The 144,179-nt window shown below is 38.6% G+C and overlaps 2 protein-coding genes across 2 annotated transcripts; both read left to right on the top strand.

The window, feature by feature from the left end:
- Positions 1-6,008: 6,008 nt before the first annotated feature.
- On the top strand, positions 6,009-23,892 carry ADAMDEC1 (ADAM like decysin 1). The gene is made up of 14 exons (XM_019829988.3): positions 6,009-6,130; positions 7,859-7,974; positions 9,415-9,491; positions 10,674-10,752; positions 12,212-12,288; positions 13,347-13,533; positions 13,750-13,812; positions 14,711-14,782; positions 15,077-15,246; positions 15,606-15,687; positions 16,405-16,535; positions 17,981-18,158; positions 21,832-21,917; positions 23,199-23,892. Exons 1-14 carry the CDS (start codon positions 6,082-6,084, stop codon positions 23,203-23,205), a joined length of 1,374 nt encoding a protein of 457 aa, XP_019685547.2. The 5' UTR covers positions 6,009-6,081; the 3' UTR covers positions 23,206-23,892.
- Positions 23,893-68,799: 44,907 nt separating this feature from the next.
- On the top strand, positions 68,800-136,018 carry ADAM7 (ADAM metallopeptidase domain 7). Its single transcript, XM_045056716.1, has 23 exons — positions 68,800-69,102; positions 69,817-69,920; positions 74,409-74,485; positions 89,557-89,635; positions 91,176-91,252; positions 92,213-92,405; positions 94,271-94,324; positions 99,747-99,818; positions 107,669-107,838; positions 110,140-110,224; positions 111,835-111,965; positions 113,925-114,099; positions 116,023-116,112; positions 117,076-117,271; positions 117,688-117,790; positions 118,789-118,984; positions 125,566-125,646; positions 126,878-126,956; positions 127,460-127,565; positions 127,933-128,032; positions 130,816-130,881; positions 131,542-131,598; positions 135,950-136,018. Exons 1-23 carry the CDS (start codon positions 69,051-69,053, stop codon positions 136,016-136,018), a joined length of 2,412 nt encoding a protein of 803 aa, XP_044912651.1. The 5' UTR covers positions 68,800-69,050.
- Positions 136,019-144,179: the final 8,161 nt, after the last annotated feature.

Genomic DNA, 144,179 nt, shown 5'->3' with positions numbered 1-144,179 from the left:
CTAGCTCCCTCACTTGCTACACCCCATCAGTGAGCAAGTCTGACAATTTTATGAGCTAGATGTTTCTCAGATGTGTTCCTTTCTCTTTAAGGTCTTCATCATTTGTCTCCCCGTAACTTGACCCCACATGTATCACAAGTTTTATGTCACATGCCTGTTATTTCTAATGTTATATCCAAGCCATGGAGAACATATTATAGTCTACAAATATAATATGATTTTCTACATACCCATGGCTTTGCTCACATAATTTTCTCTCACCAGAATATCTATTCTCCTATTTGTTTTTCAGTTAACACTATTTGGTTCTTTCCACCCACCAAATGAAGTGCTTCTAAAATCTACCTGTACTCAATGCACAAACCTCAGCCATCATGTTTACCATCTGTATAAATTGTATCTGTTTTAAGTTTATCTTAATTAGTAGACTTGGTTGCGGGGATATCTCAATAGTACAGACAGTATCAGGATCGTCTTAGAATGCCCAGAAATGTAGTATTAACTTAGTATGAACTCAAACTTAACATGGTCTCAATAAATATTTAACTTGTCTTGTAATACTTAATAAACAAAATACTCTCAATGAATAATTAATTAATAAAATAAATTCCACTTAATAGATTGAAAGTAGAATTTTCAACTCTAACAATAGTTGTCAACAGATAATAAAACAGCTCCCAAATACTGAAAGACATTAATTGCCATTCTAAAACTGTATTCCAGCTAAACTATCATTAAAGAAGAGGATGAAACAAATGTCCTCTCAGCAAAAATTTAAAAAGAAACAATTAAAGTGTTTCTCTAAGAAAATTTTAATGCAGTGTTTATCAAAGAATACAACTGACCCAGAACAACACAGGTTTAAATTGCATGGGTCCAATCCAAACGCTTTGGGTTGCAGCAAAAGCAGTCCTGAGAGGGAAAGACATTGCAATCGAGGCCTATCTCAAGAAACAAGAAAAATCCCAAATACAAAATCTAACAGCACACCTAAAGGAAATAGAAGCAGAACAGCAAAGACACCCCAAATCCAGCAGAAGAAGAGAAATAATAAAGATCAGAGCAGAAATAAATAATATAGAATCTAAAAAATCTGTAGAGCAGATCAATGAAACCAAGAGTTGGTTTTTTGAAAAAATAAACAAAATTGATAAACCTCTAGCCAAGCTTCTCAGAAAGAAAAGGGAGATGACCCAAATAGATAAAATCATGAATGAAAATGGAATTATTACAACCAATCCCTCAGAAATACAAGCAGTTGTCAGGGAATACTATGAAAAATTATATGCCAACAAACTGGACAACCTGGAAGAAATGGACAAGTTCCTAAACACCCACACACTTCCAAAACTCAAACAGGAAAAAATAGAAAGCTTGAACAGACCCATAACCAGTGAAGAAATTGAATCAGTTATCAAAAGTCTCCCAACAAATAAGAGTCCAGGACCAGATGGCTTTCCAGGGGAATTCTACCAGACGTTTAAAGCAGAGATAATACCTATACTTCTCAAGCTATTCCCAAAAATAGAAAGAGAAGGAAAACTTCCAGACTCATTCTATGAAGCCAGCATAACTTTGATCCCTAAACCAGACAGAGACCCAGTAAAAAAAGAGAACTACAGGCCAATATCCCTGATGAATATGGATGCAAAAATTCTCCATAAGATACTAGCAAATCGAATTCAACAGCATGTAAAAAGAATTATTCAGCATGATCAAGTGGGATTCATTCCTGGGTTGCAGGGCTGGTTCAACATTTGCAAATCAATCAATGTGATACATTACATTAATAAAAGAAAAGATAAGAACCATATGATCCTGTCAATCAATGCAGAAAAAGCATTTCACAAAATTCAGCATCCTTTCTTAGTAAAAACCCTCGAGAAAGTCGGGATAGAAGGAACATATTTAAACATCATAAAAGCCATTTCTGAAAAGCCCACAGCTAATATCATCCTCAATGGGGAAAAACAGAGCTTTCTCCCTGAAGTGTGGAACAAGACAGGGATGCCCACTCTCACCGCTGTTGTTTAACATAGTGTTGGAAGTTCTAGCATCAGCAATCAGACAACAAAAGGAAATCAAAGGCATCAAAATAGGCAAAGATGAAGTCAAACTTTCACTTTTTGCAGATGACATGATATTATACATGGAAAACCTGATAGATTCCACCAAAAGTCTGCTAGAACTGATACATGAATTCAGCAAAGTCTAAGGATACAAAATCAATGTACAGAAATCAGTTGCATTCTTATACACTAATAATGAAGCAACAGAAAGACAAATAAAGAAACTGATCCCATTCACAATTGCACCAAGAAGCATAAAATACCTAGGAATAAACCTGACCAAAGATGTAAAAGATCTGTATGCTGAAAACTATAGAAAGCTTATGAAGGAAATTGAAGAAGATATAAAGAAATGGAAAAACATTCCGCGCTCATGGATTGGAAGAATAAATATTGTTAAAATGTCAATACGACCCAAAGCTATCTGCACATTCAATGCAATCCCAATCAAAATTGCACCAGCATTCTTCTCGAAGCTAGAACAAACAGTCTTAAAATTTGTATGGAATTACAAAAGACCCTGAATAGCCAAAGTAATTTTGAAGAAGAAGACCAAAGTGGGAGGCATCACAATCCCAGACTTTAGCCTCTACTACAAAGCTGTAATCATCAAGACAGCATGGTATTGGCACAAAAACAGACACATAGACCAATGGAATAGAATAGAAACCCCAGAACTAGACCGACAGAAGTATGGCCAACTCATCTTTGACAAAGCAGGAAAGAATATCCAATGGAAAAAAGACAGTCTCTTTAACAGATGGTGCTGGGAGAATTGGACGGCAACATGCAGGATTAAACTAGACCACTTTCTTACACCATTCACAAAAATAAACTCAAAATGGATAAACGACCTGAATGTGAGACAGGAAACAATCAAAACCCTAGAGGAGAAAGCAGGGAAACACCTCTCTGACCTCAGCCGCAGCAATTTCTTACTTGACACATTCCCAAAGGCAAGGGAATTTAAAGCAAAAATGAACTATTGGGACCTCATGAAGATAAAAAGCTTCTGCACTGCAAAGGAAACAATCAACAAAACTAAAAGGCAACCAATGGAATGGGAAATGATATTTGCAAATGACATATCGGACCAAAGGCTAGTATCCAAAATCTATAAAGAGCTCACCAAACTCCACATCTGAAAAACAAATAATCCAGTGAAGAAATGGGCAGAAAACACAAATAGACACTTCTCTAGAGAAGACATCCAGATGGCCAACAGGCACATGAAAAGATGCTCAATGTTGCTCCTCATCAGGGAAATACAAATCAAAACCACACTCAGATATCGTCTCATGCCAGTCAGAGTGGCTAAAATGAGCAAAACAGGAGACTATAGATGCTGGAGAGGATGTGGAGAAACGGGAACCCTCTTGCACCGTTGGTGGGAATGCAAACTGGTGCAGCCACTCTGGAAAACAGTGTGGAGGTTCCTCAAAAAATTAAAAATAGACCTACCCTATGACCCAGCAGTAGCACTGCTAGGAATTGACCCAAGGGATACAGGAGTACTGATGCATAGGGGCACTTGTACCCCAATGTTTATAGGAGCACTCTCAACAATAGCCAAATTGTGGAAAGAGCCTAAATGTCCATCAACTGATGAATGGATAAAGAGATTGTGGTTTATATGCACAATGGAATTATACGGGGCAATGAGAAAGAATGAAATATGGCTTTTTGTAGCAATATGGATGGAATTGGAGAGTGTTATGCTAAGTGAAATAAGTCCTACAGAGAAGGACAGATTCCATATGTTTTCACTCCTATGTGGATCCTGAGAAACTTAACAGAAGACAATGGGGGAAGGGAAGAAAAAAAAATGGTTAGAGAGGGAGGGAGCCAAAACATAAGAGACTCCTAAAAACTGAGAACAAACTGAGGGTTGATGGGGGGTGAGAGGGAGGGGGGTGAGTGATGGGTATTGAGGAGGGCACTTGATGGGTTTTGAGTAGGGCATCTGTTGGGATGAGCACTGGATGTTGTATGGAAACCAATTTGACAATAAATTTCATAATAAATAAATTTCATGGGTCCACTTTACTAGGATTTTTTCCAAGAAATACAGTACAGTACTGTAAATCTATTTTCCCTTTCTTATGATTTTCTTAATAACATTTTCTTTTCTCTAGCTCACTTCATTGTAAGAATACAGTATACAACACGTATAATATACAAAATATGTGTTCATCCACTGTTATCGATAGACTTCTGGTCAACAATAGGCTATCCATAGTTAAGTTTTTGGGTGGTCAAAATTTACACACAGATTTTCAACTGCATTTAGGGGGTCAGTACCCGTATGCCCTGCATTGTTCAAAGGTCAACTACATGTTTTACTAGGGAATTTCTCTGAAAAAAACAAACTGATATTCAAAAGATTTGTGAACAAAGAAATTGACATATATGTGATTTCAAATGGCATCATCTGTATAAAACATACAACTAATGATAATGACTAACTTGGGCGTGAGAATCATGTTGGAACTAAAATACTTGAGAACAACGTGTACGGAGGCAAGGGGTGGGTTGTGGTTAAGTGTTAAACACAAAAAGGCCTTGTGTTCTTTGATAGTGGAGATGTTAATTAAGGTTGTTAAATTTTAATGGCAACCACGCTAGGATGCATATAGAATGTGGATCTTCTGGACCAGCAAAATGTGCAAAAAATTACAGAGAATCTTTAAATGGCTCAAAAGGATGTAAGAGGACATAAAAGAGTATAGACATAGAGAAGTTTCTACAAAACTTGCATTCAGGAGCTAGCAAGTTCCCAAACCTATTGGTGCAAAGTAGTCTCAGCAGTTAAAAAGCATAGCTTTTTAGATTGGGAAAACTATAAATGGAAATGGAACTTGGCAACAATTCTCTGAGAAGTACCAGGTCAATGGATGCAAAGAATCTCTCGTCGATTTCCCTATTTTAACTACATAATACCATTTCTACTGATGCATCTGAAAGAAACCATTAGAAATGGTACTCAAAGAAATACACTCAGAGACGTACATGAATGCAAAACTGCTTCATGCTATGCAAAAATATAACAGGTTCCCCGAACCCTTTCTTACTACAATAAGAACTAACAGTTATAAATTTTAATTTTCTTTTATTTCTTTTCTTTTACCAGTACATAGAAAAGAGGCAAAAATGCCACGAGGTTAGCAGAAGTCCTTTCTTGAGAATGAGCCATTGGGTGATCCATTTTTTTCTGCAATATTCTCTTGATATTTGTGACCATGAAAAAGCATTATTTTTGTAATCAGAAGTAGACGGTAATTTTTCTGCAGTAGAACTCATAGTATGCTGCGAGTGTACTTCATGTGCAGTATAATTTGGTTGAGTCCAACGCTGCCAAGGGAATTTACATTTGCACGTTTCTTTAAAGTCTTACATGTATACGTGTGCATGCACGTGTGTGTGTGCGTTGCCTCCTACAAATTTTATAAGAAGCTTGGGGTAGGTTTTGTTATTAGCCATTTTCACAGACAAGGAGACTAAAAGATCAGAGATCGTAAGACTTTGCCTAATGCTTGCTGTAGAGCTTCTGTGTTCTCTGTGCTGATTTCTCAAAAATGTACGGACCACTAATATATTTTCTAAATGTGTAGATCAATTTCTATAAGGATACTGAGCGGTAATTGGGATGGTTCCGTGTGGCGAATATGCAAATATGTGCACAGGCATCCCAGTCTCAGTGGGTTCTTTCCCACCACTATAGGAGCATGAGAGCCAAGCAGTTGTCCAGATGGAAATTCCTTCACAAGCTGTAACCACAGATATAAACACCTCTCTTAAATGAGGAACATTCTCATGATGTGGTCACTGCGATTTTTTCACCATTTCCCAACACCATTAGGAAACATTCCTCAATCTCACAGAGAGTACTTGAGGTTTTGTGCTTTTTTTTTTTTCAATTTGTAAAGATAAGTAGGGGAAGATAAAGCTGGACAGCTGGGGAGACCACAGTTTCAGGCTGTGTGCGACTTCTCACCTACCTGCAGTAGGCAACATGCCTTTGGTCCTACTTTCTATCCTCTGGCTCATCACTCCAACTCAAGGTAAGCACCAAAATACTGACATTTTATACAAAAGTCAGATTGCTTAATGCATTTGAAAGTACTCTTGAGAAAATAACATGCTCATATGACCCAAAGATCACTGCATTTTGCTATATTTACTTAATCTACATATACTCCACGCTCATACTCAAGGTGTTATGATTGGTATAATAATCTCATTAGGATGCACCTCAAACTTTACCTCTTATTCAATATGCTACTGGATCTATAATTTTATTTTCTAAGGCACACAGCCTAAATGACACCAGAGAATTAACTTCCAGACCAGAAATGAAGAATTTCCTCCCTATCTCCAATGTTATCTCGAATAACATTGATATTTTCTACCCCGTGAGGAGACAATCATTTATCCAGACACAATTTGACCAAAAACTGTGCTAGAATGGATAACTCTTAAGTAAAATTAGCATCAAATTAGACATAATTGCAGCATTAAGCAAAATTAAAAATTAATTGGCCAACTGAAAATTTACTAATGGAGTTAAGACTAAAAGCTATTAAAATTTATTCTCTTCTAAATCCCACAACTCTTTACATTAATTGGATTCACATTCTCCATCGTTAAAAAAAAATTCCTAGTAATAAATTTATAAATGTCCTGTTTTCCTATGTGATGAATCCTTTCTAAGATAGCATCATAGCAGAACTTTGGGGACTGGCTAGGAGAAATTTTTTACTTGAGAAGTTTCCTTCCGGTTCTTCACATCAGCCAGGTGTAAAACTGCTTGGAGTTCCCAAGGCCACGCTGTCTGTCAGTGGGAAATTGTCTTTAAGCACAGACGTTCATCTTTGAAAATGGGAGCATTTAAAAACAAGACTGACCTTACATCGAACAATTAAAAGAAAAAGTACATAAGGTGTATATGTCATCTTCCTAGACGGGCGCTACATAATTTGGTATATTTTATGTCATTCAATGTTTACACCGACCTCCGTTTTTTAAATAAGTAACCTGATTGGAAAGAAAAATAGCTTTTATAAGGTCATTTGGCTAGGACTTAAGACCACATCTGTTGGTTCCAATATCAGCTCTAGGAAATGGTCTACGTAATATTATACCAAGTGTATCAAGAAGGACACAAAGTTCACTTAGTCTACTTGCTATCTGATGCTTTAAAGTTGCTTCGGCAGGGATCACAAAAACTTTGTCTCCCTATGAAATCTGGAGTCTTGAGGGCAAATGCTGATGAGACAAAGAACGTAACGGTTCATTGTTACGCTGTGAAAGAAAGTAGCGGTCAGTAGGGTCTTCCCTAAGAATGAAGCATTGTCTGTTTATAAAAATTTGATTTTGGGAAGGGGTAGTCTGAGGTTTCACCACAAAGAGAAAAAGACATAGAAAGAGAAAAGGAATCTCTGAGAACGCTGAGAGAAAAATCCTCAATTTTGAACCAGACTAGAGAAGAGAAGAGGAGGGAACTGGACTACAGGGAAGGATTCCTGGCTTCCATAATCTCCCACATATTGAGAGATCATCCAACGCATTGCCATACCTTTCCAGAATAGGTAGATAGAGCAAAAGAAAAATTCTTTGTTATCCAAGGTGATAAGGAGAAGGAGGAAGGCATAACTTGTTTCTCCTAAGGTTTACCTTCTGGACGGGAATTCGATCTTCCATACCATTTCAACAAAACCAACCAACCCAAACCAAAACAATACCAAAGACTTTAAATGTGTTATATCAATATTACCTGTCTCTCTTTCTAGCAATGGCCATAAAGCAAACACCTGAATTAGAGCTCTATGAAGTAGTTCGCCCTAAAAAACTACACATTTTACACAAAAGGGAGATACAAAACAACCAGACAGAGAATGGCAAAGAGGTAAGCAGTGTGAATGACTATGGGATTTTACAAAGAACCAATTAAGAGCCTCTTCACCCATGGAAGCGATGTCTAATAGTTGACTTTTGAAGCCCATATCCACAGGTCCCCTTTGTCCAGGAAAGAATGCAGGATTTCTCAGAATGCTTTTACAATTAAGCTATAAGAAGGGAGTTCACTGTTTCACTTGCTCAGAAAGAACAAAGCTGCTTGGACATCTCTCCAAATTTGGAGGATAGGGGGAGAGCATAGGAAGGCAGTCATTTCTAGGTGTTTCTTACCAAGTTCACCAAACCTATGTATTCCCCCTACCCTCACCTCCTGTCCCACTGAATTGCCTTTTCCATGGTGATCTTGTCTGAAATGGAGAACTCAACATTATCCCATTAAGTAGCACGATTTACAAAAATTATTAAAGATGGGCGCCTGGGTGCCTCAGTCGGTTAAGCATCAGACTCTTGGTTTTGGCTCAGGTTATGATCTCACAGTTCATGAGTTCCAGCCCTGTATGGGCCCCCATGAGGGCAGTGCAGAGCCTGATTGGGATTCTCTCTCTCCCTCTCTCTCTCTCTGACCCTCCCCCACTCATTCTCTCTCTTACTCTCTTTCTCTCTTAAAAATAAATTAACTAAAAAAATTTTTTTAATTGATTAAAGACATTGACTCTTTGACTATTACGTTGTTGCAAATATTTGTAACTTTTACTTTTAAAATATTTTTTACTTTATTTAATTATTAGTAGGTTTTTACTTGGTTTCCTTTAGTATATTTGGTTTGGTTTTAAAATAATAAAAATAGGGGCTCCTGGGTGGCTCAGTTGGTTATGCGACCGACTTCGGCTCATGGTTCATGAGTTCCAGCCCCGCGTCAGGCTCTGTGCTGACAGTTCAGAGCCTGGAGCCTGCTTCCGATTCTGTGCCTCCCTCTCTCTCTGCACCTCCCCTGCTCGTGCTCTGTCTCTCTCTGTCTCTCAGAAAAAGAAATAAATGTAAAAAAATTTTAAAATAATAAAAATATTGCCTTATTATTATACCATTAGTGATCAATTAGGATACATAGGACAGTATGGTGTATGGTAAGGCAAATAATAAATCCTTATCTTACATCTTAGAACTAGTTTAACCTGTGAATATTATTGAATATTATTGAATAATAATAATATTGAATATTATTGCCTATGTTGAATAAGTCTATTACTTATCACTATTACTGCGTTACTGGACTTTTTGTTAATCCATCTTAATGTACAATTTATGTTTTTTTATATATTTTGTATAGATAAAAATTATTTTATCCTATATGCATTTGTAATTATTCTTCTATGGATACCACATGTATCATTTATTATAATATAATATAAATTGATATCATTTTTATATCAGACACATAATTGATATCAGAAATATAAATTGATATCATTTTGTTATTAAATATTTTTAGGACAGATATGAACCTGAACTTCAGTATCAGATTACATTAAATGGAGAAGAAGTTGTTCTTCACCTACAAAAAAGCAAGTAAGTTGTACTTCCTGAGTCTAACCAATAGATTATATTAAGAGAATGTGGAAAAATACACCTTCTTGAGACTCTATTTCGTGTGATTTGAGATAGAAGGCATGAAGTATATTGGGTTTTAGATGTTATCAGACTGTGCTAATGTTATCTAAGAAGGTTGATGCTTTCTTTTTTTTTTAATTTTTTTTCAACGTTTATTTATTTTTGGGACAGAGAGAGACAGAGCATGAACGGGGGAGGGGCAGAGAGAGAGGGAGACACAGAATCGGAAACAGGCTCCAGGCTCCGAGCCATCAGCCCAGAGCCCCACGCGGGGCTCGAACTCACGGACCGCGAGATCGTGACCTGGCTGAAGTCGGACGCTTAACCGACTGCGCCACCCAGGCGCCCCGAAGGTTGATGCTTTCTGAGGAAATTAACTGCAAAGTATAAACAAAGGGAAGGACACAGATAATGCCTTTCTTCCTTCATACTTCCCCTGATTTACTGAAAATCTTTTCTACCCAGATACACTCAAATCTTTGACGTGACCTCCCATTACTTTTACAAGAACATATGTGGGGCGTCTAGGTGGCTCAGTCAGTTGAGTGTCCAATTCTTGATTTCAGCTCAGGTCATGATCCCAGCATCATGGGATCAAGCCTCGCATGGGGCTATGAGCTGAGCGTGAAGCCTGCTTGAGATTTTCTGTCTCTCTTCCTCTGCCCCTCTCCGCCTCTGGCGCTCCTTCTCTCTCTAAAAAAAAGAACATATGTAGGAGTCATTCAGGACACACAGCCCTGAGATAGATCCCTGGGGATGGGGCTCTACCAAGTTCTACGTCTGTCAGTAAACTTCTCCCTGAATACAATGGTCTTTTATGCATATTTGTGACCCAACACCCTTCAGACACCCTGTGGCGACTGTGTCTTTGCTGTAAAGAATCTAAAAATAACGCATTTGAGGATAGAGAATTTGCAGCTGAAAAGTATCTGGGGGTATTTCTTCCCTTGCATCTAGTGGGTATAACTAAGGCTTTGATTGACTTCAGCAGCAGAGTTCCAATGTTAGAAAAGAATCAGTGGGTCACAATGTTCTTTCTCATCATAGACATAATCATTCTTTTTGCGCTGCAATGCCTTTCAAGAACATCAGCCCTTATTACCACCTTACGTGTATCATGCAACTTTTTGAACTTTGCAGACATCTCTTGGGGCCAGACTACACCGAAACGTATTACTCACCCGGAGGGGAGAAAATCACTACAAGCCCTCAGAACATGGTAGGTTCTGAATGCTTTCTGGGACTTTTTCTGGGATCTACTACTTATGTTGTACGACGCATAGATAAAAAAGAAATCGAAGGACTAGGAACAAAGGTGCTCATCTATGACCAATGAGAGAACAAATGAAAAATTCATAGTCAGCTTTTTAGAAAGGTAAGGATACAGTAGAAGGCTTTCAAGTATTATATTTCTAGAAGCAACTACCAGTCCACTTTCCCTTAGACCATCTTATCAAAAAGTTAGAAATATCTTCCCTAGTAGCTTCTTGAAAAGTCATGTAGCCATTTATTATTTTTGAACAATCTATGCATATATCCTGAGGTCAGTAATGGGACATCAATTATTTAATTCATATAACACCTGGTTACACCACCATGCTATAGATAATGTCAAGGCCTAGAGGTCAAACATACAAAATCAATGCCAAGGAAAGGGCAGGAAGAGAACACAGAAAGACTCAATCATGGAGTATTAAGAAGTTAAATGAGTTTCTCAGAGCCGCTCTCCTTGGGCACCCGAAACATGTCTCTATAAAAAGACAAAACTTCTGTAATAAAATGGCTCTTTGTTCCCTTCTCACATCAAAACTCTCATTTCAAGGATATCTTGATTTTTGCTAATATTTAAATTAATTCAGGCTCAAATGTGAATGGCTGATGGCATATTAATTTGGTACTTTTTCCAAATCCTCTACAAGAAAATGTTTATGATGACAAGGTTTCTTCCAAATGCAAGAAAAACATAGATGGAATTTCAGACCCTGAGACCAGTTTATTTTGACCAAGAGTTTCTTCAATGGCTTTGTTGGATCGTTCTACATAAGGGACCCCCTACTTTGCTCATATGGAGCATGAACCATGTCTGAATCTCTAGTTGTAGACAGATTCTCTGTGGTTTTAATGCTGGTAAAGGGATTCCACTAGCACACAAATTAAAACGATGAGTTGGACCAGCTAATATGAGGGGCTCAGGAGTGGTAGTGTGGCTTCTTGAGGAGCCTGGGATCTAGAAAAATGCTTTCCTCATTTTATACACATGTGACACACAGTGTCTTAGGGACTCAGCACAGGGAAGCCAAATCCTCAAAAGTTGGTCCTCCAACTTGAGAGCTCTCTGGGAGCATCGTCGATCCCAGGGAGACTCGCCAGTGTCCAAGATGCAGTGTCCAAGTTCACCATGAGCCCACTTAGGTTCATACTCCCTGGACTTTTCTTTTGTGCCATGAGTCCCAGAAAGAGAACATCGCCGTCAAAGATGGAGTTTCCAGGGTGAGTAGTGGAGCAGTTCCTAAAATCTCTGAAGTTCTCACTGTTTTTGTGTCTGGGAACTGGTCTGGCCACTGCCACTAGGTGAAGAATTTTCCTACATGTGCAAAATAACAGCTTTCACCCCAACGGTGACACATTTATTCTTACAGTTTAAAAAAAATGTGCATGTTTCTCGTTTCCAATTTTAGGAGCATTGCTACTATAAAGGACACATCCTCAATGAAAAGGATTCTGTTGCCAGCATTAGTCTTTGCGATGGGTTGAGGTGAGAGCCATTTGCAAACATATTAAACAGCAAGCACCATTCTAATGGCACAGAACTGAGTCTTCCTGGAAATCATGTCTTCCTATCTTGGTAAAATCTCCTGCAGGGGTAAAACGCTATTAAAATGAAGAGTCAGGTATCACTCTTGGAATCATTTTATAATCGGTTAAAAATTATGCTGAACGTAATTTTGAGAGTGTATGTGTGCGCACGTGCACTTGTGTGTGTGATATTTCTGTTTGCAAAGATAATTCTTGCCAGTTTGGAAAAATTTGAGAAGTAAGAAAAAACACCAACAAAAAAAATAACCACTGCAAAATTGTGCTTATAAGTGACACCGTCATTAACTATTTGTCATGCTTGCAGCCTTTGCGCATATAGACATATATTTTCATCATGTGATGTCACAAGCCTCTTCCCATATCACCAAATATCACATATCACCCACATCACATATCACCCATATCACATATCACCCATATCACAAGCCTCTTCCCATATCACATCTGCATTCATAGATGCAATGTTTGATGACTATCTATGTTGTATTTGTCACATTCCATCATATGAATTCACTTTATGTTTCTGAATTGATTTTCTTATCAAAAAAGAAAACTTCTCTAAGTTACTACTCGTTCCAACCTGTTCCTCTGGCTGATTTGCTCATCATTTTTTCTCTTCTCTGGTGTTCTTAGTATCTCAATACTCTTTTATTCCATCTTCCATTATATTCCTAGGAGCTTACAAGAAATATTTGTTAGGTGGATAAATGAACTATGGACAAACATTCCCTGAGCTTATGCTCTGAATGTCAAATCCTTTGGGACAGCTTCATCTGAGCAATTCTTGTTTAGAATTTTCTAGTAAATAATATAACCCTCGTTTGACGATTGACAAGTATGGATTATAATTTAAATTAGCAAAAGTTAGCTGGAAGGCCTATGAATGAAAACTGTGTGCGTGAGCTTAGGATTTAGGGAGAGGTATACTCCATTCTGGTCAGTTTTGTGACTTTGTGTGGCAGAGAATCTTGAAATACGATTCTCTGTGTTTCACAGAGGATACTTCGCATATCATGACCAAAGATACATGATAAAGCCTCTGAAAAGTACAGACCAAGAAGAACATGCTGTCATCACATATAACCAGGAAGAGCTTGACCTGGCTAATCACACCTGTGGTGTAAGAAGTGTTGGCAGGAAACAAGGCCATGTTCGAACCTCTAGGTCACTCAATAGCCCGGAGGTAAGTGTAGCTTTCCTACGTCATCATTTCTTCCACTGTCTCAGCAATGATGTATGATATACCATTGTGTTCAACAGTTACTGCTATAGGTAAAGGCTATAATTCATTTACTTATTCTTTGATGGAATTTCCCCCTGGCAAAAAAAAATATTGTAAGTTTTTCCAGTCTTTAGGATAAAGATAGTTATTAATGATGTTATTTTACTCTTTGTAAAGCAAGAAGACTTTCTTCAGGCTGAGAAATACATTGATCTCTTTTTGGTGCTGGATAATGCCTTCGTGAGTATAAAATATGGGTGCTTCTGGGACAGTTAGGTCAACTGTTAAGATTTCTCGGGGCGCCTGGGTGGCTCGGTCGGTTAAGCGTCCGACTTCGGCTCAGGTCATGATCTCGCGGTCCGTGAGTTCAAGCCCCGCGTCGGGCTCTGTGCTGACAGCTCAGAGCCTGGAGCCTGTTTCAGATTTTGTGTCTCCCTCTCTCTCTGCTCCTCCCCTGTTCATGCTCTGTCTCTCTCTGTCTCAAAAATAAATAAACGTTAAAAAAAAAAATTAAGATTTCTTATCCAGTGAACACAAGCCATAAGCTATTCTAGCTGAAAACTCAGGCCCTACCCACCTGAATGTCATGTCTTTTCCACCTGCCTTGTGGGTAATGGTTGTCACTTACCCACCCCCTTTAATATCCACCTGCTGCCAGTATATTCAGATATTGGAAGCATACTCAATACCAGATAGCTCCAAGAAATCAACCATAATCAATGAAAAATTTAAAGAATGGGTTATTAAAATATTTTTTAAATTCTCACTCCGTTATGTAAACATAAGGCAGATACAAAACTATATATATTTTACAAACTAGATTTATATTTATACAAGTACTAGAATCTGTGATTCTGGCTTAGCCAATACTGCTTTATAATCAAATTTTAATGTTGTTGAATTGGTTAGAAACATTGAAATTGTTCATTTGATTTCTTCATCCTTACAAATGAAAACCACTGAACACTAAAGAATTCTTACCTTTAGAAAGAATTTGTTGAAACACAGAGTGTTATATAAGTCAGACATGAATGAATACACGTTTACTTATGTTGAAATTTGTAATTTTTCTTAAAATGTTAAATTCTGTGCCACATCCACTTTATTTTTTAATCGTGTCGCATTTTGTATTTTACAGTACAACATATATAAGGGGAATCTAACTTTGATAAGAAGCTTTTTGTTTGATGTGATGAACCTACTCAATGTGGTAAGATATTTGCCCTGTAAACATGTATTTCCACATAGAAGCCTGGGGACTCGCCACAGAAGGAGTTTTCGCCAAAGAAGGAGTTGGGAGGGTCACAGTGACTTGACATCAGCAGTTTTGGGAAACTCAGCGGGCAAGGATCAACAAGGTATTATCACATACACTGTAGCAAAGGCAACCTCTAGGATTTCTATTTGCAAAATAGGATACACTTATCCATCAGTGGTGATCAGCACAAGATCTAATAAAGAAACCGTAAACATTTTCATGAAAAAAAAAATGCTCTTCCCACAGATCTATAAAACAATAGATGTTCAAGTGGCATTGGTGGGTATGGAAATCTGGTCTGACGCTGATAAGATAAAGGTGGTACCCAACACAGGTGCCACCTTTAACAACTTTCTGAATTGGCATCGTTCCAACCTGGAGAAAATGAAGATACACGATCATGCACAGCTACTCAGGTGAGCACGTGCTGGCCAGGGCAAGGCATAGGTAGGCAGGGTGGATAGTTATCCCCAACGGCTCTTGGTAGAGGTTTCTGTTCAATGCTATCTCCCCAAGCCGTTGTCAGGGAACCTGAAGTTCTGCCGTTAGGAGTTCACCTGTAAGAATGTGGAGACCCATGTCAGGTCACCAAAATGGACTCCTGGATGTGGGATAACCATCTGTGATCGTTACAATGCTGTGGAATAGCAGAAGACTTTCTGGGGCCTACTGAATATGAAAAGGGTAGAGAAACAGGAAATCTAGAGCATAATTGACGAAAGCTAATGGTTCCAAAGACTTACGTTGTGACAATATGCCTGTAACTTTCACACAGTGGAATTGACTTCACCAATCGACGTGTAGGAATGGCAGCCACGAATTCCTTGTGTTCCCCATCTTCAGTTGCTGTTATTGAGGTTGGTAAACTCATAGTAAGGCTCCCTGTGGTTCTGTATCCTCTATAATAGACCAGAATAATGCCTTCTACAGAGTTAGCACAACGAACATTTGCTGAGTCAGTAAATAAAAGTAGAAATTAACCTACTGGTTGATCATTACACTGAAGCTACCTTAGATTATACAATAGGATATTTCCTTAGACTGGCCCTCCCAGAAGTATTCATTCTTTAGTTGGTATTAGGGAGTAAAAACAGGAAATTGGAACAGAAAGGGAACCAAGATGCCCTCTGTGGCCTGAGCCAACTTCAAATTAATCATCTTCAGTATCAATGGCCAGAGAGGTCAGTCAAGGTGCATTTTGGTGTCATTTGGCCAAGCATTACCAATGCCAACCATTCTGGCAATTGTTCTTGGAGGGCTTTGAAAACATAGTATTGTACTTCCTATGAAGAACGTAATTACTTCAATTTAATCATGGTTTACCAAGAACTCCTCATTAGCTCAGCAAGTATTTATTGAGCACTGACTAGATGGTTGGATTCACAGGAGCCAACCAGTTCAAATGTCAGTTCAACATTTTACAATAGCCAATGGCAGGGAAAAGAGCTTAATGACTCATTATTTTTCATCTGTCAAACTATTTTTTTTAGCTGGGAAATAACTAAATATCGTAAGTAATAGATGTTTCTGGGTTTTTTTTTTTTTTTTTTTTTTTTTTTTTTGCTTCTTTCTAGGCTAAGAGAAAGAATAGTGTGTCTCTTGTAGGAGTGATGTCACATGAATTAGGTCATGTCCTTGGTATGCCTGATGTTCCATATTACACCAAGTGTCCCTCAGGGAGTTGTGTGATGAATCAATATCTGAGGTGAGACTTTGTCACGCTTGAGAAAAAAATATATATATTTCTTAAATTTTAAAGAATTCAGATACAGTCGATATAGTGAATGGATTCTTGTGTTTTGAGGGCTTTTGTTTGTTTTGTTGTTTTTTTGTTTTTTGGGTTTTTTTTTGTTTTTTTACTAAGGGCTGTGAATCCCGTTAATTCACACTCCAACCTATTGATGCACAGGTTTTACTAGCTTATCGGGGCTCATTACTTCAGATTTCCAAATACGCCAAGTTAGAGATTATGAGTATGGTAACCATGTTATTTTAACTTAAAAGACTTTTTAATGGCCAAGATATAGAAGCAACCTACATGTCAATCAATAAGTGAATGCATGGGGTGCCTGGGTGGCTCAGTCGGTTAAGCGTCCGGCTTCGGCTCAGGTCATGATCTCGCGGTTCGTGAGTTCGAGCCCCGCGTCAGGCTCTGTGCTGACAGCTCGGAGCCTGGGGCCTGTTTCGGGTTCTGTGTCTCCCTCTTTCTCTCTGACCCTCCCCCGTTCATTCTCTGTCTCCCTCTGTCTAAAAAATAAATAAACGTTAAAAAAAATTAAAAAAAAATAAGTGAATGGATATATATATACATACATATATATATATATACATATATATATACAATATAATGAAATATTACTCAGACATTAAGAAGAATGAAATCCTGCCATTCATGTCTATATGGATGGATTTAGAGGGTATTGTGCTAAGTGAAATAAATCAAACAGAAAAAGACAAATATCATATTATTTTACTTATAAATGGAATTTAAAAATCAAAACTAAGGAACAAACTAATAAATGAATAAGCCAACAAACAGACAAAACCAGAAATATATTCATAAATGCAGAGAACAAACTGGTGGCTGCCAGAGAGGGGAGGGGAGGGGGATGGGAAACATAGATGAAGGGGATTAAGATGTACCTACTTATTATTATTAAATAGCAATATATTTTCTTAAAATATTTAAGTAAGATGATGACATCTAAGTAAGTCAGTAAGATGTTGACAACATTCTTATATATCCCCATCACTAATCACTCCAACCATTTTTATGTTGTTATTAATTACCTTCTAATGCCAGGAAATTTGCAAGGACTTGGGATAGAAAAATGAAAAAAAAAATACTTTGCTCTTAAAAGTGGTCATGAATAGGAAGAGAAATATGTTCATAGAATTGGCTCATTCATCACTCCTGCCATTTAGGACAGTACGGAATCCACACAGGAATTTAAATTCTTCCAGTTCTACAAGCTCAGTCTAGGAAAACAATTTTCCAACTAGCATAGTATTTACGCCCTTTTGCCCTTCACATATAACATAGTACTGTCCTAGACAAATACTGAATTTGGAATTTCCATTGAACCCGGGGATATAGTTAGACAAATCAGTTTCTCACTGTATATATCATGACTTTTCTTCTGGTTACAGCTCAAAATTCCCAAAAGATTTCAGTACATCCTGCCGTGCACATTTTGAGAAATACATTTTATCTCAAAAACCAAAGTGCCTGCTACAAGCACCAATTCCTAAGAATATAATAACAAAGCCCGTGTGTGGGAACCAACTTCTGGAAGTAGGAGAAGATTGTGATTGTGGCCCTCCTAAGGTAGGAAAATATCCACGGTTTGAAATTTATTATAGAGTTATTGCAACGTGAGAATTATGCGGTTTTCTTTTCCTTCTTTAAAAATGTTCTTTTGGGGGCGCCTGGGTGGCGCAGTCGGTTAAGCGTCCGACTTCGGCTCAGGTCATGATCTCGCAGTTCGTGAGTCTGAGCCCCGCGTCTGGCTCTGTGCCGACAGCTCAGAGCCTGGAACCTGTTTCCGATTCTGTGTCTCCCTCTCTCTCTGCCCCTCCCCCGGTCATGCTCTGTCTCTCTCTGTCCCAAAAATAAATAAACGTTGGAAAAAAAAATAAAAATAAATAAAAATAAAAATAAAAATGTTCTTTTGGAAAGTCTTTCTAAAGATAAGCTTGGCATCACAGTAAAAAAGTGGGCTTGTGGGTTTTTTTTAATTTTTATTTTATTTTATTTTATTTTATTTTATTTTTTTATTTTTTATTTTTTTATTTTTATTTTTTATTTTTATTTAAAAAAATTTTTTTAACGTTTATTGATTTTTGAGACAGAGAGAGACAGAGCATGAACAGGGGTGGGTCAGAGAGAGAGAGGGAGACACAGAATATGAAACAGGCTCCAGGTTCTGAGCTGTCAGCACAGAGCCCGATGCGGGGCTCGAACCCACAGACTGTGAGATCATGACCTGAGCCGAAGTCGGATGCTCAACCGACTGAGCCACCCAGGCGCCCCTGTGCTTGTGTTTTTAATACCGATTTTAGACATATTTTGAAAGGCATTTCAAAAGCCAGGATACACTTATGACATGATTATATAAAGCTCGATGTAAAGAAGTAAATCATTAACTATAACATGTCATTTATAATCTTTCCTAGATATATTAGTCAGAAATCCTTAAATCACCTCAAGTACAGTTGATCATTTGTTAAGCAAAACCAATTACAGATCTAGACGTAACTTCTTTCCATAGAGAAAGCTGGCCTTCCCTCAACAAGCCAGTGTATAAACCAAGCAGTAAATGAAACAGAGAAGGAAAAAAAAGAGGGAGAGAAAATCGCATAAGCCTGTAGAAAATTAGCTGTTAATATAAAATGTCTGAGATAATTACTATAATTCTGCTAATCTTTACAAAAATCTGACCCCTGTCGGGCATCAGTGTCTCTGAAAGAATATTTGCCAGCTATCCCACATTAAATCCCACGTTCCATTCATAAACACGTTCATAATCGCCCTATGCCTCTGCTATTAATGTAGACATTTTAAGCTGTTGAATTACATTAGAACATTTCATGGTGTAACGATCATTTGTAAAGGATATTATAAATATTCTTTTAATTATAATGAGAAATGAAATTTTACAAATAATTTGGTGCTTTATAATGCGTTAGCTTTAAGTTTATCTCATTCCCACCTTGCTTACACTCCAGTAAACCTGCTTGGGTAGAAGACAATTGAAATCAGGGGCACCTGGGTGGCTCAGCTGGTTGGGTGACTGACTTCAGCTCAGGTCATGATCTCACAGTTTGTGAGTTCGAGGCCCACATCAGGCTCTGTGCTGACAGCTCAGAGCCTGGAGCCTGCTTCGGATTCTGTGTCTCCTCCTCGCTCTACCCCTCCCCTGCTCACGCTCTGTGTCTCTCTGTCTCTCAATAATAAATAAACGTTAAAAAAAATTAAAAATAAATAAATTAAAAAAGAAGACAATTGAAATCATTTACGGTCTTAGGTGCTTGTAATGTCAACAGGTGCATGGCATATAATCAGTGCACACAGAGAGATGAGAGAGAGAAAACACTGTCTATATTATGTGAAAGATCTAATATTCTTTAAGTGTATCAGCCAACTCCTATATCGTTTCCATTTTGTGTTGATTTTCTTCCTTAGGAGTGGAATAAAACTAGGAAGTTCAAGCCTATGAACAAATGAATTTTTCAACAGCTGTTTTCCTATCCAAAAAGTAGTATATAACCTTTATATAGTATTTTTTAGTGAATAGTCCTATTTTCTATGATCTAATATGCTATTTCACTGTTTTGATCTACATATTTAAGCCTTTTTCTAGATCTTAAAAATAACCATAATATCCATCAGTCTAAATATTATCACAGCATCATGCTATTTTAATGACTGTGACTATGCAATGCATTTTAATACCTTCAGTGGCGAGTGTGTTTACTTTTTCTTTTTAGTTTATTTATTTATTTTGAGACAGAGAGAGACTCAGAGAGCACAACTGGGGGAGAGAGAGAGAGAGAGAGAGAGAGAGAGAGAGAGAGAGAGAGAGAATCCCAAGCAGTTTCCATGCTGTCAGCACAGAGACCGATGTAGGCTCCAACTCACCAACTGTGAGATTATGACCTGAGCTGAAACCAAGAGTTGGACACTTAACTGACAGAGCCACCCAGGCACCCCAAATGTGTTGATTTTGGGGGGTGGGATTTGTGTAGTCATTCCTCAGTGTTCATTCTTCCATATAATTCTTGGTATTTTGTCAGTTTTCCCACAAATAGAATTGGGATTCTGATTGAAACGCATGAAATTCGTATTTCACTCCGAAGGTCACTGCCACTTCCACAGTATTATTGTTTTAGACTAGTTGCGTTTTGAGTTTCTCAGGACAGTTAAATATAAAGTTCTTCTTGTAGCTCTTACTTTATTCTGAAAGCTTATTCTGAATATTTTCTATTTTTCTTTTTTCTATTAGTATGTGTAATGTTTACTTTTTTATATTGGGTGATTTATTACTTTTTTAATGTTATTTTATTATCTTAAAGAGCTATCTTAGTGACTCATCCAATGTTTTTAGAGTTGATTCTCTGTTTTTTACCAGGTCAAATATTTTATTACATACAAGGGATGAAAATGTGATTTATACTTTCCAATTATTGTTAGATTTTCATATCTTTTCTTTCTCTCATAGCATGTCAGAATTTCCATAAAAATATAGACTATCAATAATCCATGTCTTACTGTTTATTTTATTGGATATATTTTTGCTATTTATCAGATAGATTTTCTTTCTTTCTAAATTATCTTTATTTTCTAATCTTTGCCACCTATCACAATAATATTAGTTTTTTTCTACCCTCAGTCTCTTAATATGATGGATTATATTACTTTATTCTGTATAGTTGAGGCACCCTTGTACTTTTGGTGAAAAAAAACACACCCTGCATCGTTGTAATGGAGAGTTATTATATTAATAAACTGGTGTTTTACTAATATTTTATTCAAGCTTTTGTACTTCTATTCGTAAATGAGAATTGGGTGTGCATACGCGTGTGTGTACGTGTGTGTGTGTGTGTAAGTATTCATTACCAACTCTCATTACCAGAATTATGGAGGCTTGGTAAAATAACTTGAGAATTAACATTTTCCCCCTACCTTCAAATAGTTTGAGTAGTAGAGAAGTATTCTCCCTTGAAGTTTTAAATTAACTTACACGTAATACCAGCAGACCAAATTTATTTGCGGTAATTCTTGGATAATTCTCTTTTTGTCCTTTTAAGAAGTGGTTTTCATTGGACTTCACATGTTTTTCTACTATGACATTTCCTTGGTCATCTCCTCTGTAATTTGTAGAGCAGAGTAATTTAGTTTAAAAAGTGAAATTTCTTTGCCATCTTGTACTAAAAATTGTATGAACCTAGTGTGTAGGAAGAAATGCTGAACCAACTTTCCCTGTCTGTGTGCTTTAAAGAAATGTTCCAATCCTTGCTGTGAGGCCACGACCTGTAAATTAAAATCTGGAGCTGACTGTAGAGGAGCCACTCTGAACCATATCATGTAAGACCCTTTTTTTCATTCTTTGTTCCCAAATATCTTTGTTCTCATTTTTATTTCAGAGTTGAGAAAGATGGGCCACTAAGTTCTATAATACAAGAAAACACAACTCACTTTATATTTTCGTTTAATTCATTTGTTAAAATTTATTTTATTTATTTATTTTTTTACTGCACATTTTTCAAATGACTCCATTTCAGAAAGAAAAAAAAAAACCCCACCATATTGAACAAAAACAACTCAAGGTTTCGTGTCTACTAATATACTAATGAGAAAAGTGGCTATGTGGTCATCTGGGAGTTTAAGACTGCTTCAGTCTATGCTAAAAACTATGAATTTCTCTTAGGTAGTGATGAGTTTAATACAAACTAAGATGAGAGTAAGAAAAGTTCATTTTTAAGAAGTCTCTTTTATTCTTGGTAAAGAGCTGATAGTTGTAATTTACAAGGTAGTCAGAAAATTAATAATATTTAAGAACATACTACACCATTTGGTGATATTTCTATTAAGGTGTCTCAATAAGCTATAATCCATGTATTATTTTTGTGTTTTATAGAACCCTACATGAGTTGGGCTAGGGAACCCAACTGGTCCGACTGAATATGGTATTTGTTTCAGTGAAAAATAGTCCCTGAACAATGAAAAAAATCATAAATGGGGAAAAACCCAGGATAAAATACATGGAAAATATTAATCCTTCCCACCCCCTTCCCTGAGTCTTTTCTGGAGTTAAACCTGTGGAGAGATTATAAAGGGAATAATCAACTCAGACACCATCAACTATCACTTCCTTAAGAAAAAAACCAGCCAGGTTCTAAGATCAGGAACAATACTCATTTCTTCAGCCAGCCTCATTTAACAAGGCCTGCTCAACCTGACATGTGATCCCCTCGGCAGGGAGTTCTGGAAATCATGTCCATCTTCTTATACTGTCACAGAGACCAAAACCTTAGCATCTCAGAAGATATCCATTCAACTCCTCAGGGACTTGGGATGCTAGGTGGGCATGTTCCATTACTGGGAAGATTGACAATCTATTATCATGGAAAGGAAATTGGGTTTGGAGTCAGGAAACCATTTTTCTTAGTTCGGCCCCAAACTAGCTGTGGGACTTCAAGCCTAGTTACTTAATTTGTTTTCTCACCTGTGAAATGGACCTAATGCTGTTCTCACTCAGGAGGGTCGTTAGTATTACTTACATTTTATAAATGTTAATTATCGATGTTACGTAATATTTTATAATTTATAATAACCATGATTTCCAATTTTTTTTCTTTTAATCAGACAGTGAATCAAAAAATCTCCTTCATTGAGATGCTACTTGCCGGGACAAGAATCAAGAGATCTAAACTCACCAGAAATCTTGTGTATTTTCACTGTTGCATTTAGATATATATTCCATTTGGAATTGTACTTCTTCTATTTTTATCAGCCTAGCCAACAGGTAGAGGAATTCAGAGAAATTGCCTGTTTTCTAAAGTCTGATCTTCAATGTATTTTTAAGGATGGTGAAGCTAACTCTGCTCTTTGGGGAACAAAAGAAATTAGCCTTTGACCAAAACGCCTCAAGGTGCCACCGAATTAAACAGGCTCAATTAAGAACTGTGAAGCTACAAGTGACTGACATTTTTACCCCAACCTCATTTTGCTTGTGTAGCCCATGGCAGAGCAAGTCCACTCGATGAGAGAAGCTTTGGCAGAAGAAGGGAGAACAGAATTCACCTGTCATTTTATTACCCTTCAGTATTCTACTTATCTTGTTCTTAGAAGTGTGGTATTTGTCCATATCATGTCAAGACTAATTACATAGAAACATATTGCATTTCATCATGTATGATCCTTTCTCACCATCACATGTAATGCTAATTTTGAGAAGGCTTCACGCTCACATTTTGATTTACTATCAAAGAATGTTTTATTCATCCATTGATGGAATATACACCTTACTGTCAATGAATAAAACCGCAAATGTTTGAGACTTTTCTGTGCGGTCATTTTTTTTAAGTTTATTTATTAATTTTGAGAGAGAGAGAGAGAGAGAGAGAGAGAGAGAAAGCACACAAGCAAGGGAGGGGCAGAGAAAGAGGGAAAGAGAGAATCCCAAGCAGGTTCTGCACTGTCAGCACAGAGCTGGACGCGGGGCTCGAACTCATGAACCAGGACATCATGACCTGAACCGAAACCAGGAGTAGATGCTTAACCGACTGAGCCACTGTGTGGTGCCGCTTTGTGGTGATTTTCAAGCATGAGTATTTTCAACCTTCCGTGTAGGTTTGCGTTAGGTGTTAAAGCCTCACATATTTAGACTATTTTTTCCTACAGTCCTCTAACAGTGTTGCCATAGATAACCAGGCATCACAGTGTGGAGATGAGATGGGGAGATGTGGAGATGAGATGAAGGTCACAACATCTTTTAATGTTCACAGTGAAATGACTTGAGGTCAGCCATGTGAGATTGGACTTCTTCCTGAGGTTTCTGTATTCAAATGCTTAACAGTTACTCCAAGCATTACTCAAAATTCCATTGATGCTTATACTAGGAGAACAAGAATTTAAACACACTTCTAAAGATTGAGCTTTGAAAAGAACAGCCTTCTGGAAAGCCCTGCTTACTGGTGTTGACTGTCTTGCCATTATTGGTGAGTTTGGCATTAGCTGGGCTACAGATAAAGCTGCATGTGCGATGTCACTGAAAGCCATGAAACAGTCCCAAGGCATGAATCGTCCATATTTTCATTGTCCGCTGGTCTGATACAAATTTCCAGCCAATTCCTCCAAGGCCAAAAGGGTTTTTTTTTTGGTTTTTTTTTTTGGCATACTTCCCTCCCCTACCTCCTACTCAGGTAAAGGTTTCTTATAGTAAAACTGTCTGAGCTGCAAAAATTATAGACCGCGCCATGCTGGAAACAGTGAGTAGGTGAGTGCCAATTGTTAGATTTTCGGGACTATTATGAGCTGGTTATGAAACCCAGCCGTTACTCAAAAGCAACCTGTATAACCGTAACTGTATACACCTGCTCCATGTTCAGTGATGTCATATTGGTAGCTTGAGATGGACCGTGGTGGGAAAATTTTATTACAGAAAGAAGCAAATGCTATGAATCAATTGATTTGCTTATTGTTTATACTTAAGAAAGTGACGCAAAAGTGTTTGTAATGCAGAGTGAATTTTTAAAAATGAGTCTTTGCAGCAATTATGATGTGAATCATACAAAAACCTGAGATAATGCTCTTTCAGTATTTGAAAACGATTGTCGAATTTGTTGCTCGCATCTTTGACATAGGAGTGAAACTCCAATATATATCTTTGTCGTTTTGATTTCACTCATTTGCAGCAAAAGCATTCTGTAAGAATCTAGTGATGGTAAGGAATTTACAACAAAGAATTATCATATGTTTTATTATCTTAAAATTATATGCCACATATCCTTCATATGAATAACATTTATAGTAAACATATATATTTATGTGCATACATGCATTTGTTATTCCAGAGAGTCAATTATTAAAAAGTTACCAGCATACGACTGATGAGAGGACTTAAAACAAAGTTTTTAAGTCATATACATGCAGCCATTTCTCCAAAGCACAACGGTGTATTCAGAATGGCCAGGTCATGGAATAGGTTGGATTCTATTAGCCTAGAAATATGATCACCAACCCTACTCCACTCTTTTCTACCCTACTGAGTAAATACAGGTACATAATCATGTCCTTGTCTCTTTTTTTTTTTTTTTTTTGTCCAAAAGATCCCTTGTGTTTTTCTGAAATTTGTTTTAATCAAGGCTACTCCAGCCTATACAACATGGAATTATATCTATAAATCTCACAGACAAGGAGTCAGGATTCTGATTCTTTTCCACCTTCAAAGATTGTTTTACCGCAGTTACTTGAGACAGTATAAGATATATGGGCTGGGGAGTGAGGTACAGAGAGCACTTTCAAATTCTAATTAGCGGCATCCAAGTGTCAAAAACTGGATGGCTCAGTCAGTTGAGCTTCTGACTTCAGCCCAGGTCATGATCTCCTGGTTTGTGAGTTCAAAGCCCCGCATCGGGCTCCGTGCTGACAGCTCGGAGACTGGAGCCTGCTTCCGATTCTGTGTCTCCCTCTCTCTCTCTGCCCCTCCCCCACTCATGCTCTGTCTCTCTCTCTGTCAAAAATAAATAAACATTAAAAAAAAGAAAAAAAAACTGGTGTAGATCGTGGGGGAGGGGAAACACCTAACTACAAGTGGCTTCAGTGTCTGAGTCCCAAGCCCCAGCCTAGTGCCAAAGACCTATTACATTATTTTCAACTTCTTAATGACTCTTCATTTGTCATGAAAAGATACGCGTCTTCAGAAAAATGGCCTGGAGGTTTGGGCAACTTTCAAAGCTGTGCATAACTGGCAGATCATCAAATAACCAGTTTAAATGAAACTTTTTCCATTGAATTTATCAGGTATCATAGAACTATTCAGGAAAAAAAAAGCATCGCTATAATAAAGACTTAAATAACTCTTTTTTTGAAAACCTCCAGATGGTTGACATATTGGTAGACCAAACATCTGAATAGTTTCCTTTTGGTGTTTGGCAACATGCAAACAGTCTAACAGTTAAATGTGATGTGTTTTTATCCTCTGGAAATTACTTTCAAAAGCAGAATTCTGTTTCCAACCAGAGCAAAATCAAAAGACTACCATATATCTGCTCCGCGTTCTAAGTTTTTCAAAGTATGTTTACATCTTTTACCAAGTTTGAGTCTTAATGAAAACGTTAAGAGACAGGCATAACGAGTGGTAGTGTTTTCATTTCATAATGGAAGAATCTGTGGCCAAATAAGCTGTTAAGTGATTTATCCAGGGTTCTATAGAAAACATACGGAAGGCGCACAATTCACTCCAGTGCCCTGAGTCCTGAAGCAAGTCATTTACAAATAATTTAGGCTTCTACCATTTTGTTCTCCATTCTGATGAGATCATCTCTTGAAATGGTCGAACCTCACGTCTTACAGCACTTTATTTATTGATACTTACAATATGTCATAAATCCTAAGAGAACCCGGGATGGTGTTGGAAAGTGCACATGAGCACAAAGGACAAATGTCTATGAATAGTGCTCAGTAATTTGCTTTCTAAAGACACTGATTGCTTCCTTCCCTCCCCACCCTTGACTAAATTGCCTGGCACTAGGATTGTATTTTTATTTTTTTCAAAATTTTTAATGTTTATTTGTTTTTAAGTGGGGGGGGGAGGGCAGAGAGAGAAAGAGACACAGAATCTGAAGTAGGCTCCAGGCTCTGAGCTGCACAGAGCCCGACATGGGGCTTGAAGTCATGGACTGAGAGATCATGACCTGATGTTTAACCAACTGAGCCACCCAGGGGCCCCTGGGAGTTTATTTTTAAAGTGAAAAATATGGATTCTTGAAATTTACATATAAAATTGACAATATAGTAAGAGAAGAAAACTGAATTCATACAAGGATAAACAAATGTATACCTCTTTAGTCATTGGAAAACACATGTATTCAAATAGTTTCAACCCTAGTAATAAATAGATTTGTTATATAATGGAAGCTAGTATATATCTAGTACATTATACTGAGTATATTACTAAGTAATTAATGAATGTAGAAAACAGGTAAAACATAGTTATTTTTCTCCCTGGAAATTTTTTTTTCCATTTTTTAAAATGCTTATTTATTTTTGAGAAAGAGACAGAGTGCGAGCGGGGAAGGGCAGAGTGAGAGGAAGCCATGGAATCCAAAGCAGGCTCCAGGCTCCAGGATCTAGGTAGGCTTCAAGCTGTCAGCACAGAGCCCCACATGAGGCTCAAACTCATGAACCACCAAATCATGACCTGAACCGAAGTTGGATGCTTAACCGACCGAGCCACCCAGGTGTCCCTTTTTTCTCCCTGGAAAATTTTAACTTTGTGAGAACAATGGGCAATCCACATAGCCTAGAAGAGTTGAGCTTCTGGAGGAGATATGGCTTGACCTAGCTGTTGAGGAATAACACGATTTGAAAAGTCAAAGTGACTTTTGGGGGTGTGGACACAGTTTCCAAAAAGGAGTGCAAACTTAGAGACAGAAATGAGAATACTAAGCATGGGACAAGGAGGAACAATGTGTTCCCTCCTGGCCCATTTTCATCGTGGTCTTGAGTAAGATGCCACAAGGCAGAATGTAGAGTTAGGTGAGCCACGGATTGTATTTAGGATCCGTTAGGCAGGGAACAACATTTATTCTAAGTGCCAACAAACACTACATTAGGTTCTGGCCACCCATTGCCTTACTTCATTTTCATCATACGCATTCCAATGTCGTCATTTTTACATTTTGCTGGTGATCACATTAACATTCAGAAAGATTTAACCAACGTCACACAGCAAATAAATGGGTAACTGGGGTACACCCCAGATATGACATTCTAGTTCCATGGTAGCTTGCTGAATTTTCAGAACTTGAAAGTTATTCCTTGTAATTTATTGAAATTTATTTATCGTGTATTTTAGAATTTAATAATAAAGTGAAAGAATAGTTAAAAACGTGGCATGAATAAAATGATTCACGTATTTAAATAGTTGTTGCACCAAATCACCTTTTCAGTGTTTTGTAGAAATTTAAAAAGACAAGAGAGCAGCATATAAAATATTTCTGTGCAGAGGATGATGACTAATTATACTTTTTCATCCATGAAGGGGCAAAGAAAGAAATAAGGAGTTAGATATACCAAGTAGCTTTAAAGGCTTTAAAATATTTTTTCCCCTAGAAATCAGGAGAGAAAAGTAGGTTATTATAATGTTTCTTCTAATCATCTTATTCCCTATAGTAGGAAAGGGATTTAAAATGAACAGTAGAAGCAATGGCACTTGGTCCCTGAGGGTCCCCTCAGTGTTGAAAGGCATCCAGGTACTTGGGCCTGGATTTCATCCAATTCCTAGGATTCTCTGGAAACGTTCATGTCATAACAGCTGACCAGGAGAAAAGTAGATCTAAATGGCTCTTCATTCATATCATAGTTTTTTGTATGTGGTTACTTTCTTGGTCTAGAAACAAACCAGCAAAATGACCTTACTAACTAGACTGGATGAAAAGAGACTGACCTAAGCAAGCCATAGACATCACTAGAGCCAAGGGACTTATCAGTTGTGTGCATGCATGCATATGGGCGTGTGCATGTTCTCAGAGCATTCCATTCAAACATGGAAAGATCAGGACACAGCCAGACAACGGAGAACTCAGGGACAAGCTGTCCCAGGACATTAGAGTGAGTGAAGACCACAGAAATGATCAAAGCAGAGTACAGTCACCCATGAGAAGAACACAAGGGCCACGTGGGGCCAGGGAAGGGAAGTGGCATTGCTGTAAAGATTTTACTGATCAAAATGATTTCCTGTGGATGGTGACAGATGAAGAGAGTCCAACGTACAAAGCCAGGGAGAGGTTAAAGAGAGCTTCCTGACTCAAAATGGCACTGCATGGCAGATAAGGAAACAAAGTCAGAGACAAGGCAAAGACCTTTTGGCAAAGGAAGTTGTATGATAGATAGATAGATAGATAGATAGATAGATAGATAGATAGAGATAGATAGATAGTTTTTTTAAAAGAAAGTGACAAATAAGACTGTGACCATTTAAAGGAGGAGACTGAAATATTTTAATTAAAAATTTTTTTTAATCTGTATTTATTTTTGAGAGAGACACACACAGAGTGCCAGCAGGGGAGGAACAGAGAGAGGAGACACAGAATCCGAAGCAGGCTTACGGCTCCGAGCAGTCATCACAGAACCTGAAGTGGGGCTCGAACTCACCAACCGCGAGCCGAAGTCGGACGCTTAACCGACTGAGCCACCCAGGCACCGCAATTTTGAATTACTTTTTAAATATTTTAAGTTTATTTTATTTTTTTTGAGAGAGACAGAACAAGTGGGGGAGGGGCAGAGAAAGAGGGAGAGAGAGAATCCCAAGCAGACTCCACGCCATCAGTGCAGAGCCCTACGTGGGGTCCGAATCCACAAACCTTGAGATCATGACCTGAGCCCAAATGGGGACTTGGATGCTTAACCCACTGAGCCACCTAGGTGTTCCTGAAATATTTTGAATTCTTAAGGAGTCCATGTTTGAAAAGAAGAAATATGGTTTAGAAGATGATCTTGTAAGGTCGGTTTTAAGACGGTCAAAACCAAATGAGAGATAATTTGAGTAAGCACGGTAGAGAGGACTTTGCCTGCTGCTGACATACTGGAATAGATCATGGAAAATGGCTCTTCATTCATATCATAGTTTTTTATATGTGATTACTTTCTTGATCTAGAAACAAACCGAAAAAAGGGCCTTAATCACCAGACTACATGAAAGAAGACTGACCTAACCAAGCCATAGACATCACTAGAGCCAAGGGACCTATCAGTTGTGTGTGTGCGGGTGAAATGACCACTGTGTTTTAAGGGACACATTCCTAGGTGAGCATTCTGGAATTTTATACTAGGAGACAGCCCTGGATTGGACTTTCTTATGAAAGCTTTCTTTAGAATGAAGGTTTGAGGAAAGCGTAGCATGGTGTCTATAGGCCTAGCACCTTAACACTTAGCACTTACCTTAATACCGAGCATGTAGCTTGGTACCAACCAGGCACAAAGAGGAAGGAAGGAAGAAAGGAAGGAAGGGAGGGAGGAAGGGAGGGAGGGGAGGAGAAAGAAGGAGAGAAAGAAAGAAAGAAAGAAAGAAAAAGAGAAAAGGAAGGGGAGGGGAGTGGAGGGGAAAGGAGGGGAGGGGAGGAAAGGAGAAGAGAGGAGAGGAGAGAAAAAGGAAAGGAAAGGAAAGGAAAGGAAAGGAAAGGAAAGGAAAGGAAAGGAAAGGAAAGGAAAGGAAGAAAGGAAGGGAGAAGGAAGGAAAGAGGGGGAAGGAAGAAGAAAAAAATCATGAAAGAATGGGAAAAGAGAGTTGTACACAATGTCTGAGGAAAATACATTTCCAATGTATAGGAAGAAAGAAAGAAAGAAAGAAAGAAAGAAAGAAAGAAAGAAGAAAGAAAGAAAGAAAGAAGAAAGAAAGAAAGAAAGAAAGAAAGAAACATGATTTTGACCTTTCCTGAGAGCGGGGTAGAATTCTCAAAGAAATAAAGTAAAGACCAGAGAACAAATTATGAAATGCAACTCCCTATGGCCCAAGTCTTGTGTTCTAGAGTGAAGGGGGATCAGTTATCTGTTGTTGGTAGAGGCCACCTTCAAGAGTAAGAACAAAGCAGAATAAAACCATGTTCACATGAGCAAATTTAACATTGATAATTTTGACAATTTGTAGAGAAATGAAATGGTCCGTGAAAATGGACTTCTGAGGTGTGCATCCCAATCTGTACAAGGGCTGCAGTGGAAAGCAAGCACTTAGCCAGGGACTTAGCCAAGACAAGTGCCAGACTCTATGACCTCACATGATACATTTGGTCATACTAGTGTAGAAGGTTTAATCGTTCCTTAGAAGTGAGAGAGCGCTAGAAGTAAAGGAGACAGAGACAGACAGATAGTGAGCAGTAGGGGGACAGAACCCCGAGAAACCTTGAGGGAACCTAGATTGGCTTGTCACCACCAACTGTGGACACAAGTATATGGCAGGAGGTAAGGCCTTCTCTTCTCTGGAGGTTTTTCTGCAGAATATCATATTTGGGGTCCATTAAAGCCTCAGCATTGAAATCTTCTCCCTCACACATCACAGTAAGTATATATACATACATATAGATACGGAGATCTCACTTTTCCTGTCATGTTCTACCTAATGGAGGGAGGAGAGTGGCTTTCCCTCAGCCCTTCTTCATTATTTCTAGATCTGTCCCCTCTTCTGTGTTGTTTACAGCATCACTTAGTATACCTCTCGGTGGTCTCCAACACCCTTCCGTCTGGGTCATAGAGTCAGAGATTGCCTCATGTTCCCCTTCCTTAGCATTTTCCACGCCAATGCTTCGCAAAAGCAACACAAATAATTGCTCAGACATTTTTAACTGAATATACTTCAGACTTCCTTAAAGACCAGTGGCATGCAACTTCACTTCTTGGAGCAAACCCTCGGAGCAAGCCTTCAGCATGTCTTGAATGCCTTGAATACCATCAATTAGAAATGACTTCTTGGGGCACCTAGGTGGCTCAGTCGATTAAGCCTACGACTTCCGCTCAGGTCACGATCTCATGGTTCATGAGTTTGAGCCTCACATCGGGCTCACTACTGTCCATGGGGAGCCTGCTTTGAATCCTCTGTCCCCCTCTCTCCACCCTTCCCCCACTTTTGCACTCTCAAAAATAAATAAAACATTTAGAAATGACTTCTTTCTAAGGATTTGGAACTGGAACTTGCCTTCTATGACTGTTTCTGCCTTATTTTCTCACGCACGCTCATGCCTGCCTATTTTATGATGGGATTTGCCTCCATGTACTGATCTTCTTGTAATTATTTACACCTTTTCCCTCTCTTGACTTTCTGACCCAGCTGGAATCCCATAATTCGCCATTTCAGTGCTGTCTCCCTTATTTTAGCCTATCCTTTCCAGTTAGGCTTATGTCATGTTACCCACACCTGACTTTGGTATTCTTACCATCCAGTTCTCAGATTGGCCGCAAGGTGCTGGTCAACCAGGCTACCACAAAATCACACCAAATTGAGCAGGGCTCTTGTTACTGTTCAACATTCCTTTTATCGATCTCACACTGAACTCCTGAAACTTTCCCTCATGTTGGCTGTGTTAACTCATCCTCCCTCCTTTTCGGTTTAAGGACCGCTCTTCCCATGATGCTGAACTGAGCATTGGAAGTAAATTCCAGTCCCCAAATCTTCCTCCACCCATGTTTCGGGCCAGCTCTGGGTCCACATTCTTTCTGCCAGGACCAAATCTCCCTGGCGTCTGTGACGCTCACTCTTCTATTTGCTGCCTCGGGGAGGATGACTTCTCTTCATTTAAGACTCTCCTGTCTGTGTTCTCCTGTTTTTCTGTCCACTTCCTTCTTGATTGTTTCCATGTTGACTTGGATGTTGATTCCATCTGCTCGAGTGGCTTTAGCGATCAGCATCCTTCTTCACTATTCCTGACACCCTCTTCAGTTACTCCTCCCCCCCCCACCTCATTCTGTTCCCGTCCCTCCACCCATTCCCAACACCTTCACCATAAGACTGCCCCACCTGCTCTTGTGTGTCCAGTGGCCCCTTGCTTCTCCCTCCCTCCACTCTTCTCCCACTACAAAAAGGCTTAACAGAGAACCAATGGGGGAACACTCTGAGCAGGCAACTAACTGCTTTTCATCAAGAAGAGGAAGAATTAGGTAGAGAGTAGAGCCTTCCTTTCAGGTCTGACTGATATCAAAGAACGAAATTAGACTGCTATTAACTCTAAGTTACCCGAGACGGTGGTCCTGAAAATTACCTGGAGTGGAGTGAAATGTGGCAGGAAGGACCCGGAGTCTTCCTTGGCCATCTACCTGGGAGGGGGCAACTTGGAGGGCTCCCTGAAGGTGAAGGAAGCAGAGAGCCAGTAGTGGCCAAAAGAACCTTTTGTAATGCAAACGTCTGTGAGTGTGTTTGAACTATAGTAAATGTTTATTTGCACCGATTATATTCATAAGTTCTTAATGTTTTTAAAATAAAATATTTATGGGGCGCCTGGGTGGCGCAGTCGGTTAAGCATCCGACTTCAGCCAGGTCACGATCTCCCGGTCCGTGAGTTCGAGCCCCGCGTCGGGCTCTGGGCTGATGGCTCGGAGCCTGGAGCCTGTTTCCGATTCTGTGTCGCCCTCTCTCTCTGCCCCTCCCCCGTTCATGCTCTGTCTCTCTCTGTCCCAAAAATAAATAAACGTTGAAAAATAAAATAAAATAAAATAAAATAAAATATTTATATTAATATTGGCACATTTGTATATAAGCCATTACTATTGTCATTTTGTCTCCCTCTTGCAACAACCATTTACGCACAGCATGTCAGGGTCTCCCTGAGCCCAGACAAATTTGCTCTCCACTCTGAATGCCCCTTCTCCATTTCATTTAACTTCTGCAAAGGATAGTCTACGATCACTGCCTCATTTTTCCTACCACCCTGTCCTTCCTTAGCTCTCTGAAATCATGTTTTTGACCCCACCGCACCGCTGAATCTCTCCTCTTTCCAAAACCCCCGACAGCCTCCTCGGCGCCAGAAGCGTTTGGCTTTCTCTGCTCTCTTCCTTTTTTGCAGCTGAGGACTCTGAATTTCCTTTTTGAAACTCTTCGCCCTTGTATCTCACGATGCTGTAATCACATCCCTTCCTTCTCAGCCCTTTATTCTTGTCTGCAGCTCCTCCAAGTTAAGAAGGCATCGGCCATCAACTTGACCCACTTGAGCTCTGTTGAAATCAGCATGGGTTTGTGTGGACCCGCTCTCTGAGCTGCAGGCCACCAGGATTCTTTAGCCCTACTAGGCATCTCCACCCAGCTGTCTCAAATGCAACACCTAGGACTGGATTTTACTGCTTTCCCCCCCACAGAACTTGCTTTTCAAATAAATGCTTCAGGACACCTTAAAACATTGGAATCATTGCCTTTCCCTCGCCTTGTGATCGCACACTTAGTACATTCTAAGAAATGGAGGCAGAAAAAAGCTCACCGAGAGAAAGGAGGTACGAGAAGGTGAAGAATGAAAAGAAATCCATTCTCCACAATTGCAAGACCAGAAAAGCTCCTTTCTGGGCAGATACCCCTCTGTTGCAGGAGACTATAAAGTCATTCTTCATTTAGACCATTATATATCAAAATATAATATTAGGGAGTTACAGCTTTTCAACTTCACCCATCTCCAAAACCACCACCACCTAGCGACAACCTAAAACTGACAGACCTTTTCATTTCTGAAATCACATTAACCTGGACTTTGGTATCTTCATAGACAAATGACAATAATCAAGAACAGATAAACCCATAAGAAGAAGAGATTCCCAACCCCCCCCCCCACACACACACACACACCCATCTCCGGACTAAAAGAAGTACTATTTCCTCAGAAAGAACATGGTCCACGGGGTATAAGAAAGGGCTGAGAAATCAGGTAAAGTAAGGGAGTAAAGCAGATAGGAAGAAGCTGAGAGGGAGAATCCAGTCTGAAAGATCAGTCCTGTTGAACCAGATTAGAACTCCGCAGTTAGATCAGCTTTAGAGTGATTACTTATAAGTAACTGAGTCCGGGGGCACCGGAGTAGCTCAGTTGGTTAAGCAACTGACTTTAGCTCATGTCACGATCTCCCAGTCCGTGGGTTCGAGCCCCGCGTCGGGCTCTGTGCTGACAGCTCAGAGCCTGGAGCCTGCTTTGGATTCTGTGTCTCCCTCTCTCTTTGCCCCTCCCTTGCTCATGCTCTGTCTCTCTCTTTCTCACTCTATCTCTCTCTCTGTCTCTCAAAAATAAATAAAATCAACATTAAAAAAACAGTATGAAATTAAAAAAAAAAATAAGTAATGGAATCCATCATTTAGAAAAAATCCATAACTCCTCAACTATTCTCTGAGGACCCCCGGGTGTCCTCCTGAATCCTCCTGTCCTCCCGGACTGGACTCGCTTATTTTATGTCTGCTGACCCACCAGGCCAGTCCCTGATATAGTTCCTCCTCCTCTGTGACAAATACGTCTTCAATAATGAAAACTAAAGGCTTCTTCCTTGGGTTTCTCTAAGCAGAGCTAAAAAAAAAAAGTGCTTTCCCCCAAAACTAACTTTATTGTATACTTCATAATAGCAAGAAATAGATAGCAGTATAAATCCATCATATAGGATTTATGCGATGCAAACACAGAAACACAAATATAAACATAGCCATCTTCCTCAAGTGCAGATCTGCTCTTTCCACAAGCTCGAGCCCAAAGGACTGGTACGTCTGTGCCCACCTTGTCCGGTTCCCTCACCCCTCTTCTTTATTTCCACGGAGAAGATTCCATTTTATGACTTACTAACCTTTCTTCCTCCATCTCTGATCCTTGCTCATCCCTAAAAAATCCCACTTGTGAACCGTCTACTAGGCCCCTCCCCATAAATTGGCAGGAAAGCCACTTACTTCCCTACAGGAAATACTTTTGACTAGGAGCCCATTTAGCCGGTGACAGAAAGCCTGAAGCAGATTCCCTTAGCCCAGCGGGCCCAGGGATTTGGGGGGCCGATCTCAGGCCCTTGTTCTGGAGGAAGGACTTCTTGACTTCCTGTCTTGGCATCTCATTCTGCTCGACTTCTCTCACGCATTTGAGGGGCTGTGAGCAGTGAGCTGTTGCTGAGCAAAGCAGATGATTCCAGGGTCAGAGCAAGCGGGCTTTAGTCTGAAGCTTTGAACCTTAGAGAGGAGCTCAGCTGGGCCTTTGGTTGTTTTGTGGACCGTCAGCTGACGCGAGCCCTTGTAGACAAAATCTTGGGCTTTGGGCGCCCTCCTGTGGGTGTGATGTGGACAGGTGTGGAGCCTCTGGCAAATTCTCTGTTCCCCTGGTATGTCCCCACGGCTACCACGGGGAGAATGCCCTTACTGGAGGCCTCAGGGTGGGTTGGTTGGGCGGTGTGCGACCATGGCAGGTGGAAGAAACCCAGCTCCACGGAGAGATTCCGTAGGACCTGTTTCTAAAGCAAGTCCGACCTGCAGCCTCGACCACAGCGAGGTCTGCATCTCCCTCAAGACCCTTTAGCAAAGTTGATCCTTTCAGGCTGAAAGCTGCAGAGCTGGCCAAGGCTTATCCATTCAGTCCGACAGCATCAACGGGTCTCTTGTGAACTATCGAGATAAGTAGTTGACCTCTGTCTTCACCCAAATGCGCTTGGTTCTACACTTGATTTGAAACCACATGGGGGACTTCGAGTTTCCAATAAAGCTCTTCCTTATTCATTTCAGATTAGAATCGCTTTCTCCCTGAGCATAGTTCTTGAAGGAGGACCGAGGATGGAAGGGTGCCGCTAATGTTCCTCACAGACGCACACAGTCGCACGCCAGGCTGAGTGGCACTGAATCATCTGTGGTCACCACCGTGTTTGCAGATTCCACACAACTGTGCCCCAGGGCCTGCGCGGAGCACGCAGATATTTTCTCCCGGGCTGAAACTTGCGTTGTTTGTTTTCTGAATGCCCTTTCCATGGTTAGAAGTTTTTAATTTTAACGAAGTCTAGTTTGTCATTTTGTTCCTTTATGATGGTTATGTGCTCTGTATTACGTCTTTATTCCCCTTGATTGTTAATTTTTTATCTTAGGTTTTCTTCCAGAGCATTTATTGTTGTAACTTTAGCGGGTAGGTCTATGATGCATTTCGAGTTAATTTCCACATGTGGCGTTAGGTGAGCTCCAATGTTCATTTTCACCATATATGTAGCCAGTTGTTCTGACGCAATTTGTTGAAGACAATGTCTTTTCCCCAGTGAGTTACCTGGACTCAATTCAAAGGCAACTGTCAATGAGTATGCACGTACAAGTCAATTTCTGGACTGGGTTCTGTTCCATTGATCTTCGTCTCTGATGTATGATCTTGCTAAATTAACTTGTTAGTTCCAGTCGCTTGTGTCTCCTAATTTTATACACTTTTCCTTGTTGTACATCGTCTGTAGGACTGCGAATGCCAATGCTCTTCATTGACTTGTCACATCATCTAGACACCAACCGCCATTCCTAAATTGGTTTGTGCAGCCGGTTCAGTGACTGCCAGTCTTTATTTAGTCTGGGTTTGGCGTATGTGTCCTGTTCCTTGTTCTGACACCTCACTTCCCTAATCCTGCTATGGGAGGGCTCTGCTGTTCCAAACCCAGTATCCTCCCGCCCAGAACCAGGCTGCTATGATCATCAATCTCTCTTCCCCATCCTCCAGGCCACTGCTATCATCCATATTTCACTTAGGCAACAGCTTTAGCCCAGTAATTCAGTTTAGAGGCTGGATCTTTAAGCTTTTACCCTGGAGAGGGCTAGCTCTATGGGAGGAAATATCCCATATTCATTGGTAATTTAGTAATTTAAAGGAGTTACACTTTTTTGCCTTATATTATTATTGTTGACGTGTTTGATTACTTAGGGTAATAGTTCTTATCCTTGTGGAATAAATAGAAGTAGAGGAGAAATATATTTCAGGCAGATGTATCCGTGCCTGGAATACGCCAGGGTATTTTTCATAGCGTGGCTATTGGAGGACATCTTTTTTTGACACAGTACCCATAGATCTCTTGTTACAAAAGAACATCCACCTAGAAGGATGATAGTCTTAGCTAAACTGAGGGACCCAGGATTGAGTGCAGAGATGCATTATATGAAAAATTGAGGGCGAATTTACTTAAAAAAAAATAAAACAATAGCAAAACCTTCTCTAAGAATGGGAGCAAAGGAAGATAGAGCCTCTGCTGAACTGAAAGATGAAGTTTCTCCTGGTCTCTTGCCATAGTCGGGATGGATGTTATCCAAAGATTATAAGCTGGTTTCTTTTCCCAGCATTCATTGAGCTCTTAGTATAGGCCAAGTAGCAAAACAGCAGGCACTTGCTACAGGTTCCTGTTATAGACAGCAGGGAGAGTTCCTTATTCCTCTTCCTACCCATGCCAAAACTGCAAATGGAAAGGAGAATACTAGCTCCTGCGTCCCTCAGCAAATACCCGGTGACCACTACCGTCCTTCACGATCCCCAGCCCTGCCGGCCTCAAGGTTCTCTATTGTTTTCACGAAGCAGGGGCCAGCGGAGGTATTAGCACTCAGTTGACGCTCTCCAGAATTGGAATCTCTGCAAGGAAAATGGAACGGGACAGACGTCTGGGAAACTGGGAAGCAAATAGCACGTGGTTCGTTACTACATTTCCCCGGTGCTCAAGGTGACATTCTCTCACATTTTTAAGATTTATTAAATTGAGATACTGCGTGTCGTATATGTGGATGCGATATACGGTTTGACACACACATGCATGCGCACACAGACGCACACGTCTGATGAGGTAGCATTCCCTTTTTTGCCCTCTAGAACTATCGTGAAATCAATGCTGTAGCTTACCAGCCTGCTGCTTGTCAATGGAGGAAAAGTGCTCATTACCACGTCAATTCTACCATGTCCATGGAACTAACTGAACGTATTTTAAAGCCGTATTTTAAGGTGATTATTGCCTTTCTCTTTTGCATTAAGAAAACACACTGCTTCTCTTTTATTAGGCAATTGTGACACCTGCTGTCGGAAATAGAGAACTTCTCTCTGGCTGCCAACAGGCCTTGCTGATCGCTAAGAAATAAAGATGCCTAGGACCTGAAAACTTCTAGGAGACCATGAGCAAATCACAATTTTCATTTTTGTACTCTATTAAAACAACCCTAATTGTTCCGGACCACTGAAATTCCAGTTTTAAGCAGGTAGCATTTGTGTTGGAACACCGTAGGCAGCCCAAGGCCTGTCTCTGTCCTGTCCCAATTTTTTCCCAGAGATTTGGTGCTGAGTGATTGATTTAGTGACCACCAGAAGGACAAATATTTGCAGGCATCTACCCATGCTTTGAGCGTGTAGATATCACCTTTTTTTTTAAGTTCGGGGGCCCCTGGTTTGTTTCTGTTTTTTTTTTAATACAATTTTATTGGGTATGATTTACATAAAATGTACTTGCTTTAAGATGCAGTTCAATGAATTTTGACAAATGTCACCACTACCAAAATCAAGATATAGAAAGTTTCCATTGAGCATTCTTTTCGACCTCTCTCTGGTGAGCCCTGACCTCCCCTCACCACGCCCCCCCCACCCCCAACCAGGTCCCAGGCAATCACTGATCTGTTTTCTATTACTATAAATCAAGTTTGTGTTTTCTAGTTTCAAGTAAAGGGACTCATACAGTATGCATTCTTTATGCTCAGTGTCTTTCATTCAGCATATTTGGAAGATTCATCGAATCCAGTTATTATTAATGTTACAACTACTCACCTCAAAACTTAGTGGCAGAAAACGTTTTAGTGTGTTCCCTGACTCTGCGGGTCAGGATTTCAACAGGGCACAGTGGAAACAGCAAGGCTTGAGAGGGTCCTGTGCGAACAGCTTCTGTTGTCATGGAATTGGGGTGCATTGGTCTCCTGGGATATGTTTACCAATGTTTACCAATTCTATTGTCATGGAATTGGGGTGCATTGGTCTCCTGGGATATGTTTACCAATGTTTACCAATTCTACTGTCTATTGTGCATTGGTCTCCTGGGATATGTTTACGGGTATGTTTACCAAGCTGGAAACCTATCAAGCCACCTACAATTTGGATTTTATGGAGGTTTCCTCATGTAGGCAAGATCAATTTTTAACTCCTTTTCCAGCCCCTGTCCCCTCTCTGGAGAAGTGGGGGGAGGGGGGAGGCTGAAAATCCTAAGCTTCTGATCATGATTTTGTCTTTCTGGTGTCCAGCTCCCCAGGCAGGAGTCCTCCCAGAGTCACCTCAATAGAATGATCCTCTTACATTTAGTGAGCCTTGTTTTGTGTCATGATGTGATCTATCTTAGAGAATGCCCCATATATACTTGAGAAGAATGTGTATTCTGTGCTTCTGGCTGAAATGTTCTGTATATATCTATTAAGTCCATCTGGTCTAATGTATCATTTAGGGTCACAGTTCTTTTCTTTTCTTTTCTTTTCTTTTCTTTTCTTTTCTTTTCTTTTCTTATTTTATTTTTTAAAGCAGGTTCCAACCTAGCATGGAGCCTGACATGGGGCTTGAATTCACCACCCTGAGACCAAAACCTGAGCTGAGATCAAGAGTCAGATGCTTAACCAACTGAGCTACCCAGGCACCCCTAAGGTAACAGTTTCTTTAGGGATTTTCTGTTTGGATGGGATATCCATTGATGTAAGTGAATATTAAAGTTCCCTATTGGTATTGCATTGCTGCCATTTTCTTCTGTTAGATCTTCTAGTATTTGTTTTATATATTTAGGTGTTCTTATGTTGAGTACATAAATATTTACAAACATATGCTCTTTTTGGATTGATCCTCTTATCATTATGTAATGTCCTTCTTTGTCTCTTATTACAAACTTTATTTTAAAGTCTATTTTGTCTGATATAAGGATAGCTACCCCAGGTTCTAATGGCTTTCATTTGCAAGGAGTATCTTTTCCCATCCCTTCGCTTTCGGTCTTTATGTGTCCTTATATTTGAAGTGAGGCTGTTGGGGCGCCTGGGTGGCGCAGTCGGTTAAGTGTCCGACTTCAGCCAGGTCCGATCTCGCAGTCCGTGAGTTCGAGCCCCGCGTCAGGCTCTGGACTGATGGCTCAGAGCCTGGAGCCTGTTTCCGATTCTGTGTCTCCCTCTCTCTCTGCCCCTCCCCCGTTCATGCTCTGTCTCTCTCTGTCCCAAAAATAAATAAACGTTGGAAAAAAAAATTGAAGTGAGGCTGTTATGGGCAGCATATAGATGGGTCTTGTTTTTTAATCAATTAAGTCACTCTATCTTTTGATTGGAGAATTTCGTCCATTTACATTTAAAGTAATTATTGATAGGTGTGCACTAGTAAATATGAATATCAATCAATATTTGTTGTTTCTCTTTCTCGGCCATCTAATGTATCATTCTATCTAAACCAACTTACATATTCCAAGATACATAGTTAAAATAATTTAAAGGTAACTCATGATACATGATGTACAAAACAAAAATATAAATTTGAAGTAGATAAGAAGAAAAAGTAAACCTTTGAGTTTTTAAATATTCCTCTTTTTAATTTTATTCCAAATGTGAATAAGAGGCATTCTGGATCAGTGAAAGATTATTTATTAGTATTTCTAGAATAATAACTGTGTTGTTTCCTTTGTTTCAACTCCTGTCCTGAGACAACACAGAAAAAACCAGTTGGGAAAATTTATTTGGGGAGCCAAAATACCTTTATGCAAGGGCCAGAGAAAAATGGACTTTTTCTGCTTATGTATAGGAGAAAAATACATCTTTCTCTCTACTCCATAAAGAAGGGAGAAAATACCTTGCTCCTTAGAGACATAATAGAAAGGATCCTGAGTTCTCACTCTAATCTTTTGAAATATAAATACACCACTCCAGTCGGTTAAGCTTCTGACTCTTGGTTTCAACTCAGGTCATGAACTCACTGTTTGGTGAGTTCAAGCCCCATGTCAGGCTTTGCATTGACTGTGGGGACCCTGCTTGGGATTCTCTCTCTCTCCCTCTCTCTGCCCCTACCCCATCCCCATGGTCTCTCAAAAATAAATGTCTTTCTCAAAATGTCTCTCCCAAACTAAACAAATAAACTAAAACAAATCAACGTATGCAGAAAAAGCATCTGACAAAATACAGCATCCTTTCATAATAAAAACCCTCAACAAAGTAGGGATAGGAGGAATATACCTCAAGAACATAGAGGCCATATATGAAAGACCTACAGCTTGTATCATCCTCAATGGGGACAAAACTGAGAGCTTTCCCCCTAAGGTCAGGAACAAGACAGGGAAGTCCACGCTCACCACTGTTACTCAACATAATGGAAGTCCTAGTCTCAACAATCAGACTACAAAAAGAAATAAAACGCATCCAAGTCAGCAAGGGGGAAGTCAAAATTTCACTCTTCAGAGATGACATATTCTCTATGTGGAAAGACTTCACCAAAAACTGCTAGAAATGATACACGGATTCAGCAACGTTGCAGGATATAGAATCAATGTACAGAAATTGGTTGCATTATCTATACACCAATAGTGAAGCAACAGAAAGACAAATCAAGGAATTGATCTCATTACCAATTTACCAAAACCCATAAAATACCTAAGAATAAACTTAACCAAACAGGTGAAAAATCCATACACTGAAAACTATAGAAAGCTTATTAAGGAAATTGAAAAAGACACAAAAAAATGGAAAAACATTCCGTACTCATGGATTGGAAGAACAAATATTGTTAAAATGTCGATATTGTCCAAAGCAATTTACTTAGTGCAATCCCTACCCAAAAAGCACCCAACATTCTTCACAAAGCTAGAACAAATAATCCCCAAATTTGTGTGGAACAGAAAAGACCCCAAATAGCCAAAACAATCCTGAAAAAGAAAACCAAAGCTCGAGGCACCACAATCCCAGACTTCAGGATGTATTACAAAGCTGTAATCATCAAGATGGTATGTTACTGGCGCAAAAAACAGACACTCAGATCAGTGGAACAGAATAGAGAACCCAGGAATGGACCAACAAATGTATGACCGACTAATCTTTGACAAAACAGGAAAGAATATCTGATGGAAAAAAAGACAGTCTCTTCAACAAATGGTGTTGGGGAAACTGGACAGCAACGTGCAGAAGAATGAACCTGGACCACTTTCTTAAACCATGCACAAAAATAAACTCAAACAGGATGAAAAACCTAAAGGTAAGACAGGCAGCCATCAAAATGCCAGAGGAGAAAACAAGCAACAACTTCTCTGACTTCAACTGCAACAACTTCTTACTAGACATGTGTCAGGAGGCAGGGGAAACAAAAGCAAAAATGAACTACTGGGACCTCATCAAGATAAATAGCTGTGTACTGTGAAGGAAACAATCAGCAAAACTAAAATGCAACCAACAGAATGGAAGAAGATATTTGCAAATGACATATCAGATGAAGGGTTAGTATCCAAAATCTACAAAGAACGTGTCAAACTTGACACCCAAAAAACAAATAATGCAGTGAAGAAATGGGCAAAAGATCTGAATAGACTCTTTTCCAAAGAAGAAATCCAGGTGGCTGACAGACACATGAAAAGATGCTCAGCATCACTCATTATCAGGGAAATACAAATCAAAACCAATATGAAATACTACCTTACACCTGTCAGAATGGCTAATATTAACAATTCAGGTAACAACAGATGTTGGTGAAGGTGTGGAGAAACTGCTGGTGGGAAAATTAAAAATAGAACTACCCTATGACCAAGCGTTTGCACTACTAGGCATTTATCCAAAGGATATAAAAATGCTAATTTGAAGGGCACTATGGACAATAGCCAAGGCATGTAAAAAGCCCAAATGTCCATCGACGGATGAATAGATAAAGATGTGGTGTGTGTGTGTGTGTGTGTGTGTGTGTGTGTACACACATATATATTGTATGTATACATATACATAAAATGGAACATTTTATTCATTCATAAGGATGAATCTTGCTATTTGCAACAGCATGGATGGAACTTGAATGTATTAGGCTAAGCAAAATAAGCCAGTCAGGGAAAGACAAATATCATATGATTTCACTCATATGTAGAATTTAAGAAACAAAACAGATGAACATAGGGGCAAGGAAGCAAAACTCAGGTAAAAACAGAGAGGGAGACAAATCATAAGAGATTCTTTTTTATAAATTTTTTTTTCAACGTTTTTATTTTTGGGACACAGAGAGACAGAGCATGAACGGGGGAGGGGCAGAGAGAGAGGGAGACACAGAATCGGAAACAGGCTCCAGGCTCCGAGCCATCAGCCCAGAGCCTGACGCGGGGCTCGAACTCACGGACCGCGAGATCGTGACCTGGCTGAAGTCAGACGCTTAACCGACTGCGCCACCCAGGCGCCCCAAAGAGACTCTTAAATACAGAGAACAAACTGAGGGTTGCTGGAGGGGTGTTGGTGGATGGGTGGGCTAAATGGGTGATGGGTATTAAGGAGGGCACTTGTTGGGATGAGAACTGCGTGTTATATGTAAGTGATGAATCACTAAATTCTATTCCTGAAATCATTATTACACTATATGTTTACTGACTTGGATTTAAATTAAAAAAAAAGAAAAAGAAGACACACACACACAAAATCTAAATAAATAAATAACTCCAAAAGCCAGATATGCTCCAGACTTTCAGGCTTTAATGACCTACAGGAATATCGCCCAAGCCTCATCTTCCCTTCAAATATAAACTCATATCTATGGTATAAATTAACTTGTCGAGACTTGCTTTTAGGTCAGACTATGAAGTTTCTGCAAAATTGATTCAGAAAGCCACACATCTGCAGAAACATAAAAAATATTCACTCACATTCCTTAGAAACATAATGGTAAGGTCATAAAATGTATATTCCCATGAAACATAGGAGAAAGTAGTTTTAGGTAAAGTCCTTGAAGTTGCTCCCTTCAACGTATTGTTCCAGTCAACCCCAGACATTTCAACTCGTTTCCTAGTTAATTGACTCTTTTTAGCGTAAATACATATATAGATCATCCCGCGCATGTACACACACGCAAAACAAATCAGCAGAATAAACCCGTTATTTTTACACCAAAAACAATGACCATGTTTTGTTTTTTTGTTTTTTGGTCTTTCTGGGTTTTTTTTTTTTTACTTCCACTTGGGAAATTAAAATAGGCTTCAGAGAATTAGAGACCCAAACTACTTTATTGTAAAATGGGGGAAAACTCATTAGGTTGCCTTAAAATGTTCTTTGGGTGATTGTATTCTTTCAGAATAAGTGGTTTTGCCCAGGGCATGTGGTTGAAGTCAGATTTCTTTATTAGGAACGGAGCATTTTAGAGCTAGGAGAGACTTTCAATATCTGACAACGCTAATGGATTTAGAGCTAATTTTAGAATAAGATACGTCTGGGACACATATTGATTTGCAGTACTGATGGCGTTTGCCTTTCTTCAGAAATATCTCCTTCCAGGTATTTTTTCCATTTTCCTATAACCCAGATGAGATTTCTAAAAGCTTTGAATCATAATTCTTGACAGAAGATAGATGGTAGAGGTGTTGTTTTTAAGTTACTTTTGTTAGAGACAATGCGGTATCCTGAAAAGGATTGGCTCGGTAGAAGATACACTTGGCTTGGAATCCTTACTCTGCCGGTTACGACTTGCGTGGAATTGGAAGGTGCAATTGGTTGAGTCATCTGTGAAATCGTACCCCTCACCCCTGCCCCACCTTTTACAGATGAGGACGCAGGATGCACACCCGCTAAGTGAAGTATGGTTCCGTGCTGCAGTCTTTGGGAAGTTTAACAGAGATGTACAAATTGCCTAGTAGTGTGAGCAGTCAGCATTCAACAGGTGAAAGGTAATATATAACAATAATAAAAGCGTTTTCCTCTTTGTCCTGCCTCAGATGGAATATCTAAGCATTGCTTATCTTCCATAACACCACCATCTTCGTCATCAACAGGAGGGTGACTCAAGATGCCACAATCATTTGTACACTTTCAACAAAGAGTGGTACCCCAGAGTCCATGGAAAGAATGCCTGGAAACTTTATTATAAGGTTAGATATTCTGAGACACAAGTTTTCCTTTTCTTCTTACAAAGAGATACAGCATTAGCTGACCCAGTGGACAAAACAAATAGTTCCATCCTGGTTTCATCGTGGTTTTTTTCTTCTTTTTTTCTTGTCTTTTCTGTTTGTTTGTTTGTTTGTTCTCTGTCTATGTGTGTGTGCACATGCTTGTATGCATATGTGCAGTGCTCTGTAACTTTGGCTATTTGAGAGGCCTTTTCTTCAGATTTCCATTTCAGCTCTTCTTAAGAGCTCTGGTTTGGGGCGCCTGGGTGGCCCAGTCACTTAAGTGTCCGACTTCAGCTCAGGCCACCATCTCGTGGTCCGTGGGTTCGAGCCCTGTGTGGGGCTCGGTGCTGACAGCTCAGAGCCTGGAGTCTGCCTCGGATTCTGCGTCTCCTTCTCTCTCTGCCCTTCCCCCACTCATACTCTGTCTCTCTCTCTCTGTCTCTCAAAAGTGAATAAGCATTAAAAAAAATTTTTTTTTATGGCTCGGGTCAGTAAAAGGCAATGCAGGGACCATCTAAGTACAGTAAATACTTTGAAACAAAACACATCTTTAGAAAAAATGATTCCTTCTTCTCTCCCCTATGCCTTCCATGTAATAAAATAATGAGTTATGGTTGTACCTGCATAATTAGCAGAAAATCTATTTTAGAAGAAATAACCTGAAGCAAAGAATTTCATAGCTATACATTTATGCTGGATATTTATTTCCTTGGAGTCTCGTTTGCTTGGCGTTAGTTTTTCTCCTTTGACTGGACCATTGCTCTTAGAAACAAGTAAGAGCAGATATTTTTATAAATCTTAGGTCCACACTTAGTTTAAAATCCTTCATAAGTCTGCCCTTACTGGAGTTAACCTGAAGGATTACACTCTTGCCTGACTGCCAAACACATTTATCTTTCACTTGAGTCTGGAGAGTGAGGTCCCCAGAGCATAGAGCATCTGCTTTTGGACTAAAATACATACCCTTAATCCCTACTTTTAATTGCAATGCTTCGCCTGGTCATCTCTGATCTTAATTTAATCAACAAATATAGTCTCTACTGTAAATTGTCAGACAATCTCCAAGCACTAGAGCTAGAACAGTAATCAAGCTGACAAAATTATCTTTAGGTGATAAAGTCAGGGAAGTAAGCAGGGGTCAGGTAAGCAGGGCTTTGTAAATCAGGATAAGACATTTGGCTTTTGTTTTCAGTGTGTTGGAAAGCCTTTAGAAGGTTTTCAGCCATAAAATAAATTGACGAGGCTTATATTTTAAGGAAATCATTTAGTTGCTGAATGCAAATGACTTCTTGGGAAGGGTTGGAGGGAGAGAAAGACTAAGTGCCTTTGTGGGCCTCCCATAAATGGAAGGACTGCTCATCTCCCAGGATGCAAGATCGCACCATGTTTCCAGGCAAGGGCTCTTGAAGCTGGTTATAGATACAAATACTGGTTTATTGCTCGCTATTGACCTCTCGACTTCATGACCCAAAATGGAGATAACAATTTTACCTTCTACCAAGGGTTCATATTAGGGTTTAATGCTGATATATATCAAGCTGGAGCAGTTCCTGGCACACGGAAAACTTCAGTGATCAGCAGCCTTAAGAAACTTGATCCATAAAACCTATTGGCTTACTTTCTGTTTTTGTTGTGTGGACTTTGGAATATTTTACCACAGAGATTGCAATTCCTCCCAGCTTGCTTAATCTCTTAACACTCACTCGTCCTTGCCTTGTCTGAAACATATTTCTTGGCTTGACCGATTGCCCAACTATATGATTGGTACGCTGCCGTCATATTCTTCATCAAAGTCGGGGTTTTAAACTTCTTTTTTTTTTTAATTTACTTATTTATTTTTGAGAGAGAGAGAGCATGAGCAGGGAAGCGGCAGAGAGAGGGAGAGAGAGAGAATCCCAAGCAGGCTTCGCTCTGCCAAAGCAGAGCCCCATGTGGGACTTGAAGTCACGAACTGTGAGATCATGACCTGAGTCAAAATCAAGAGTTGGCTGCCCAACCTACTGAGCCACCCAGGCGCCCCCAGGGTTTTACACTTCTTAATCCAACCAGGGCTTTGCTGCCCCCACTGGAAATCTACACTTACACTCTTTGCATGTTTAATATTAGAGATATGTTATACAACTTTTGCTGCTATAGTATCTTTAGTGTCTGAGAGTCGTGTTCTCATTTTAACCATGCATTTTCTCATGTCCGTTTTATAATGAATTGTTTATATCATCAGCTTAGTTGCTGATTTTCCCCATGTGTGTCCTTACTTTTCCCCTGTAGACTTGAAGACAAAAGTTCTAACTGCTTCCTTGTGTTTGGGGTGCTTTAGAGGCTCAGTCTAGCAATATGTTAATATAAAAGTCATTGATTTAAATATAGAGGGGGTGTATGTAAGTGATCTCATCCAGAGAGCTCTGACGGAATAGACTGAATTAAATCACAATGTAAGAATGGGCCTCCCAGATGAGATGCCTGAAGTTCAACTTGTCTCCTAATTTCACCGTCGTGACCCTCCAGTGTAGCCCAGCTCTCTATGGTGGTTCATGGTCTTGAAAAACTATAATATTTTGTTCTTTTCTCTTATCCTGAAAGTCTGGAGAAGAGAATGCCTTTTGTGACTATAGTTGTCATGCACATTGGAATTTGAGGTTAGCAAGAGATTTTCTGATTAAATAAGTTCACATTTGTTTTTACATCGACTAATTGGGTATGATTTAAAGTTCAATGCAAGTCGTAAAAACAATTTTTAACCTTTTCTTACATCACAAGCACTGTACTGTGCATTTTATATGCATAGTGACATTTAATTCTATTTTTTTTCAGCGTCATATAAAAAGTTAGTAGAGATTGAGCAGCAAATATAATTATTTCTATGAGAGCTCCAGTGTCAAATAACACAATTGCATTATGTCTATCTGTCCTTGGCCTAAAATGTATTCGCAAAAGCTGACCCAGGATCTCAACAACGTAACTACTGTTGAATATTTATCTTTTCACTGATTCAAAACTCTTCCAAACTTTAGAAGAAGAGACAAAAAGAAAAATAACACGCACATATAAAAACAATATTGCTTAAGACAGGAATTGGTATACATTTTCTGTAAGGATCTAGACGGCATATTAGCACTTCATGGGCCATGTGGTCTCTGATGCAACAACTACTTGGCCATTGCACCGTGAAAACAGCCATAGAAAACACACAAACGAATGGGTGTGGCTGCGTTTCAATAAAACTTTATTTACAAAACTGGCTGTGGCCCATAGACCATAGTATTTTGACCCACTGGCTTAAAAAATACAGTGAATATGATTTTATTTCTTAATTTTGTAGAAAATCATAGGGCAGTCTTCCAAATCGTGTGTTCCAAATCATTGCACTTAGTAGCTCATACTAAGTACAGCTGGGATATGTTTTCTCTAACAAGGAAAAGTCCCAGGAATGGAATTCCTCAATCTGAGGAATAAGACTAAAAACTTCTCAAGGTGAATGAAACCAACATTATTCTTCCTGGATGGAAGGTCTGGCCCAATCAAAACCACTTTCTCCTTTCCACCCTCCAATGCATGATCCTAAATACCCTTCTCATTCAAGAGAAAGAACCAACAACGTTATTTCTGTGTTTAAAACTTTTGCGAACATTGCCTTCCGGATAAATTAGCACCTTCGTACTCTGGCAAACAGACCTCTTCCCAATCCATCTCCAACCTTCTGGAGAGCTTCATCTCATGGCACGGCCCACCTTCCCAATCCCATTTAACCTGGCCCTTTATTTTTTTTTTTTTAATTTTTTTTCAACGTTTTTTTATTTATTTTTGGGACAGAGAGAGAGCATGAACGGGGGAGGGGCAGAGAGAGAGGGAGACACAGAATCGGAAACAGGCTCCAGGCTCTGAGCCATCAGCCCAGAGCCTGACGCAGGGCTCGAACTCACGGACCGCGAGACCGTGACCTGGCTGAAGTCGGACGCTCAACCGACTGCGCCACCCAGGCGCCCCTAACCTGGCCCTTTATTAAACACATCTCCACTGAGCACCCAGCTCCAGAATCGGTCAGAGTTTCAGATGTGAGGTGACTTCATGTACACTGTTTTTTAAACAATTTCACTTCAATTCATAGCAATACTCAACTAGAGAATACATCTCAACATCTTATTAGTATCTAACAATATTTTTTTGGCCCTGTGTCAATGACTGTTACAGTGGCTACAAGTATGTGTTGTTCCGTGGAAACAACCGAGAAAGTTCAGCAGAGGAAATGGGAGGCACAGAGACGGGAGGATCTAGAACCATAACAACAAACAGAAGTGAGGGACGGTGCCACTGTTCCACACCACACCACACAACACAACACAGGCAGGCTTCCTGACCTCCTGACCTCATAGGGGGAGAGAGAAAGGAAGTGGCTTTCTTGTGAATCCTCCTTAACAATTAGGGATAAAAGAGTATATATATATATATTATATATATATATATTATATATATTATATATTATATATTATATATTATATATTATATATTATATATATATTATATAAATATACATATATATTAATATAATTAAATATATATATTTAATATATATATTAAATAATTGATGTTAATATATTGATATTAATATATATTGATATTGATATAATATATCAATAATGATATAATATAATATATATTAATATATATTATTATATATATTAATATATACTGTATTAATATAATATATATAATATATATTGATATTGATATAATATATATTGATATTAATATATATTAAATAATTAAATAATTAAATAATATATTTAATATATAATTAAATATAAATATAAATATAATATATAATATATATAATATATATAAAATATATATATTTTATATATATAATATATATTATATATTTATATATATATAATATATATATATATATATTTTTTTGAGAGACAGAGTTTGAACAGGGGAAAGGGACAGAGGGAGTTAGAAGGAGGAAACCCAAGCAGGCTCCACATTCAGCGTGGAGTCCTACACAGGGCCCAGTCCTACGATCCTGGGATCATGACCTGAGCAGAAATCAGGAGTCAGCAGCTCAACTGAGCGAACCACCCAGGTGCCCCCCTCATCCCTTTTTGGAGTATTATTTAAAAAAATTTTTTTTCAACGTTTATTTATTTTTGGGACAGAGAGAGACAGAGCATGAGCGGGGGAGGGGCAGAGAGAGAGGGAGACACAGAATCGGAAACAGGCTCCAGGCTCCGAGCCATCAGCCCAGAGCCTGACGCGGGGCTCAAACTCACGGACCGCGAGATCGTGACCTGGCTGAAGTCGGACGCTTCCGACTGCGCCATCCAGGCGCCCCCGGAGTATTATTTTTAAAAGAAGAAACTCTGATGAAAGAAAATTTTACTTTTTGAATGTTTGTTTATTTTTGAGAGAAAGAGAGAGCACACATGCACTAGTGCGGGAGGGCCAGAGGGAGAGGGAGACAGAGGATTTGAAGAGGGCTCTGCGCTGACAGAAGAGAGCCTCGGGTGGGGCTTGAACTCGTGACGTGCAAGATCATGACCTGCGCCGAAGTCGTGCTTAGCCAACTGAGCCACCCAGGTGCCTCGAAAAAAAAAATTGAAAACTCTTGAATTTTTATTTCTATCTCTAACCACCGGCACGAATAGGCAGCGCAAAGGAGTGGAAGACAAAGGTTCCAAATATGTTACACGACTTGTGGCTGATATTTAAAGTTGAAGGGGAACGCGTTCCTTGATTTCAAACCTCCTGCAGATGCTGATTACTCTGAGACTTTAAAACATTTTTCTGTGTGCGACTGTCATTGGCACAGACAGGCTCTCTCTGTGATCCTCAGAAATGAGAACGGAAGAGTGGGAACCTCATAAATTAATAGCCTAAGATAATTGGGTCTATACAAAGTTCCACCAGTCACTGGTTACCTTCGAGCAGGCAAATTTCCCTCTTGGCAGAACTGAATGTCCAAGTGCCCCACAGAGTAAGTGCTCAAGGGGTTAAGTTTTATTGCATCATGAGGTCGTAGGGCTCATTTCAAGCCTGAATCAAGGCTTGAAAGTGTGTTCTGAGTGAAGGAACATCTGGGTGCCAACATTTCCTGCCTCAACTTTCTCTTTGTAAGGAGACAATCTGGATGCGGGGAGTTTCTGGCACGGGTTCGACGGCCGTACCACGCCACTTCCTCATGGTTAATGGAGCCGTGCTGGTACAGGCTGTACTGGAAGGTTCAATTGTGGGTGAAAGCAGTCTGCCGAATTTGAACGGACAGACTGTAGAGATGCTATCGTATTCATTCCTACTTTCAGAAGAAAGGCATGATGGATAGTCAAGCTATTAGAAATCTGAATGTAACCTCAACTCCCAGTACTTGACAGTCCTTGAATAGCTCTTGGTCACGGGTGCGTCTGGAGCTGTTATGCAGCCTTAGATTAGCTATAGAGAGACCCAAAGGAACTTGATTTTCTGGAAAATAAGAGTTGTGGAAATTTGTTTTCGGTCACAGGAAATCTATAATGTTTACCACCTTTCTGCAAACTGAGCGCAGCAGCAAAGTTATGCTAAAGTAATCACCTCCTTAAACTACTGTTTATTGAATCCCGACAACGTGCAAGGTCTAGAGATGTTGGACCCCGCAGGGACCCGTGCGTCTTAGCCCAGACCTCTGATTTCAACAGGTGTGTACATAGTTCAGAAGATACAGTAAAAATTTCACGAATAATTCCTGACTTTGCAAATGTTAAGAGGCAGAAGGCAAGCAAGTTCAGATACATCACTTAATTAGGGCCTAGATACTTCGAAGATACCTTTGGCTTGGCACAGAAACACCTTAGCCTTCACTATATTTAGCCTACAGAAACAAGCAGACAAAAGCAACAAAACTCCCTCAAAGGTACTCACACCCCTTACATACAGACTGTAGGGCAGAAGCAAGCATTCTTAGGATTCAGCGAAAGGAAGGGGCAGCATGGGCTATGTTGAGTAACAGAAGTATCCTGAAGAATGTAGTACTACCTGTGTGGATTCAGGAAGGGTGGACAGGCCCTCACCCCAAAGTGACTTATCATATTTATCAAATTGGAGGAGGAGAGTGGCCTGGAATAAAGAATATGATTGCACCACAAGGACTGATAGGTATACTGAGTTGTGTTCAACCAACCCTGAAAAAGATGGTTCACTTGAACCTGTAGGAAGATGAAAGGAGAGCTCAGCAGGTGTGTTGATAAAAACAAAAAAAAAGCAGGGGAAGGGGCGCCTGGGTGGCTCAGTCGGTTAAACGTCCGACTTCCTCTCAGGTCATGAACCGGCGGTTTGTGAGTTCGAGCCCCGCGTCGGGCTCTGTGCTGACAGCTCGGAGCCTGGAGCCTTTTTCAGATTCTCTGTCTCCTCCTCTTTCTGCCCCTCCTCTGCTCATGCTCTGTCTCTCTCTGTCTCTCAAAAATAAATAAATGTTAAAAAAAATTTGAAAAACAAAAAAAAGCAGGGGGAGCAAGACCTGAGCAGGCCAACCGATCAGATGATCTGTTGGCTAAAAGCAGTCTCTAGTCTTTTCTAGTTGGTAGTCTTAAAATATTACACATACAGTGTCTGGTTATGACAACTTAGGTTTCCTTACATTTAGCCACCCAGGCTACTGGGAAACCCTCTTCAAAAAGGCAGAAGAGGACAGAGTCTCAGTCATTCATTGGTAATGTTCAGTTTCTTGGAAAACAAACAAACAAACAAACAAACATAAACTATAAGGACAAGATCTTCAAATGAACTTACCCTAAAAATATTTATTGAGAGTCTCCCTTGTGTGAGATACAACTCTAGATGTTGGGGATATAGCACTGAACAGACACAAAAGATTGTATTACATCCTAGTGCAGGTAGATAAACAAACAAACAAACAAAAAAAACACATGCATAGTTAAAAGTCTTTGTGTTGATCATGTGCTTACTCTTCAATGACCAAGTGGGAAAACAGATAAAGAGATCTTAGATGTTTTTATGAAGAGTGTGCATCTAAAATTGAGCAGGCAAAGAAGGACTTGCTGAAAAAGCATATTTTTTAAAATTTTATTTTTTTTAATTTACAACCATATTAGTTAGCATATAGTGCAACAATGATTTCAGGAGTAGATTCCTTAGTGCCCCTTACCCATTTAGCCCATCCCCCCTCCCACAACCCCTCCAGAAACCCTCAGTTTGTTCTCCATATTTATGAGTCTCTTCTGTTTTGTCCCCCTCCCTGTTTTTATATTCTTTTTGTTTTGCTCCCCTATGTTAATCTGTTTTGTCTCTTAAAGTCCTCATATGAGTGAAGTCATATGATTTTTGTCTTTCTCTGACTAATTTCACTTAGCATGATAACCTCCAGCTCCATCCACATAGTTGCAAATGGCAAGATTTCATTATTTTTGATTGCTGAGTAATACTCCATTGTGTGTGTGTATATATATATATATATATATATATATATATATACACACACACATATATACATATATATATACATGTATATATACATGTGTGTATATATACATATATATACATATATATACAATATATATATATTGTATATATATATGTATATATACATAACATACATGTATGTTTATGTGTGTGTGTGTATATATATATATATCTTCTTTATCCATTCATCCATCGATGGACATTTGGGATCTTTGCATAATTTGGCTATTGTTGATAGTACTGCTATAAACATGAGGCTGCATGTGTCCCTTTGAAACAGCACCCTTATATCCCTTGGATAAATGCCTAGTAGTGCAATTGCTGGGTCGTAGGGTAGTTCTATGTTTAGTTTTTTGAGGAACCTCCATACTGTTTTCCAGAGTGGCTGCACCAGCTTGCATTCCCACCAACAACACAAAAGAGATCCTCTTTCTCCGCATCCTCACCAACATCTGTTGTTGCCTGAGTTGTTAATGTTACCAATTCTGACAGGTGTAAGATGGTATCTCATGGTGGTTTTGATTTGTATTTCCCTGATGATGAGTGATGTGGAGCATTTTTTCATATGTTGGTTGCCATCTGGATGTCTTCCTTGGAGAAGTGTCTATTCATGTCTTTTGCCCATTTCTTCACTGGATTATTTGTTTTTTGGGTGTTGAGTTTGATAAGTTCTTTGTAGATTTTGGATACTAACCCTTTACGTGATATGTCATTTGCAAATATCTTCTCCCATTCTGTCGGTTGCCTTTTAGTTTTGCTGATTGTTTCCTTCGCTGTGCAGTTTTTTATTTTGATGAGGTCCCAGTAGTTCATTTTTGCTTTTGTTTCCCCTGCCTCTGGAGACATGTTGAGTAAGAAGTTGCTGTGGCCAAGATCAAAGAGGTTCTTGCCTGCTTTTTCCTCGAGGATTTTGATGGCTTCCTGTCTTACGTTTAGGTCTTTCATCCATTTTGAGTTTATTTTTGTGTATTGTGTAAGAAAGTGGCCCAGGTTCATTCTTCTGCATGTCACCATCCAGTTTTCCCAGCACCACTTGCTGAAGAGACTGTCTTTATTCCATTGGATATTCTTTCCTGCTTTGTCAAAGATTAGTTGGCCATATGTTTGTGGGTCCATTTCTGGGTTCTCTATTCTGTTCCATTGATCTGAGTGTCTTTTCTTGTGCCAGTACCATACTGTCTTGATGATAACAGCTTTGTAGTATAGCTTGAAGTCTGGGATTGTGATGCCTCCTGCTTTGATTTTCTTTTTCTTTTTTTTTTTTTTAAATTTTTTTTTCAACGTTTATTTATTTTTGGGACAGAGAGAGACAGAGCATGAACGGGGGAGGGGCAGAGAGAGAGGGAGACACAGAATCGGAAACAGGCTCCAGGCTCCGAGCCATCAGCCCAGAGCCCGATGCGGGGCTCGAACTCACAGACTGCGAGATCGTGACCTGGCTGAAGTCGGACGCTTAACCGACTGTGCCACCCAGGCGCCCCATTGATTTTCTTTTTCAAGATCGCTTTGGCTATTCGGGGTCTTTTCTGGTTCCATACAAATTTTAGAATTATTTGTTCTAGCTCTGTGAAGAATGCTAGTGCTATTTTCATAGGGATTGCAATGAATATGTAGATTGCTTTGGGTAGTATTGACATTTCAACAATATTTGTTCTTCCTATCCAGGAGCATGACATCTTTTTCCATCTTTTTGTGTCTTCTTCAATTTCTTTCATAAGCTTTCTATAGTTTTCAGTGTAGAGTTTTCACCTCTTTGGTTAGATTTATTCCTAGGTATTTTATGGTTTTTGGTGCAACTGAAATGGGTTCGATTCCTTGATTTCTCTTTCTGTCACTTCATTGTTGGTGTATAGGATTGCAAACGATTTCTGTGCATTGATTTCACATCCCACAATTTTCCTGAATTCATGAATCAGTTCTAGCAGATTTTTGGTGGAATCTTTTGAGCTTTCCATATAGAGTATCATGTCATCTGCGAAGAGTGAAAATTTGACCTCCTCTTGGTCTATTTTGATGCCTTTTATTTCTTTATGTTGTCTGACTGCAGAGGCTAAGACTTCCAATACTATGTTGAATAACAGTGGTGAGCATGGACATCCCTGTCTCGTTCCTGACCTTAGGGGGAAAGCTCTCAGCTTTTCCCCATTGAGGATGATATTAGCGTTGGGTCATTCATATATGGCTTTTGTGATCTCGAGGTATGCTCCTTTTATCCCTACTTTCTTGAGGGTTTTTATCAAGAAACGATGCTGTATTTTGTCAGATGCTTTCTCTGCATCTATTGAGAGGATCATATGGTTCTTGTCCTTTCTTTTATTGATTGATGAATCATGTTAACTGTTTTGCAGATATTGAACCAGCCCTGCATCTCAGGTATAAATCCCACTTGGTTGTAGTGAATAATTTTTTTAATGTATTATTGGATCTGGTTGGCTAATATCTTGTTGAGGATTTTTGCATCTGTGTTCATCATGGTTCTATAATTGGTCTATAGTTCTCCTTTTTAGTGGGGTCTCTGTCTGGTATTGGGATCAAGGTAACACTGGCTTCATAGAAAGAGTTTGGAAGTTTTCCTTCCATTTCTATTTTTTGGAACAGTTTCAAGAGAATAGGTGTTAACTCTTACTTAAATGTTTGGTAGAATTCCCCTGGAAAGCCATCTGGCCTTGGACTCATTTTTTGGAAGATTTTTGATTACTACTTCAATTTCCTTACTGGTTATGGGTCTGTTCAAATTTTCTATTTCTTCCTGTTTCAGTTTTGGTAGTGTATATGTTTCTAGGAATTTGTCCATTTCTTCCAGATTGTCCATTTTATTGGCATATAATTGCTCATAATATTCTCTTATTATTGTTTCTATTTCTGTTGTGTTGGTTGTGACCTCTCCTCTTTCCTTCTTGATTTTATTTATTTGGGTCCTTTCCTTTTTCTTTTTGATCAAACTGGCTAGTGGTTTATCAATTTTGTTAACTGTTTCAAAGAATCAGCTTCTGGTTTCATTGATCTGTTCTACTGTTTTTTTGTTTTGTTTTTTTTTTTTTTTTTGGTTTTGGTAGCATTAATTTCTGCTGTAATCTTTATTATTTTCTGTCTTCTGCTGGTTTGGGGTTTTATTTGCTCTTCTTTTTCCAGCTCTTTAAGGCATAATGTTAGGTTGTGTATCTGAGATCTTTCTTCCTTCTTTAAGAAGGCCTGGATTGCTATATACTTTCCTCTTATGATCACCTTTGCTGTGTCCCAGAGGTTTTGGGTTGTGGTGTTATCATGTTCATTGACTTCTATATACTTTTAATTTCCCCTTTAACTGCTTGGTTAGCCCATTCATCTTTAGTAGGACGTCCTTCAGTCTCCAAGTATTTGTTACCTTTCCAAATTTTTTTTATGGTTGATTTCGAGTTTCATAGCATTGTGGTCTGAAAATATGCACGGTATGATCTCGATCTTTTTGTACTTACTTAGGGCTGATTTGTGTCCCAGTATGTGGTGTACTCTGGAGAATGTTCCATGTGCACTGGAGAAGAATGTATATTCTGCTCCTTTAGGGTGAAATGTTCTGAATATATCTGTTAAGTCCGTCTGTTCCAGTGTGTCATTCAAAGCCATTGCTTTCTTGTTGATTTTTTGATTAGGTGATCTGTCCATTGCTGTGAGTGGGGTGTTGAAGTCTCCCACTATTATTGTATTACTATCGATGAGGTTCTTTATGTTTGTGATTAATTGATTTATATATTTGGGAGCTCCACATTTATATATTTGGGTGCATAAATGTTTACAATTATTAGGTCTTCTTGGTGGATAGAGCCCTTGATTATGATATAATGCCCTTCTGCATCTCTTGATACAGTCTTTATTTTAAAGTCTAGATTGTCTGATATAAGTATGGCTACTCCAGCTTTCTTTTGGCGACCATTAGTATGATAGATGGTTCTCCATCCCCTTATTTTCATTCTGAAGGTGTCTTTATAGGTCTAAAGTGGGTCTCTTATAAACAGAATATAGATGGATCTTGTTTTCTTACCCATTCTGTTACCCTATGTCTTTTGATTGAAGCATTGAGTCCATTGACGTTTAGAGTGAGTACTGAAAGATATGAATTTATTGCCTTAATGATTCATGTAGAGTTGGAGTTAGTTTCTGGTGGTGTTCTCTGGTCCTTTCCAATCATTGTTGCTTTTGGTGTTTATATATATATGTATATATATATATTTTTTTTTTTTTCATCTTTTCTCCCCTCAGAGAGTCCCCCTTAAAATTTCTTGCAGGGCTGGTTTAGTGGTCATAAACTCCTTTAATTTTTGTTTGTCTGGGAAAATTATAATCTCTCCTTCTATTTTGAATGACAGCCTTGCTGGATAAGGAGTTCTTGGCTGCATATTTTTCTGATTCAGCACACTGAATATATCCCACCACTCCTTTCTGGCCTGCCAAGTTTCTGTGGGTAGGTCTGCTGCAAACCTGATGTGTCTTCCCTTGTAGGTTAGGGACTTTTTTTCCCTTGCTGCTTTCATGATTCTCTCCTTGCCTGAGTATTTTGTGAATTTGATTATCATATGCCTTGTTGATGGTTGACTTTTGTTGAATCTAATGGGGGTCCTCTGTGCTTCCTGGATTTTGATGTCTGTGTTTTTCCCCAGGTTAGGAAAGTTTCCGCTGTGATTTGCTCACATAACCCTTCTACCCCTATTTCTCTCTCTTCCTCTTCTGGGACCCCTATGATTCTGATGTTGTTCCTTTTTAATGAGTCACTGATTTGTCTAATTCTTAAATCGTGCTCTTTTGCTTTAATCTCCCTCTTTTTCTGCTTCGTTATTCTCCATAAATTTGTCCTCTATATTGCTGATTCTCTGTTCAGCCTCGTCCATCCTTGCCACCGCTGCATCCATCCATGATTGCAGCTCAATTGTAGCATTTTAAATTTCATTCTATTTTTTACTTCTTTTATCTCTGCAAAAAGGGATTCTAATCTATTTTCGACTCCAGCTAGTATTCTTATTATCGTGATTCTAAATTCTGGTTCAGACATCTTGCTTGTATCTGTGTTGGTTAAATCCCTGGTTGTCATTTCTTCATGCTCTTTCTTTTGGGGTGAATTCCTTCCTTTTGTCATTTTGAAGGGAGAAAAGGAATTAACGAGGTAGAAAAATTGAAATTTAAAAAAATTATAATTAAAAAAATTAAAATTAAAAATTAAACACACACAGACACACACACACACACACACACACACATTGAATAGATGATGCTAGATCTTAGGTGTGTTTTGGTCTGGGTGTTGAAAGTGGTTTGACAGATTAGAGAAAAAAAGGGGGGAGGAGAAAAAAAAGAAAAAGAAGGAAATCGTGTGAGAATTTTAAAAAATGAACACACTGAAGTAGACTAAACTGAGATAATGAGGGCAAATAGAATTTGAAAAAATATACACAAAAGTAAAGAATATAGTAGAAAAAAATAAAGAAAAATATTTTTAATAAAAATTAAAAATAAATATGAATTTTTCGTTTTTTGTATTTAATACAAAAGAAATGAAAAAGAGAAAAAAGAAAAAAGGAAAAAAAGAAAAAAGAAATTGTTTGAAAATTTTAAAAAATGAGTACACTGTAGTAGACTGAAATAGAATGATGGAAGTAAACAGGATTTGGAAAAATATATATAAAAGCAAAAACTATAGTAAAAAAATTAAAGAAAAATATTTTTAATAGAAATTGAAATTGAAAATGAAGTTTTTCTCTTTCTGCATTCACGAAAAAGAAAAGAAACGAAAAACAGAAAAAAAGAAAAAGAAAGGAAAAAGGGAAATCGTTTGAAAATTTGAAAATGTGAATACACTGAAGTAGACTAAAATCAAATGATGGAAGTAAAAGAATTTGAAAAGAAATTGCTCAAAAGTAAAAAGGATAATAATAAAAATTAAAGAAAAATATTTTTAATAAAAATTGAAAATAAAACTGAGTTTTTTCTCTTTCTGTATTCAAGAAAAAGAAAAGAATTGTAAAAGAGAAAAGAGAGAAAGAAAGAAAGAAAGAAAGAAGAAAGAAAGAAAGAAAGAAAGAAAGAAAGAAAGAAGAAAGAAAGAAAATTGGTTAGATGGACCTGCTAACAGATTGAAGTAGGACTGAAATTATTTCGTTTTCCCCTAGAAGTCGGTCTATGTAGCACTTTATAGTTCATAAACCAAACTGGTGTTGAGACCTGTGTTCTTGAGAGAGAAATTGGCCCAGGTGGGCGGGGCTCAGTATAACAGCTCCATTCTCCACTAGATGGCGCTGCTAGCCCACTGGGGTGGATTGTTGTGGAGCTCGTAGGTGTGTATGCGCATGTGCAGGAGTGGTGAAAATGGAGCCACCCAGCTACCCAGTCTGTTCTCCCGGATCAGCAATCGTGCACCCGTCCTCTGTCTTCAGCTTTTGTCCACTCCCCACTTTTTCACTCTCCATGACCAGGCCCCAGGGCAGTACCTCTCTCCAGAGTTTTGTCTCAGATGCGGCTGTTTTCCCTGGCCCCTTACTTCTGAAGGACTGTGGCCTTGACCCGTTCCACCCCTCTGCAGGAGGGTCTCACCGAGCAATGGCCAAATGAGCAATGGCTGAATGTCGGCTGCACCCAGGAATGCTTGCTGGACCCTGCTGCTGCCAGTGCCCTGAGACTGCCCAGGTGCCAGCCCATCCCAGAAAAGTTTGTGAGACAGTGTAGCTGCAGCATTTCAGGGATGATGGAAAATCACAACACACACCTGGCACCAGGCTTCACCCTTAAAGACCTTGTTCCAGCACCAGCGAATATGGCTGTTTTCTGGGGTCTGCTGGGACCAGGTGGGTTCAACAGTCCCTCCAGCAGTGGAACCGCTTTCCCCCGTGTGGCCCAAGAACCTCCAGACCCCACTCTGCTCCTGGGGATTCGCCCTTCCCACCAGGGCACCGCCAGGTATGGAGCCGCGGAGTTGCAAACTTTGCGCTCCCCTTGTTTACAGTCTTAATGGAATTTAAACTCTCTCCTTTCTCCTTTCTCCCTTTTTAGTTTAGTCCCTGCAGCTGTTTCCAGTTTTCCACTTTCTTTCCAGCTGCTTTTGGGGAGCGGTGCTTTTCCCGTATTCTCCCCCCACCCCAGTCTCCGTCCTCTCTCCGCTCACAAAAGCACCTGCCTTCCTGCACCTTTTCACTCCCCAAGTTCACTTCTCCGCGCCGTGTACCTGCTGAATTCTGTGGTTCAGGTTGTGCAGATTGTTGTGTTAATCTTCCAGTCGGTTTTTTAGGTGTGTAGGATGGTTTAGTGTTGGTCTGGCTGTATTTCATGGACGCGAGACACACAAAAAAACTTCCATGTTGTTCGGCCATCTTGGCTCCTCCTCTGAAGAAGCGTATTGGAGGAAAGAACTAACAGAGGTAAGGGATGGAGCCCTGAACTGACAACATGTTGGCATATTGGTTCTGGGTAGAGCAAAAAGGACAGAGTAGCTGAAAAGAGCCAAGGAGAAGAGTAAATGATGAGGTTTGAGAGTAACAGGGCACCAGATCATATAGGGACTTGAAGAGTGTTACAAAGAATATAGCTTCTATTTGGTTAGGTGGTAAACCACTGCAGGATTTTAAACAGAGGAATGCATGTTACTTCTTCCATTTTAAAAAGATTTCCAGGGGCGCCTGGGTGGCTTGGTCGGTTAAGCGTCCGACTTTGGCTCAGGTCATGATCTCACGGTCCATGGGTTTGAGCCCCGCGTCGGGCTCTGTGCTGACAGCTCAGAGCCTGGAGCCTGTTTCCGATTCTGTGTCTCCCTCTCTCTCTGCCCCTCCCCTGTTCATGCTCTGTCTCTCTCTGTCTCAAAAATAAATAAACGTTAAAAAAAATTAAAAAAAAAAGATTTCCAACTGCTTCTGGGAAATAGACTATTAGGGAGAGGCAAGGATAGACAATGAAAGCACTGATCAGGGGTTTGTGGTAGTCCTCCGACAGGAGGGAGATGATCGTGGATTTGTTCAGTGTGGTATCAGTAGAGGCGATGAGAAGAAGTTAGATTCTGTGTACGTTCTGAAGAAAAAGCCAGCAAGATGTCCTGACAGGTTATGTATGGAGTGTGAGAGAAAGAGAGGGCCCAAGGACAGCCCCACGGTCTTTGGCTTGAGTGGTTATATTGATCTACAGCATTGTTATTTTCTGAGATGAGCAAGACATTTAGAGGAACACTTTTGGGATGCAGACAAGGAGTTTGGTTTTGGTATAAATTAAATTTGTGGTGCCCAGTACACATCAAAATGGAGACGCCAAATAGACAACTGAAGCTAAGGAAATATCTCTGGGACATATTAATTTGGCAGTCAACAGCATAGCCAAAGATTTTAAGACGTGCTTTTTAAAAAAAAAAAAATTTAATGTTTATTTATTTTTTACAGAGAGAGAGACAGAGCATGAGCAGGGGAGGGGCAGAGAGAGAGGGAGACACAGAATCTGAAGCAGGCTCCAGGCTCTGAGCTGTCAGCACGGAGCCCGACGCGGGGCTCGAACTCACAGACTGCGAGATCATGACCTGAGCTGAAGTCGGATGCTCAACCGACTGAGCCACCCAGGCGCCTTAGACTTGTGATTTGTTGAGATCGCCAAGGGAATTAGTGTAGACAGAAAAGAGAATATGTTCAGACAGTGAGCCCTCCTAGGACTTTCCAATGATTAAACGTCTAGGGTGTGAGGAAAAAGGAGTGCAGTAAAGCAAGAAGAAATGGCCAATGAGGGAGAAAATGCAGGGCTAGAAGTCCAGTAATAAAAGTGTGTCAAAAAAAAAAAAAAAAAGACAAAGACAAAGAAAGGCTCAAATAAGAAACCAAACATGGCAAAGAAGTGAAATTAAGACTGACACTTGACCATTGAATTTAAAATGTGGAAGTCATTGGTGACATCAGTGAGTCATTTCAGAAGAGTAGTGGGGACAAAAGAGATTGTCTCTTGTCCCTGATAGGAGTGGCTTAAAGAAAGAATGAAGAATCAAGGGCAGTGACTGTATTGAGAGCATTTTGTTGTAAAGGGACTCAAAAAAAAATATTGAAACTGCTGGGCGGGCAAGTAAGAACAAGAACCTTACTCTAATTTGTTTAAAGATGAAGAAAATTACAGCTTGTTGAGGGGTGAGGAGAAGGTGTGGCATAGTTGTATAGGAAAATGGGACTGATGAATGGAAACATGAGAGCCATCATCTTGTGCCTGGTTATCCAACAGGAAAAAATCTAATTAGACTCCATTTCATTTTCTAACCTACCACCAGTTAGTTTTACGTCTATGTTCTTTAAACCATTTTGGCCTTGCTGAATTTAGTGCATTTCTTTTTTTTTTTTTTAATTTTTTTTTCAACGTTTATTTATTTTTTTGGGACAGAGAGAGACAGAGCATGAACGGGGGAGGGGCAGAGAGAGAGAGGGAGACACAGAATTGGAAACAGGCTCCAGGCTCTGAGCCATCAGCCCAGAGCCTGACGCGGGGCTCGAACTCACGGACCGCGAGATCGTGACCTGGCTGAAGTCGGACGCTTAACCGACTGCGCCACCCAGGCGCCCCATTGTGCATTTCTTAAAGTTGGTATGAAACAGTTAGGTTGAGAGTAAGAAATAATGTCAACCCTTCGGTAACACAATTCATTAATTATCTCACTTAATCTACACAACAATCTTATGTAAAAAAAAAAAACAAAAACAAAAACACTCTCATCCTTAGTTTATCATGAGGAAACCCAAACTCTAGGAATATCAAGTGATTTGTTCGATGTCACTAGCTAAGCAATGTGATTATCAGAATAAAGAGGTGAAATTATTACACCTTCTGTTCACTCTGGGACTGCCATTCCCCAAGAATAACTTTGTCCCTCTGCGTGACAGAGTGAGTCAATTTGTTATGGCTCTTGTTGTATTTGTTACATGATGTTTCCTATACATATTATTGATAAACCTGTAGTTAGAAATAAAAAAAAAAGAGAGTGATAAAAATGTCCCAAATGTATCATTATTCTCCCAAATCAAAATTCCCACTTACAGTGAAGGTGTTAGAAAAGGGGGGAAAAACCCCAACAAGTGAAAGCATGGAAATAGCATTTTGATGTTAAAAAAATAATCTTAGACTTCAAACAGTCTGACAATCCCAATTTATAAATTAGGCAGTGGAGCCAAGAAAATCAGTGATTTGCCAAAGGTAGTAGAATTAGTCACAGGAGAACACAGAGCTCCTGATTTTGAATCTAGTGTTCTTTTCGATGCACTTAAAACACAATTAATAGGCTGAAATCAGCGTCTACAAAGAGAATTACAAGTTTCCTTTGATTACTGTGGTTTTGGAGTACTTTATACTGCTATGTCTTTCAAAGCCAGACAGAAAAATGCTCATTTTTATTCCAGTATTTCTCTGCGGAGCTTTTTCCTTGTTACAATTTAAATGTTTTTCTTTATTCACCTTCTTCTCTTCATTCGCTTGTATTTAGTGCCCCTTTCCTTCATGATTCTCTTCACAAAGGTAGTCACAAGAGTAGGCATTTGGGGTCTGCTGCGCATTTCTGATTTAGAATACATTCTGCACCATCTATCATCCTTCCTGGGGCCTCCATTGTGAACACACTCCTTTAAGTTTTTACGAGGGTCTGGGGGTTGCTCTTTAAGTCACTAGCGAGGAGAGTGGGAACAACATTGAGGAAAAGGACGGCAGAAGGGAGCCCCAGAGGGCAAGCCCGAGGAGCATCTGGATTGTGAGGGAGGTCAAAAGGAGAAAGTGTACAAGGTCTGCACAAAGCTGGGGGCCTCCAAGACTATTTCGCAAAGAGCTGATCCTAGTGGCAATAAGGAATGAACACAAGAATCTATAGCCTCCAAACCACTCGTGGAAAGCAAGATAAGAGTAGGTTAGAGAACCTCTAAGGGGTTGCTCCAAGAGGCTGCTTCGCTAATTTGTAACAGAGAAATAGGAAGAGAACAGAACATTCTCATGCATGTCTAATCTTTCTTTCAAATCGGCTGCTGTCTGACATTTGGACTCCCTTTGATATTGAAATCTGTTCCAGGGTTCATTGCTTTTTGGAAAAAAAAAAAGTTTCATATACTTTAGTGATCATGCTAATTTAAACAGAAAACTGTGAGCAAGAGTGAGAACAATGAATGAACTAGTTGTATTATGTCGCACTATTCCGTGCTAGCAACTTGGTAGAGTTTGGAATTGAGAGCAACAGTCTCCAAGTTTGAAAGATTGGTTCGAGTGTGATTGTGAGAAAGAGTAAAGCTTGTTTCCCTCTCTAAAAAGGGACACCAGGATATAATAGAAAGAACACCGAGTCAGGCAGACATTTTCTTTTAATCTCTGCCTTCCATTTGTTGAGCACGCTTGAGTAAGTTACAAAAATGTTTCTTCTTTGAAAGTGCTTGTTTGTTTCACCCGGGTTAACCATAAATAATACTGTATCTGTAATACTTTAGATATGGCAGAGAGTTAGTCTAGTTGTAACTTGAACAAAGACACCAGACTAAGGCCTCAAAGCCTTATCATTTACCGTGACACTATAAATAATTGAGATTCCACAATTTGTATTTTTTTTATTTTTTTTAACGTTTATTTATTTATTTATTTATTTATTTATTTATTTATTTTTTTGAGACAGAGAGAGACAGAGCATGAACGGGGGAGGGGCAGAGAGAGAGGGAAACACAGAATCCAAAGCAGGCTCCAGGCTCTGAGCCATCAGCCCAGAGCCCAACTCGGGACTCGAACTCACGGACCGCGAGATGGTGACCTGAGTCGAAGTCGGAAGCTTAACCGACGGAGCCACCCAGGCACCCCTCGCAATTTGTATTTTAAAAATTGTTTCTTCTATCTCCCACAACTTTGACTGCAACAAAGGCAAGTTCAATATAGTTCCTGTCACCCAATTTAAAATGATCTTTTCTACTGTCATGACAAATAAGCTGGTAAGTTCCATTTGATGTGTGGCTGAGTATTTGTTTGGTTTGATAATGGGTCGAATACCCTGAGGACACTCATCAGTCTTCACCTCTCTTTTGCACTGACTTGAAAGAGTGTCATAGACTCTACTGGTAGAGATGATCATTTGCATTAAAGGTGTTTCAATGATGTTCGAAATTTCTGGAAACACATGAGGGTGTAACCAGGCAATAATGATGCTGCAAATTATGTTCTTGCATTCAACAATTTTATATTAAATGTCGTGTCTATCTGCAACACGCTGTTAGGTTTGTGGTACCAGAGTAAGCAAAAACAAACAGAATATTTGCTTTCTGGAGATTATAGTCCGCTGGAGGAGGTAGATAATCAAATACTTAGATGCGTAAGTGTGTGATAAACTAAGTTTTCAGAAAAAAAGAGAATCTCGTTTCAGAATGAAATTCGGTCGATTACGAGAGATATCAATGATGGCTACCAGATTTCAGACTTGCAATGTGGAATGGATATTGACATCATTAAGAAGGACGGAGAACAAGTTTTGTACCTTGTGAGTTTGCAGGGGCTTTGAGCCCTCCCAGCGAAGACGTTGAGTAGAGAGTTGGCTGTAAAGGTCTACCATTCAGGTGGCTAGCTGTGTAAATGTGGGGCATCGCAGATTAATTAATTATCATTAATTAATGATAATTAAGCCGTAACTGATGATAAGATGGCTTTGGGACGGGCACACAGTTAGAGGAAAAGAGGGTATAGGATAATACCTTGAGGAGCTCCAAAATTTAAAGGTTGGGTAAGAAAGGAAATGCACGCACAGGTTGCCAGAGGGCTAGGAAAACATTAAAAAAAGTCTGTGTCAAGGGAGTCAAATAGAGTATTTCGATGGCGAAGATACGGTCAAGAGTGCCAACTGTTGTTAAGAGGGCAAGTAATATAAGGAACCAAAATAGCCATTGGATATAGAAATTGTGAAATGGTAGGCAAGATTGATCAGCTGTATCAGCAGAATAACGAAGGCAGAGTACAATGTGTTAGGATGAGCTGGAAGGGAGAAAATCGCCAGAAGAAGTAAAGATAAACTTGGTGAAAAGTTTAGTTGAAAAGGGAATGAAAAACCAGGTGATGGGGGCGCCTGGGTGGCGCAGTCGGTTGAGCGTCCGACTTCAGCCAGGTCACGATCTCGCGGTCTGGGAGTTCGAGCCCCGCGTCAGGCTCTGGGCTGATGGCTCAGAGCCTGGAGCCTGTTTCCGATTCTGTGTCTCCCTCTCTCTCTGCCCCTCCCCCGTTCATGCTCTGTCTCTCTCTGTCCCAAAAATAAATAAACGTTGAAAAAAAAATTAAAAAAAAAAAAAACCAGGTGATGGTAGGGGTCTGTGGAATATAGGATTGAGGGGAGGGTTTTTTGAAAGGAAGAGACTTAAACTTATTTAAATATTAAAAGAATGCTTCTAGTTATCATAGATTGGCTCACTTTATGGGAATATTAGAGGGATAATCAATAATATGAGATGGGGGAGGAGATAGAATCCCAAACACCAAAGGATGATATTGGCAAAGGGATATCTCTTCTAACATAAGAAGAGATCGTAGGCATAGAGATAGGCTTATACAGGTTCTTTGCGCATGTGTCTATTAATGTCTTATTTTTTGTATTGATTTGAAGGAGTTCCATATTATAAGGATATTCACCCTTACCCTTACCCTTACCTTGCATACATTCCTGGAGTTCTTGTCTTTTAATTTAAATTCATATGTGATTTAGAGAGTAGATGCTAAGAGCTCTCATCACAAAGAAAAAGCCATTTTTTTTCTTTTGTGTCTCCATCTGTAGGGGGATGATGGATGTCAATTACACTTACTGCGCTATAACTTACAATAAGAGTAAATCAAGTCATTGCACCATGCACCTTAAACTTACACGGTGCTGTCTGTTAGTTATATCTTGATAAAACTGGTGGTGGGGGGGGGGGAGATCAAGTTATCTCCCCTCATTTTCTCTTCTTGCCTCAGGACTCTGGGTTCTTTTATAAGGGTAGGAGTGGAGGCTGGGGGTGGGATATGAATTAATATCTTGTGTTTAGGGCACCATTAGAAAGGCCATTATGCCTCTGCCCCACGTGGCATAGGCTTTTCTTTAATAGCTAGGGGAAAAAAGGTTTCAGTATTTCTAACTGGTTTTAACAAATCTTCCTTTACAATTCCTACACGTGGCATTCTTCCTATGCACCTTCATCAACCCAAGTTTATATAAACGTTCTTTAATGTTTTTTTCTAAGACCCACATGATTTCTTTTCACTTTAGGATTTTTAGTACCTCTAGAATTGTATTTATATCAGGCACGAAGCAGGGATCTCTGCCCAGTCCACCCCCATGACAGCACCTCAGTAGTCCTTTTAATTAGTACATGATGTCAACCCTCCGGGTTTTAGCCTCAGGCACCTCACAAATGATGCAACACGAGCAAGGAACACTTCCTTGTGCTGCATCAAAACTGCCTGTCCATCTGTTGGGCGCTTTGACCCCGCTGAGGAAGCAAGGGCAGGGAGCTGTGCGCATCTTTTCTCAAGCACCTGTGCCCCCTTCCACCAGCATCCTTCAGAATGTTCCCCGGGACTTTGCTTTTCATGATCATACTCATCTCTCAGATTAAAGGTATGTCTTAACCTTTTTATTAGGGTTTTCTTACTAGGCTATGAGGTAATGTCTCTTTAGTCACAAAATTGAAACTGTAAATGATAAAAACAGGAATTCCCATGGATGATTTCGCTGAGAACATAGCATAGGACTTGGGCCAGTTATGACAAATACTGAGATTCTCGGTCTTTCCTCCCTATCGCTCTTCAGGGAGGTTACCAGGGCTCACCTCACAGATGGCCACCGGTTGTGTAGACTATTATGTCCAGCACTGATTCAAGAGTACCTCAAACCTTTTTTAGCAAGAGAAAGACCTGTATGTATCTAAGAGGGTCAAGGTTTCAAATGCAAATGTTCCTGGGAGACAAAAATCGGTAATTTACACTAAAATCGGTAATTTACCATCTACCATCCATCCCAGGGCAGGCTGGGACAGGGGGCGGAATCCAGAGACAGGCGTGAGGAGACAGGCAACCGCAGCACAAGGTGGAGAGATGGAAAAAGCCAAAGGACCTCATGGTTTTTTGGTCTACTTTCCAATTTTTCTTGTATTTTCCCAATTTGGAAATGACAGTCTCAATTTCCTCACCTGTGAATGGGGATCGACTTCCTAGTGATGCTGTACATGACTGCTAACTGGGGGCAAGTGAACTCTGTGAGACTATTCGTTCTCCAGTCACTGTGGGTGAATGTTAATGCCGGATGTATTTTCCCCCCTATGTTTCCTTTTAGAAAAGGTAATCCTTGGAGTGGAGGGCCAAGAACTGGTGTATCCGAAAAGGCTTCCTCTGATGCAGAAGAGAGATGTTTGGCACATCCACGATTATGACATACAGGTACACGTTTGGATTGAATAAATAGGATTTATTGCATTCACAGGATATGTAGAAAGCCAGCTCATGCTCCAATCCGAACTGAACAAGAGAGGAGTCTCGATGTTTCTGCGGACTCACCTCCCCCCCCCCCCCCCCCGCCCAGGGCACAGCATGTGCTTGGTGGGGGCGAGGGTTGTGGAGGCAGCAAGCTTTTGATGGATTAGGACATAAGATGGAGTAAAATTTGGATTTTAGGGGGTGCCATTTCAAATCTTCCACTAACAGAGGATTTCCACTAACAGCTTTCCGGACTGATTTAAGGCAACTTCGTTTGTTCTGAGCTGGTGCCCGTGGAATGTAATCTCTGAGCATTTTGCTTTCTCAGAGTTGTAACATGCAGGTTTGTTTGCTTTACAGCAGCTTTCTGCAGCAAAGTTGGACAACTTTCACGGCAACACATTTGGCCTGTTGCTTAGAATAGTGTTTATTCAGGTGTTGAAACATAAGCATTTAAGATTTTATTTAAAAAAAAAAACCTAAATGTTTATGCAGACAATATGTAATACATATAATAGGAAACAAGCTTCAAAGTTAGGTAATTTTTCAACTCCCACTACTGTGAAAGGCATTCAATGACTGTCCTTAGATATTTATTACCAGGCAGTTGCATTGTGAGCCTTAGGTTTCTTACTTGGTCCGTGGAGAATACTGATTGTCACTTTGCTCCAACATTTTTTGAGTGGGTAAACTTTTCCCAGGGCAGCTTTTCTTCCCTCCAAGACTAGAAGAGCCAGCCCTCCATGCTCTCATTTGTTAGGTTTCTCAGTCATAAGCATGACACATTTCAGCATTCCAAAAGGTCCCACCTAAATGTCTTTCCCATGGCTTGAGATGATGAAAATGCAACTCTCCACCTGCAGCCATCGGGAGATAACGTCTGGCCATTTTTTCTCTAGTTATCTCCTTACAAATAGTGTATTCTCTTGATCTCCAATTCCTTTATCACCTTCTTAAACGTTTTATTAATATAACATTGCAGGTCGACAATAAAAAAAAAAAAAAAAAAGCAAAACTTTTATTGGTTGAAGTTTGGTACTCACCCAAGATGGCAAAGCCAATCTTTTACCACCATTGTGCAAATCAGGACTTATGTTAAAAGTCCCATATGGGGGCACTTGAGTGGCTCAGTCAGTTAGGTGTCCAACTCTTGATTGCTGTTTAGGTCATTATCTCACTGTTTGTAAGATCGAGCCCTAGATCTGTGTTGTCAGCACAGAGTCTGCTTGGGATTCTCTCTCTTTCTCTCCCTCTCTCTCTGTCCCTCCCCCTCTTGTCTCTCTCTCTCTCTCTCAGAATAAAAGCTTTAAAAGTCCCATTATGAGTATGCAAGATGAGCCTGGCCTGGGGCAGGAATTATACAAGATGAGTTTGAAGCATCTTATGCTACCAGAAAGTGAGGAAATTCGCAAACAACCCAAACCTGCATCGAGGGGAGTATGTCAAAAGAACATAGGAGCCAAAGGAAGGAGCTCCCAGTAGCGAAAGAAGGGACAATTTGAGCAACAAAATTAATAACATAGTTTTGGACCATAAAGAAAGATAAATTAATGCCCATGAACCCATATCCCCCCATAAATTGAGGGGGGATAGACGAATCTATTCATAAGAGTGAAAAAATTGACATAGGCACTACCCTTTCCAGGAGATGGACATAACTCCCCACCCTTTAAGCATGGACTGTGCATAGTGACTTCTCCATAGAGAAGAACATGGAAGGGGAGAAACACTGTTACCTTGAAGTGGAGAAGGGCTGACAAATGTCACCTCAGTGAGCCGATCAAGGTTAACATCATCAGTAATAACTCATGTTGATAGTAGGTACTTTTAGTATGATGCGATGAAAATGGCACCTTTTTCCCTCAAATCTCCACAGTCCCAATCCAGTAATAAGAAAAATTTCAGAAAAACCTAAATTGAGGGACAACCTATAAAATACTTGATTGTTACTCTTCAAAACTGTCAACGTTTTCAGAAAAATAAAGAATGTCTGAGAAACTGTCATAGAGGATCCTAAAGAAGCATGACTGAATGTAATGTGCTGCCCTGGATGGGATCCTAAGACAGGACTTTAAACAAAATTAAGGAAATTTGTATAAATGTATATATTAATTGATAATGGTAGTCTTGATTCATAAGTTGTGATAGGTACATAATAGTCATGTAAGATATTAGCAATATGGAAATCTGAGTTGTGGGGTCCATGGGGATTCTCTGTATTATCTTTCCAACTTTTCTCTAAGTCTAAAATGAAAACAAATTTGGGGCGCCTGGGTAGCTCAGTCAGCTAAGCGTCCGACCTCGGCTCAGGTCATGATCTCGCGGTCTGTGAGTTCGAGCCCCACGTCGGGCTCTGTGCTTCCAGCTCAGAGCCTGGCGCCTGCTTTGGATTCTGTGTTTCCTCCTCCCTCTGCCCCTCCCATGTTCATGCTCTGTCTCTCTCTGTCTCCCAATAATAAATAAACGTTAAGAAGAAAAAAATAAAAAAATAAATTAAATAAGATTAATAAAATTCTAAATTAAATATAAAATCACAAAATTCTGTTCATGTAGAAACAATAGTAATGACAAGAATAACGATAATGGCACATTTAACAATATTAACAATAGTGTCTGAATATTAGCTAATACACAATGTATACGGTTCCTCGTGTTTGTAAATGCAATTCCACCCTTCTTATTTGAATAAACACCCAGGTTCTTGCTGGCCCACTGTGAATTATGTGTTTATGATAAAGTCCTAATTTTACGTTAAACTTGCAGTCAAAAATGCCCTCATGCGCACCTCACATTGAACAAACACAAAACTCCCCTCTCCTTTCCTCAAAGCTGCCCCTTTTCAGAAGACCCTCATTTCAATAGCATGGTTTAAACAAACTAGAAGCCTGAGGGAATTCTTCACTCCTCACTTGTGCCTCCCCCATCAAAGAATCACTGAGCTGATTCCAGCATGTAAATAAATATCCTTTGAAATTATCGACGCTCCCCGCCTTATCATTGCTGCCACGCCCCTACCCAAGTGACCTATAATCCGGCAACAGTCTTTAAATGCTTTTCCTGCCTACGGTTGTGATTTTTGCTGATCCATTACCCATAATAAGTAAACCACCTAAAATACCATACCTACTTCTGCCTTTTTTTCTTCTCTTGGCTCTTAGGATAAGGTCCAAATCTTCTTAAGTGACTAACTAGTTGGTACCTGATTTGACGCCTTCCTACCTTGGCGTTTTTTGTATTTATTCAGTTTACGTTTGCTTTTCCCGCCATGTTGAACTCTTCTAGATTTCTCAAACATGTCAAGCTCTTTCTTACCTCAGAGCTTTTGCATGTGCTGTTCTCTGCCCCTGACTCCTCTTTCTACATCCCTCACACAGTCACTTCATTTCTCCTATTATGATGCTTAATAATACTCAGTTACATTTGATTGATTTTCTTCTTTGCCAAGCTATAGCTTCCATAAGGGCAGTGACCTCTATCTTGTGCACCATTGTATTTTCCATATGATCAGTATGCCCGAAATGACAGCTATTGAATACATGGGTGAACAATAAACTAAAGAAATGTGCTAGACATATGACCAGTAACTGTAAATCCTGAAATTATAAATAGTTCTTATGAATTATAAAGAAAGAAAATACCACAAAAGAAAATAGTTAAAGGATATAAATTAGGAAATCATATACGAGTATACAAATAACAACATAAACTAAATGAACAGAAGAAAAATGTCACTCCCAATGGTCATCGAAGAAAACAATTTGTCACCATAAGTTATCAATTCATTACTGTTAACATCTAAGGCAAAAAAACAAGAACCACTGTAAATTTCTAGTGAAATTCTAATTTTGTGCTTCCTTTCTTCAGGTTATTTTAGAGTATTTCTCTAAAAGCTTTGCATTTTTTCCACCTTGCCGATAAAGAAATTATGTCTAACTACAGTGAATACCTCAAATCAAATTTCTGATGGAAATTTGGATATATATATATATATCAATGGATATAGATTAAATAACTTCACATTGTGCTTTTCAGCCATAAAATACGTGCTATGAAAAACACTTATTGGGATAGGAAAATGGTGATGGTCATAATTTATTTTTATGTGAGACAGTAGACTATAAAACACTATACCCAAAATTGTTAAAAATACATAAACAAAAGCTCTATGAGCAGAGACTATAAATATTTTCCTTTCCTTTCATTTTATTTTATAACTAGAAAAAGTGCCCATCAAAAAATTTAACGAAAACATAACTTACAAGCAAAATCCTCCATATATTGGTTCTCGTTCACTCAGCCTAATCCGTATTGATCATTTTGTCTGGCCCTTAACTGCTGGGTTGCCAGGTAGATTGATAAAGTCTAATTTATCCCAGGATCCACCCCACTCCCCATCCCAACACACACCAAATGAGCACACGTTTAAGCCATGCGATGGATATTGTTTTGCAGGAAACTTATGAAGAAGAATTGTTGTATGAACTAAGGCTAACTAGAAAAACCTTAATACTTCACCTTTTAAAATCAAGGTAAGTTCTATTATAATTCACCACCTTATAGATGTATTAGTCTGTAGTATCTCAGCTTTTGTAAAAACTGCCAGCGAAGTGAATTCGTCAAGTCACTGTTACCTGTATATATTCTGAATTCCTAGTCTTCTAATATAAGCCCCTTGCATTTCGACATCTTAACAACAATTACAGACACTGCCCTTCAGTTCCCGAGTTACTCTTTATTTGGAAACTTGGAGTCCTTTGTGAATCAGTGGAACAAAGGAAATTTGAAAAACATGGCTTTTCAGAGTGGACTGCTAAGTTCTTTAAAATAGATATCAAACCAAGTTCTGTGGGAGAATAAACCAGAACTGGGAAGAATTTACTTCGACAGGTTATCTTGTGTTAGCTAAATAATTCTAATGGCCTTCATTTCTTCCTTAGCTTTCTTTACAACTTCTGTGTTGTTATGGTTAAATTTCCATCGTTTTTCTTTGGGCCATTCCTATACACAATAGCTCTGCCTCCCAGACCCAAACATTAAAATCATGAAGAAGTATTAAATGCTAAGTGGAAGGATAACTCTACTGAAGGATTGGAGGGCACCTGGGTGGCTCAGGTGATTGAGCATCAGACTCTTAATTTTGGCTCAGGTCATGATCCCAGGATTGTGGGATCAAGTCTCATGTCTGGCTCTGTGCTGAGTGTGGAGCCTGCTAGAGATTCTTTCTCATTTGTGGATCTTGAGAAACTTAACAGAAGACCATGGGGGAGAGGAGGGGAAAAAAAAGTTACAGAGAGGGAGGGAGGCAAACCATAAGAGACTCTCAAGAACTGAGAACAAACTAAGGGTTGATGGGGGTGGGGGAGAAGGACAAGTGGGTGATGGGCATGGAGGAGGGCACTTGTTGGGATGAGTACTGGGTGTTTTATGGAAACCAATCTGACAATGAATTATATTCAAATTTTTTTTTAATTTTTTTTTCAACGTTTATTTATTTTTGGGACAGAGAGAGACAGAGCGTGAACGAGGGAGGGGCAGAGAGAGAGGGAGACACAGAATCAGAAACAGGCTCCAGGCTCTGAGCCAACAGCCCAGAGCCCGACACGGGGCTCGAACTCACGGACCGCGAGATCGTGACCTGGCTGAAGTCGGACGCTTAACCGACTGCGCCACCCAGGCGCCCCTCAAATTTTTTAAAAATAAAAACAACAACAAAGAGATTCTGTTTTTCTCTCCCTCTGCCACTCTCCTAATTGCATGTGCGCACGCGCTCTCTCTCTCTCTCAAAAAAAAAAAAAAAAAAAAAGAATTGAGACTCTAGCCTATTAGCTAAAAAGAACAGCAAACAAAAAATATAAAACAAAGAAACAAACAAAAAACCTTTTTTCTACTCCAGAGTTGCCCACTGGACAGATGCACCGAAATAGAATTAATCTAAGAACATAATTCTATTGATAATTTATTTAGACGCTGCATACATTCTCAGGATGGAAGAAGGCTAGCATTTATTGAGCAATATCTATATGCCTTCTCTCAAAGTGCTTTCTTAATTCCCACAATATCCATACAAGCAAATATATGATTTTACTTTTATTTTACTGAGGAAGAATCATAGGTTCACTGAAGCAAAAACCTGTCAGGGTCACAGTGCAGATAATGGTGCTGATTCTCCAACTCAGATATATCTGTTTTCGAAATTACTCCATGCTGCCTATGCCTCAAGTAGCCAAATCTCATTATATATTAGCTATTGTGTAATTCTGTTAATCCGCCTGGAGTGGCATATTATAGACTTGTGGAGGTATAAAGTAGTTTAATCTAATATTGATACTTCTGATCGACATTACTGTAGTCCCCTCCAAGAAGGAAGTGAATTTAGTACATACCATGGAGCCTTTCAAATCTGTGAATACTAGTTATTCAGATGTTTTCATATCTTACGGTAACAAACAGAAACTTGATCTTATTAATTTAGATTTTTGTCTTGGGTTTTGCTTTTTGTAGCCACTTTTTCCCATATTTCCCCTGTGAGTTTCATCTGACTTGGTTTTAACCACACCGAATACTTATTTTATAAGCTGATATTGAGAAATAGAGGTAAATCTTCATAGACCAACCATGTCTGATCAGATTTTTATTCATCCAGTGGAAACACCGATTGGGCCAACTTAGTTTTCACTACAGTAAATCCAATAATAGGTGAAAAGTTACATGTGTATGTATATATGAGGCAAAAGAAACATTAATTTAGAATATGTTATACAATCAAGCACTTTACCAAAAGTTATATTTATGTGTTTTGAAAATAACCACAAATATGATTGTATTTTATTTACCTGTTGTATGTCTTTCATTTTTAACCAACAGTTTGTTATAAAAAAATTTTCACACAGAGAGCAAAGTTGAAGTTATTTTATTTTATTTTATTTTTAGTTGAAATAATTTTAGAGTGAACATTCATATACCCATGAATACACATATACCCATAATCCCAAGAAGATATACATATAACATATACCCATTAACATTTTAATATGCTTGTTTTATATCTTATTTTCCTGTCTATCCATTCTTCAATCCATCCATCCATCTATTCATCCACCTATCCATCCATCCATCCATCCATCCATCCATCTATCCATCCATCCATCATCTTATTTTTATACATTTTAGACATTAACATAACTTCCCACTACATACTTCAACAAGCAGCAGATCATTAGAATTTAATATTTGTTTACAGTTTTCTTCTTCTCATTTAAAATTTGTATACAAAGAAATGCACACACCTTAAGTGTATATTCATTGAATTTTGGCAAATGAGCATACCTGTGTTACCCAAATTTTTACAAAAATGAACTACAGAAGAAGTGTCACTCAGAAAATTTACTTCTGTTTTTTCCTAATCGATTCCCTTCAAGACCTGCTCATAGAGGTTCATCAACTGCAAATTATTTTTGTCCATTCTGGAAGTTCTTATAAATAGGTTTACACCGCATGTACTCTTTTGCATACGGCTTCTTTAATTCAGCACTGCATTAATGAGACTCGTTCATGTAGTTCCACGTATCAGAAGTTTGAGTCTTTTACTTTCTGAGTACTATTCCATCGTATAAATATACTACAGTTTATTTATTTAGTCTCCCATGGTTGGACAGCCTAAGCTCTTTCCAGGATTTGGCCATCACAAGTAAAGCTTAAATGGGCATTCTTGTATAGCCTTTATATGATACATGCTTTCATTTCTCCTTGGTCAAAGCCAAGGAGTGAAATTTCTGGGTCATAGAGTGTTACTTGAAAAAAAAAAAATTGGGGCTGCCTGGGTGGCTCAGTCAGTTAAGCGTCCGACTTCGGTTCAGGTTATGATCTTGAGGTTTGTGAGTTCAAGCCCCACATCAGTCTCTCTGCTGTCGGCACAGAGTCTGGAGCCTGCCTTGGATTCTGTGTCTCCCTCTCTTTCTGCCCCTCCCCTGCTTGCACTCTGTCTCTCTCTGTCTTCTCTCTCTCTGTCTTTCTCAAAAATAAACATAACAATTTTTAAAAAAGAATAAAAATAAATAAATGAATAAATAAGTAAATAAAAGGCTTCCAATCAGTTTCCAAAGTGGTTGTACAATTTTGTATATTACAACGTATGAGAATTCTAGTTGCTCCCTGTCGTCTTCATCATTATAATTTTTTTTTTTTTATTTATTTGTGTTGAGAGAGAGAGAGAAGGACGAGGGACAGAGAGAGTAAGAGTGGCAGAGAATCCCAAGCAGGCCCTGCACTGAGAGCACAGAGCCGGATGCAGGGCTCAATCTCACGAAATGTGAGATCATGACCTGAGCAGAAATCAAAAGTTGGAGGCTTATCTGACTGAGCCACCCAGGGGCTCCCCTTTATAATTTTAGTTACACTAGTGAGTTTGTGGTAATATTTCATTTTCAATAAACTTGCAGCCCCTGTTGAAAACTTTTTTTATTATCTTTCATATCTTGAAGATCAGCTCTTTGTCAAATATATCTGTTAATGGCGTTTTCCATTCTGTGATTTTTTTATTCATTTTCTTAATTGTGTCTCCTAAAAAGTAAAAATTTATCGTTTGAAAACGATTTTAATTTATCACATGTTTCATTTATGGTAATTGCTTTATGTGAACTGTCTTCTAACGTCTTCATTGTTTTGGTTTTTAGATTTGATCTGCTATTGTCGTGAATGTGTGCGTGTGTGGGCAATTTGTGGGAAGGTCAAGGTTCTTATCTTTCCGTATGCTTAGCTAGTTATTCCAGCCCATTTTGTTACATTGCCTTTCTTTGCATTGGATTGCTTTCATACTTCAAACAAAATCCAATGATTATTTCTGGGATCTCTCTAGTCTATCCTGTTCATTTACTTTTCAATCCTGAATCCGCGACCACATTGTCTTGTTTACTGCAGCTTTAAGTAAATCAAAAGCCAGTTTGGGTAACCTCTCCAACTTTGTTCTACTCTTTTAGAAATTAAAAACTCTAGATCCTTTCCATTTTTCTAAAATGTAGAATCCATTTGGTAATTTAATTTTATTTATTTTTAATTTTTTTAATGTTTCTTTATTTTTGAGACCAAGAGAGACAGAGCATGAGCAGGGGAGGAGCAGAGAGAGAGGGAGACACAGAATCCGAAGCAAACCATAAGTTCATGACCAAAGCCAAAGTCGGACGCTTAACCGACTGAGCCACCCAGGCGCCCCATTTGTTAATTTTATATTTTAAAAGCCCTGGAGTTTTGTTTGGAGTTTTATTGAATGTGCATATCAATTTGGAGAGAATTGATATCAATAACATTAAAACTCTTCATGTCGTGTCTCTATATTTACTTAGGTCTTTAATTGCTATCAACAGTGTTTTGTAGTTTATGGTGTAGAGCTCTCACATGTCTTTTGTTGTTAAATTTATTTCTACATGTGTAATGTTTGTGGCGTTCTTGTAAGCAGAACTGCTTCTCATTATTTTATTTTTCTATTAGGGTTTCATCTATGAATCTATTGATTGTTCTGTAGGTTGCTTAAGGATATTCAACAGCAAATATCGACCGTTTTACTACTTTCTTCCTAGTCATTATTCCTTCTATTTCTATATCTTATTCCAGTGATTAAGAACTCCAGTACAATTTGAGTAGAAGTAATGAGAGTTGGCAACCATTCATTATTTTTTATTTTAAGGGGAAAGTATTCAATATTAAAGGATTAATATGATATTGCTAGGAGAATTGTCATTGGTTTACCTTACTAGATTAAGATAGTTGCCTGAGAAATTTGCTGCAAGTGTTCTGTCTTCAACTATTGAAATGTCCATATGTCAATTTCAGTAATTGATTTGTGAATACCAAACCATCTTTGCACTCTTGGAAGAAAACTCTTTGCTGTATTCAGTTACTATTATTTTGTTAAGGGTTTTAAAACCAAGTTAGTGATTAATATTATTCTGTATTTTTCATTTTTTGTAATGTCATAGTCAGATATTTATATTAGGATTATGGTGATCTCATAACATGAATTAGAAAGTATTCTCTTTTTCTATATTTATAAAGGACATTTTTGGAATGTTTGTTAGAATTCTTAAATGAAACTTTCTGTGCCTTGAGGATTTTTTTGTGTATGTGTGGGAATGAGATTTTATGATTACAAATTCAATCTTATTAATAAAGGCTTATTCAGATTTTCCTTCATATTGAGTCAGTTTTAAGTTGTAATTTACAAGGAAAATGTATATTTCATCTAAGTTGTCAAATTTTTGGCGTAAGGTGTTTCATAATATTCTTATTATTCTTTTTTTCCCTCATTCTATTCTTTCGTTCTACTCATTCTATTCTATTCTTTTAATGTCTGTAATATCTTTAGAGATAATCTCTTTATAATATCTAATATTGGTTATTTGAGTTCTCTTTTTTCCTTGACTAATATAAAGGAGTTTATCAATTTGATGTTTTCAAATAACTAGAATTTTATTTTACTAATGTTACTGTTTATTTCACTGATTCGTTTTATTACCTTTATTATTTTATTTGTCCCACTTATTTAATGGTTACTTTTCTCTTTTTACAGAAACATTTCATGTGTTCTGTCATAAGTATTTAAAGTATTTAAAGCTATGACATTTCTTCTAAACACAAATTTAGATGCATCTCAAAAATCTTGATATGTTGGATTTTTATTATCATTTATTCCAAAATATATTGTAATTTCTTTTGAGATTTTTTCTTTGGCTCATGTATTACTTAAGAGTGGCTATTTAACTCCAGCATTTGGAGTTAAAAAATTTTTTTAATGTTTATTTTTGAGAGAAAGAGAGACAGAGCATGAGCTGGGGAGGGGCAGAGAGAGAAGGAGACACAGAATCTGAAGCAGGCTCCAGGCTCTGAGCTGTCAGCACAGAGCCTGATATGGGGCTCGAACTCACAGACCATGAGATCATGACCTGAGCCAAAGTCAGACACAACTACTGAGCCATCCAGACGCCCCCCAATATTTGGTGTTTTTTAAAAAATATATCGTTGTGTCAAATTTTTCTATTTTAATTGTATTTTTGATGAAGAATATAGTTTGTATAACATCATATTTTTAAAAAATGTATTACAATTTTTTATAGCCAAGCATGTTTCTAACTCATTAAACATACATGTGCACTTGAAAAGAATATGTATTTTACAGTGTTGGGTGAAGCATTCTATAAACAGCAATTAGAAAAAGTGGTGGATTATTTAGAATTATTTTTATTTAATTTATGTGTCTATTTTCTCTGTCCATTGCTGAGAGAGTTGTGTCAAAATATTTAACTATGGTTTTTGAAATTGTTTTTCTTCTTTCCATTTTTCTCTCTTTTCCATTCCTTTAATATTTGTTTCATGTATTATGAAGCTTAGCTATTAAGTTCAGACATATTTATAATTTTTTTACTGTGAATTGATTCTACTTTTCCTCCAGTTCCCAGTGACTTTTTTTTTTTTAATTTGAATTTCAGTGTAGTTAATATACAGTGTTATATTACTTTCAGGTGTAGGCATAGTCACTCATCAATCCATATATTACTCTGGGCTTATCAAAATAAGTGTATCTTAATCCCCTTCACTTATTTCATCCATTTCCCCCCTCCCACTTCCCTCTGATAATAATCTGTTCTCTATGGTTAAGAGTCTGTTTCTTTGTTTGTCTCTTTTAATTTACTTATTTGTTTTATTTCTTAAGTTCCGCATATGAGTGAGATCATATGATATTTGTCTTTCTCTGACTGTTTATTTCAGTTAGCCTTATACTCTCTAGATCCAGCCCCGTTCTTTGAAAATGGCAAGATTTCATTTGTTTTCATGACTGAATAATATTCCATTGTATGTATAGATATCACCTATCTGTTCATCTATCAGTGGACACTTGGGCTGCTTCCATAATTTGACTATTGTAAATAATGCTGCAGTAAACATAGAGATGCATATATCCTTTAAAATTAGTGTTTTTGTATTCTTTAAGTAAATACCTAGTAGCACCATTACTGGATCATAGAGTCATTCTGTTTTTAATTTTTTGAACACCCTCCATACTGTTTTCCACAGTGGCTGCACCAGTTTGCATTCCCACCACCAGTGCAAAAGCATTCCTATTTCTCCACATCCTTGTGCTTTTAGCCATTCTGATAGGTGTGATGTGATATCTCATTATGTTTTGATTTGTATTTCCCTGATGATGAGTGATGTTGAGCATTTTTTCATGTGCCTGCTGGACATCTGGATGTCTTCTTTGGAGAAATGTCTATTCGTGTCTTCTCCTCATTTTTTAAATTGGATTATTCATTTTGTTGATGTTGAGTTATTTAAGTTCTTTATACATTTCGGATACTAATCCTATATTAGCTATGTCATTTGCAAATATCTTCTTCCATTCAGTAAGTTGTCTTTTAGGTTTGTTGATTGTTTCCTTTGCTGTACAGAAGCTTTTAATTTTGATGTAGTCCCAGTAGTTTATTTTTTTGCTTTTGTTTCTCTTGCCCCTGGAGACTTACCCAGAAAAATGTTGCTATGGCCAATTTCAGAGAAGTTACTGCCTGTGTTCTCTTCTAAGATTTCTATGGTTTCAGGACTCACATTTATATCTTTAATCCATTTTGAGCTTATTTTTGGGGGATGGTGTAAGAAAGTGGTCCAGTTTCATTCTTTTGTTTGTAGCTGTCCAGTTTTGCAGCACCATTAAAATTGTTTTTAACATTTTATTCATTTTTGAGAGACAGAGAGTGACAGAGTGCAAATACGAGTGGGGCAGAGACAGGGAGAAACAGAATCCAAAGCAGGCTCCAAACTCTGAGCTGTCAGCACAGAGCCCGAAGGGGGGCTTGAACTCACAAACTGTGAGATCATAACCTGAGCCGAAGTTAGATGCTTAATTCTCTGGGTCACCCAGGCACCCCTATAGCACCATTTATTGAAGAGACTTTTCCCCATTGCACATTGTTGCCTCCTTTGTTGATTAATTCACCATATAATTGTGGGTTTATTTCTGGGCTTTAGTCTGTTCCATTGATCTGTGTGTATTTTTTTATGCCAGTACCATACTGTTTTGATTTCTACAGCTTTATAGTATAACTTAAAGTCTGGATTTATGACACCTCCAGCTATGTTGGCGAATTGATTCTTTTATCATTATGTCATTATACAAGATTTGTCTTGTCAGGAAGTGTATTTTACCTGATATCAACATAATATCCTAGCCTTCATATATTTACTCTTTGTGTAATGTATTATTTTTCATCCATTCCCTTCAACATATCTGTCTTTCTATTTAAAATGTGTCTCTTGTAATTTGGCAAGTAGTTGGGTCCTGTTTTTTAACAAATTCTGACAATCTGATTTCTAATTATAATGTTTGATCCATTAACATTTAATGTTTTGAATGATATGTTGTATTTAATTTTTGATATCTGAGTTTTTATTGTTGTTGTTTGTTTGTTTCTCTGGTCTTCTTTTTTGGATCTTTGGATTATTTGATTTTTTTATTACCCTCCTTACTGGCTTTTTATTTATCTATTGGGTTTTTAGAAATATCTCTCTGCTTTAGGTTTAAACTTTTATTTCAGATATTACAATATTTATTTAAAATTAATATTGTATCATTTAATATAAAATGTAAAAGCTTCACAATCATATAAGTCTATTCCATGATTTTTTTACGTTAATTTGGATATGTATACATCTGTAAACATTATGAACTCCATGATGCATGGCTATAATTTTGGCTTAAAGTGGTCATGTGTACCTGAAAGAAATTCAATGAAAAAACAATTTTATTTCCTGAATTATTTACCATTTCCTATCTTTCTATTCTTAGAAATTCAATTTTCCATCTTCTGCCAATCCCTTGAGCCCGAAGGACTTCTTTTACTGATTTTTGTAGTACAGAGTCTGCTGGCAGAATTTTACCTTTGAATTATCAGACAAAATTTCAAAGCATCCATCATAAAAATACTTCAGTGAACAGGGACACTTGGGTGGCTCAGTCAGTTAAGCATCCAACTCTTGATTTTAGCTCGGGTCATGATCTCACAGTTTGTAAGACTGAGCTCCATGTCTGGCACTGCTGTGACACCGTGGAGGTTGCTTGGGATTCTCTCTCTCTCCCTCTCGCTCTGCCCCTCCCCTGCTTGCTCTTTCTCTCTCTCTTAAAAATAAATAAACTATGGGAGTGCATAGGGGCACTCGTACCCTGCTGTTTACGGCAGCACTCTCAACAATAGCCAGACTATGGAAAGAGCCTAAATGTCCATCAACTGATGAATGGATAAAGAAGCTGTGGTTTATGTATACAATGGATTCCTCCTTGGCAATGAGAAAGAATGAAATCTGGCCATTTGTAGCAACATGGATGGAACTTGAGGGTATTATGCTAAGTGAAATAAATCAGGCAGAGAAAGACAGATACCGTATGTTTTCACTCGTATGTGGATCCTGAGAAACTTAACAGAAGACCATGGGGGAGGGGAAGGAGGGAAAAAAATTACAGTGAGGGAGGGATGCAAACCATAAGAGACTCTTAAGGACTGAGACAAACTAAGGGTAGATGGGGGGTGGGAGAGAGGGGAAAGCGGGTGCTGGGCATGGAGGAGGGCACCTGTTGGGATGAGCACTGGGTGTTGTATGGAAACCAATTTGACAATAAACTATATTTAATATAAAAAAGGAAATAGACATTAAAAATAATGCTTCAGTGAACAATTATAAACATGCTTGAAACAAATGAAACAAAATAGAATGTCTCAGGGGATGAATAGAAAACCTCAGAAAAAAATAGAAGATATAAATAAGAATCTAAAGGAAATTTTAGAACTGAAAAGTAAAATACATGGAAAAAATAAAACTTTCAATGCATGGGCTCAATATCAGAATGGAGAGGGCAGGGATGCTTAGGTGGCTCAGTTGTTAAGCATCTGACTCTTGATTTCAGCCCAGGCCATGAACACGATTGTGAAATTGAGCCCTGCATTGGGCTCTGTGCTCAGCCTGGAGGCTGTTTGGGATTCTCTCTCTCCCTCTCTGTCTGCCCTTCCCCTACTTGTGCACATGCTCTCTCACTCTCTTTTTCAAAATAAACATTAAAAACAAAAAAGAACACAGACGGCAGGAGAAAATAATCAGTGAATATGGAATAATAGAAATTACACAATCTAAATAACAAAGAAAATTTTCTGAAAAAAAAAAGCCACTGTCAGGAATATGTGGTAATAAAATAAAAGATGAAAAACTGAGGTCATCAGAGACCCCAAAGGAGAGGAGAAAGAGTATGGAACTGAAAAAATATCAAATGAATATCTTGATACTGAAAATACCCACATTTGGCAAAGGAGACAATAAAAACCTACAGGTTCAAGAAGCTGAACAAATTCAAAACAGGATAAACTCAGACAATCTCCAATATATAAATCTCAGACAATTCCAAGACATACCGTGGTTCATTTTATATATACATACATACACATGTATGAAATGTATTATCTAGAGTAACCACTAAAAAACCTATACAGGGAGGTACGCTGAAAAACGCTATAGATAAATCAAAATGGAATTTGAAAGTATATTTAAGCAATCCATAAGAAGGCAGGAAAAGGAAACTAAAACATGAGAAAAGAAGAAACAGGAACAAAAGATAAAATAGCAGACTTAAGTCTTAATATATTAATAATTACTTCAAATTGTATAAATACTGAAAATGGCAGATGAAAAATATCACTAAACTTTACGGTGTTTATACAATGTCTTCCAGAAAACACAGAGAATACTTCCCTTCTCATTTTATGAAGCCAACATTACTTTGATACCTAAACCAGACAAAGACAGTATAAACAAAATTAAATAGAATTCAACAATGCACAACAAGAGTAATACACCATAACCAATGGGATCTTTTCCAGGAATACAATACTGGACCAATATTCTAAAATTAATCAACATAATTTAGCATATTAACAATGGAAAGAAGAAAAAATCACATGATATTATTAATTGGCACAGAAAAAAGCTTTTGCTAAAATACAACAATCATTTATGATTAAACATTTCAGAAAATTAGCAATATAACAGGATGTCCTTGACTTGATAGCGAGTATTTCCAAAACCCTACAGCAATAGGATTATTGGTGAAAGACTGAATGTTTTCCTCCTAAAATCTAGAACCAGGCAAATACGTACACTCTCACTACTGCTAGTCAACATATTCCCAGGACATCTAGTCAGTTCAACTCAGAAACAAAAGGAAATAAAAGGCATATAGATTGGAAAGGTAGAAGGAAAAAAAAAAGTCCTTACTTGCAGGTGACATACAGTGGTTGGCATAGAAAATTCTACAAAATCTAACAAACAGGCTAACCAAACATCAAACAAAAAATATCTTCTGGGCGTAATAAGTGCATTCAGCAAAGTCACAGAATATTGCATCATAAAAATATCAATTGTATTTAAACACTCGCAATGAACATGAGGAAACGGAAGTTTAAACTGTAACACCATTTGCAGCTGTTCAAAAAGAAATAAAACTGTTACAAATCAGAGAACTGAATACAAAGCTTGTTCACTGAAAACTACAAGATTCTGATGAAAATCATCAAAAAGATGTAAATAGGTGGGGTCTTATTTTGTATTACTATATTGGAAGACCACATGGGAAAGATGTTAATTTCTCCAGTGGATATATAGGGTTATCACAATTCCCATTGAAATTGCTGTAAGACTTTTTATAAATATAGACAAGATTATTCCAAAACTTATAGGGGAAGACAAAGGAACTAGAGTAGCTAAAAGAAATCTGAAAAAAGAAAAAAAAAAACAAAACAGGAGTAATCACTTTGAGAGCTATTATATAGAGAGTCAGACTGTCAGGACAATAGACACAATCAAATAGAAATCTCAGAAATAGTTCCACCCTAGTAAAGCCAACTCTTTTTTGACAAAGTTTGTAAAGCAAATCAATGGAGGAGGTAGAATCTCTTCAGCAAAAGGTGCTGAAACTATCCAGCAAAAAAATACAAAAACAAAAGAAACTCAAACCTAAATCTCAATGCTTTTACCAAATTCATGTCAAAATTAACTCAAAATAGATCATGGGTGTCAGTGTAGAATGCAAAACTATAATACATTTAGATAAAACAGCAAATATCTTAGGATCTTGGGCTAAGGCAAAGAATTCTTCCACTTGACATCAGTTCATTTGACATGACTAATAAAATAAAATACAAAGTTGATAAATTGGACTTCATTGAAATTGAAAATGCTTAACTCTACCAAAGTCTCATTATGAGGATGAAAAGACAAGCTGCAAATTGGGAGGAGACATTGGCAAACCGACAGAGGACTAGCGTCTGGAAAAATAAAGAGTTCTGAGAACTCAACAATAATAACGCAAGCAATTCAATCAGAAAATACGCGAAAGGTAGGAAGAGACATCTCACCAAAGACAATATACGGGTGACAAACAAGCACTTGAGAGATGTGTGGCATCATCAATCATTCAAGAAATGCAAATGAAACTATAATGAAATATCATTTCATTCGATTAGAATGGCTAAACCTAAAACAATAATCACGTCGCCAGAAAGCTGGCAAAGGATATAAGGAATACTGGATCATTAATACATTGCCGACGGGAATATTAAACAATATAACACTCTGGAAAACAATTTGGCAATTTAAAAAAAAGAGCAAACATGCAACCTCCCTCAGGGGAAGCAATTGTACTCCTGGGATCAGTGAGAGAGATGAGAGGTCATTTTCTGGTGGAATAGTTCTGTATCTTGATTGCAGTGGTGCAAATTACACCTATGATAAAACGCCACATGAACACAAACATGCAATAGACTAATGTGTATTTCTGGTTTTGTTGTTGTACTATAATTATGTGAGATGTAACTACTGGGGAGATTGAGGGAGGTGTGCATAGACATCAGATTCTGCTACGCTATCTCTGTAACTACCTATGAGTCTATAATTATTTCAAAATAAAATTTAAAAAAATGAGATACTAGTACTTTGTATTCATACATCGGAAAAATGTGGGATCCTCTGCTTTCTAAGAAAATAAAATTTTTGAATATAGTTTTGGGGAAAGAAAAGCAATGCCCACGATGATCCAGCCCATTAAAATGTACATTCTGGTTGCACGCTGAACATATAATCCTACCTTTTGGGAGTTACTGAGAATGAGGCAGGTTGTGTTCACGAAGCATGGACATAAAGGGAAATCTACTGACTCTGCTCGAGTAGGGCAAATTGTGACTGTTCTGCCAGCTCTTTGAGGAAGGGTGAGTAACAATGCACAGGTGGATATGCTTAATTTAAGTTAAATATTTTCTTTATTGAGTTTTGTAACTATCTGTTTTCAAATTCATGAGATAACAAAGTAAGATTGTTGGGTAAACAACTGTCTCGAGAGGATGATGTCAACTTTAATAACAAACGTGTTTATGTCTCTACAAACTACACAAATGTTTGTTTTTCACGTTCATATAAGATAGTGTACGTATTACCTCTCCAAAGTGATTTTGAGCTCGTTCTATTCAGTCAAACCCAAGTGATGGTTCTGATACTAGGGCTTTCTCTACTCCGTCACCATTTCCTCTCTAAGAGAGCCAATATTCCACTTTTCTTCTTGGGGCCTCGTAAATGTTAAAATAGAATGGCTATTATCCACGTAGGGTAATTCAGATAGAACTAAGTAAATTACAGAACGGTGTAAGAAGAATCCAATGATTCCCTATGTACTTCGGTAGCATCCATGTACTGAGAGAGTTGAGATATACGACCTTAGTTCTTGGTCTGAGGATACCCATGGGATTTGTTACAGGGCATGTGGGTAAGTAGAGTCATTCTACTGATTACTCAGAATGCCATCCCTCAACGTGTGCAGAGAAAAAAAAAAAACAACTATAAAGAATTACATGAAAGGGAACCTGAGTGGCTTAGTTGGTTGAACATCTGACTCTTAAATTGGCTCAGGTCATGATCTCAGGGTTCGTGGGTTCGGGCCCCACATCGGGCTCTGTCCTGACAGCAGGGAGCCTGCTTGGGATTCTCTTTCTCCCTCTCTCTCTGCCCCTCCCCCCCTTTGTCTCAAAATAAACAAATTAACCTAAAACAAGAAGAGTTACATGAAGATATTAGCAGAGGTTGTCTCTCTGTAGCGAGTTTCATTGATACTTTTCTGTGTTTTCTAAATTTATATTATGATTAATACATACTGCTTTTATCTGAATATATAGTTGTTGGGTTAATATATGTTAAGATATATGCATTTTATGTATATTTGATATACACATCAAATATATTTCGTATCAAATATATATATATGACTTTACTTAGATAGTATTTTCTCTAGTTTTTTTCTCAACTTGCTCCCAGAATCTCTTTCAGTCTCTTCTAGTGTTTACCAAATCATGAAATCTGGGCAGAAAGCCTTTTCGTGTGAGTGGGGTTGATTCTGCTTATGTGTTTTTAGCATGAGAGGAACGTGCTGAGATTTGGAAACAGCCTCAAGGCTTCTCTTCCCCATAATTGGTTTTATCTGCTATCTTTGTAAACTGACTAAATCTCACTACCTCTCTGCCCTCTTTTCCAGGGAGTTCCTAGCCTCAAATTACAGTGAAACCTACTACTCTATAAAAGGAGAGGCCGTCACCAGCTACCCTTCTACCACGGTATCTTATGGAACCTTCCCTTGTCTTCTGAAATTTTCTCATGGGATTTTGAAACGCAATCCAGCTGTACAGGCAGCTTCTGAAAATGTTATGTCAGAGGCGAATCTTACATTGAATACTGTCACGAATCATTCTAGAATAGAACACATGACCTTTCAAACTCTAAAGGAGGCCGACTACTGTCTCACAAGCAGATTGATGACTGTTAATGTATTTTTTCTTGACTAAACTGACTTCTGTGTACCCCAAATGACGTTAAGTCTGGAGAAAGGGTAAAGCAGGAACCAAAGAAGTAGAAGGCACCCTGATGAGATTGTCATCGGGCTAAAGGGATAAAAACTAACGACATGAAACTATTTTAAAACCTCCGTCTAATTGACCCTTTTGTGAGTCCTATTCCCCGGCCTAGGCCTTCTGCTGCACCAACATTGTGGTCTCTCCTTCATTCTCCAAATGAATTTTTGTTCATTTATCATCAATAATATTCCAGTGGATACAGGTTCTACTTTTACGGCCTTCCTTCCCTTTCCATGCCCTCTGTAGCCTTCTAACCGAAGATGACATTATTCCTTTTCACCAAAAGCGTACTTTCTAAAACCTTATTTCCTGGTTAAGGCATGTGTCAATCATGGAATGTAAACCTTCAGGCAATCTTTGTAAAATAGAAATGGAAGAAAACTGGGCAACATGCTTTTATGCAGGGGGTGGCTGTTGGCCTAAGAGGGGCTGAGATCACATGGGGAGTGTCACTCATGGACAAAATGGAAAAGGTGATTACCTGATGGAACCATTACAGGCAGAGCACCACGTAGGGAGTGACAGGGATATCAACTTGACTGAAGCAAGGCCGCAGGAGGAAAGGGCTTGAGGGGACCTGGCTGAAGAGCGAAACCTAATTTTAGCAATCATCAACAACATTGGCATGGGGCGCTTGGGTGACTCGGTCCGTTAGGTGTCCAACTCTTGATTTTGACTCAGGTCATGATCTCACAATTTCGTGAGTTTGAGCCCTGAATGGGTTCTGTGCTGATGGTGCAGAGCCTGCTTGAGATTCTCCCTCTTTCTCTACCCCTCCCCTACTCGCACCGTCTCTGTCTCTCTCAAAATAAATAAATGAACTTAAAAAAATTTTTTTTTTAAAAATTGGATTGATTTCATAGGCAACTGGGGAAAAATTATAATAACAACATGAGAAGGGTAGTTTGGGAGACATTTTAGGGTGGATGAAAGGAGAAATACTTAAATGGAAAAGGGTCACATTTCTGAGACTGGATTCATCAACTAATACACTCCTAAATCTGTGAGGAAAGAACCCACATCCTGCTTCATACAAAGTAACGATGCAATTAGAATAAAAGAATTCTGAAGGAGTTTAAAATTTTCCAAATGACAGAGTGCAATGAGCGAATACATGAAGGAGCATGGGTGTAATTTGTGAGAATGCAATGTTGATATATTGTGAACGTAAAATATGTGTATAGTGATATTTATGCAATATGAGCATATGTATTTATAGCAATAGTCTCTTCATCTATTTTAGGATCACTGTTTTTACCAAGGATCCATCATACATGAATTTGATTCTTCTGCCAGTATCAGCACATGTAATGGTCTGAGGTATTGCACAGTTCTCTATTTGGTTTATAAGTTTGCTTAAGGCATTTTCAGAGACATTTGCTTTTCATCTTTCAAACAGCCTTATAAATAGAAAAAATCACGGGAAAAAGCTACTGCATATTTTCAGCATGAGTAGCCCTTCTAGCCCATCACTGATGTCCATTTCTGACAAAAAGATGTCTAATGCACAGCCCTAAGCAAGACAAATTTTTGGTCAAGGGATTCAGAGACTTCTGGGAATAATCTAGCCTGTCCTCTCATGTCAGAGACACTGAAATCAGAGACTAGCCTCTGAACATTCAATTTGCTGGTGATAGAACTCTATGGAAAAACCAGCTCTCCTGACTTCTAGGCCTGTGAATTCCCACCACAACACAACACTTCACAGCTTTTTGCTCTTCAGGAGTTTAGAGTCTTTAGAAATCAAAAAAGCCAGAAGTATAGTCTGTATCAGTTCCTTATAGATCTTGGGCTCAAGGATTAAAGAGGAAATGTGGGGTAGCAGGGTGGGAGAACAAACATTTCCGCCTTCATTTATGAGTACTTTACTTAAGTAGATCCCAATATATTCAAGAATAAAGACTCTTTTAATGACAAAATTGCCATGTAATAGTATTTGTGCTTCCATATAGTTACTCTACAATTAAAGCATGATGGACATAAAAATTCACAAAATATTTGTGAGAACTCTGAGATTTCAAAGTAGAGATTGGGCTGGTAAGCTTCTGAAAATCTAGAGGAGTTGATTCTTACGCATGTTATTGATTCAAAGGCCACATATCACCTCACCTTTTTATCACTCAGAATACGTGTGCAGCCACATGCTCATGAGGCCTTGGTCTTATTGTTTCCTTTCTTAGCTAAGGAAAGTCAATAAAATGGAACAGAGAAATATGGTGAGAAATAAAGTAGTAAAATGGTATAGATCTTGAATATACATCATATTTCCATTTTCTGTAGGGGATTCTTCAGGGTATATAACCAAAGGTACCTCATCGAACCAGTGAAGTATTCAGATGAGGGACAACATTTTGTGTTCAGATATAATCCAAAGGCACAGTTCGCTGCCAATTATTCTTGTACGGAACTCAATTTTACCAGGACAACTGATCCGAAGGATGCTATTAAAATCGTGGAAGACCTCAAAACAGAAGTAAGTGCCTTTTTGAAAAAATCATCTTAATGTCAGGATAAGCCCCTTTTATTTCCTTTCTGATCTCAAAGGAGAGAAACGAGCACAACTAGTGAAATATACATGCCACCTGAGTCTGACTCTTCGTTGTTTGAAATCTAAAATGTCAAACTTTTTATCAACATAGAAAATGTTCGTTACCTACAGCAAATCTCAGTTTGTCCCATCAGTTTTAAGGAACGGGAATTTTTGCAACCCTACATGTGATTTATACCATCAGGGCTACAAGTGGTTGGCAAGAATGAAATTTGCAATGTCTTAAAACCTCTACGAGCTATTGTTTCCCCTTGTCATCACTGCCATCAATTTGTTGGGAGAGGGGGGATTTGCTGATGATAAGTCAAGGTCTGCCCCTTTCATCAGGCCAAATATTCTAATTATTAATTATTAAGGACAATTAAGAGTAATCGCAAGTTCAATTTCTGGCAGATGATTGCACTATGAGAGTCCTATGTGTTTTAGGCTTTCTTGTATGACTGGTTCATATCACCTCAAATCCTCACGAGGCGTTAGCCTTTAAAGATCCATGAGTGCCCATCTGCTTCACATATCCATGGTCCAGATTGTGTCTGAAACTTACTAGGTGCCTGACGTTTTTGATGGACTCAATCAACTAATAAATGATCACTAAAAAAAAGTTCCCCCCAAAATGACTTAGTTAGATCTTTGAACAATACGCCTCTGGTTTATTACTCGGAGAATATGCATGTACCTCAATAGATGATTTTGAAAGCTGAAGACAGAATTTTCTGGTATTGTTGATTTATAAAAAAATAAGGATCTGTTATTAACAACCTTTACACATTTCTTTGGAATTGAGACTACCACAAAGTAGGGGATTGAGAGACAGGAGAGGAGTAGAAGGAATACAGTCAGTCCTATTAGCCAGTCCCACGATTTGCTCTCCACTCTTGATGAGTTGAGTCCTTTTTATATGAGCTATTTAGTAAGCATTTGCTTTATAAATGAAAAAAAAAGTTAAAAACTGCATTCATGATTCTTTATTTATAACTCTTCTATTTATTTATTTAGAGTATAGCTGACAATGTTACATCAGGCTCAGGTGTACAACCTAGTGATTGAACATCTCCATACATCATGCTACACTCACCACAGGTGTTGCCACCCTCTGTCACCATGCAACGATACCGCAATGCCATTGACTATATTCCCTATGCTGTGCCTTTTGTTCCATGACTTATTCATTCCATAACTGGAAGCCTGTGTCTCCCACGCCCCTTCACCTATTTTGCCTCCTACGCCCTCCTTCCCTATGACAACCATCAGTTTGTTCTCTGTATTTATAGGTCTGATTCTGGTTCAACTTGTTCGTTTATTCGTTTATTTTGAATTTTAGATTCCACACCTAAGTGAAATGTTATTTGTCTTCCTCAGTCTGACTTATTTCACTTAGTATAATACCTTCTGGATTGATTCATACCGTTGTAAATGGCAAGATCGTATCCTTTCTTATGGCTGCATAATATCAGTGTGTGTGTGTGTGTGTGTGTGTGTTCGTGTGTGTGTGTCACATCTTCTTTACCCTTTCATCTACCAATAGCCACTTAGGATGCTTCCATATCTTGGCCATTGTAAATAATGCTGCAATAAATACAACTTATTTTACCTGAAAGACGATCTGATGTAAAGGGCCACATGTTTTAATAATATATGGGGCTTTCTTTAGATAAATTCCTGGAATTATTAGTTATACTCCTTTTCCTCACCTTCCTGTATCAATAATACTAACATTTCTTACCATGAAAATTTTAACGTAAAATGAGAAACATTGACCATACTCTATTAAATTTTTCATAAATTTCCAGAACACCCATAAAGAAAAGTATGTGGAACTGTTCATTGTTGCTGATGATAACGTGGTAAGTTTTCAAATGAATATTTGCTCCTCATTCATACTTATAAAACTATAGTGATCCTAAAAAAGAGAAAAAAATATTTTAATCGGAATTCCATTTTGGGCTCAATGTTGTTTTTAGCTTCCCCAAACAGATTTATATAAGAGATGATAAGGTCCTTTGGCAGTATTGAAGACTAAGCCAAAATAGAATTCTACTCCTTTTACTGAGCATATGGAAATGATGAACAACATACACAAAATTGAAAAAATGTGCACAATCTATAGTTGAGCTCAGAAGAAAACACAGAAAATCTCCAAGTCCTAAAAATGAGAAGAGAATCTCTTGTCAGAGCAGTAAGTAAAATTCACAGGCTTGGTGACATATAGTATATAGAATGTATTGAATAATGCCCAGAGCCATGATGAGCTGCCCCATCTCTGAAAAGGGAACCAGAGAATGTCTCCCTACTGAAACTGCAAAGAGAAAAGGAATGTTCTGTTTGTAGCAATAGGAAGGGGATATATTATGCACAGGAAAGCAAAAATGTTAAACACGTGTCAAATAATGATATGGAGCGTGATGTATTTTTCTCTAGATACAGAAATGCCAAGCAAAGCTTTTAATGTAAAACTTGATTAGAAACTTGATAAACTGTTACAGCTCAAGTCAAAAATGTTCTATGAAGACATTTTCATAATCTAAGATGAAACTAATCACATGAGGAAGAGTCAACTAACACAGTGGGAAGGAGAATAAGCTCTCCAAGAACTGTAAACCAGCCACTGATATGTCAGATTATATACCTAACAATAGAGTCAAAAAAGATGTGCAACAAAAAATAACAGAGTTACAGGCAGAGTAAGTTTTTTTCAGTTCCCCTCTATCAGGAAATTTTACGTAAAGTAAGAAAAAATTCAACACAAGTAGAAAAGATCTGAGTCACATAAATATCGTTTTGATATAATCAATTGGTAGAATCTGCAAAACACACAAAATAGACAATCTATAATCTTTTCAAATGCAAATAAAATACTTCCAAAAATTAAACTGGTATTTGACCTCAAAGAAAATAAAAAGAAATAGAAAAAAATAGATATAGGGGCGCCTGGGTGGCTCAGTCGGTTAAGCGTCCGACTTCGGCTCAGGTCATGATCTCACAGTTCGTGAGTTCGAGCCCCGCGTTGGGCTCTGTGCTGACAGCTCAGAGCCTGGAACCTATTTCAGATTCTGTGTCTCCCTCTCTCTCTCTGACCCTCCCCCGTTCATGCTCTGTCTCTCTCTGTCTCAAAAGTAAATAAACATTAAAAAAAAATTTTTTAAAAAAAAGAAAAAGAAAAAAATAGATATATAATAAAGAGCACCCTTTTGTTTTTAAACCACAACCAAATTGGAAGTTGTAACAAAAATTGATACATTAAGCCACTAAATGATCATTGGTTTGGAAACTAAAGCAAAATACATTTCCAAATATTAACTGACTGAAGAAGTCAAATCTGAAATTATGAAACGTTTATAACAGCAAAAAGAAAAGACTGGTGTAGAGAAAACTTTAAATGCAGGAGGCGTAGCAGTATTTGGAAGGATATTTGTAGTCTTAGACATTTCTATGAAAGAGAAAGAAAAATGTAATTAACTAAGAGTCTAACTGGAAAAGTTATAAAACGAAACAGAATAAATCAAAAAAGGATAGAAAGGAGACAAAAATCTTAACAATGCATGAAATTAATAAAAGACATGAGTCAAAAAGAAGCAATTGGTAGATCAACAAAGCCAAATGCTCATTCCTCGAATAGATTGGTAAAATAGAGAAATCTCTAACAACAATTATTAAAAAAAAAAAAAGTACAAATAAAATTGGAAGTAAAAGGAAGCATAACTGTAAATATAGTACAGGTTACACGTCAATAAAAAATATATGTACAACCTGTGCCAATACAGTTATGAGCAGAAGCATGCAGTAAAATGTTACCAAGCTGACTTGAGAAGAAATAGTAAACCCAGAAAAGATTGTAATGAATTTTAAAAATTAAATAAGCAGTCCACAGTCTCTCAACAAATGAAGACACTAGGCTCACATGCATTTAAACACAAATTTTGCTGAAATTTGCTTTAACAGATAATGTCTTTTACAAACAAATTTGAATAAGCAAAAGGAAAAATTCTTCGCACATGTTATACAGTTATTATACCTTTTGCATTAGATATCTACTGCTGTGTAACAAACAACCCCAAGCTTAGTGTGGTTCGCTTGTATAGCAGTTCCACTGGGCTAGCTGGCTGGTGTAAAAATGGCTTCAGAACTTGACTGATATGTAGTACAAGTATCAGTTGGCCACGTAAGCAGTAGGCTCGCCTGTGCTTCTCATATGATAGCTGGGCATCAAAATATCAAGAAAGATGCCAGGCTTCAGTATGTAAGACTTTTTAAGCTCCTGCTTATACTACAATTATTAATGTCTCCTTAGCCAAACTAAGCCATAGAGTCAAGCCTAGAATCGATGTTGGAGGGAAATACACAAGGGCGTGGATATCTGGAAGAAAGATTTCTTAAGGATCGTTACTGGAACGATCTATGATGACTTTGATAACAAATCCAGACAGGAAAGTAACATTGTAAGATGATTTCACTTACCAAAACAACTGCAAAATCCTAACAAAATAGTTGCAAACCCAGTCCTTGCACAGATCCAAAGAAAGTTTACATGGCAATGGTTTATCCCAGGAATGAAATCATCTCAAATATTTCTGATAAAACTCTTAGCAAGTGAAAGATGGAAGAAAATAAAGAACATTTACCGAAATCGTTCTATCCTGTATAAATATTAAACTTAAACTGTAATGTTGGAGGTTTTTTCCTCCAAAAGTGAGAATAAGATACATTTATTTTCACTGTCAATAAATTTTATTTTAACATATTCACTGAAATTTTTAGTCACCATAATAAAACAAAATAAATGGGATCTATGTTAGTTTAAAAGAAAGACACAACATTATTGCATATTTTTAAAAATGAGGAGAAACTACAATTGTCAATTTTATAAAAAAAAAGAAGTTGGTAAGTTTTGGGCACTAGATAGGCTTACTTCAACATGTTTATGAGAACATGTTAAGTCACTTTTAAAAGAGTGCTAAAATAATTTCTTTGCTCTTAACAATAAGTTATTAGTAAAAAGTAAGAACAATTCATTAAATTTAATATTTTACCCCAGGTACCAGGCAGATATTTGCTTGATATGATTTAGGGGCATTAAACTGGGCACAACTCTCACATAGGCTGCCTTAGTATGGTCTTTAAATATTTAAGTTTTTTTAAAGAGAAGTTCCTATAGTAAATCATTCATTTTCATTTAACAAATAGTTAATGAGCATTTAATATGCTAGATGCCGAGTGTTAAATGTATATATTTATAATTATATGAGTAATATACTCATACATACATACATATATATGTTAGCTGAGTATAGAGGGCAACAGCAAGAACAATGTAGAATTATTGTATTCTGGTAAGACAGAATAGAAAAACAAAGGCAGCTTTTGGAAAACATGTTGAGGAGTTTACATATCTTGAAGACGATGTGATGAATTTTAAGCAGGTGAGTAAGGATATGGATGTATACAACCAGACCCAGCAAGTTGAAAGGATAAGTAGAACACAGGTGTCTAGATACTGGGGAAGACTAACCATTAATAAAGCCTTGGCAATAAGGATGCAAAGACTCTGTACACATTTGTCTTCCTTACCCCCATCGGTGGAAGTCACTGATTGATAAAGTACCCTATCCCAATGATCTCTAAGGTACTCTTAGAATCCTTCTTTCTTGGGGGGTTCTGGGTGACTCGGTCAGTTAAGTGTCTGACTCTTGGTTTGGGCTAAGGTCGTGATCTCATGGTTCATGAGTTTGAGCCCCACATCAGGCTTTGTGCTGACAACACGGAGCCTCCTTGGGAGTCTCTCTCTCTCTCTCTCTCTCTCTCTCCCCTGCCTCCCCTGTTCACTCTCTTTGTCACTCTCTCAAAATAAATGAATAAACATTTTAAAAAATAGAAAGATTTAAAAATTTTTTTAAGTGTATTTATTTATTTTGTGAGAGAACATGAAAGCATGAGCTGGGGATGGGCAGAGGGAGAGGGAGAGAGAGAATCCCAAGCAGACTCCATGCGGTCCGCCCACAGCCCGACTCAGTGTTTGATCTCATGAACCTTGAGATCATTACCCAAGCCAAAATCAAGAGTCCAACACTTAGCCAACTGAGCCACCCAGGTACCCCAATCTCAAGATCTTTCTCAACTGTATTTTAGGCAAGCTCTAACTGGTCACCGAGAATTCTGGTGTGAAACCATATTTGCCATCCAGAATTTAAGGGAATGGTGGAAAAAAGGAAGCTCTGTACAATGAAACACTAGGAGTGATAGGGTATTGGACACAAAGGTGATAAGAAATTTCTTGAAAGATAAAATGGTCAATATTAAAGATAGAGGAGATGACTAGGAAGATGAGGAAAAGGTGTTCAATGGACTGGATAAGCAGGAGGACATTTATGTGCCTGTCAAGAATAGTTTCTGTGGAATAGAGGCAGTTAAACTAATGAGTATGGGTTGAGGGATGAATGAGAGATAAGTGAAGAGAGTCTAACGTTATATCTTTGAGGTATTTAGGTATGTGAGACAACAGGAGAGCAATGGAATAGTAAATAGAGGATATTTGTAGGATTCAGAAAATCCATATTTCTTTTTATTCTTATTATGAAACAAGCTTGATCATTTGCATTTATCCCTACAGGATACTTTTGTTATTATAAAGCATATTTTATCAGGTCTAAGTCGAAAATGCCAACAACAAGGTCCACAAATGGGGAGTCCATTTCTTAGGAAGGAAGAAAAGACAGAATAGGCTGGAGCAGGAAGGTCCGCTTTGCTTTCTCAGCCTTTCCCTGGAGAGAAGGGGTGTCACAGTTTCCTGCCCCTCTCCATCACAGCTCTGGCTGCAGAGTGGTCTTTGATTACATTCCGTAGTTTGTTACTACCATGGATACAGAAGGGCTGATAAAGTTCCCGGGTTTTTTTGCAATATAAGGATTTCTGTGACACTTTAATAAGTTTTGCTTCATCAGCATGATAAATATGGGCTCTAAAGAACACTTATCAGTTGGTTTAATAAATCAACGTAATGCAATATGTTGTGATGTGAAAAGGGGACAAGGTTATGAAGAAAATCTTAAAAGTAGTGCTAAGCTGAAGCATGTCTTTAGAAACTGCTGTATGTAGTGATTTCATATCAAAAATGTAATTCTGCATAAATTGCCACGATTTTTAGCTGACCAGAAAGAATACCAATAATTCCCCCCCCCCCCGACCCTGGAAATATCTCACAGTGGGTGAAGTATTTTGTTGAGGTTATATCATCTGTTATTAATGAATGTTGATCTGATGTTTTATTTCCAGTGTCGCAGGAATAATCATCCTCACAGTAAAATAAGGAATCGAATTTGGGGAATGGTCAATTTTGTCAACATGGTAAGATCTGATAACGTTTGAATCAATCTAAGAATACAAATGGAAAATACCTTTTAGGGTAGATATCTCCTGGGTTTTGTGGTAAGCTCAGTATTGAGACGGCCGAAAACACAGAAATTCACTGCATAGACTAATGAACCAAAATCCATTGAAAACTGTAAGGCAATAAAGGAAACACAGCTCTGAGATTTTGGGTTTTGAAGTGAATGACATTTAACATCTAAATAAATTTCAAATGTTGGTTAGTAACCACAAAATTTATAAAGCAACATATAAAGACTTGAAAACTCATCATGCATAAATCAAATCCATTAATACATTTAAAATCACTGTTCCAGAACCTAGCACTGTTGGAGACCTTGTCCCCGCTTCACCCACCTTGTCCCCGCTTCACCCTCAACTTCAGGCCTTTGTTAAGAGCCAGAGCTGAAAGGTCTGCACTCACAATTCTTATCTCTCCTTCAGTAGTGATCTGTTTTTGTTTGTTAATTCAGTGATCTCTAGCCTGGTTAGGGGACCCAGAGAGTTTTGTTACCCTGATCTATCCTGTTTCAGGAAAGCTCTGCCCATGGGGTCTTTGGGTAGATTATTCTCATCGTTTATGTTCTTCCTTCACTGGTAGGAGACCTAGAAGGCTCTGGCCTTAGGACCGCTTCCTGTCTGTCCTCCAGGGGCAGAAGGTTTTTGTTTGTTTGTTTTTTTGGTTTTTCTTTTCCCTTCTTTCAGTAACAATAGCTTTTCACTTGAGTTCTGGGAGAATAAAAAAAAAAAAAAATGCCCCACCCTCAGCAATCGATATGCCATCCAGACAGATCATCCATAAAGACTGGATTTGAACAACACTATAGACCAAATGAAACCAACGGGTATATGCAGAATTTTTCACCCAAGAGCAACAGAATACACCATTTCTTTTCCAGAGCAGAAGAGGCATTTCATGATATATATTATAGAGTAGGCCACAAAGCAAATCTCAACAAATTCAAGAAGATGGAAATGATACCAAGTGTCTTTTCCTGCCACAGTGGTATGAAACGAAAAAAGCAACGCCAGCCAGATTAATGGAAAACTTATAAATATGCAGAAATTTAAGAGCACGTTCCTGTCCACCACAAGTGGACCAACGGATAAATGAAAGGCATAAGAAAAAAATCTTGGTACAAAAAATGAAAACAAAACCTATCAAAACGTATGCGACGCAACAAAAGGAGCTCTGGGAGGAAAGTTTATAGCTATAAATGCAAACATATATCAATTAAAAAGAAAAGATCAGCAAACAACTAACATGCTGCCTTAAGGAACTGCAAAAAAGAGCAAACTAAGCCCGTAGTGAGCACGAGGAAAGAAGGGACAATGAGATAAGAACAGGAAAAATATTTTTTTCTGAAGGTCACACAGCAGCTTAGTGCTTTTGTTTTTCTGGAGAACAAGAGTCTGGTAGGTTTAAAGATGTTCCCAAGTCAGCAGTTTCTCTCATCCTTCAAGCCTATCCCGCCAGAGGAGGGGACCTCCAAGTCTCCCATTCTGCCCTCCGTGGTTTCATGGGGCATGCAGAGGAGGCCCGTGGAGAAGATTCTGAGCATAGGTGTGAGATTCCTTATGCCTGTGTCTCTCAGAGGGTCCTACACTCATTCTATCACATACTTGCCCTTTAGCAATTCCTTAAAAATGTCTGGTAAATTCTTCTTATGTCTTGTATGGCGCTCAGCATGCTCTGCTGCTGGGAGATACTCCAGTACCATTTCTGCCTTAAAGAAGCAATCTTTCCCGAGATTTCAGGCATCATCTCACTTGCCCTGTTACCTCAGCTAACTTACGGTCCGATCTGATATGACTTTGTAGATTCTCTGGCTTTTTCTTTCTGTCAGGGTAGAAGCGATATTATTTCCAGTTTTGTACATCTGAGCCAGAAGTAGATGTTCTCTGAGCTTTAAGCCTATTTCTATGGCTATTAAAAACCCTCCCCCTGGGGCGCCTGGGTGGCGCAGTCGGTTGAGCATCCGACTTCAGCCAGGTCATGATCTCACAGTCTGTGAGTTCGAGCCCCGCGTCGGGCTCTGGGCTGATGGCTCAGAGCCTGGAGCCTGTTTCCGATTCTGTGTCTCCCTCTCTCTCTGCCCTTCCCCCGTTCATGCTCTGTCTCTCTCTGTCCCAAAAATAAATAAACGTTGAAAAAAAAATTAAAAAAAAAACCCTCCCCATATTTTTCTAAAAGGGAGGACCAATGTGGTGTGAAATAGTTATATCTCATAGTCACCTATGTTTTTTTTTCCTGTTTCTTTTTATTGATTGATTTTCTCCCTTTTCTCCACATCCATACCAGCATCTGTTGTCTCTTGTCTTTTTGATGATGGCCGTTCTAACAAGCATGAGATCATACCTCATCGTGATTTTAATTTGCATTATCCTAATGCCTAGTGATATTGAACATCTTTTCATGTACTTATTGGCCTTTCATGCATCTTTTTTGAAAAACACATCTGTTTAGGTACTTTGCCCATTTTTGAATTAGGTTATTTGTATTTTTTTTGCTATTGAGTTGATGGGTTGTTTAGGTGTGTTGGATATTAACCCCTTATCAGATATATGGCTTGTAAATATGTTTTCCCATTCCATCTTTTCACTTTTTTAATGGACTCTTTTGCTGTGTAGAAGCTTTGAGATGCAGTCCCATTTCTTATTTCTTATTTTATTGCTTGTGCTTTTAGGCATCATATCCAAAAAGTCATTACCAAGACCCATGCTAAGGAGCTTTAGTTTTGTTTTCTTCTAGGATCTTCATAGTAAGACTCAACATGTAAGTCTTTAATCCACTTTGAATTCATTTTTTGTGAGTGGCATAAGTTACTGGCTCAGCTTCATTCATTTATTTACATGTGAATACCCAATCATCTCAGCGTCATACATTGAAGAGATAATGTTTTGTCCACTGAGTGTTCTTGGCTTCCTTGTCAAATATTAGTTGACTGTATATGCCTTGGTTCATTTCTGGGCTCTTGATTCTGTTCCGTTGGACTATTTGTCTCTTTATATGCTAGTCCCATACTGTTTTGATGACTTTAGATTTACATAAAACTTAACATCAGGAAATGTGATGCTCCTACTTTGTCTCTCTCAGGATTTTTTTTTCTTGGCTATTTGGGTGTTTTGTGGTTCTATATAAACTTTAGGAGTTTGTTTTCTACTTTCATAAAAACTGTCATTGGAATCTTGATAGGGATTGCATTGACTATATAGATGGCTTTCAGTAGTATTTGCATTTTAACATTATTAATTCTTCCACTCAATGGACAGAGGATACCTTTGCATTTATCTGTGTCTTCTTTGATTTATTTTATCAACTTATACTTTTAAGCATACAAATCTTTCAGCTCCTTAGTTAACTTTATTCCTAAGTATTTTATTATTTTTGACGTTCGTGTATGTGGGGGATGAATATTTTTATTTCTTTTCAGAAATTTCCCGGTTATTGTCTAGAAATGCTACCAAATGTCTGCCTGCTAATTTTGTATCCTGCAACTGTACTGAATTCATTGAGTAGATCTTAACAATTTTGGGTTGTCTTTGGGATTTTTCTATAGATAAAATCATGGCTGCAAATAGAGACAATGTTACTTTCCTTACCAATTCTGATACCCTTGTTTCTTTTTATTGTCTGATTGCTGTAGCTAGAACTTCCAGTACTATGTGGAATAGGGTTGCTAAGAGTGGGTACTGGTTTTGTACTTGATCTTAGAAGAAAAGCTTTTTCACCATTGAGCATGATGTTAGCTGTGCGCTTGTCATATATGGCTTTGATTATGTTGGGATATGTTCCACCTATGCCTAATTTGTTAAGAGGTTTTTTTAATAATGAATAAAATGTTGAATTTTGTCAAGTTGAGATATGATTCTTATGATTCTTTTCTTTTGTGTTATTAATGTAATATGTCACATTCATTGATTTGTTTATTTGAATGACCGTTGCATCCCAGGGTAAATTCCACTTGACCATGTGACTGATCCTCTTAATGTGCTGCTGAATTCAATTTGGTGGTATTTTATTGAGATTTTTTTTGCATTTATACTCATTAGGGATATTAGCCTGAAGTATTCTTTTCTAGTAGTATCCATTTCTGGTTTGGGTATCAAGGTGATGTTGGCCTTGTGAAATGAGTTTGGAGTGTTTCCTTCCCTTTGAGTTTTTTCTTTTTCTTTTTCTTTTTGGAAGAGTTTGAGAATTATTGGTATTAATTCTTTAAATGTTTGGTATATTTACACTATCTGGTCCTGGGGTTCGTTAGGATAGTTTCGATTATTATTTCAATATCCATACTAGTAATTGGTCTATTCGGAGTTTCTATTTCTGTTGATTTGGTCTTGGTAAGTTGTATGTTTCCAATTTTTTGCTTTTCTCCTAGGTGTCATGTTTCTTGTCATATAGTTGTTCATAGCAGCCTCTTGTCCTTTCAATTTCTGTGATATCAGTTGTAACGCCCCCTTTTTCATTTATAATTTTGCTGGTTTAAGTCCTTTATGTTTTGCTTAGTCTAGCTAGGGTTTGTCCATTTTCTTCATCTTTTTAAAGAACTGACTCTTAGTTTGGTTAATCTTTTCCAATGTTTTTCTGTTCTCTACTTCACTTATTTCTCCTATAATGTTTATCATTTCCTTTCTTCAGCTAAGTTTGGGCTCAGTTTTTATTGTTGTTGTTTTGGTTTGGTGTTTTTTAAATATGCATAGTTCCTCAGTGTGTAGAGTTAGGTTGTTTATCTGAGATATTTCTTACCTCTTAATGTAGGCATTTATGGCTATGAACTTTCTTTTCTCTTAGAGCTGCTTTTGATGCATCCTATAAGTTTTTCATGTTGTGTTTCCATTTTCATTTCTCTCAAGAAACTCTTGTTTCCCCTTTAGTTTCTCCTTTGATCCATTGATTGTACAGGAGAGTGTGCTTAATTTTCATGTATTCATGAATTTCCAGTTTTCCTCTTGTTATTGGTTTCTAGTTCCATACCTTTATATTCAAAAAAGATACTTGGTATGATTTCTGTCTTCTTGAACTCGCTAAGACTTGTTTTAAAACCTAATATATAGTCTATCACAAAAATATTCTAGGTGCATATAAGAAGAATATGTATTCTGTTGTTGGATAGAATGTTCTATATATGTCTGTTAGGTCCATTAGGGCTAAAGCATTGTTCAAATTCACTGTTGACTTATTGATTCTCTGTCTGATCTATCCATTGTTCAGTGTGGGGTATTAAAGGCCCAACTATAATTGCTTTACTGTTTATTTCTCCTTTTATTTCTGCTGGTTTTTCTTTGTATATTTGTTTTCTTTTTTCAAGTTTTTTAAAATATTTATTTTGAGAGAGAGAGAGAGAGAGAATGTGCACACAGCTGAAGAGGAGCAGAGAGACAGAGGGAGAGAGAGAATTCCAAGCAGGCTCTATGCCATCACCAAAAAGCCCAATATAGGGCTCGATCTCAAGAACCATGAGATCATGACCTGAGCCAAAATCAGGAGTCGGACACTTGACCAAATGAGCCACCCAGGCACTCCATATATTTAGGTTTTCCAGTATTGGGTATATATATATATATATATATATATATATATATATATAGTTATATATACATATATATATATAGTTATATATACATATATATATAGTTATATATATATAGTTATATCTTCTTGATATATTGACCACTTTATTATTGACTAATGCCCTTAGTTTAAAATCTACTTTGTTGGATATAAATATAGCTATCACTACTTGTCTTTTCTTTCTTTCTTTCTTTCTTTCTTTCTTTCTTTCTTTCTTTCTTTCCTTCTTTCTCCTTCTAGTTACCATTTGCTTGAAATGTCTTTTTCCATTCCTTCCCTCTTAGTGTATGTGTGTCTGTAGGGCTACTGTGTCTTGTATGCTGTTTATTGTTGTATTTTGCTTTTTTATCCATTCATCCACCCTATGTCTTTCAGATTGAAGAATTTAATTTGTTTACATAGAGTAATTATTGATAGGTAAGAACCTGGTATTGCCACCTTGTTTATTGTTTTCTGGTTGTTTTGTAGATCCATTTTTCCCTATTTCTTATCCTACTGTCTTTTTTTGTGTTTTGATATCTTTAGTATCAGTACACTTTGACTTCTTTATTGTATTCCTTTGTATAATTGCCAGAAAAAATTTCCCTTGAGGTTATCATGAGGTTTACATAAGATATCAAACTTATCACATCCTGATTTAACCTGATAACAACTTAGAATTCATATACTTTGCACTTCTCCTTTTTCTCCTGACATGTTAGATTACTGCTGTTATAATTTAGATGGTTTTTAAATATTTTGTAACAAATAGCATTGTGCACATTGTACTTATGGTTTTTTTTTTGCTATGTTCATTTTTTTTTAGCTTTTAAATTAGAGTCGTGACTTATATACCACTATTACCAAATTGCAGAATCTAACAATGACTATATACTTACATTATAAATGAGATTTATCAACAGAAACTTTTTAGGCCAAGAGAGAATGTAATATCAAAATAACTGTCAACTAAAAATACTATGACTGGTAAAGCTGTCCTTCAGTAATGGAGAGATAAAAACTTTCTTGAACAAACAAAAGCTGAAGAAGAGAGCTCATTACCACCAGACCTGCCTTACAAAAAATGCTAAAGAGATTTCTTTGAGGGGAAGAAAAGGAATGCTAATTAAAATCATAAAAAAACATAAAACGGTAACATTAATCTCTTACGTAACTAAGAGTCTCTTATGGTTTGCCTCTCTTTTTTCCTTTCCCCAGTGTTCGCCTGTTTTGTTTCTTAACTTCTATATATGAGTTAAATCATTGTATTTGTCTTTCTCTGACCGACTTACTTCACTTAGCATAATACACTCTAACTCCATCCACATCATTGCAAATGGCAAGACTTCATTCTTTTTGATGGCTGAGTAACACTCCGTTATATACCATATCTTCTTTATCCATGAATATCACGCTTCTTAGTAACGATTGCATCCTCTACTAATTCTGTGAGCTCTCCATTCAGTTTCTTATTCATTCTTTCTTTCAATCTACTTTGTATTGGCTGCTATATACAGTTTTTGTCTCAAAATCCTCATAATGTGTACTTAAACTTTATCTTCTTTTGTGATGACATCAAACTATCTGCCAGCTTAGAGTTTACAAAAGCAAATGAATAGGGGTGAGAAGGCTTATGGGCTACAGCTATTTGTGCCTGTTTTGAGCAATCTCCGGTAAGATTTCTCAGACTACAAAGTAGTTCCAAAAATCAAACAAAATATGGCAGCTAAGCTATTGGTCTTTGAAAGTCAATATCAACCTTCTAATCTGCCATAGAACCAGCTAATGACTTAAATGGAGAGATAAATAAGGTACATTTAGTCCTCTGTGTGTCACTGTTAGTGAATTCACGTAGGTCAGTTATAATCTCAGAGCCTTAATAAATTATTTATTCTAGGCACATCTTGAGCCCAGTGTCTGTAAAGTTTATGACAGCTCAAAGGGAATCTGATTTATTTATTGTTTTTAATGTTTATCTTTTGAGAGCGAGAGAGAGAGTGTGTGCAAGTGGGAGAGGGGCAGAGAGTGAGAGGGAGACACAGAATCCGAAGCAGGCTCCAGGCTCTGAGCCGTCAGCCCAGAGCCCGACGCGGGGCTCGAACCCACAAGCCGCGAGATCATGACCTGAGCCGAAGTCGGACACTCAACTGAGTGAGCCACCCAGGCGCCCCTGTACCTCACATGTGAAAAGTACTTATTTTAATATAAAGGAATATAGTAACAATGAAGGATCCTTCTGTAACTTGACTCTGTGAAAACTTACTTCCCCTTTGAACAGATTTATAAAACCATGGACATTCATGTGACATTGGTTGGCCTTGAAATGTGGACAAATGGAGATAAAATAGACATAGATTCAAATATGGAAAATACCTTATTGCGTTTTTCAAGTTGGCAAGAAATATTCCTTAAAAAAAGGAATAATTTTGATCACGTTCTGTTACTCAGGTACGTAAGTTCTCTATTTTCCTGCTTAACTTAGGTAGATTAAAAAAAAGAAAAGAAAACAAATGAACAGCAACCAAATACTTTTTAAAACAATTGACTTTTGCATAGTACACAGCGACAAAATGTTATGTCTAGCCATACGTAAAATTTCTAAGTGAACTTTTTCATATTCTTTCTTTCTCGTATTGGTTAATACTAGAAAGTAAACATATGATATATTTCCAATTCTGGGCAGGGTTGAAAATGTCATTAGGTAAGCAATGTACTTTTAGAATTGATTCACTTATCAACATCCAACACTAACTCCTTCCATGTTATGCCATTCCAATGCGCCACCAAAATCAACCTTTCCGGTGGAAAGGAATATCCTCATTCCCTGGATATTTTCCCTCAACAGAGTGTCCCTATCCAGTGACTAGCCTCTCAAGAGCATCTCTTCTGCTGTTAAAGATGACAAATAACTAATCTATCACAGCGTTAATAAAGGTTGGGATTTACGTACAGTATTACATCATTCTTTAAAGCGGGATGGGGGGCATTTTTATCATATTTTTGTAATTCAAAATACCTATCACACTACTCAGCCTATAAGAAAATGATAAATAATTGTGGAGCCGAACTGATCTGCACCTTATGTTAACCATAGTCCTGTTATCCTAATTAAATTATGAAAACACACCTTTGGAGCAATGGAATCTTTCGGCAATTCTTCTGGTGCCCTTAAGGCTACTATGTATATAACCATGGTACCCACTTGTCCCACTTCATTTTCCTATAATAGCAGTGCTTCTCCTAAGGTCTGTGGATGGCCAACAAATGTGCTTCCCGGCATCACATAAATGTTAACTTTCAGTTTGAACTCAGAACAGTGAACCTTCCAAAGCCTATAGTTGGAGTCCAGCTCTTTGGCAGATTGATGAGAGTGTAATGCACCTCCAAAATGATATAATTTCTGATTTTTATATCTGGAATGGCCCCCAGCACACATCTGCAGGGGGTCATAGTTGTACCTGACTTGGACTCAGATATTCATGCACCAGTTTGCCCTAAAATTACAGAGGTTAAAGTAAAATATCACCATGACCTTTGTTGTGGGCAAGATTAATCTCTTTGCCTATTTCTTGGGCCTGTGTTTTAAAATAATAAATTAGTGTAGAAATATTTACATGGCTGTAAACGGAAAACTTTGCTTTCCTCAATGTCTCTTATCCTGAGCAGTAGCTTCTTACCCTAATAGTACGTCTGCAAATACGGAGATGAGAAAAGTGCTACTGAATGTTTAACCGGACATCATATTTGAGACTTATGTGTTGAGCTTCTTGGACGTCTTTTTGCCTATGTTCACAGAGAACCAGAAGGGATAAGACAATATATACGGCATTATCATGGTGTGACTTTTGTTCTTAAGTGACCTTGAGCAAAATCAGACCGTGCTCGCTCTGATGCTTTATTTCCATAGGTGGTGTTCTTCCAAGATCTCCAGAGTCTAGCAAGACCAGAATTCTAAGTTCTTCCAAGATGTGTAGCCAAACACTGAGACTAAAATGTGCAACATTTCGAAAGCAAAGAAAGAAATAGAGCATATTTCTGTTTTGATCTTCTTGGTCAAAAAAGTTAAAGATTAAAGGTGGTCATCTAGCCTGACCACCTTCCTTGTATTTGAACCTTCTTAATTAAATTCCAAGTGTGGTCCTCCAGCTCATGATCACTGTCTTTAAAGTGGTTCAACTCTAAATGTTCTTGAAAGCATATCAGGTCTGGATTCCCTTAACATACACAACTACATCTGTCTTTTTAGGTAATCCAAGAATAGTTCACATGACAACTTTTTTAAAATATTTGATTATAGCTATCAAGTCCTCTATGAATTTCTATGGTCGATTGAAATTTTCTAAAAATTTTCAACTATAGCTAATTAATTAGTCATGGTGTTGAGTCTACTCACTGTGTTGTATTTTTCCCTCCAAACATTTTTTAGCTTAATTGTTTGGACTTTTAAGTGGTTTTATCCAAAGCTGAGTATAGAGTAAGCCATGTAAAATTGGACTCTCATCATATTATGTTTTTAGAAAGTACATTTTTTATGACTTCAACTTTAGACTGTACTGTTTCAATGCCTCTAATATACCACAGGTTTTAAATGAGCTTAATAACAACTAAGATGATCCTCAATTCTAGAACTCTAGAACAAAAGGCACTTTTATGTGCAAAGGTACTAGCATCGTGAGGGTTCGTAGCAATTCAATCTTTGTGTTAAACTATGACCTCAGACTGAAGAGTGTATTTGCACCTTGTTTCCAGTGGGAAGTGGCTCTACACAAATGCACAAGGAATTTCTTATCCAGGGGGTATATGCCTGCCTTATTATTCCTCCAGTGTCGTTAAGGTAGGCTGTGTTTTATTTTTTTTTAATTTTTTTTCAATGTTTTTATTTATTTTTGGGACAGAGAGAGACAGAGCATGAACGGGGGAGGGGCAGAGAGAGAGGGAGACACAGAATCGGAAACAGGCTCCAGGCTCCGAGCCATCAGCCCAGAGCCTGACGCGGGGCTCGAACTCACGGACCGCGAGATCGTGACCTGGCTGAAGTCAGACGCTTAACCGACTGCGCCACCCAGGCGCCCCTAGGCTGTGTTTTACTGAAGTTATGTTACTTAATCAAAAAGTTTGAATTAAACTTTTGTAAATTTTCTGCATCCCGCTGAAGAGAACACGCATGCATTCTGTCATATATTCCCACCAAGATATGTCATGATGAAGCTGTTATGTTTCTTTGATCAAATCAGAGAATAATCTTTTATAAAAACTATAGATGAACAATGAAAGTAAACGAGTGTTGTTCAGAGCTTAAAAGAACACCACACACAAATGAACATACAAAAACTAAGAAAGCTTTTTGGCATATTAAATATAATGTGTCTTTATTTACAAGGACACATAAAGTGCACAAAACTTGATGGCTGAGTTAGCAAGTGATAATTGTTCTCTTGCTGAAAAGGGAGTGCATAAGCCATTTAAAATAGCATAGCAAGACAACCTTGCAATTCGTTTTCAGGAAGAATAAGGCCTTCAAACTGCTGACTTACCTATTTTATCTGGTATTTTTCCCAAGTCACTAAGCTTCTAGTAAATGGCGGCCAAGTAATCTTATTTCAGTCTTATTAAGACCTTGAAATTAAAACCTAGTACATGATCTCTTTCTTAAATGGATATTTTTATGATTATGCCTGGACTCCGGTATTTTAATAACACAAATTCTGCATAGTGGAGTCCGTCTAATCTAACACAGGCTGTCGCCACTCCAATTATGACATTGCAACTCGTCCAGAACACATTTTAAATTTCAAACGAGTGCAGTGAGACAGCCAAATTAGAGGAATTTTACCTTTACAGTAGCCTAATATCCCACTCCTTTCTGGAAATTAATTTTTTAGTCATTAACATAGAGATAAAAACATGAAATAGAGCTAAAACACAGGTAACAATCAACCCTGCCTGGGATTTCAAATCACTGAATTTCTGGGTTTTTTTCGTAGCAGAAACTTCCGCCGCAAGGATCACACGACATTGTTGTGCAGTGTAAGACTGTACTTTGAAAACGTGAACCTCGCATATTTATTTTTACCCTCTTTGAATATCTAGTATATAAAAGGCAAATCAATAATGCTTATTGTATTGTGTAGGACATTAGCTTATCGTTTTTAGCTATTTGTAAGAATGAGTTTATAGAGATCCAACAATGACTATTACTGTGCCGCAAAAAAAGAATTTCAAAATGTTAGTGTTAGAGACACTCAGAAGGTCGTTTGTCCAACATCATTATATAATTAAAGGACCCGAGGGCAAGACAGGGAGATAACTAAGTCCGTGGCCTCTCAGATAAGTACTACTTCACCAGAAGCTAGAAACTGGGTCTCAACCAATATTTCAAAACACTATGTCCTAGAGTACATTATCTTATAGAAATTTCTGATGCACATCTTTTCTTGGCCTTAGGATCTTTTACCTGACCTAAATGTAGTCGCAAGCAGAATTGCACATCAGCTGGGGCATAGCCTTGGGATGAAGCATAATGATTATCCGTGTACTTGTACTTTTGAGAGATGCGTGATGGATCACGGCGGAAGGTGAGGCTCAAACCACGCAGAGCAGACATTTAGATATTTTGCGACTGGCTCTTGATTAGATCTCCATATCGTAGGGATATACTGTTATTATGTGAAAACTTTCCCAATATATTCCGTAAATTCTCTTACAAAACCAGCCGTGATAGGCTTCCCTTTGGGGTCTAAATCTTATCAGTTGGTAGTGTCTGTCCTAGTGATACAGTGAGAGAAAATTTAAAACTCCATCTGAGCATACTACAAAAGTATGCAATGATTAATTAGTAAATTGCACTAAGGTGCACAGGGGAGGGATACACTCAACGTGCCTCGTTTTATCATCTTTGTTATAAACTCTAATTTCCTCCTTCAAATCTTTATTCACATGTTATTCTCAGCCAAGCCTCCCCCAGCCACTTGATCCAATTGTTCAATCCTGTCTCCTCATAACACCCTGTCGGGAATTATCTATCCCCTCTTCTTTGCATTTCCCCCCCATTCTTAGTATTAATCACTATTTAATATAGTCTATGCTTTAGCTATTTAGCTTGCTTATTATTTTATTTTTCCAATAAATTATAAACTTCATGAAGGCAGAGGGTTTTGTCTGCTTCGTTCACTATTTCATCACACTATCTAGAAAAGTCCCAGATACACTCTATAAATAGTTACAGAATATAGGACTATATATCCTGTGTGTGCGTATATATATATATACATATATATATGTGTGTGTGTGTGTATATATATGTGTATATATGTGTGTGTGTGTTTGTATATATATATATATATATATATATATATATATATATATATATCCCTTCATCATGCTGTGAATTATGTGCATCCAGGTCCTAAACCTTACATGTCTTGGAATTCCTTCACAGAGGGGACACAGTGCATTGCATATAAGAAAAGTGTTTGCTGATGATGGTCAGTGCTTCTATATATTGATTAAATGAAGTAAAATAGTGAAAGCCCCAAATTACGGTGACTGGCACAGAATAAGAACTAAGTAACTGACAGCTGATTTTATATCGTTATCTACATAATTAGTAGTGTTTTTCAGAACCCCACCATCCCAAAGTAACGCACTTAAGGCTCAAAAAGTACATCTGTACCCAATCGTGTCAATAATGGCAAGGGAGGGGCGCCTGGGTGGTGCCGGTGGCAGTCGGTTAAGCGTCCGACTTCAGCCAGGTCACGATCTCGCGGTCCGTGAGTTCGAGCCCCGCGTCAGGCTCTGGGCTGATGGCTCAGAGCCTGGAGCCTGTTTCTAATTCTGTGTCTCCCTCTCTCTCTGCTCCTCCCCCCCCCCCCCCCCCGTTCATGCTCTGTCTCTCTCTGTCCCAAAAATAAATAAACGTTGAAAAAAAATTTTTTTTAAATAATGGCAAGGGAGTCAAAACAAGAGGAAGACAGAAGGGAGGTGAATATCAGTTTTGTGAATCTTTAAACTTTTCAAAAGTATAGTGCATTCCTAGGATGTGTGAGATGTTACCAAATGAATCCTTTGTTTCAACAAATGTTTACAGAGACCTACTCTGTACCAAACACGGCGTTAAACTAGCGCTTATTGGAAAAGAAGAAGAAGATCTCTTTCTTGCTTTGAGAAGCTTGTAATCTTGCATGAATGATAAACAATTATACAGATGATGGCAAGAGGCACAAGCAAAAAGTGATATGGGGCAGCAAGCCAATCAGTCTAAACTGTGGGCCTCAGGGAGGACTTTCTGGAGGAGATATAGTCAGAGTATTTTCACCAGAATGGCATGCGTTGCCTGTTTCAATAGACATTGCCTATTATAAAAGCCCAGTCGCTACTCTCGTATTCCACTAAGGCAAGAGTAGGAGAAGTAAATGGACTTTTAGAGGTGATCGTTTATATTTATTCTTTCTAAATCCCTCATAAAACTTTCATAGCTGTTCCACCAGTATGCATGGATAAAATTAATCTTTATTTTTCGCTCATCTAAACTCTAGCATTCCGGCACTAAAATTCAGTAAATGCAACAGAATTCGGTACCTGCAACACGTGAAGGATTACAATCCGACGTGCCTGTTCAATGTCCCATTTTCTGATAAGCTAAGTGATTACCCATATTGTGGAGACAAGAAGTTGGACGAAGGAGAAGAGTGCGACTGTGGCCCTGTTCAGGTATTTGCAAATGATGTTGTATTTAAATTACAAAGTTTGTGCTCAGCTAGAACCTAGGCAGGTAAGTAGCCTTTCATCAACCATATTTCTTGTAAAGTGTTAAGTAATGTGTTTTTTTTGTCTCATTTTGAAACAAGTTATTGGCGTAGGCTCATTGCAAGGCATCTTACCAAGTCATGAATTACGCATAATGATCTTGCTGGAGACCCACAGTATCACATTTGCCTTGTTTATATATTAATTGGCTCTTCTTGTGAGAAAACCCCCTAGATGTCATTAAGTCTGATCTCATGCACAGTAAGAATGTGTTCTCCACAGTCAGTCAATTGAGTTTTACTCAGGACCTTAAGAAGCTTGTCTATATCCCAGTTGGGCAGTTCATGTGATTAGAAAACTCTGTCTTAATTGAGCAGAAACCTTCTAACCTTCCACATATTTATTACAGCCTTGGTCTCTGGAACACTTAGAAGAAGATTGAAGACAAATGTTTGAGTCATTCTTTTTTTTTTTTAATTTAAAAAAATATCTATTTTGAGAGACAGTGAGAGAGAGCACAAGTGGGGAAAGGGCAGAGAGAGACGGAGACAGAGAATCCCATGCAGGCTCCATGCCATCAGCTCACAGCCGGATGTGGGGCTCAAACTTACGAACCTTGAGATCGTGACCTGAGCCGAAAGCGAGAGTTGGAGGCTTAACCAACTGAGCCACACAGGTGCCCCTAGAGTAATTCTTAATCTGCTCTTCTCCAACATAGAGACTATTTTAGTTGAGAGCTTATCATGTAGGTATGAGTCCTAAACAGCTACTTCTCAAGTTATGTGTATGTATATCACCTGGGGATGTTGTTAAATTGTGATTCTAATTCAGGAGGCCTGAAGTGAGGCGGAGATCCTTTATTCCTAACAACCACTAAGGTCACGTTGATACTACTGGACTGAAGACCATATTTGTGGTACACACACAAATACTACAGTTCAAAATAAATCTACACTCTACAGTTCAAAATAAATCTAATTGTGTGGCGAACCAGAGACTGCACGATCAAAGTGGGGACAGTGACATGTCCAGAGTTTTCAAATGTCTCACCTTAAATATGAAGAGGCTCTTAACTTTGGAAATTGATGCGTCTGCCCATGCCTGTTCTTTAAAATAGTTCTACAGTTTCATTCTAACATATGAAGTGCTGTCCATGACAGGATGCAGACAATTTCTTTTGCAATTTTTTTTAAATTTTTTTTAACGTTTATTTATTTTTGAGACAGAGAGAGACAGAGCATGAACGGGGGAGGGTCAGAGAGAGGGAGACACAGAATCTGAAGCAGGCTCCAGGCTCTGAGCTGTCAGCACAGAGCCCGACGCGGGGCTCGAACTCACGGACCGCGAGATCGTGACCTGAGCTGAAGTCGGCCGCTTAACCGACCGAGCCACCCAGGCGCCCCTTCTTTTGCAATTTTAATTTCGTTTGAGGAGACAGGGCCTAAGTGTCCATGAGTTTTTAATGAAGCGTTAACAACAGCAACAAAATCCAGCCTGAAATACTTAGCATCTTGAGAAAAATGTTAAATTATGTCTTCAGAAGTTCTATTATTTCATATTAAACCTTTAGTATAAAGCAGTAGCAGGACCCTTCCTTGCAAAGAGTGGAAAGGAAAATGGAAGGTCAGAAGCTTTGGGCTTTGTACCCTGCCAGGGAAAATTCACTGAGTGTGGAGTACTGAATGGCCAAACAGGAAGGAAACAAAGTAAAAGTCCCAAAGACCAGTTACAAGGAATCGTCTTCACATACATGTCATAACCAAGGATAATGCATTTGCATTTCAAACCGAAAAGACAAGTAACGATAAGTTATATACACGCACAGCTTATTAAACAGGAGCCTAACTACCAACCCATTTCCGATCTTTAACTTTTGCCTGTTGCCAGGAGTGCAGCAATCCTTGCTGTGATGCAAACAAATGTGTGTTGAAGCCAGGATTTACTTGTGCCGAAGGAGAATGTTGTGAATCTTGTCAGGTAAGGACCTTTGCTAAGACTGGGTTCTCCGTTTCCAGTTTATTAAGGATACAGAGGACCACAGAATTGTCTGTCCATTACTAGTTACATTACTAATCCCAGATTAGGGTTATGCTTGCTTGGCCCCAATAAAGCTTCTTCTGAGATGTTCTGGCGTCTAAGCCCTGGCAGTGATCTATGGTCTGGGGAGTGAAGAAGCAGGTATCAAATGGTCTGTTGGGAATAGAATTATATTACCCTTGTTCTTGGCCAACCTTTACGAAATCATTACCAACCTATTTAACCTCAGCTTGGGTGTCATTCTAACAACAGTGAAATAGAAGGGAAAAGGATTATACTGGGATTTAAAAGTGGGGAATAACTAGTACATGGAGATCTATTCCCAGAAAGGGCAATCTGTCCAAAGGTTTAATGACCTTTCTTTCACCCACTGTGTTCGGAACTCACAAAGGAAAGGAAACATGTCTTCTTCATCTTCAAATCTTTCTAGAACTCATCGCCATTCAGTGCCTATTGAATGGCTGAATAAGAGAATATTTTCATGCACTTTCCTCCAGCAATGAGTCAGGGCACTTTTCTGGTTCATACGGAGAGATCTGATTTCTTGGGAGTGGAGATGCCTCATTATAGATACAGGCAGGAGGGGGTCCTGGTTGTGTGTGTGCTGGGGACGGAATGTACTAGAGCAGGATGAGCAGAGCATTTGCTCACCTCTCCATTTTATGTCCTTTCTGGTTCTGCCCAATGCTGTTCTAACCATCCTGTCACTCCTGCAATTACATAAGCACCAAGGCATTTACTAATGATAACAATTCTCAGTGGAATGGAGAAGAAAGTCACGATCCAACCTTCAAACTTTTTTTTTTTTACAATAAATTAAATGGGTCAACCCTCCCCTGCTGACTTAACCTTAAGCTACCTGAATGTGCCCAAGATTTAGTGTTTTTTGTTTTTCTTCAACAGATGAAAAAATCAGGGTCCATGTGCAGGCCAGCAAAAGATGAATGTGATTTTCCTGAAGTGTGCACAGGCCACTCTTCTGCATGCCCTATGGACAAATTCCAAGTAAATGGCGTTCCTTGCAAGAATGCAAAAGGTTACTGCTTCATGGGGAAATGCCCCACCCGGGATGATCAGTGCTCTGAACTCTTTGATAATGGTGAGAGACGATTACCGCAAATGGCTGATAACGATAATAGCCATTATTTCTATTATTATCCTATAAAAATTGATGGGCAAGATTGAAGATAACGCCGTTTGTAGCATTCTTCCCAGATATCACGTAGAATCTCTCTGGATATTACCCTTAATATTAGTTGATATTGCCATTAATGTTAATTAACTGCCTCGGTATGTGGGTTAAGGTATGTTTGTTACTTTTTTTTATATCCCCACTCTGCCGTAAAATATCTTCCTGATGCAATAGGATAGTTTTAAAGTGATTTATTTATCCCATTCTGCCTCCCTGCCCCGTGATACTGAAATTTCAATTAGATTAGAAAAATAAGGTATTTTGTGATGTATAACATTCATGTTTTTATTGCGTTACTTTAATCATACTACTTTGGATCCTAGAGGTGAAAGACAGTTCTGATCTCTGCTATGAGATGAATAAAAGGGGAAATAGATTTGGATACTGCAAAAATAAGGAAAACGGATTAATTCCCTGCGAAGAGAAGTAAGTACCACGTGAAGAAAAGCAAGTGCTTTCTAAGAGCGTTTTTGTGAAATCAGAACCAGAACAGCTCTTGTTCTGACAGCTGCTACCCTCTTTTGATTGAGATTGGGAAGAGAGGGAGTGAGGCAGCAAGGACACAACCCTGGGAGTGGCACTGGCATTTAGGTACTGTAGTTATGAGCTGAAGGTCGTGGAATATAAGGAAGAAAGATGGGCAAGAGTTAAAATTCCCAGGAAAGAAAGGGAAGAAGAGAAGCTGCAAAAAATAGGAAAGAGCCAACAGGAGGAGGAGGAGGAAAGTAAAGTGGGAAGGGGTGGAAAGAAGTAGAAAGAAGGAAGCGAGTGAAGCCATACCCAGAAAGAAACGTAGAACTTGAAACGGGAAGGAAGGGGAGAAGTGAACGATCTGATTTTAACAACCATGAGCTGTGTCATTCTTCCAGACTTGTTACGCTCAGAAAGGCTTTTTTTTTTTTTTTATGTGCCACAGAGGGATATGGACTGAAAACAAACGATAAAAGACTTAGGTCGAGTTTGACTTTGCTCCTAAATATACTAGGTGAAACTGGGCGATCCCTTAACCTCCTCTTCCTTCCAATTGTTGCCCAATCTGTCAAATGGGTGTTATAATAATAGCAAAGTCATAGGTTTGTTGTGAGAATTAACTGGGTGCTCTGTGCCAGAAAGAGATTCGAATGTCTTGATTAACATTATGCTAACTCCAATGACTAATAGGAAATATTCTTCTGGAAACGTGAGCTAATGTTGATTTGTGACAATCACAGAGATCTAAAGAAATACGATCGTTCTACATCACAGTTCCCAGAGTCAGGACTGTGACTGTCCAACCTCTCCTCCTGCCTCTCTCAGTGCTTCGGCAGCCCACTGATAAGCCTGGGTCTACAGAAAAGTGACCAAACTGCTTCACTGCTGGTCTCGTCTCTATGAAATCCTTATTTCCTGGTCCCAAGTCTGAGACTATTCTCCCTTTCCTTCAGAGATGTCAAATGTGGGAAGATACACTGCAGCAGAGGGAAGCACTCGTCTCTACCTGAAGAAGAAAAGATCTATCACCTTAAGAAGGTTTCAAAGAAGAATGTCAATGTCACTACTGAGTGCAAAACTTTTAGTTCATACCGCAATTCTAAAGATTTGGGCCTGGTTGCTTCTGGAACAAAATGTGGAGATAAAATGGTAAGACGAAAGCCTTTTGTCCTATTAAGACTTCTTGTTTCAGTCACTAGGAAACATTACTTTTTGTAATTGGTTCCTGAGGGCCTATATATGAGAAAGCAGAAACAAATGGGCAACGTTTTTATTTTTTATGGAGCAAAGTAGTAATAACACGATAATAAATATTCATTTCGCCTAATCTCTGTTAGACAAAATGATGTGTAAATGTTATAAGTGTGCTTAATGAGTATCTTACAGTAGACATCTAGTGAAGTTATAGGCATAATTTTTAAAATTAGTTTGACTATGAAGTAGCTATAGGTTCTTCAATTATGTTATTCATTCAGCCACATTTATTGGCCATTATTATCACCATACTGTGGTGCCAGTGACCATGCTGTACACAAATGATTTAAAGATGAGTGTACTTGAGAACTTCATAGACTGCATTAAATATTAAAATCAAACACAAGTGCTTTCATAGTGTTTTGACCAATATACATTCAAGCCCAAAGGAAGAAGTGATGGACTTTACTCGTAAAACACAAAAGGCATCTTATGATGCCATTAAACGAGTGACGTTTCAGCTTTGAGGTAATGAATATTTTTCAATGCAGACAAAATGAGAAAAGACTTTAAAAAATGTTTTAATGTTTATTTATTTTTGAGACAGAGAGAGAGAGAGAGAGAGAGAGAGAGAGAGAGAGAAAGCGGGGGAAGAGCAGAAAGAGAGGGAGACACAGAATCCGAAGCAGGCTCCAGGCTCAGAACTCCAGAATCTGACGCAGGGTTGGAACTCATGAACGTTGAGATCATGACCTGAGCCCAAGTCAGGTGCTTAACCAACTGAGCCACCCAGGTGCCCCGAGAAGAGACTTTTTAGAAAGAAATACTAACATAATAGGCAAAGATACAGTGTGTATGGCATAGTCAGATAACTGGGAAATTTTGGTGTGACAGGAGCTTTGGGTGAAATATCAGAAAATGAAATTGAGCAGCTAGAATAAGGCCAGATTAGAAAGGGTGTATTATTCCAAGATGAAAAGTTGAGAATGGACACTAAAAATAATAGCCAACTCATCAAGGTTTATAAACACAGGAATATATGGAAAACATAATACTTTCAAAAAAATCAGTTATTTTGAAATAGTATGGCTTCTTTCTGTAATACACCTCCTTTCCTCCCATACCACCACCCCCAAACATTACATTGTCATTCATATCATGTGATAGAGAAATGAATTGAAAAACAAAATTCATAATGTAAAAAAGGGAACTAGAATTTTAATAATTTAATGGAGCCCTATATTGCAAATCCATATTCTTAACTACTACAGTTTCCCATTATAATAACTAAATATCAAAATGGTGAGGAATGTGTATTTGTGAAATTTTAGGTATGTGTACCAACCACATGCTAGAAAGTTCAAGGACTTTCAATGGTAGAGTATATGAGGCACCACGTTAAAGAAAATATCAAATAATTTCTTATTCACTCCAGATAAGAAAAGTCATCCAAAAATACCAACAAAATTGCTTTTTTTAATGTTTATTTATTTCTGAGACAGAGAGAGACAGCATGAGTGGGGGAGGGGCAGAGAGAGAGGGAGACACAGAATCAGAAGCAGGCTCCAGGCTCTGAGCTGTCAGCACAGAGCCCGACGCGGGGCTTGAACTCACAAACCGTGAGATCATGACCCGAGCCGAAGTCGGTCGCTCAACCGACTGAGCCACTCAGGCACCCCCAAAATTGTTTTGTTTTTTTAAGAGATATACAAAATTGACAAACCTTTAAATAGGCTGACCAAGAAACAAAAGGAAGAGGATTCAAATAATGAAATTATAAATGACAGAGGAGACCTCACAGCTGATATCACAGAAATAGAAAGTATCATAAAAAATACTATGGATAATTCTACAAGTTGAATATTTAAAAGAAATGGATAAATTCTGAAAAACATACAACGTACCAAAATTAAATGATGAAGAAAGAGAACATCTGAATAAACCAAGAGAGATCAAATCAATAATTAATAATCTCCTAACAAAGAAAAGTCCTGGATCAGATGGTTTCACATGTGAATTCTATCAAATATTTAAAGAATGAATGCCATTCCTTCTCATCATCTCAAAAAATCAAACAGGAGGAGACACTTCCAAACTCACTTTATGTGGCCAGCATTATGCTCTATCAAATCCAGAGGAGGAAACTATAAGAAAAGAAAATTATGGGCTAATATGGTTGATGAACATAGATGCAAAAATCCTAGCAAAAATGTTAGTAAACTGAATTCAGCAGCACATTAAAAGGATTATACACCATAATCAAGTGAGATTCATTCATGAGATGCAAGGATGAGTATACTTACACAAAGTAATCAATGATACACCGCATTAAGAGAATGAAATACAAAAATCATATGACCATCTGAATAGATGCAGAAAAAGTATTTGGCAAAATATAGAATCTTTTCATGCTAAAAACTCTCAACAAATTCTGTATAGAAGGAATGCACCCCAATATTATAAAGGCCCTATGTGGTAAACCCACAACTAATATCATATGCAATGGTGAAAAGTTGAAAGATTTTCCTTTAAGATCAGGAACAAGAAAAGTGTACCCACTCTCCCCACTTCTGGTGAGCATAGTACTGGAATTACCAGCCAAAGCAATTAGGCAAGAAAAAAACAGCAGGCATTCAATTCAGAAAGGAAGAAGTTAAATTTTCTGTTTGCAGGTGATATGATCTTATATATAGAAAACCCCAGGGATACCTGGGTGGCTCGGTCGGTGAAGTGTCCAACTCTTGGTTTCAGCTCAGGTCACAATCTCAGCTTCATGAGTTCAAGCCCCACATTGGGCTCTGTGCTGGCAGTCCAGAGCCTGCTTGGGATCCTCTCTCTCTAAACTCTCTGCCCTTCCCCCACTTGCACTGTTTCTGTCTCTCTCAAAATAAATAAATAAACTTAAAAAAGAGAGAAAACCCTGAAGGCTCCATCAAGCAACTATTATAACTTATAAGTGAATTCAGTAAAGTTGCATGATAAAGAACAACATAGAAAAATTAGCCGCATTTCTATACACTAAAGAAAAAAAAAACCTATCTGTAAAAGAAATTAAAAAAAACAACAACCCCATTTATAATAGCATCAAAAACAATAAAAATGCTTAGGAGTAAATTTAACCAAGAGGTGAAAAGTCCATAAACTGAAAATTATTAAAGACGATCCAAAAATATGTAGGAACGACAAAAGATCTTGAATCACCAAAGCAATCTTGAGCAAAAAAGAACAAAGCTAGAGGCATCACACTTCCTTATATCAAACAATATTACAAAGCTATACAGCATGGAACAGCATGGAACAGACATTTAAAACATGCACATATAGACCAATGGAATTGAATAGAGATACCAGAAATAAATTTATGCGTATATGGTCAACTAATCATTGACAAAGCACCAACAATACACAATGGGGAAAGGATAGTCTTTTGAATAAACGGTTCTGGGAATACTACACATGCAAAAGAATGAAACCGGATGCTTAACTTACACCATGAACCAAAATGAACTCAAGATCATTTAAGGTATGAAACAGTAAAGCACCTAGAAGAAAACATAGGAGAAAATCTCCTTGTCATTGGTCTTTGCGATTTTTTTTTGTTTTGTATGTGACACAGACAAAAAAGCAAAAATAAATAAGGGGGGCTATATCAAAGTAAAACATTTCTTCAGCAAAGGACACAATCAAGAAAATGAAAAGGCAACCAATGGAATGGAAGAAAAGATCTCCAAACCATGTACCTGATAAAGAGTTAATATACAAAAGTTTTAACTAATTCATACAGCTGAAGAGCAAAAAACCCCAACAGTCCAATTAAAAAAAAAAAAGGCAAAGGACCTAAATGGACATTTTTTTTTCCAAAGAAGATATGCAAATGACCAACAAGGAAATGAAAAAGACTTCAACATCATTAATCTTCAAGGAAAAGTGAATCAAAGCCACTAAGAGATGTCACCCCACACCTGTTTGGATGGCTATTATCAAAAAGACAACAAATAAAAAATGTTGGTGAGGCTGTGGAAAAAAGGAAACCCTTGTGCACTATTGGTGGGAATGTAGACTGGTACAGACATTATAAAAACAGTATAGTGGTTCCTCCAAAAATTAAAAATAGAACTATGCTATGATCCAGCACCTTCACTTTGGGCACATAACCGAAGAAACTAAAATCAGGATCTTGAAGAGATATCTGCACTCCTAGTTTCATTGCACCATTATTTACAGTAGCCAAGATATGGAAACAATTTAAATGTCCTTTAACAGGAAAATGGATAGTGAAAATGTGATATGCATATAAAATATCACAATAATATATATGACATAATTATGGAATATATATAATGGAATATTATTTAGCTTTTAAAAAGAGGGAAATTCTGTCAGTTTCAGCCACCTGGATAAACTTGGAAGACTTTTCATGTATGCTAAGCAAGATAAAGCCTGACACAGAGACACAAATTCTGTATGATTTCACTTACATGTGGAAGCTAAAGAAGTCAAAGTCACAAAAGCAGAGAGTAGAATGATGGTTGCCAGGTGGGGAAAATGGGGAGATGTTGGTCAAAGCATACGAATTTTCTGTTATCAGTAAATTCTGAAGGTTTAATGTAGAAGGTGGCTATAGTTAATGATACTGTAACTTACTTAAAATTTTCTAAGAGGGTAAAATTTTAAGTGTTCTCAACACACAAAAAAAAGTAACTATTTGAGGGGATGGATGTGTTCATTGTTTTTGGTAATCATTTCACAATGTATACATTGTATACATTGTATATAATGTATATAATACATTGTATTATATGTATAATACATATAATATGTATTGTATAATACATTGTATATAATGTATATAATATATAATATAATGTATAATGTATATAATGTATATAATGTATATATTGTATATAATGTATATACATTGTATACAATGTATACATTGTATATAAAATCATTAAAATATGCACTTGAAATATATACAATTTTTATTTGCCAGTTATACCTCAATAGAGTTGGAAAAAACATTTCCTGATACACGTTTTTTTAAAAGAAATGGGCAAAAATCGGAGCGACTAGGTGGCTCAGTCAGTTAAGCATCTGACTCTTGATTTTGGCTCAGGTCATGATTTCATGGTTTGTGGGATTGAGCCCCGAATCCGCTCTGCACTGACGGTGTGGAGCCTACTTGGGATTCTCTCTCTCTCTCTCTCTCTCTCTCTCTCTGCCCGCCCCCCACCCCCACCCCCACCCCCCCCCCCGCTCACATACTCTCTCTGTCTCTCAAAATAAATAAATAAGCTTTAAAAACATAAAGATAAAACAAATAGGTAAATATAAAAATAACAGTTAAAAACTTAAAAATTGGGCAGGGCGCCTGGGTGGCTCAGTCAGCTGAGCGTCCGACTTCAGCTCAGGTCATGATCTCAGAGTTCGTGAGTTCAAGCTCCGCCTCGGGCTCTGTGCTGACGGCTCAGAGCCTGGAGCCTGCTTCGGATTCTGGGTCTCCCTCTCTCTCTGCCCCTCCCTCACTTGTGCTCTGTCTCTCTCTGTCTCTCAAAAATAAATAAATGTAACAAAATTTTTCAAAAAGAAAAAATTTTAAAAATGGGCTAAGATAGGGGCGCCTGGGTGGCGCAGTCGGTTAAGCGTCCGACTTCAGCCAGGTCACGATCTCGCGGTCCGTGAGTTCGAGCCCCGCGTCAGGCTCTGGGCTGATGGCTCAGAGCCTGGAGCCTGTCTCCGATTCTGTGTCTCCCTCTCTCTCTGCCCCTCCCCCATTCATGCTCTGTCTCTCTCTGTCCCAAAAATAAATAAATGTTGAAAAAAAAAATTATAAAAAAAAAAAATGGGCTAAGATAAGCCAGGCAATAATTATAAGCAACAAAAACAACAATAATTTCATTATAACATGTACAAAAAAATAAGAAGCAAAATGGAAAACAAAGTTAATAAGCATAAATAAGAAGATTAATTGATATTAAAAATAACCAAATGCACAGTTGACAACGGTGGTATAGCAAGCATGGATCTTATTGAATCAAAAGAAAACTTGCGGGATGCCTGCGTGGCTCACTCGGTTCAACATCTGACTCTTGATTTTGGCTCAGGTCATGATCTTGCCGACGTGGAATCAAGCCCCAGGTCCAGGTGCGCGCTGAGCATGCGGCCTGCTTGGGATTCTTTCTCTCTCCCTCTCTCTCTGCCTCTCTCTCTCAAAATAAATAAAAAGAACAAATACACTTTAAAAAAACAGAAAAAGAAAACTTGATAGAAATAATAACATAAATTGTTGCACTTACAACTGTAGAATCTTTGATAGGTTAACATTTGAAGAATTAGTAAGGATACAGGTATTTTAATGATGAGTTTGTAGATAACAGTGTTTGATTGTATGCTGCATTAACTTCAAATATCTCATCAAACATTTATGGAGGATTTCTTCTACAGAAGATTCTACATGTGTTTTTTTTTATAATAGAAAAAAATCATGTAAATTCTAAGAGCAAGTCATTAATTCATACTGGTAACTTTATTTCCAGGTGTGCAGCAATGGTGAATGTGTGAAACTCGAAAAGGTCTACAATTCAACCAACTGCTTGTCTCTGTGCAGTGAAAATGCTGTAAGATTTGGCTCCTTTTTAATGTCTTGCCAGTCATTTGCTTACATAGAACTTCATTCCTGAGTGTGTGTGTGTGTGCGTGTGTGTGTGTATGAGTGTTGATTTTTAAATAAAATACACATTTGGGATCCATGTTTTCATGTATCATCCATAAAATTGATCTAAAGATCCAAACCAGGTATTACTTATAGATATTGTCAATATTATAAGTATATAGTTTATCATTGGACTGGTAATCTAGAAACCTAGTAACTTATGTACGTATGAAGTTGAAACCTAAAGGATCTATCATAATGTCACTTATAGTAAAATTATAACAATGTCAACATTAATTGAAAGCTTTTGACCAAATAACAAAAATTATATATATGTATATGTATATGTATATGTATATATATATATATACATATACATACATATACATATACATATACGTATATATGTATATGTAAATGCATATATATGTGTGTATATATATATATATATATATATATATAATTACTCAACACTACTTGATACCACCAGTACCTAGCAGTTTGCATTTGTGGGTAACATTTTTCCTTAGTGCAATTAATCAGTAACACTTATATATAAGTTGTATGTGTATCAGGTACCCTTCCAAGTACTTTACATATATTACATTTTAAACACTTCACAACAGCCTCAAAAGCGAGTACTATTCTTATGCCCAATATTACAGGTGGAGAATAAGTCACATGATGTTATGCTGAAGGAAAAGCTGAAATATAAGTGCAGAAAGAGTGCATATCCTTAATCATTACACGATGGTCTTTGATGAAGAAAACATTGCACCACTCTTTTTTCTCATATTAACGTTAGCTTGTTATTACTAAGGCTAGTTAGAGCCAGCTGTGTGGCTATGATGTCTAACTCTAACAGGGCTGTTCTTTTAATAACATTCATGTCTTCTAGAAAGATAAGTAAAGCCATCTAATTCATCTGGTTTTAAATTTGTTAGAATCATTCTCTTGTCCAAAGGCCACCTTCAAAAGTTGCTGCTTCTTGTAATTTCATTTATTTATTTGTTTCCAATGTTGATTTTGATATGCAGTTTAGTTAATTAATCAGTAAAAGTGTGTGTGCGTGTGTGTGCGTGCGTGCGTGTGTGTGTGTGTGTGTGTGTGTGTGTGATGTTGAAACAGCCCAAGCTAAGCAAGGTACAAAACACACATATAACCTGATAAAATTATATGATTAACTATTCTTCCAGGTGGATGGCCCTGAACTTCAGTGCCAGTGTGAGGAAGAACAGGAACATGTGGACTGGGGAGAAAACTTAAATGCTACCAGTGAGCATTCTAGAATATAATATCAAAAGCCTAGACAATGAGAAAGCTTGTTTTCCTTATTTCCCAAGTCTAATACATATATGTTGTGTTTCCGTGTGGATTTGTGTGGTCTTTTTACTATTTTGCATATTTAAACACCTAAATTTGAATATACTACAATTGCTGTTTCAATTAATATATCTTCTTCTAGTTATATTTGGATAGGATCTTCTAAGAAACTGTAACACAACAAGACCTTTTATAGTAAATTAACAACTAACAGTCAACACATTTCCTGCTGATTGTTGTTCTTAAACATAACGGACTCTCAGGTTGAGTGTCAGTTGTTAATACACATGATAATTTGTATAATGTTTTGGTCTTTTACTTTATATTTTAAGAAAATGGAGGAAGGGGACATTAAAGTCCTTTAAGTAAGGGAGAAGCTGGATTGTAATAGCTCAGTTAATACTCCATTGTCCTAAGGTTATCCTGGCTAAAGCTTATGTTTTTTAATGTTGCAGATATATCCATCCTGGTTGTTGTGCTTGTCCTGGTGATTATTGGTGTAGGGGTTGTCGCATTATTAATTCGTTACCAAAAATGTATTAAGCTGAAGCAAATCCAGAGGTATGTATTTTCTGTCTAGTGAAATGGGACCACTCCTAACGATATATAAGCTCTGTCACTGTAGACGATATTCCCTGGGGGAGAAGTCTAAGCCTCTTACTGAAGATGAAGTAAGAGTAACAGTAAATCAAGATTTTACATATTTATGTTCTCATCTCCAAACGCTTATCCCGATGGTTCCCAAAGTTTGCTACACATTGGAATCCTAGAGATTTTTTACAAGAATACTAATTTCAGTTTCTCCCTCTGATTAAATTGTTATAGGGTGCAACCTGAGTATCAATCGTTTAGAAATCTCCTAGATGATTAAATATTAACCACAAGCATACCCCGTAGCTTATGTCAATATTCAACTTCCTCTTGACAGCCCACCGAGAGAGACACTGGGAGTGGAGAATAAAGGATACTTTGGTGATGAGCAGCAGACAAGGACTGAGCCCATCTTTCCCGACATTCATCCCCTCCACGTAAGCCAATGTCACTTGCAACAGCTGACTGATTTCAAAAGTAGTTGCATGTGTATTTGAAGTAGAACTAGCCCTAAGCTAAGTGACATGGGAGGTGCTAAAGAACAGTTTAACGTGATTCCACACCAATGAAGCCTTTGGTCTACATGTGGGGAAGGAAAAAATGGCAGGACATAAGCAAAGCAAGACACTATTTCACAGCAGAATCTATGAGTTAAATAAAATATTGATTTGTGCACTATCAGAAAAATTTACAAATGTAAACTATATTTTGGGGCATAAAACAAGTCAGTAAATTTAAAAGAATGGGAGTCATACACAATGTTACCAAAACAAAACTTTATTAAAAATCAGTAACAGGGGCGCCTGGGTGGCTCAGTGGGTTAGGTGGCCGACTTTGGCTCAGGTCATGATCTCACGGTCCGTGAGTTCGAGCCCCGCGTCGGGCTCTGTGTTGACAGCTCAGAGCCTGGAGCCTGTTTCAGATTCCGTGTCTCCCTCTCTCTGACCCTCCCCTGTTCATGCTCTGTCTCTCCCTGTCTCAAAAATAAATAAAACGTTAAAAAAAATTTTTTTTTAAAAATCAGTAACAGAAAACTATCGGAAAAAAATCTCCAAATGAAAATTAGATAATAAATTCTAAAGAACACCTGGGCCAAATAAAAAATCAATAGGGAAAATGGAAAATACTTTAAAGGAAAATGAAACAATACCTACCAAAATTTGTGGGAAGTAGTGAAACCAGTAAAGGAGAGTTTATAGCACTAAATACTTATGCTAGAAAAGAAGAAAGGTATCAGATCAATGACATCAGCTTTCATTTTAGGAAACTAAAAAAAGAAAAGCAAATAAAACTCCATGCAAATAGAGGGCAGGAAAACAATACATATTGGTCACCAATGAAACTAAAAACAAAACAAAACAAAATCCTGTAGGCAGACAATAAAAGCAAAAGCTGTTTTCCAGAAATTAATAAATCTTATAAACTTCCAGAAAAAAGTACGAGAGTCAAAATGACTATCTGGAATCATAAAGGTGACATCCCAGGAGAGTAATGTCCCTTATTAAATTGACAATATTTTGAATATGGAGATTAATTTGAAAAATTATTATTTTAACATATATGTATTTGACAGTGTAATTCAATAGTAAACTTTTTGAAAGTTTCAAATCACCAAAGCTTACTCATGAAGAAATAGATTACCGAAATATCTCCATATTTAACAGAGAAATTGAATTTGTAGCAAAAAACTTTCTACAAATAATAATAATAATAATAATAATAATGGGCGAATTTTACCGAACATATAATGATGAAATATTACCAATTCTACATAAACTCTTCCAAAAAATGGGAGAGAATGGATACTTCCCAACTCTTTTAACAAGGGCAGTATTTTTCTGTTATCCTTCTAGAGAAAAGCATTATAACACAGAAAACTGTTTGCCAATATTTCTAATAAATATAAGTGCGTAAGTACTGAATTTTAGCAAATTGAATTTCACAATGCATAAAAAGGATATGGTGTTGTGACCAAATGAGGGTTATCCTAGGAACGTAAGGAAAATTTAACATTAACAAACCAATCAAGCTAATCCACGGTATCATTTGGCAAAAAGTAAAATTATATGACCATCTCAATAGATGTGGGAAAAGCATTTGGAAAAGATGTAATCTATGTTCCTGATAAAACTCAGTAAATTAGGAACATAAGGGAACTTTCTGAACCTGGTGAAAGTGTCTACCAAAAAACCTATAGCTGATATATTTATGGTTAAAAAACCTGAATACCTTTTCTATAACAACAGGAATAAAGTAATGATGTCCACTCCCACCACTTCTATTGAACATTTTACTTGAGACTATAGCCATTACAATAAGGCAAAAAAAAAAAAATTAGAAAGAAAAAGAGTAAACCCTTTTGATTTGCTGAAGACACAATCATCTATAAAAAATCCTATACTAGGGGTTCCTGGGTGGCTCAGTTGGTTAAGCACCTGACTCTTGATTTCAGCTTAGGTCATGATCTCACAGGTTGTGAGATAGAGCCCCACATTGTGCTCTGTGCTGGCAGCATGGAGCCTGCTTGGGATTCTCTCTCTCCATCTGTCTCTGCCCCTCCCCCACTAGTGCTCTCTCTCTCTCTCTCTCTCTCTCTCTCTCTCTCAAAACAAATAAATAAATCCTATAGTAAAAAAAGTGAATTTAGTAAGATTTTTTTTCAGTATATGAAATTTATTGTCAAATTGGTTTCCATACAACACCCAGTGCTCATCCCAAAAGGTGCCCTCCTCAATGCCCGTCACCCCCCCTCCCCTCCCTCCCACCCCCCATCAACCCTCAGTTTGTTCTCAGTTTTTAAGAGTCTCTTATGCTTTGGCTCTCTCCCACTCTAACCTCTTTAAGATTTTAAGATATGAATCTGTGCACAAGAACCTATTGTGTTTTCATATACAAACAAGAATATAGCTGGTTATGGAATTTCAAGCATTCAGAAATTGACTTTACATTCGGATGCTAAAAGATCTGCCTTGGTCAATTCTTACTATAATACATAAAGAAACTCCCACTCTTCTCCAATATAAATTTGTTTTGTGAGTTCTCAGACTTTTTCAGTATAAGAGAATAACTTAGGGAAGAAATTTTCCCCATGTGTTTTGATATTTGTACATTTACTAGGTGTTTTCTAGAGATAGCTAGAAAATTTATGGTGCAGGCTTAGAAAAGGGTCATACTTGCCAGAACACTTAATTGCAAGGATAATAGTATCTCTTTTTCCTAGCAAAGAACTGCAGAGTCCTTGGAGAGACTTCCAACCAGTTTTTCAAGTCCGCACTACATCACACTGGTATGGTCACTTACCCCCTTTCTGTTGGGTTGTGCTAGTCTGTGGCCATTTCAGTAATAATTTCGGTGTCACTTAACTATTTGCTGGTTCCTTGAAATAGTCAAATAATATAACAAAGTTCTGAAAGCACCAAGATTTTCAACTGTCTATTTTTCAAATGAACAATTCTCATTATGCTGTCTATATTAGTAGCTAAAAGGGTGTGATTAAGATAGCTTTCAGTCTATGGTTCCCCAGAATCCTCCTCTCCCACAAAAGGATCTCGGAGCGTGCCACCCAGTTGGGATGGGGCTGAATGATCATTTCTTCCCATACCCCACTCAACCAGTACCGTCCATTTTGACAAATTGTTTTTACTGGGGTTTCAACAGGGATGTTTTCGCAATGGAAACTCCAGCGCTTGAAAAATGTTTGGAAATCTCTTACCAAATACAGGGTTGGAGAGATCCACCACAAAGTTTACAAGGAAAAAAAATGGCTTTGGATAAGGCTTCACTAATCAGGACTATCTCCCCATCGTCTCCCATAGCAATGTACAAACTTTCTTAGATTGTTCACGGATCAAGAAGAGACCGTCTGCATGTGATGTGCTTGTGTGTATGTGTGTCTACGTGTGACATCTGGTACAGTACCTGACACAGCACAATTTGTGTATTCCAGAAATCTGCAAATAAAGACCCAAGAGGAATCGCAGATCCCAGTCAAAGTGCCAAAGAGGTAGGTTCCTGTGACAGATGGTACCCCCACCCACTATTGATGGAGAGGGGACACCCTCTGTCCTTACCAGAAGAATAAGATGGTTGGAATTGTGTTCTCCCGTGTGCTAAAATTTCTAAGAGACAATTTAACAGAGTATGTTTCAGTCTGAGAGTTTCAAACCTGACTATGGGAGCAAGCTAGGATTTAACAGTCTCAGAGTCTTGGGCATTTTTAGACATAACAGAAACAAAACTTCTTTCTTAGACTTTTCTTGCCCAGAGTATACACACTTATGGTTTCTCATGAAGAATTTTTTTCAAATGTTTAATTATTTTTGAGAGAGATGGAGTGTGAACGTGGGAGGGGCAGAGAGAGAAAGAGAGAGGGGAGACACAGAATCCGAAGCAGGCTCCAGGCTCTGAGCCATCAGCACAGAACCCAACGTGGGGCTCGAACTCACAAACTGTGAGATCGTGACCCGAGCCAAAGTGGGGATGCTCAACCGAGTCACCCAAACACCCCTCTCATGAAGAATTTTAAGGACCAAATAGCACTGGTAATTACAGAGAAAGTACCATTCTTAATGGAAAGTTATTTCATGTTTGCTTTATCAAAGTTTCACCTACTAAATCAATAACTGACTCTATCTGAGGGATGATTTCACTTTTTAAGTGCAATGGCTATATTAGAAAATTTATCAAAAAGTTGTGATTTTTGTCAAAATGAGACAAAATGAGCACTGTGGCTACATTTCAGAGTTTCTGTTTTCATTCCTTCATTCATCCATTCATTGATTTCTATTGAGTTTCTACAATGTACTGGGTTAATCAGAAGTTTCCCCCACAAAATATTCTTTTTTCATCTTTTTTTTCACTTCAGAGAGACATAGGGGAGCGGGGAGGGAGGGAGAACCTTAAACTGGCTCCACACTCAGTGCAGAGCCCTACATGGGGCTCAATCCCAATCCTGGGATCAAGACCTGAGCCAAATCCAGAGTCAGCACTCAACTGACTGAGCCACCCAGGTGCCTCCCCCGTAAAAACATTCTTCACAAGAAATCTTGCCCAACACACTTTCTGTGTTGGAAAGGGGAAGGAAGGACATATCTAATGGTCCTTCCACTCCTTAATGATGGACATGTCTCATACTGATGAATGGAGAGAGATGCTCCTTAATGCAAACAAACTGTTTGGCATCCTGTAATGAAAAACAAAATGATTTTCTCTCTTTTGTGATAGGCTTGTTCATTTTATAATGACTGCTTATGGCTAAGGAGATCTGGAAAAAATGTGAACAAGCATAGTACAACAGAATCCCGGAAAGTTACTGTAATTAGCAGATAACAATGAGTAACTGAAATATAATGTGCCGTAGACTTTAGAGAAAATAACTTCTTTTTACCCGTCTGTTTCTATTTAGAGCTTGAAACTGGATATCCAAAATGGCTGTGCAAGACTAGGCTGAGGATTCTGGATGAAAGATCTTCATAACCCTCTCGATACTTGCTACACAAATTTCTGGTAGTTTTTCAAAAGTTCTTATCAAGACAGAAAATGTTGATGAGAAGCAACTTCTTTCTGTAATCTTTACCTGTAGAATTTACAGCCTGTAGTGTAGACATATGCTACAAAAAGATTCTTGGCGTTTTTCCAATGACTAATACAATATAATACAATAACAAAACTGATACAATACTAATACAATAGACTAATACAAAATAGTCTCCTTGCTCTCATATTTTCCTAAAGAATGTCAATCTGGTTACTTTAAAAAAGACTCTTAACCTTGAGGATATTAAATTACAGCCCCGAGTCTAAGAAGCAAAACACTTCTTATAAAAGTTTATTTCTTTGGAATCATAAAACGACTGAACCTTAATTGGAATATGACACGATTGCCACTAATTCTGGTTTAAATGAAGTTCTCTCCTGCAGAAATGCCAAGGAATTCAGTGCAGGAAGTCATCTGATTCCACTAAATAATTAAAAGGTAGAGGGCTGTCTGGCTCATGTCTTGTCAGTGAAGGAGGCAGGAGAATAGTCCTCTTCGCTACAGAATAAATCTTAAAATTGTGGCAGCAAAGGAGGACATGAGATGCTTCTGGTTAAATTCCTAGAATCTCATCTTAAATTCCTAAATTTTTAGAATTCCTTCTAAACCTGACAGAGAAATCAGAGGGGTTATAAGAATTTCAGAAAATTAACTCCAGCAGAGAAGAAATACGGCTCCCCTTAAGTGCTTGTGAGGTCTTTGTAGTGCACAGATTTGTGCAATTACTGTGCAATTTCTCTTCCGTCTCTAGCCTTCCCTGATTCTGGTGTGTGGGGCTGTCCAAGGAATGATGTCAGATATTTCTTAGGCCCATGTTTCTCAGCACTTTCTCTGGTATTATTTTCTTTTTGTTAACGGTTAAAGCTATATCAATTGTTTCTTTGTATACTAAAGTGAAGTTTTCAAGTGCTAAATGAGAATTTTATGATTCAATAAATAAATAAATAAAGCAAGGAAGAGAGCTGGTTGTTCTTGGTGAGATTCTTCTTGCTTTAGTTGACTGGCTTATGTGAGGACACAGTGAGATCAGCAAAGGACAGCAGGGACTCAGCATTTCACACCTAAGCAAGAATTCATAAGCGTTTGTTTTTCTGATTAAAACCACTCATTTGAGAAAGAGTGTTGACGATTGCCCGCTGAAAGCAAAAGATGCTAATTTAACTGTTTTATGACTCTTGAGGATATAGAACAAACTGAGGGTTGCTGGATGGGAGGTGGGTGGGCTAGATGGATGATGGGCATTTAGGAGGGCACTTGTTGTGAGGAACGCTGGGTGTTGTACATTAGTGATAATTCACTGAATGCTATTCCTGAAACCAATATTACACTACATATTAACAGACTAGAATTTAAATAGGAACCTGAAAAAATTTTTAAAAGACAAATGTTTTAGGCAAACTTGTGAAAAAAAGAAATTGTGTGTCATCTATACTCCTTAAAGCAAACAATAATCTTCTGATGTCCAAAACGAAGGGACAGTCACATACTTGTACTTGCTTGAACAATACATATGTTGCCGAACAATATATATATCTCGCCTTCTTGATTCACTATGTTTCTTCTTGCTCTCGTATTTCTTCCAAAAGACTCACCATCATCTCTGCCTTGGGTTCCACATTCAGCCAACTACTAGTTTCCAGTGATCTTTCTTTCTTTCTTTCTTTCTTTCTTTCTTTCTTTCTTTTCTTTTTCTTTTTTTTTTTTTTGCAAATTTTTCTTCTCTCTCTCAAATTATAAATATGCCTGGCACCACCTGAGTCCTCCTGCTTGGCTGTTTCATGCCTAGATAATCACTCCGGACTTCTAGTCTGCTCCCCCATTCTTCAAATAACCCCAGTGGCCCTCTGCCGGGTAAGCTTCCTTTTTACTTTAGGGAGTATTTTCCGTGCTTGTCCTTATTACTTATCCGAGGCCCTAGAGACTTGACCTACACTTCTTTCAGATGCTGCCACCCTGTGCCGTGTTTCTTAGGGATCTTCTTCCAATGCTGTCTGCAGATTAGGAAGCAATTTCATGGTTCCCTTGGAGGGAACCAGCAGGAGTGCTGTCCCTGTCCCCGATTATGGAGCCAGGTATGATTTCATAGCCCTAATATGTATGGCTCTTATCACCTTGGACAGTTTGAGTCTTTTCCTTTGAACCAACAGTTGCAGACAGAACTCCTATTGTGAATGAACAGACCTGCAGGACTTACGGGCTAAGGAACTCTGTCTTCCTCCTCAGCCTGTGAACTGCTTCCTTTCCCACCCCATACACAGATAGAGAACCTTCCTGATGCTGGAACTTGCCTAAAGTAAGACAGAGCTCATTACAGCTCTGGGATGTTGTGTTTTGGGGTACTGAGTTACTCTCGGTAGCTGGGTCCCTGTACCCTCTGCCCTGGACAGAGGTGGATTTATCCAGAAGCTAATAAAGCTTGAGCTTCAGGGTCTATTGCGTGCATTGCTCCTTCCCAGACCTTTTATCTAATTTGACATTTACATTTTTTAATGACAGTGGGCTGGTTTGGGTTGGGAAGTGAGAACTCAAATGAGTTCAGATGATGTGTTGGCAATAGGGCCTATACCTAAGAAGCAGACAGGACAAAGATGCCCTGTGTTAGGCAGAAATTGGTGGTTCCAGGAAGGGCAAGGAGACGACCAGCCAGAAATGGGATGGGGGGACCTGGGAATGAGAGCAGCATGGCAGGTGTGAGGAACCCTCAGCAAACCCATGGCCGACTGGGGAAAGGCTTGGGTGGAGGTGAGTTCCCAGACAGCACCACAGAGAGGAAAATCCAAGAGGGGAGCGAACTTTGTGCTCCCCAATCCACCCACAGATAATGGCCGAGGGCCAGGGCTTTACCAGCGTGCTGAGTTTGATGCAAACCTGTGCGCAAATCACCTAACCCTGAGCAATGCAGACCCAGCGCGACCCATAGAAAAACAATACAGAATACAAAACTTAAGGGGCGCCTGGGTGGCTCAGCCGGTTAAGCGTCCGACTTCAGCTCGGGTCACGATCTTGCGGTTCACGAGTTCAATCGCCACATCGGGCTCTGTGCTGACAGCTCGGAGCCTGGAGCCTGCTTCCGATTCTGTGTCTCCCTCTCTCTCTCTGCCCCTCCCCCACCCACCCCACTAGTGCTCTGTCTCTCTCAAAAGTAAATAAATAAATTAAAAAAAATTAAAAAAAAATAAAATACAAAAATAAGAAGCGAAACCCGAGCAGACATATCAGCAGCTGTACATCCCAGGGGGCAGAGGGTGGGCGATAGATTCTGCAGTTTAAAGTCGGACAAGTGCCTTTAAAAAACACTCAAAAGTAAATCAGAATTCATACTTGTTGCAATAGTATTTAAATACTACTGTGCGAAGGAATCTCCCGTATATGTTCACGTCAGTTCTGCCAGGAATGGAGTGATGGAGATCCCACACAAACCAAACCAAAAATCAGCATTCCCAGGACAGCATCCACTATTCTAAATACCGGCCAGCTCCACACGACCACGTTGCCATTCTCAGAAAGCATCGGTGCTTCCAAATGGTTGTGGAATTTAAAGGCACTCTTGGGGCGTGCTAGAATTGGGAAGTCACATCCTAAAAGACCAGTGATCCCTTCCTGATCTGGGGCACAAATACATGCATGGGCCCTGGCAGTCCTCAGGGCGCAACGCATCGATGAAGTTTCTACAACGACCACTAGGTGGCCACCTAACAATCTAAATCTATGTGCTGGAAACTCGCCCAGGGAATTCACACAACACCAGGCCTGCAAAATCTTGTCTTGAAATAAACTTACCAAGAAGTTTGTTCAAGTCCGTTGCTGGTTACGGAAGACGTAGCTCTGGGAGAATTTTGCCAGACCCCTTTCTTCTCTGCCAGGGTTGTGGGTTGGGTTAGGAAAACAGAAACGGAGCCCCTGAGCAAAGGGGAGTTGGGTGGACAGCCTGAAAACTTGGAATGAAAAGAAAAAAAATTTAATGTGTATTACTTATTTTTGCGAGACAGAGAGAGAGAGAGTGCCAGGGGGCAGGGGTGGCAGAGACAGAGGGAGACACAGGATCCAAAGCAGTCTCCAGGCTCTGAGCTGTCAGCACAGCTCAGGGCTGGGGCTCAGGGAACCAGGAGATCAGGACCTGAGCCGGAGTCAGACGTTTACCTGACTGGGCCACCCAGGCAACCCGAGCCTGCAAACTTTGAATGAGGGTTTTAGATTCTGAAGATAAATCCTGTTTGCTTTCAGTCTTGAAGTCCAGTGGTGTTGAAGCTGACATGTCAGTAGCTCCAAATGACCCCATCTCCTGAAAACTACTGGGGGAGGGCCGGAGGGATCATTTTGTTTTTGCTTTTTGCTTTTATATGATCTGTTTATTTATTTTAGTTTTTTGAAGGCCAGCAAATTAGCCACTGCTGCTGTGGACGCCCGAAGAGCTCCCCCTTTCCCCAGGGATATGTAAGGGCTAGTAAATACCAGGAGGAGGCATAGCCTGTGTGACTTCTATGACTTTGTGGTGGGACATTCATGACAATCGACGTCCCCCTACTAATCACCACCAAGGAGTGAGAAATATCAATTCGACTCCTGAGCTTATTGGACGCTTCCTGATCACTTTCTGACGGAAGCTCAGGCTTTTAGGCAAGTCGAGAGCCATTATGCAAGGGAAATGGCTGTCTCCCGGCCTTGACAGAATCCATTAGTATATTTCTCCAGGAAAAGCTGTAATTGGGAACTATATGTAATGGATATTGATCGCTAAGAAAAGAAGATACACATAACTTTAGACCTCAGGGGTCTCCGGGAGCAAAAGGTACGTAAAAAGGGGTCTTCATAGGATCATAGAAGTGCTAGCTGGAAAGAAACTGAACCGGAGTTGCTTTAGAGCTTAGGTAAGTCAATTCACGAGCCAACAACTGCTTGCTCAAGGATATCAGTGATTTGCTGCAAGGAGAGGAAATATAGCATTTACTGAGTACATACTATTTGTCAGGCATTTTTCTAAGCACTTCGCATGTAGTCTTTTATTTGACTTAAAATAACTCTAGGAGTTAACTACCGTTATCATCGTCATTTTACGCTTTGAGAAAATCAAGCTCAAGGTAAAATAATTTGCCAAAAGAGAGACAGTGGACGGAAGAGCTTAGCCAGAATGTCAACCCAGGGATTCAACCTCCAGAGAGTATGTTTCCCATCACTACCACGCTGTTTGGTGTGAATATAATTTTGAGAGGGAGGAAGCACAGGTCCTTCCAACATTCACAGTGGTGCAAGGGAAACTAATATATCTTGCTCCCATTCCCATTTCCCGCCCACCAACTTCCCAATCTTTCCAGCCACAGCCACAGCCACAAGGATGCACGGATTTACACAGCAAGGCAAGCCGGGCAGGGGCCACCTCCCAATTTAGCCCGACCCTGGCTGCCATGCTGTTGTCGTGGTAGAACCGTGTTTGGGGCTGCACCTGAGACTTTAGCACCTTTAACCCTTCTCCTGGCCCGTCCCAAGGGGGGGTGCTTGTGATCCCGGAACCTTTTCTGTGTTGTACTACTTCGGGTTCTGGGAGGTCTTAGTAGAACAGGGCTCTGCCTGGGCAATGTTTTAGTTCGCTTTTGCATGCCTGGGAAAGATGTCTGTTGCTTCCTTCATCGTCAGCGTGCAGGGAAGGAAAACCAAAAGAATTATTGACATTTGGCAGCAACTTGTGGATCGGGGGATGGCAAGAGTCAATGAAGGGGCCGACCCGCTCTGAGGAAGGCTTCCTGGTTCTAATCAAATGAAGAATGCACCAGACAAGGGGTCGCATTTAACATGTGGGGAAGGAGAGAGTATCCGTGCCGCACCTTTCAGACTCCACACACCTGCCAGACCTCTCCGTATTTCTCATTCGATGCCCACTGCAAAGCCCTGTGAAAGTATTCTCTTACAGACAAGGAAGGTAGGGATAAGAGGTGCCCAGCCACACAGCGGTCGAGGGTGAAACAGAAATCCGCACATAAGCCTCAGACCAAAGCCACGATCCGAACCCGCTCCAGTCTCTAAACTGACCTGTTATACCCCCAGGGTGACAGTGACATCACAGGTGGCCGCTGGAGCTGATTTCTGGGAGAGGCAACTTTGATCTAGAAAGGGGCGGGCCAACCCAAGGCAGTGGGTGGGCCTAGGCTTTTTTGTCGTAAAGAACAAGGCGTCCGTTTCATTTCCCAGTCTTCTCCAGGTTTTCAAAGCGACGATTAGAGGGAAGAAAATGTTCACAGGTCTACTGTCGTTCCAACAGGGTTCAAAAGTGGATTCACTGGATCGAAAAACGCAAAGGCCTTTAGGTAAATCCTATGGCACTTAAAGTCCTTCTCGTCCTGTATTTAAACGAGTCCTTTTCTCTCCCGTTGTCCACATCAGCCTCTGGACGTAAACGTTGACGTTCATTACCCAGAGACGGTAACATTTTAAAAACAAAAACAAAAACGCCCAGAAAACTAGAGATCGGGCTCTGGGGTGTGCCTCTTCAGGTCTACCAGGGAAAGTCGCTGGATACTAATTTGACGTTCTTAGAAACGCGTCTGATGCTCTCTCTGCAGGAGGACATAGTCTGAAATATCATTACCTACTGCCGTCTTTAGACTGGCGGAGGAAAGGAAGAAATAGCCTCCCAGGTAGCACATGGCGCAAACCGGATACCTCAGTATGGACGCCCCGCCAACCAATTCAGAAGAGAAATAAATCGATTTGCTCCATCTTGTTCATGCTGCTTGGTTGCGTCACAGGTTTCCATGCTGAAAATAGCACCAGCTGGACACTGTGCTACTCAATATCCCACCTTTAGAAATGAAGAATCAGACCCAAGCCCAACCCAGCGTCATACTGCTCCCTGAGTCCCCCTGCGTTTTCTAGCGAGGGGACACTCAGAAAGCAACAAGATAAAATGGCGGATCTCACAACCCCATTTCCAGCCAAGGCTATAATCTTCCTCCTGAGGACTCTTCAGTGACCCTTCGGAAAGCCAACAAACCCAAACGACAAGCAGAGACCAATAGTACTCTTAGATTTCGAAGGGGGAAACATGGCATAAAAGTAATAAAATAAATAACGAATATGGATTGATACAATTTAGGCTCTGTTCCTTTAATTATTCATTTACTCCACCGTTCAACAGGTGCTCACTGCACATTTGCTGTATGCGAGGTATCCTTCTAGGTGCATGAAGATAGATGATGTAGAAGACTCTGCCCAAGGGGCCTCAAGCCTCACAGGAAAGCACCCAGGCTTCTAAATGGATGGCCTCGAGGTCACGTGATGAACTGCACAGACCAAGAAGGCGGCAGATGTGACTGACAGGAGAAGAGAGAGGAGGTGTATACTATTTGGTACAGTGGAGAATCTTTCAGAAAGGCAAGCTTTTTATCAAGAGCTTAACAAATGGACAAAGTTTTGCCAAACAGAGAGCTAGCATTCCAGGGACAATCAGCCAGTCTACGCACACCAGAGTCTGTCAGGTCCATTCGTGATGAGGAGTTAGGATAGCTCAACTATAACGCACGCAGAAACGTGTGATATGAGGGCAGGTTAAAGGTAGCCTGTATAGGATATACTCTGCTGTGTTTATCTTAAAGGTAGCGGGAATTATTTAGGGGACTTAAGTGACAGTGACATGATCAAATTTGTACTTGAGGGGGAAAAAGACAGTCACAATTACGAAAGGCGGATTGGCGAGAAGCTAGCCGACTGTCCGGATTAGAAGACACCAAACTCTGCAGAGACCAGAGTTGGTAGAAAACAGAGAAAACGGAGGACTTCACATTGCTTCGTTCTTACTGATGAGGGACTTACAGGGATGGGGTAGATGGAAGCGTTGATACTGGCTTGTCCATTTCTGTTTCACGTAGATGAAGCTCCACCTGTTCCTTCACCAGAAAAGAATACAAGGAATAGAACCAGGTTACCCTGGAGGTGAAAATGGGTTAAATGTGAGCCATTTTAACTTCCTCCTATGTAAATACGTATAGTGAATTCATATGATATGAAGAGCAAAGTGGGAAAAACTACTCAGAAAAGTTTTCCTTAAAAAAAAAAGTGATTAAAAAAAAAGTAAAATAAAGATCGTGATTTACTCAACCGTTGTGCTAGAAGCTACTGCCTAGAACAGCACCCAGGACCAGTAGCACAGGGTAGAATGTAAAATGGGCTCATCAAATACTGGCTTAAATTTAAATGAAATGTGTTACATTTTTTAGGCAATGGAAAGAAAGCACAGTGACGTTAGATCAACTAGTAGGAAATAACACGGATCATGGTAATTCTGAGAGTCGGACTCTTGTTCCCCTTAGCTGCTCATGCAGCACCTGGCCCCTGCCCATCCTCAGATGCTTTGCTGGATCAGAGGAGCTCTCCTCCAAACTCCACAGATTCTGGGATTCTCCCTGCTAAGCTGAGGACACAACTTACTTCCCCTGAGCCCCAATAAGGGTCCTTCAAGGGAGAAAGGCAAGGGAGAAGAAGCATTACTCGTTGAAGGACACTTTTCATTTTTAATGTTTATTTATTTATTTTGAGAGAGGGCACAAGTGGGGAAGGCACAGAGAGAGAGGGAGAGAGAATCCCAAGCAGGTTCTGCACTGCCAATTCAGAGCCCAGCATGGGTCTCGAACTCACGAACCATGAGATCATGACCTGAGCCGAAGCCAAGAGTCAGACACTTAACTGACTGAGTCACCCAGGAGCCCCAACTTTGAAGGACACTTGAAGCCAATTCTATCCAACAAAATCGTCCTCCTCTCTCTGACTTGAAACAATGCAAACATCTAATACCTTTTGTATATTCTATGTCTCCAATTAAATCTTTAGACATATGAAATACAATAATAATAACTGTTGCAATATCCTTGTCCAGTCATTCAAAACTCTGTGTCAGTTCTAGTTCGGTTTTGATTGAGCTTCCTACTCATAAGGGTCATATCTTTCTGCTTCTTTAAAGCACGGTCATTGTTGATTAGATGCCCATCCACTGTGAACGCCACCCTTACTGGCCCTGGAATTTTTTTTTTTTTTTGGTATTCCCATAAATATTCTTGAACTTTGTTCTGAAAAGCAGTTGGTTATTTGGAAGCAATTTGATCCTTTTAGGTCTTGCATTTAAGACCGTTACACAGGCCCAGAGCAGTGTTTAGTCTAGGGCAACTCATTCCTCACTGCAGAGAAATACCAAGTACTCAGATGCCCATGAATTACGAGGTATCTGATGGAGCTAGCAGGTAATTTTTCCTTGGACTTGTGTTATGGGCTGAATCACGTCCCCGCAAAGATCTTGCACTCCAGAATTGCAAAGGAATAAATTTCTGTTGTTTAAATGATATGTGTTATCAGGGTTCAAGGTAAGTGATAAAATCTGGTGCTGGGACGGGGGTGGGGGGGTGCTTCTGTTACAAAAACCTAGAAATGTGGAAGTCGCTTTGGAACTGGACCATGGGAAGAGGCCGGAAGTTTTGAGATGCATGTTAGAAGAGGCATAGATTGCCTTCAAGAGGCATTCGGCACAAATATGACTGTTGAAGATAACTCTGGTGGAGGGTGAAAAAGAAGAAGAGAGCTGTTGAGAAAGTTTCTCTGAGAGATCCCTATGTCATCACAAATAGAATGTTGTTAGAAGTATGGATGTTAAAGGTGCTTCTGGTGAGGTCTCAGAGGGAAATGCTGAACATGTTATTGGACCAGATGAAAGGCCTTTCTTGTTATACAGTTGTAGAACTTGGTTAAATTGTGTCCTACTGTTTTATGGAAGGTAACATTTGCAAGTGATGAACTTGGCTATTTAGCTGAGGATATTCCTATTCAAAATGTTGAGGGGGGCACCTGGTTTCTCCTTGCTGCTTGTAACAAAATGCAAGGAATCAGAGAGAGAGAGAGAGAGAGAGAGAGAGAGGAATTGAAGAAACCATTGTTAAGCATAGGGGAACCAGAACTTGAAGATTTGGAAAATTCTGAGCCTATCTATATTGCGAAACTAAGAAAGCATATTTTGGAGAGAACATCACGAGTATGACTACATAATAATTTGTTAAAAGATGACTGATGTGTGATTTATGGATCCAGTCAGCCATCTCAGCAGAAGCCGGGGATAGGCATTGGGTTATACCTTTAGAAACACTGCAGAGATGGGATGAAATGAAGGAAGGCTGTTGGACTTCTGAGATTCTATAAGATAGACTACCAGAGCTTTTCTGGTGTAGCATGCTATCCTTCAAGAAAAGGAAATAATGACCCTCAGGGTGGTTCAAACGTGGGCAAGAATGGTGATTCTACCAAGAGCCAGAAGGCCAAGGCCTGAGGGGTCAGGGTCACTGTTCACAGTCAAAAGAACAGAGCCACTCCATTTGGACTGGTTGGTCTAAAAAGTCAGGGCCACTAACCAGGTGCATAGAGCCAAAAAGGATTATTCCTGAACCTTAAAATCTTAGGGAATTTTCTCTGCTAAGTTTCAGACGTGCTTGGAACCCATCACCCTTTTCTTCTTTCTAATTTCTCCCTTTTAGAATTGGAATGTTTATCCTCTACCTGTCCCACCATTGTATTTGGGAAGCAGTTAACTTTTCTAGTTGTACAGATTCATAGCTGGAGAGGGATTTCGTCTCAGGATGAATCATACCTTGAGTCTCACCCACACCAGATTTAGATGATATTTAGATGAAACTTTAGAGTATATGATGGAATGAGTTAAGATATTTGGGGCTGTTGGGATGGAGTTAATGTATTCTGTATGAAAGAAGAACATGAGGGGAGCTTGGGTGGTTCAGTCAGTTAAGCATCCGACTCTTAATCTCCTCTCAGGTCTTGATCTCAGGTCATGAGTTCAAGCCCTGCATTGGGCTCCACGCTGGGCATGAAGCCTATTTTTAATAGGCTTTAATAATGCAGCTTCCTTTTCTGGCAAAATGGTGAACTAGAACGCTAAAGAAATATACCTGGTACAGAATACCAAAAGGTTTTGGAATACCTTTGTTTTTCCTGATTCACTGTTGTATTGATAAGAAAGCCAAGGAAAATTTCAGAGTCCAGAAACACTGACAAATGTGAATCGA

Source organism: Felis catus, chromosome B1 (genome assembly GCF_018350175.1).
Source record: "Felis catus isolate Fca126 chromosome B1, F.catus_Fca126_mat1.0, whole genome shotgun sequence".
In the NCBI taxonomy this organism is placed as follows: domain Eukaryota; kingdom Metazoa; phylum Chordata; class Mammalia; order Carnivora; family Felidae; genus Felis; species Felis catus.
This window is presented reverse-complemented; position numbering and strand designations above follow the sequence as displayed.

Bases quoted from the DNA above. Each gene is read 5' to 3' on its own strand.
- ADAMDEC1 (XM_019829988.3), top strand. From the start codon at position 6,082: ATGCCTTTGGTCCTACTTTCTATCCTCTGGCTCATCACTCCAACTCAA. The intron at 9,492-10,673 runs GTAAGTTGTACT...TGAACTTTGCAG, and splicing joins CTTCACCTACAAAAAAGCAA to ACATCTCTTGGGGCCAGACT. The intron at 15,688-16,404 runs GTTGGTAAACTC...GCTTCTTTCTAG, and splicing joins CTTCAGTTGCTGTTATTGAG to GCTAAGAGAAAGAATAGTGT.
- ADAM7 (XM_045056716.1), top strand. From the start codon at position 69,051: ATGTTCCCCGGGACTTTGCTTTTCATGATCATACTCATCTCTCAGATT. The intron at 91,253-92,212 runs GTATTGCACAGT...CATTTTCTGTAG, and splicing joins AGCACATGTAATGGTCTGAG to GGGATTCTTCAGGGTATATA. The intron at 128,033-130,815 runs GTAAGCCAATGT...TCTTTTTCCTAG, and splicing joins CCGACATTCATCCCCTCCAC to CAAAGAACTGCAGAGTCCTT.